The 144179-nt window shown below is 47.9% G+C and overlaps 2 protein-coding genes across 2 annotated transcripts in view; both read right to left on the minus strand.

Annotated features, from left to right (window-relative positions):
• Positions 1 to 16861, minus strand: part of plcxd3 (phosphatidylinositol-specific phospholipase C, X domain containing 3) — a 30714-nt gene extending 13853 nt beyond the window's left edge. The window contains exon 1 of the mRNA XM_059644965.1: positions 16071 to 16861. Coding sequence (XP_059500948.1) covers positions 16071 to 16176 — 106 coding nt within the window. The 5' untranslated portion in view covers positions 16177 to 16861. The remainder of the gene's footprint in view (positions 1 to 16070) is intronic.
• A 41855-nt stretch (positions 16862 to 58716) lies between these two features.
• Positions 58717 to 109247, minus strand: oxct1a (3-oxoacid CoA transferase 1a). The gene is made up of 17 exons (XM_059644967.1): positions 108912 to 109247; positions 95080 to 95188; positions 94412 to 94502; positions 89296 to 89431; positions 88518 to 88667; positions 86782 to 86888; positions 85509 to 85569; positions 83452 to 83559; positions 78915 to 79029; positions 77859 to 77953; positions 77230 to 77278; positions 76714 to 76786; positions 71897 to 71972; positions 65621 to 65710; positions 63229 to 63309; positions 59598 to 59699; positions 58717 to 58915 (listed from the first exon to the last, which is right to left on the minus strand). Exons 1-17 carry the CDS (start codon positions 108978 to 108980, stop codon positions 58880 to 58882), a joined length of 1548 nt encoding a protein of 515 aa, XP_059500950.1. The 5' UTR covers positions 108981 to 109247; the 3' UTR covers positions 58717 to 58879.
• Between the last annotated feature and the right edge of the window lie 34932 nt (positions 109248 to 144179).

The raw sequence follows: 144179 nt of genomic DNA on the forward strand, positions 1-144179 counted from the left end.
TTTACTGGGCAGGGAATTCCACTGATTCACAAAGCTTTGGGTTAAGAAGTTCCTCCTGACCTCAGTCCTACATCTGCTTCCCTTTATTTTGAGGGATGCCCTGTAGTCCTCACTTCACCTGCTAATGGAAACAACCTCCCTGCCTCCACTTTATCTATTCCCTTCATAATCTTATATGTTTCTTTAAGATCTCCCCTCATTCTGCAGAATTCCAATGAGTATAATCCCAGTCTACTCAGTCTCTCCTTGTAATCCAACCCTCTCGACTCTGGAATCAACCGAGTGAATCTCCTCTGCACCCCCCCAGTGCTGGTCCATCCCTTCTCAAGCGAGGAGCCCAAAGCTGCACACAGTACTCCAGGTGTGGCCTCACCAGGACCCTATACAGCTGCAGCATAGCCTCCCTGTTTTTAAACTCCATCCCTCGAGCAATGGCAGACAGAATTCCATTTGCCTTTTAAATTACCTGCTGCACCTGCAATCCCACCTTCAGTGATTCATGCACAAGGACACCCAGGTCCCTCTGCACAGCAGCGTATCACAATCTTTTACCATTTGAAACAGAGTCCATTTTGCTGTTACTCCTGACAAAATGGACGGCCTCACACTTACCAACCTTGTACTCCATCTCCAGACCTTTGCCCACTCACGTGGACTGTCTGTATCCCTCTGCAGACTTTCAGTGTCTTCTGCACACTTTGCTCTACCACTCACCTTAGTGCCATCTGCAACTTGTGACACAACACACTCAGTCCCCAGCTCCAAGTCCTCGATGTAAATTGTAAACAGTTGTGGTCCCAACACTGATCCCTGGGGCATACCACCAGCCACTAACCATCAACCAGAAAAACACCTCTTTACTTTCTACTGGTCAACCAATCCTCTATCCATGCCAATACATTACCTGTAATACCGTGCAACTTTACCTTATGTAGCAGCCTTTGGTGTGGCACCTTGTCAAATACCTTCTGGAAATCCAGGTACACCACATCCACAGGTTCCCCATTGTCCACCATGAAAGTAATGTCCTCAAAGAATTCCACCAAATTAGGTAAACATGGCCTACCCTTCATGAACCCATGCTGGGTTTTCCCAATGGGACAATTTATATCCAGATGTCTTGCTATATCTTCATTAGTGATAGATCCAAGCATTTTCCCCACTGCCAATGTTAGGCTCACTGGCCAATAGTTACCTGCTTTTAGTCTACTTCCTTTTTAAACAGTGGCGGCACATCGGCTGCTAAACGTGGGCAAGGAAACCTCCTGCTGATTACCACACACCGTCCCTCCCTTGGCTGATGAATCAGTTCTCCTCAATGTTGAGCAGCACTTGGAGGAAGCACTGAGGGTGTCGAGGGCACAGAGTGTACTCTGGGCGGGGGATTTCAGTGTCCACCACCAACAGTGGCTCGGCACCAGTACTACTCATCGAGCTGGTCGGGTCCTAAAGGACAGAGCTACCAGACTGTGTCTGCGGCAGGTGGTGAGGGAACCAACAAGAGGGGAAAACATACCTGAGCTCATCCTTACCAATCTGCCAGCTGCAGGTGCACCTGTCCATGACAGTATCGGTAAGAGTGACCATCGCACAGTCCTTATGGAGACAAAGTCCCGCCTTCACATTGAGAACAGCCTCCATCGTGTTGTGTGGCACTGTCACTGTGCTAAATGGGACAGACTTCGAACAGATCTAGCAACTCGATGCTGGGCATCCATGAGGCACCGTGGGCCAGCAACAGCAGCAGCAGTATACTCCAGCACAATCTGTAACCTCATGGCCCAGCATATCCCCCACTCAACCATTGCAATCAGGCCATGGGATCAACCCTATTTCAACGGAGAGGGCAGGAGGGCATGCCAGGAGCAGCACCAAGCATACCTGAAGGTAACATGTCAACCTGGTGAAGCCACTAAATGGGATTACTCGCACGCCAAACAGCGAGAGGAGCAAGTGATACACAGAACTAAGCGATCTCACAACCAACTCATCAGTCCTGCCACAACCAGTTGTGAATGGTGGTGGACAATTAAACAACTCACTGGAGGAGGAGACTCCACAAATATCCCCATCCTCAAAGATGGAAGGGCCCAGCACATCAGTGCAAAAGATAAGGCTGAAGAATTTGCAACAACCTTCAGCCTGAAGTGCCAAGTGGATGATCCATCTCGGCCTCCTCTAGTGGTCCCCAGCATCACAGATACCAGTCTTCAGCCAATTCAATTCACTCCACATGGCATCAAGAAGCGGGTGGAGTCACTGGACACTGCAAAGGCTATAGGTTCTGACAGTGTTTGGCAATAGTACTGAAGACTTGTGCTCCAGAACTTGTTTGTGATATATATAAATGATCTGGAGGAAGGTATAGATGGTCTGATCAGCAAGTTTGCAGATGACAACTAAGATTAGTGGAGTAGCAGATAATGAAGGGACTGTCAGAGATTACAGCAGAATATTCATAGACTGGAGAGTTGGGCAGATAACTGGCAGATGGAGTTCAATCCAGGCAAATGCGAGGTGATGCATTTTGGAAGATCCAATTCAAGGGAGAACTATACAGTTAATGGAAAATTCCTGGGGAAAATTGATGAGCATAGAGATCTGGGTGTTCAGGTCCATTGTTCCCTGAAGGTGACAACGCAGGTCAATAGAGTGGTCAAGAGGGCATATGGCATGCTTTCCTTCATTGGATGGGATATTGAGTACAAGAGTTGGCAGGTCATGTTACAGTTGTATAGGACTTTGGTTTGGTCACATTTGGAGTACTGTGTACAGTTCTGGTTGCCACATTACCAAAAGGATGTGGATGCTTTGGAGAGGGTGCAGAGGAGGTTCACCAGGATGTTGCCTGGTATGGAGGGTGCTAGCTATGAAGAGAGTTTAAGTAGATTAGGATTATTTTCATTAGAAAGACGGAGATTGAGGGGGGACCTGATTGAGGTCTACAAAATCATGAGGGGTAAAGACAGGGTGGATAGCAAGAAGCTTTTTTCCCCAGAGTGGAGGACTCAATTACTAAGGGTCATGAATTCAAAGTGAGAGGAGGAAAGTTTAAGGGAGATACGTGTGGAAAGTTCTTTACGCAGAGGGTGGTGGGCGCCTGGAACGTGTTGCCAGCGGAGGTGGTAGACGCAGACACGTTAGAGTCTTTTAAGATGTATCTAGACAGAACGATGAATGGGCAGGGAGCAGGGGGATACAGATCCTTGGAAAATAGGTGACAGGTTTAGAGGATCTTGATCGGCGCGGGCTTGGAGGGCTGTAGGGCCTGTTCCTGTGCTGTAGGTTTCTTTGTTCTTTTTTCTTTTGTTGCTGCTCCCCGAGCCAAGCCGTTCCAGTGCAGTTACAACACTGGGACCTACCCAACAATATGGAAAATTGCCCAGGTATATCCTGTACATAAAAAGCAGGACAAACCCAACCCGGCCGATACCACCCCATCAGTCTCCTCTCGATCATCAGTAAAGTGTGATGAACCGTGTATATACAGACGCAGTGGGCAACTAGCTCCACACAGAGACATGTGTTTATACAAACATCAACGCCATATACAAAAAAATGTGGATTCTTAAATACCCTGTGGGCGCCTCAGGATGTCCAGTAAATCCTGGCATCACCAATGACACCCACATTCTGTGAGCAAATCAAAAAGGACATGACGGCAAAATGACCTCGTTCTCTGCCAGAGATCTGCCATGTTCCACCTTCCTGTGTGTCAGGTGTGACTCCAACCACCAGGGAGTTTGTCCCCTGATATCCATTGATTCCAGTTTTGCTCGGGCTCCTTGATGCCACACTCGGTCGAATGCAGCCTTGATATCAAGGGCTGTCACTCTCACCTCACCCTCTGGAATTCAGCTCTTCTGTCCGTGTGTGAACCAAGGCTGGAATGGGGTCAGGAGCTGAGTGGCCCTGGTGGAACCCAAACTGGGCGTCACTGAGCAGGTTATTGCTGAGCAGGTGCTGCTTGACAGCTCTGTTACTGACACCTTCCATCACTTTACTGATGGTCGAGAGGAGACTGATGGGGCAGGAATTGGCCGGGTTGGATTTGCCGGCGTTTAACAAAAATGGGTCAAACTGTAAGGAACGCAGCAACTATGACAAAAATGAATTAAGTTGATTAATTAAATTGTGTTGACGCAGCTCCGGGTTCAGTAATATCTTCATGACCCATGAGGGGCTGACTCGCAAACACTCTCCAGCCTGACACCCTGGAAATCTGCCCCTCTCTTTCCCTGGCTGTGTGGCTGGCGTTGAAAAGGCTGCGGAAAAATAGACGAACAGCTCACCCCTCCCCTGGCAAGAGCACTCAGTATGATGAAGCTCCAGTAGCTATTTACAATTCACCTCGCTGCTTCAGAGTGATATGTACGGGACCAGAGTCCAATCAATTCCATCTCATGTCCAATTCATTGATACGGTACTGCCATGTGGGACGGAATGGATCAGCTCGGGCAGCTCTCGCAGCAACAGAAACATGAGGCTGTTCTGTTTACAGCTAATCGCTCGGCAGATACAAACACTCCCAGGGACAGGGGTAGCACGGGGTTAGATACAGAGTAAAGCTCCCTCTACACCGTCCCCCATCAAACACTCCCAGGACAGGGACAGCACGGGGTTAGGTACAGAGTAAAGCTCCCTCTACACCGTCCCCCATCAAACACTCCTAGGACAGGGACAGCACAGGGTTAGAGATAGAGTAAAGCTACCTCTACACCGTCCCCCATCAAACACTCCCAGGACAGGGACAGCACGGGGTTAGGTACAGAGTAAAGCTCCCTCTACACCGTCCCCCATCAAACACTCCCAGGACAGGGACAGCACGGGGTTAGGTACAGAGTAAAGCTCCCTCTACACCGTCCCCCATCAAACACTCCCAGGACAGGGACAGCACGGGGTTAGGTACAGAGTAAAGCTCCCTCTACACCGTCCCCCATCAAACACTCCCAGGACAGGGACAGCACGGGGTTAGAGACAGAGTAAAGCTCCCTCTACACCGTCCCCCATCAAACACTCCCAGGACAGGGACAGCATGGGGTTAGGTACAGAGTAAAGCTTCCTCTACACCGTCCCCCATCAAACACTCCCAGGACAGGGACAGCACGGGGTTAGAGACAGAGTAAAGCTCCCTCTACACCGTCCCCCATCAAACACTCCCAGGACAGGGACAGCACGGGGTTAGAGACAGAGTAAAGCTCCCTCTACACCGTCCCCCATCAAACACTCCCAGGACAGGGACAGCACGGGGTTAGGTACAGAGTAGAGCTCCCTCTACACCGTCCCCCATCAAACACTCCCAGGACAGGGACAGCACGGGGTTAGATACAGAGTAAAGCTCCGTCTACACTGTCCCTATCAAACACTCCCAGGACAGGGACAGCACGGGGTTAGGTACAGAGTAAAGCTCCCTCTACACTGTCCCTATCAAACACTCCCAGGACAGGGACATCACGGGGTTAGAGAGAAAGGTCATTGAGAATGTGAGGAATAGTTCAGGAGTAATAACAATGCCGTTGGTGGAAGTAGGAGCCACAGGCCACAGGAACAAAGCCATTCCCCGCACTCCCTCTCTCAGGGGCTAATATCCTCGTTGGTCATTCTCTTCTCAATGCTATTCCCTTGGAGAGTGTTGCTGCCTGCTTTTCTATTACATCCTTGTTTCCCACCGTGTTCTGCTTCCTTCCGTTTGTATTAGTCACTCTCTGTTATTAGAACCTATATGTTATTGTATTACCTGATTCATTAACCCTGTCTCATCGCACATTACCAAGTCTGCAATAGCCTGAAACTAAACCTGAAATTGCTGAAAAAGCTCAGCAGGTCTGGCAGCATCTGTCATGAGAAACCAGATTTAACATTTCAGTTTCTCTGACCCTTCCTCAGAACAGATGCTTCCCAGACCTGCTGAGGTTTTCCAGCAGTTTCTGTTTTTCTTCCCGATTTGCAGCATCTGCTGTTTGTTCGGTTTGTAGCTGCGATACACTGACTCCTCGTAAGTTCTAGAATGCTCTGCTCTAAGACTTTGTCTTGGAGTCGCCTCAGAACTCACTGTCCAGCCGACCTTCCCCAATCTGTTTTTCCCTATCAACATGTCAGTCCACTTCACCCTTATTTAATGTGTGACATTTCTTATACATCCCTTTGGTTACACACTGTCTCCCCCCCCCACGACAGTGTAACTCCTGCGGGAGAGACAATTAACTACTCTCACCAGTGACCTCTTTCCTGTTTCTCATCTTTACCCCAACTGATTCAACATCTCAATCTTTCATCACAACATAGATCAGAAATGGAACCCAGGTCAAGTGAGTTCAACCATGTTGGGCCTCAATGGGGGTAAGGTAGGCCGGAAAGCCTGTAGTTCTAGGAGTATTATTGGTAAGAGAGATGAGTTCAGGACCTGGGCCATGACACGGAATTGTGAAATCCCTGCCCTCGCAGAGACGTGGTTGAGGGAGGACCAGGGCTGGCAATGGAACATTCCAGGGTGTAGGATATTGAGGCAGGAGAAGGCAGAGTGTCAAATAGGAGGTGATGTTGCATTTTGAATTCGGGAGGGGGTTACTGCAGTTATGAGGGATGATATCGTGGAAGGGTTTGTAGGCTGAGCTTGGGAATTAACAGGGGGATAGTCACATTGCTGAGAGTGTATTATAGACGCCCGAACAGTCAGTGGGAGTTGCAGATGTAGATAATTCACTGAGGCGCTTAATGATAATAATAGGATATTTACATTAGGGGGTTTCGGCTTCCCCACTGATATTGGGATAATCATGGTTTAAACGTTTTAAAAGGGGCAGTTACATTCCTGAAATGTGTTTGGGAGAGCTTTTAATGTCACTGTATAGAGGTGCAGTGCTGAACTGAACTCTGGGAAATGAAAGCTGGAGAGATGCTTAAGGGGACAGTGGGAGGAAAGTTTTCAGTGATAGCGGTGTTTTAAATTTAATATGGAGAAGGAGAAGGATTGGGAGGAAGCGAATCTCATTAAAATAAGGCAGGATCTTGCAAAAATAAACCAGGAACAGCTATCTGAGGGTAAATTTACAGCAGAACAGTTGGAGGGTTTAAAAAGGAACTGGGAGGAGTCCAGACCCAACATGTTCCCATTAGGGGAACCCAGAGAACCCTGGAACTCTCGGAATATTCAGGGCCAGATAAACAGGTGCAGAGGGACCAAATCAGACGGAGCTCTCGTAGAATATAGGAACTATTGGGCTGCCCAAGAAAGCAAGGAAGATGGCAAAGAGGGGCCACGAGAAAATGGTAGCAGGCAATACTGGAGAAAATCCCAAGACATTCTATAAGTACATGAAGGGGAAGAGAATAATCAGGAAATGAGCAGGACCCATTAGAGACCAAGGGGAATATTCTTGCATGAAGCCAGAGGATATTGGTAGAGCATTAAGTCAGTACTTCACATCTGTATTTCCTCAGGAAGAGGATAACGAGGATCCAGAATTCGGGAAGGGGGCAGAGAAGCTCTTGAGTAGGTTGATATGAGAAGTGGGGAGGTATGGGAGGTTTTGACAGGTTTAAACATGGACAAATCCCCATGTCTGGGTGAGCTGCATCCCAGGCTGCTGTGGGAGATGAGGGAGGAATTTACAGGGGCTCAGACCCAAATGTTAATTTCTCTCTGGCCACAGGAGAAATATCAGAGGACTGGAGGAGAGAGAATGTGGTCCCACTTTATAAGAAGGGTGTAAGAGATAGACGTGGGAACTGTAGACTCATATCAGTGATAGGGAAGCCATCAGAAAAAAGCCTGAAGGAGAGAATTATTCTTCTTTTGGAGAGGCAAGGTTTGATCAGGGACAGTCAGCATGAGCTTATCAGAGGGAGGTCATACCTAACAAATCTGGTAGAAATTTTCAAGCGGCTGACTAAGTGGGTCGATGAGGATCATGCAGCTGATGGAATTTATATGGATTTCAGTAAGGCCTTTGACAAGGTCGCACGTGGGAAACTGATACAGAAGGTGAAAGCTCATGGGATCCCAGGTAACTTGGGAAGCTGTATCCAAAGCTGGCTTAGTTACAGGGGAGAGAGGGTGGTGGTAGGAGCCTGTTAGTGTTATTGGAGCCCCGTGTGGAGAGGTGTACCACAGGGAACAGTGCTGGGTCCCTTTCTGTTTGTGATATTCATTAGCGATAGAGATGGGAATGTGGGAGGGATGGTAAGTAAGTTTGTGGATGGCACAAAGATTGGTCAAGTAGCTAACAGAGAGGAGGAAAGTGTTCGATTGCAGGAGGATAGAAACAGATTGGTCAGATGGGCAGATCAGTGGCAGATGGAATTAAACGATGATAAACGTGATGTGATGCATTTTGGAAGAAGGAACAAGACCTTTAGACCATAAGACAAAGGGGCAAAATTAGGCCATCTGGCCCATTGAGCCTGTTTCACAATTGAATCATGGCTGATATCTTTGTCAACCTCATTTTCCTGCCTTCTCCCCATGGCCCTTGATCCCCCTCACTAATCAAGACCCTATCTGTCTCTGTATTAATTACTCTCAATGACTTCTGCAGCAATGAGTCCCACAGATTCGCCCCACTCTGGCTGAAGAAATTCCTCTTTGTCTCAGTTCTAAAGGGCCATCCCTTCACTCTGAGGCCATGCCCTCAGGTCCTAATCTCTTGCACTAGTGCAAACGTTATCTCCACATCCGCTCCACCCACGCCTCTCAGATTTCTAAAAGTTTTGGTCAGATCCCACGTCATCCTTCTAACCTCCTTCAAGTACTGAGCCAGAATCCCCAACCAGCCCTCATAAGACAAGATCTTCATCCCCAGAGTCATTCTTGTGACCCTCCTCTGAACCCCGTTCAATGCCAGCACATCCTTCCTTAGATACAGGGCCCAAAATTAGAAATACAGTCTGACCAGAGCATGATACAGCCTCAGCAGTACATCCCTGTGCTTGTATTCTAACCCTCTCAAACGAATGCTGACATTACATTTGCCCTCCTAGCCACCCACTGAACCTGCATGTTCACCTCTAGAGAATTCCGAAACAAGGCTCCAAAGCCCCCGAGTTCCTCAGATTTCTGAAACCTTTCCACTTTTAGAAAATAGTTTAAGCCTCAATTCTTCACCAAAGTACATGACTTCACACTTTCCCCATTGTGTTCCATCTGCCATTCCTTTGCCTGCTCTCCTGGCCTGTCCAAGTCTTTCTGCAGCTTCCCTCCATCCTCAACACTACCCGTCCCTGCACCTATCCTTGTGTCATCTGCAAATTTAACAACAATGCCCTCAGTTCCTTCATCCAGCGTTATTAATATATGACGTGAATGGTTGCGGTCCCAACACTGACCCCGTGGAACTCCACTAGTCATCAGCCAAGGCCCGTTTACCCCACTCACTGCCTTCAAAAAGGACCTGCATGAGAGCTAGAAATGTCATAACTTATGAGACTGTGGGCCAAGTGTGGGAGAGTGGGGCTAACATAGGCAATACTAGTGTAGTTTCCGTATGAGTGTAGTGTCGGTACGAGAGTAGTGTCGGTACGAGTGTAGTTTCAATACTAGTGTAGTGTCGGTACGAGTGTAGTGTCGGTACAAGTGTAGTGTCGGTCCAAGTGTAGTGTCGGTCCAAGTGTAGTGTCGGTCCAAGTGTAGTGTCGGTCCAAGTGTAGTGTCGGTACAAGTGTAGTATCAATACTAGTATAGTGTTGGTACGAGTGTAGTTTCAATACTAGTATAGTGTCGGTACGTGTGTAGTGTCGGTACGCGTGTAGTGTCGGTACTAGTATAGTGTCAGTACGAGTGTAGTGTCGGTACGAGTGTAGTGTCGGTACGAGTGTAGTGTCGGTACGAGTGTCGTTTTAATACTAGTGTAGTGTCGGTACTAGTGTAGTCTCAATGCTAGTGTAGTTTCAGTACGAGTGTAGTGTCGGTACGAGTGTAGTGTCAATACTAGTGTAGTGTCAATACTAGTGTAGTGTCAATACTAGTGTAGTGTCGGTACGAATGTAGTGTCGGTACGAGTGTAGTTTCAAAACTAGTGTAGTGTCGATATGAGTGTAGTGTCGGTACGAGTGTAGTTTCAAAACTAGTGTAGTGTCGGTACGAGTGTAGACTCAATACTAGTGTAGTGTCGGTACGAGTGTCGTGTCGATACGGGTGTCGTGTCGGTACGGGTGTCGTTTTAATACTAGTGTAGTGTCGATACTAGTGTAGTGTCGGTACGAGTGTAGACTCAATACTAGTGTAGTGTCGGTACGAGTGTAGACTCAATACTAGTGTCGTGTCGATACGGGTGTCGTGTCGATACGGGTGTCGTGTCGGTACGGGTGTCGTGTCGATACGGGTGTCGTGTCGATACGGGTGTCGTGTCGATACGGGTGTCGTGTCGGTACGGGTGTAGAGTCGGTACGGGTGTAGAGTCGGTACGGGTGTAGAGTCGGTACGGGTGTAGAGTCGGTACGAGTGTAGTGTCGGTACGAGTGTAGTGTCGGTACGAGTGTTGTTTCAATACTAGTGTGGTGTCGGTACGAGTGTGGTTTCGGTACGAGTGTGGTTTCGGTACGAGTGTAGTGTCGGTACGAGTGTAGTGTCGGTACGAGTGTAGTGTCGGTACGAGTGTAGTTTTAATACTAGTGTAGTGTCGGTACGAGTGCAGTGTCGGTACGAGTGCAGTGTCGGTACGAGTGCAGTGTCGGTACGAGTGTGGTGTCGGTACGAGTGTTGTTTCAATACTAGTGTAGTGTCGGTACGAGTGTAGTGTCGGTACTAGTGTTGTTTCAATACTAGTGTAGTGTCGGTACGAGTGTGGTGTCGGTACGAGTGTGGTGTCGGTACGAGTGTGGTGTCGGTACGAGTGTAGTTTTAATACTAGTGTAGTGTCAGTACGAGTGTAGTGTCGGTACGAGTGTAGAGTCGGTACGAGTGTAGAGTCGGTACGAGTGTAGTGTCGGTACGAGTGTGGTGTCGGTACGAGTGTGGTGTCGGTACGAGTGTAGAGTCGGTACGAGTGTAGAGTCGGTACGAGTGTAGTTTTAATACTGGTGTAGTGTCGGTACGAGTGTAGTGTCGGTACTAGTGTTGTTTCAATACTAGTGTAGTGTCGGTACGAGTGTAGTGTCGGTACGAGTGTAGAGTCGGTACGAGTGTAGTGTCGGTACGAGTGTAGTGTCGGTACGAGTGTAGTGTCGGTACGAGTGTTGTTTCAATACTAGTGTAGTGTCGGTACAGGTGTAGTGTCGGTACGAGTGTAGTGTCAGTACGAGTATTGTTTCAATACTAGTGTAGTGTCGGTACGAGTGTAGTGTCGGTACGAGTGTAGTGAAGGTACGAGTGTAGTGAAGGTACGAGTGTAGTGAAGGTACGAGTGTAGTGAAGGTACGAGTGTTGTTTCAATACTAGTGTAGTGTCGGTACAGGTGTAGTGTCGGTACGAGTGTAGTGTCAGTACGAGTATTGTTTCAATACTAGTGTAGTGTCGGTACGAGTGTAGTGTCGGTATGAGTGTTGTGTCGGTACGAGTGTAGTGTCGGTACGAGTGTAGTGTCAATGCTAGTGTAGTGTCAATGCTAGTGTAGTGTCGGTACGAGTGTAGAGTCGGTACGAGTGTAGTGTCGGTACGAGTGTACTGTCGGTACGAGTGTAGTGTCAGTACGAGTATTGTTTCAATACTAGTGTAGTGTCGGTACGAGTGTAGTGTCGGTACGAGTGTAGTGTCAATGCTAGTGTAGTGTCGGTACGAGTGTAGTGTTGGTACGAGTGTAGAGTCGGCACGGGTGTAGAGTCGGCACGGGTGTAGTGTCGGCACGGGTGTAGTGTCGGCACGGGTGTAGTCTCAATGCTAGTGTAGAGTCGGTACGAGTGTAGTGTCGGTACGAGTATTGTTTCAATACTAGTGTAGTGTCGGTACGGGTGTAGTCTCAATGCTAGTGTAGAGTCGGTACGAGTGTAGTGTCGGTACGAGTATTGTTTCAATACTAGTGTAGTGTCGGTACGGGTGTAGTCTCAATGCTAGTGTAGAGTCGGTACGAGTGTAGTGTCGGTACGAGTATTGTTTCAATACTAGTGTAGTGTCGGTACGAGTGTAGTGTCGGTACGAGTGTAGTTTTGCCTGTACAGACTGAATGGGCCAAAGACCCTCTTCTGTACTGAGTGATTCCTTGACTCGATGACTCAATCTAAGGTCATCTCTCGCAAGGGTCCCAAAGCCGTCCCTAACTAACAGAATTCCCTCACCTCCTTTCCTCGCATCCTATCGTTTCAATACCTTCAACAACTTTCAATATGCAGATCTCAGCCTTGGTCACCTCGCGACTACTTTGTTACCAAGTCCCATAGGTACATGCTTTGGGCTTCATGCTTTCTTCCTGCTCCACTCTGGTTATCATCGCTAACACTGCTGCCCCGCTCTATCAAGACCATACCAGTGGCCCTTAGTGGCAGACGCAGTAGTGCTCAGCAAATTAAGTCAGAGACGGTATTGGGTGAGGATGCATGTCTTATGCACAGACCAAATGGAGTAAGTGGAGAATTTATTGAAAGAATTCGGGGCAGTTTCTGTGAACAATACTTTGTGGATCCAACCAGCGATCAGACACACTTCCCCAGCCTGACATATACCTCCTGCATACCCAGATACACATGCCAGGAACCCCACACACCACCCCACACCCACACCCACACACACACTACTCCCCCACACCCAGGCACGCAACCCTCCACACACAGACATGCAGCTCACACACCCAAATGCACAGCTGCACCCATACATCCCCCTGTAGCTAGAAATATCCCCCACAACACCCAGACACAGTCCCAATCCACACTCACAATCCCCCTATGCCCAGATACACCACCACATCCACACAGACCCCACATCCAGGCATCCCACCCCTGCACATCCAGATACCCCACCCCCACAAAACCAGGCATCCCAGCCCCCACACATCCACACACACCCCCACAAAACCAGGCATCCCAGCCCCCGCACATCCACACACACCCCCACAGGCAGACACACCCCACATCCAGGCATCCCACCCCCTGCACATCCAGATACCCCACCCCCACAAAACCAGGCATCCCACCCCCTGCACATCCAGATACCCCACCCCCACAAAACCAGGCATCCCAGCCCCCGCACATCCACACACACCCCCACAAAACAGGGCAACCCAGCCCCCGCACATCCACACACACCCCCACAAAACCAGGCATCCCAGCCCTCGCACATCCACACACACCCCCACAAAACCAGGCATCCCAGCCCCCGCACATCCACACACACCCCCACAAAACCAGGCATCCCAGCCCCCGCACATCCACACACACCCCCACAAAACCAGGCATCCCAGCCCCCGCACATCCACACACACCCCCACAAAACCAGGCATCCCAGCCCTCGCACATCCACACACACCCCCACAAAACCAGGCATCCCAGCCCCCGCACATCCACACACACCCCCACAAAACCAGGCATCCCAGCCCCCGCACATCCACACACACCCCCACAAAACCAGGCATCCCAGCCCCCGCACATCCACACACACCCCCACAAAACCAGGCATCCCAGCCCCCGCACATCCACACACACCCCCACAAAACCAGGCATCCCAGCCCCCGCACATCCACACACACCCCCACAAAACCAGGCATCCCAGCCCCCGCACATCCACACACATCCCCGCAGCCAGACACACCCCACAACGAGGCATCCCACCCCCCGCACATCCAGATACCCCCCCAACAAAACCAGGCATCCCAGCCCCCGCACACCCAGATACCCCCCCAACAAAACCAGGCATCCCAGCCCCCGCACACCCAGATACCCCCCCCAACAAAACCAGGCATCCCAGCCCCCGCACATCCAGATACCCCCCCCCAACAAAACCAGGCATCCCAGCCCCCGCACATCCAGATACCCCCCCAACAAAACCAGGCATCCCAGCCCCCGCACATCCAGATACCCCCCCAACAAAACCAGGCATCCCAGCCCCCGCACATCCAGATACCCCCCCAACAAAACCAGGCATCCCAGCCCCCGCACATCCAGATACCCCCCCAACAAAACCAGGCATCCCAGCCCCCGCACATCCAGATACCCCCCCAACAAAACCAGGCATCCCAGCCCCCGCACATCCAGATACCCCCCCAACAAAACCAGGCATCCCAGCCCCCGCACATCCAGATACCCCCCCAACAAAACCAGGCATCCCAGCCCCCGCACATCCAGATACCCCCCCAACAAAACCAGGCATCCCAGCCCCCGCACATCCAGATACCCCCCCAACAAAACCAGGCATCCCAGCCCCCGCACATCCAGATACCACCCCCAACAAAACCAGGCATCCCAGCCCCCGCACATCCAGATACCACCCCCAACAAAACCAGGCATCCCAGCCCCCGCACATCCAGATACCACCCCCAACAAAACCAGGCATCCCAGCCCCCGCACATCCAGATACCCCCCCAACAAAACCAGGCATCCCAGCCCCCGCACATCCAGATACCCCCCCAACAAAACCAGGCATCCCAGCCCCCGCACATCCAGATACCCCCCCAACAAAACCAGGCATCCCAGCCCCCGCACACCCAGATACCCCCCCAACAAAACCAGGCATCCCAGCCCCCGCACACCCAGATACCCCCCCAACAAAACCAGGCATCCCAGCCCCCGCACACCCAGATACCACCCCCAACAAAACCAGGCATCCCAGCCCCCGCACATCCAGATACCACCCCCAACAAAACCAGGCATCCCAGCCCCCGCACATCCAGATACCCCCCCAACAAAACCAGGCATCCCAGCCCCCGCACATCCAGATACCCCCCCAACAAAACCAGGCATCCCAGCCCCCGCACATCCAGATACCCCCCCAACAAAACCAGGCATCCCAGCCCCCGCACATCCAGATACCCCCCCAACAAAACCAGGCATCCCAGCCCCCGCACATCCAGATACCCCCCCAACAAAACCAGTCATCCCAGCCCCCGCACATCCAGATACCCCCCCAACAAAACCAGTCATCCCAGCCCCCGCACATCCAGATACCACCCCAACAAAACCAGGCATCCCAGCCCCCGCACATCCAGATACCCCCCCAACAAAACCAGGCATCCCAGCCCCCGCACATCCAGATACCCCCCCAACAAAACCAGGCATCCCAGCCCCCGCACATCCAGATACCCCCCCAACAAAACCAGGCATCCCAGCCCCCGCACATCCACACACACCCCCACAGCCAGACACCCCTCCCACACCTAGAAACCCTGCCCGACATCCAGACCCACCCACCACACCCAGCCATCATCCCCCCACGCCTGCAGCCACGCCCCACACCCCCCCCCCCCCACCACTCCCCAGGCACCCGTTGTACAGGGTTGCAGAAAGTCCAACCCAGCCCCACAATGTCAGGCATTTCCCCAACAGTAAGGCCCAAGTCAGGATGGATTTGATTGGAATGTCAATTTTGGAAACAGCAGTTAGCCGCGAGAGAGAGAGAGAGCGCTAGGGAGAGAGGAGAGAGACAGACGGCCAGAGGGAGAGAGAGAGAGAAATAGGGTGAGAGAGACAGACTGAGAGGGAGAGAGGAGATAGAGAGACGGACTGAGAGAAAAATTGACAGAGAGACAGACTGAGAGCGAGAGACAGAGAGAGAGAGAGACAGACAGAGGCAGAGACAGACAGAGAGAGAGACAGAGTCAGACACACAGAGAGAGACAGAGACAGAGATAGACAGAGAGAGAGAGTGAGAGACAGACAGAGACAGAGAGAGAGGGACAGACAGAGAGACAGAGACAGAGAGAGAGGGACAGACAGAGACAGAGAGAGAGAGACAGACAGAGAGAGGGAGGGACAGACAGAGAGAGGGAGGGACAGACAGAGAGAGAGAGAGACAGAGACAGAGACAGAGAGAGAGAGAGAGAGACAGAGACAGAGAGAGAGGGAGGGACAGACAGACAGAGAGAGAGACAGAGAGAGAGAGAGACAGACAGACAGAGAGAGAACAGCAGGAGATGCAGACACCAGCTTTTGAGAACACACTGTGGGATTGAATATTTGCGCAGGGTCCCAGGCAGGACTGCGGTTCTACTCACCAGGAATGGCCAACGTGCTGAGGGGGGCTGTCTGCATTCTCTCTGGTAGCTTGGTCATCCAGTCTGCCCAAGACATACTGCCCTGTACCAGTCCGGCCCCCGCCATCTCCCTCTCTCTGCTCCTGCCCCGGGTTAGTCCTGGTCCAGGTGACTCCCTGTTCGGGCTGAGCCTGTGTCCTGTTCACTGACCGCCCCCCAGGGCGCTGAGTAACATGCCCCGTGTCTCGGCAGGAGGTGAGCTGTGTGCCCGCTGCTTGGGGAGCTGGGAGCTGTGCCTCTAGCCCTCAGCTGTCCCTCTCTGCCCTCCTCCCCAGTCTCTCTCGGAAGGTGATTTGCTCGCTCTGTGAATGATACGGACTGATCGATGAGTCTGTCTCCCCGTGTCACTGACAGCCTGTGCCCCGCTTTCAATCTCGCTGTCTGCCTCCCCCCTTATTGCTCACTCTCCCTGCCTGTCTCCCTCTCATGTTGCTCGCTGTTTCTATCTCCAGCCTTGTGCTGCTGTCTCTCTATCGCCGTTTCTATCTTTCTCTCTCTCTCTGACTCTGTCCCCGTTTCATTTCTCCCCGTCCAGCCTATTTATCTCAGCCTCTGTACACAAGTGCAAGCCCACCTCAGCCTGTTTAATCTCTCACTATTTCACTGTACCCGTGTCTCTGCTTTGCTTCACTTGTTTGTATCTGTGTATTCTTTCCTTTCTCCAATAACTGACAAAACTAAATACCTTTAATGCAGGGACGTGTTAAAATTCAGTTCTGAGGAAGGGTAATCGGACCAGAACCATCTCCTTTGCAGATGCTGCCAGACCTGCTGAGCTTTTCCAGCAACTCAAGTGAACCTGCCCCCCCCACTCTCTCTGGTAGCTTGTACATTCCAGACCCTAACCCCTCGAGTGAACCTGCCTCCCCCCTACTCTCTCAGACAGTACATTCCAGACCCTAACCCCTCGAGCGAACCTGCCTCTCCCCCACACTCTCAGACAGTACATCCCAGACCCTAACCCCTCGAGTGAACCTGCCTCCCCCCAACACTCTCAGACAGTACATTCCAGACCTTAACCCCTCGAGTGAACCTGCCTCCCCCCTACACTCTCAGACAGTACATTCCAGACCCTAACCCCTCAAGTGAAACTGACTCTCCCCCACACTCTCAGACAGTACATCCCAGACCCTAACCCCTCGAGTGAACCTGCCTCTCCCCCACACTCTCAGACAGTACATCCCAGACCCTAACCCCTCGAGTGAACCTGCCTCTCCCCCCCACACTCTCAGACAGTACATCCCAGACCCTAACCCCTCGAGTGAAACTGCTGTCCCCGACACTCTCAGACAGTACATCTCAGACCCTAACCCCTCGAATGAACCTGCCTCCCCCCTACACTCTCAGACAGTACATTCCAGACCTTAACCCCTCGAGTGAACCTGCCTCCCCCCTACACTCTCAGACAGTACATTCCAGACCCTAACCCCTCAAGTGAAACTGCCTCTCCCCCACACTCTCAGACAGTACATCCCAGACCCTAACCCCTCGAGTGAACCTGCCTCTCCCCCACACTCTCAGACAGTACATCCCAGACCCTAACCCCTCGAGTGAACCTGCCTCTCCCCCACACTTTCTGACAGTATATCCTAGACCCTAACCCCTCACTGCATGAAAAAGCTTTTCCTCGAGACAATTTTGTTTCTTTTGACAAGCTGCTTAAATCAGTAGATAACAAAGTGTGAAGCTGGATGAACACAGCAGGCCAAGCAGCATCTCAGGAGCACAAAGCATCTAGGCCCGAAACGTCAGCTTTTGTGCTCCTGAAATGCTGCTTGGCCTGCCGTGTTCATCCAGCTCCACACTTTATTATCTTGGATTCTCCAGCATCTGCAGTCCCCATTATCACTGCTTAAATCTGTAATATGCCATTCTTGACCCCACTACCAAAAGAATAATTTCTCCCTCTCTACTGCATCGCGGCCTTGTAGGATTTTGAAAATGTTAATCATATATCTCCTCTTAACCTTCTCCTCTCCAATCTCTCCAAACTTCCTTTGAAACTGAAATTTCGCATTCCTGGGACTATTCATGTAAATCACCGCTGCTCTCTCTCCAAAGCATTCATACTGTTCCTACAATGATGCACCCATAACTGTGCACAATGCTCCAGCTGAGGTTTAACATGATCTTTGACTAGTTCATCATTGCCGCCTTGCTCTTGTAGTCTACGTCCCTGGCGAGAAATCCCAGGATGTACATGCTTCACTAAATGGTCTGCCAAGCCATCTCCAGTCACTGATGCAGGGGCACCGGGGAAGAAGAATAAGTGTTCGATCAGCCAGCAACGCACACATTCCACAAATGAATAACATAAAACACACAAATGTCTTTGCTCCTGCGCCCATTTAGAGTTGGGCCTTGTTTCGATGGATTGCAAATGTGGCACCATTGTTCAAAAAAGGAACAACGGGTAACCCAGGACACTGTACACCTTTCTGGTTGACATCAATTGTGTAAACACTGATAATATGGGATAAGGTAAATATCCACTTAGACTGTCAACATGCTGGGGGTAGGCTGGGTCTGACTAATTTGATTGAGTTCTTTGATGAGGTGACACAGGCAGTGGACAAGGGCAGTGCTGTAGATGTTGTATATTTGGACTTTCAGGAAGCACTTGATACAGTACCACAATGCAGGTTGGTTAGCAAATCAGAAATGTTTGGGATTGATGGGTCTTTAGCAGCATGGATTAGAAGTTGGTAAAAGATAGGGAGCAGGTGTAGGGAGGCATTTCTCAGACTGGAGACGAGCTGAGGGTGGTGTTCTCCAGGGATCGGTGCTAACACCCTTGCTTCTTACGATTAATTCAAACGATTTGGAGATAAGTGTTGAAAGCAAGATCTCTAAATTTGCAGATGATACCAGCTAGTGAGAATAGTGAATTGTGAAGGTGATACTGAGTGACGTCAGAGGGACATTGACAAGTTGGCCAAATGGGCAGACACCTGGCAGATGAACTTCAATGCAAAGAAATGAGGGATAATGCTTTAGGTAGAAGAAACATGAAGAAGCTGTACAGGTACAGGAGCAGAGGGACCTCAGTATTCACATGTACAAGTCTCTGAAGGTGACCAGGCAAGTTGAAAAGGATATTAAGAAAGTTTATAGGATCTATAGGTTTATAAATAGAGGCACTGAGTGTAAAAGCAAGAAAGTAATGCTACACTTCTAAAAATCATTGGTCACACCACATTTGGAGTATTATGTTCAGCTCTGGGCACTTTATTTAAGGAAAGGTGTTAAGAATGTTTTCCTGGAGAGAATGCAAAGGAGATTTACTTGGATGATAATAAGGAATGCAGGATTTTAGACACAAGGAAATATGAGAGAGATTTGCCTTGTCACCTTGGAGCAGGAAGGATAAGAGCAGATTTTATAGAAGTGTTCAAAATGATGAACAATTTTGACAGGGTAAAGAAGGATATTCTGTTGCCATGAGTTGGTCTGTCAGTAACTAGGGGGGACAATGTCAGGATGGTCAGTGAGAGAGCGAGGAGTGAGATGAGGAGAAAGTTCTTTCCTCGGAGAGTTTGTTAGGATTCGGAATGTGCTGCCTGGGAGAGGGGTGGAGATGGGTTCCACAGGAGGTTTCGGAAGAGAGCTGGATATATATTTGAAAGGGATGAATTTAGAAAGGTGTTGGGATAGGACTGGAGAGTGGGGCTAGCTGAGAGAGAGAAGATCAGCCAGACAGACAAAGGAGTTGGTAACGACCAGGCTGGGAGGGTGAATAGTTGTTAATGGAGGCTGTTAGTGGCTAACAACAGGGGGTGTGTAGTGTGAGGCTGTGTGGTAACAAGGCCTGGTGTGTGGGGTGGGGGGCTGGGACATGGAGGAGTTTAGGCCCTAAAATTAGTGAACTCGATATTGAGTCCGGAGGGCTGTAGTGTCCCCAAGCGGAAAAAGAGGTATTGTTGCTTCAGCTTGTGTTGGGCTTCACTGGAACACTGCAGCAAGCCAGAGACAGATGTTGGCCAGGGAACTGGAAGCTCAGGGTCTTTTTTTCAGGCAGAACATAAATGTTCTGCGAAGTGATCACCAAGTCTATGCTTTGTTTCCCAATATAGAGGAGACCACATTGTGAGCAGCGAAAGCAGTAGACTAGAGTTTGGGAAGTGCAGGCAAAGTGTTGCTTCACCTGGAAGGTATGTGTGGGCCTTTGGGTACTGGGGAGGGGGGAGGTAAATGGGCAGGCTTTTCACCTTCGCTGGTTACAGGGGAAGGTGCCATAGGGCTGGGGGGAGGTGTTGGGGGTGAAGGAAATGTGGACCAAGGTGTCCCGGAGGGGAAAGTCCCTTTGATTTAGTGCAATTTTTAACTTATCTTGTTAACTAATGTTGACTGGCTTTTCTTATGGTAATTTTGTGTCTTAGAGGAATATAGCTCTAATGAACACCTTGTTGTATTTTTAAAAATACTAGCCACTGCCTGTCACCATCAAATATGAAAGGATATTCTCCCAATCCTCCCAAAACAATTGCCCCTTCATAAATGGCAAGAACTGCAGATGCTGGAGAATCTGAGATAACAGGGTGTAGAGCTGGATGAACACAGCAGGCTAAGCAGCATCAGAGGAACAGGAAACCTGACATTTTGGGGTCAGGACCCTTCTTCAGAAATGTGGGAGGGCAAGGGGGCTCTTAAATAAATAGAGAGAGAGGGAAGCGATGATAGAAGGTGGATCGAGGAGCAGATAGGTGGAGAGAAGATGGACAGGTCAAGGAGGCAGGGATGAAGCCAGTAAAGGTGAGTGCAGGTTGGGAGTTGGGATGGGGTTGGTCAGTGGGGAGGGAGGGTCAGGTAGGTGGGAGAGAAAACAGACAGGTCAAGGAGGCGGGACAAGAAGCAGGGCTGGTCTTGGGATGAGATCGGGGCGGGGGGGGGTGGGGATATTTTGAAGCTTGTGAAGTCCACATTGAGACCATTGGGCTGCAGGGTTGCACCTTCATACCCTCACAGTTTCCTTTGGCGCATTCAATCATAACATCAAGTCTATATGTTATGATCACTATTTCCCAAGGGCTCCTTTACAGTAAAGTTATGAATTAGCCTTTTCTCTTTATATAACATCAATTCCAAAAAGTCCAATTTCTAATTGGTTCTTGAACATATTGCCCCAGAAATGCCTTTCTAATGCACTCTAGGAATTCATCCCACACAGTATTAGTATTGATTGACTGAGTTTGAATTTGATTTATTGTTGTCACACAAACTGAGATGTGGTGAACAGTATTGTTTTGCGTGCTATACAGGCAGAACAAACTATACAAAATGCATCAGGGTGGCAGAACAGAGCGCAGAATACGGCTGCAGTAAAGGTGCAGAGAGAGATCAACATTAACATTTAAGAGGTCTGTTCAAAAGTCTGATAGCTGCGGGGATAAAACTGTTCTCGAATCTGTTTGTATCCAGTCTATATGTAAATTGAAGTCACCCATTATCAGCGTATTACCTATAGTACATGTATCTCTAGCCTCCTGATTTATACCACTCCTGTTTGACATATTAGCAACTCCCACCAATGTCTGCTTCCCCTCGCTGTTTCCTAATTTCACCCAAACTGACTTGACCTCTTGATCTTTTGATCTAAGAGCCTCTCACACTGATTTAATGTTCTCATCCCTTATTCGGATCATTGCCTACTTTCCTCCCATTTTTTGCCAATTCTTGCTAAATAATGGATATCCTTGAATTTTCACTTCTGAATCTGGCTCGCCTTATAATCATGTTTAATGATTGTAATTATATTCGACTTTTGTATTTGCATTTGATTTAAAATTGTCACATTTACAGAGATACAGTGAAAAGTATTGTTTTGTGTGCTATCTAGGCTAATCATACCTTCCGTAAGTACATCAGGGTAATAGAACAGAATGCAGAATATAGTGTTACAGCTGCAGAGAAGGTGCAGAGAAAGATCGACTTTAATTTGTGGGAGTTGTTTTTATTCATTCATGGGATGAAGGCACCACTGGCCACGCCCAGCATTTATCACCCATCCCTAATTGCCCAGAGGGCAGTTTAAGAGTCAATGACATTGCTGTGGGTCTGGAGTCACATGTAGGCCAGACCAGGTAAGGATGGCAGTTTCCTTCCCGAAAGGACATTAGTGAACCGGATGGGTTTTTCCGACAATCTACTCATGGTCATCATTAGACTCTTAATTTAGGGAAGGCCATGGCCTAGTGGTATTATCGCTGGACTGTTAATCCAGAGACCCAGATAATGTTCTGGGAACCTGGGTTCTAATCCTGCCACAGCAGATGGTGGAATTTGAATTCAATAAATATCTGGAATTAAGAATCTAATGATGACCATGAGTAGATTGTCAGAAAAACCCACCTGGTTCACTAATGTCCTTTAGGGAAGGAAACTGCCATCCTTACCTGGTCTGGCCTACATGTGACTCCAGACCCACAGCAGTGTGGTTGACCCTTAACTGCCTCTGGGCATTTAGGTTTGGGCAATGAATGCTGCCTAGCCAGCAATGTCCTCATCCCATGAATGAATAAAGAAAAAAAATAGATTTGATTTTGTTGAATTCAAATTCTACTGTTGCGGTGGCAGGATTCAAACCTGGGTTTCCAGAACATTATCTTGGTCACACAATTAATAATCCAGTTATAATATCATGAGGTCATCACCTCCGCTCCATTCCTAAGTCTGACCACAGCGGGGAAGAAACTGTTCTTGAATCTTTTGGTAATCAATGTGGCTTTCACCAGCTTCAAGATCTCCCCTCCCCCCACCACATCCCACACCCAGCCCAGCTCATCACTGCCTCCCTAACCTGTTCTTCCTCTCACCCATCCCCTCCTCCCACCTCAAGCTGCACCTCCATTTCCCACCTACTAACCTCATCCTGCCTCCTTGACCTGTCCGTACCCCCCCAAGACTGACCTATCCCCTCCCTACCTCCCCACCTACACTCTCCTTTCCACCTATCTTCTCCTTTATCCATCTTCGGTCCGCCACCTCCTCTCTCCTTATTTATTACAGAATCCTCTCCCTATCCCCCTTTTCTGATGAAGGGTTTAGGCCTGAAACGTCAGCTTTCCTGCCCCTAAGATGCTGCTTAGCCTGCTGTGTTCATCCAATCCTACACTTTGTTATCTCGGATTCTCCAGCCTCTGCAGTTCCCATTATCTCTTCAATCTGTTGGTACGTGTTTTAATACAGTTGTATCTCCTGCTTGCAGGAAGACGGTAGAAGAGTATCGTCATGGTGGGAGGGGTCTTTGATGGTGTTTCCTGAGGCAGTGGGAAGTGCAGACAGAGTCAATGGAAAGAAGGCTGGTTTAAGTGATGGACTGGGCTGTGTTTACAACTGTCTGTAATTTCACGCGGTCTTGAGCAGAGCAGTTGTCACACCAAGCTGTGATGCATCTGGATGGAATGCTTTCTGTGGTGCAGATATAAAAATTGGTAAGAGTTATTGTGGACATGCTGAACTTCTTTGGCCTTCTGAGGAAGTAGAGGTGTTGATGTGCTTTCTTGAGTGTAGCAATGGCGTGGATGGACCAGAACAGATTGTTGGTGATGTTTACTCCTGGGAACTTGAAGCTCTCGAACACCTCCACCTCAGCACCACTGACACAGACAGGGGTGTGTCCTCCACTTGGCTTCCTGAAGTCAGTGACCAGCTCCTTCGTTTTGCTGACATTGAGAGAGAGATTGTTGCCTTTACACCAAGATACTTAGTTCTCTAAATGTTTCCTGCAGTCTGTCTCGTTGTTGTTTGAAATCCAACCTACCACGGTGGTGTCATCAGCAAATTTGTAAATGGAATTAGAGCTGAATTTGGCCACACAGTCATGAACATGGAACATAGAACATAGAACAGTACAGCACAGTACAGGCCCTTCGGCCCACCATGTTGTGCCGAGCCTTTACCCAAAACCTAAGGTCTGTCTAACTTCCACCCCTACCTTAAAATATCATCCATATGCCTATCTAATAGCAGCTTAAATGCCCCTAATGAGGCTGACTCCACTACCCTCTCCGGCAATGCATTCCACGCCCCGACCACTCTCTGAGTAAAGAACCTACCTCTGACGTCTCCCCAATATCTACCTCCACTCACTTTAAAACTATGCCCCCTCGTAGTAGCTACCTCCACCCTAGGAAAAAGTCTCTGGCTGTCCACTGTCTCTATACCTCTGATCATTTTGTACACCTCTATCAAGTGTGTACGAAATATAGTAAAGGGCTGATTACGCAGCATTGTGGGGTGTCCCCTGCACAAGAATATCCAGATATCCAGATCAGGAAAAGCAGGGGTCCCAATACTGACCCCTGGGGAACTCCACTACAAACCCTCCTCCAGCCTGAACAAGATCCATTGGCCATTAATCCCTGTTTCCTTTCTCTCGGCCAATTTTGTATCTGCGTTGCTGCAGTCCCTTTTATCCCATAACCTGGAACATTCCTCATGAGGCTGTTGTGTGGCACTGTATCAAACACCTTCAGGAAATCCATGTAAACTACATCAACAGTACTACTCTCATTAAGCCTATTTTGAATTCTTCAAAAAGCTCAGGCAAGTTACTTTGAAATGAATTACCCTGATGAAATATTGATCTTCCTTAACTAATCTACATCTTCACTATTAATTTTGTCACATATTATTCCTGTACATTTCTACACAGTTAAAGTTAAACTGACTGATCTGTATTTTCTGGGTTTAATTCTGCACCCTTATTTGAACAAGGCAATGTGTCAGTTAGATGATGACTGGCAGTTAACTGCTAAGCTTTTTTTCAAATTTAAACCATGCAGATTGAATCTGATTGGTTCAGGTATTGCTTGAGGACTGGCCCAAAGGTATTCTGAGAGGTTGGATGATGTCCAGTCTGTGTACAATTAGTTTCTGTGTACAAACAGGACAGAGATCTGTATGTAGCTTCTGTAACACACAGATGCACCAGACTGCAGGCCAAACTGACACTCTTAAATTGGTCATTCATATAACTCTTGGCACAACTAGGATTATTCAGCAAATTCTGTCCAAGCACAGAATCACATTCAATGTGAAACTTGGGATGATTGCACATTGAAGCTCGCGTGGGATCAGGTCTATCCATTGAAGGAGAGGAGCTGAAATTCTTCATGAAGAAGATAGAGTTTTGAAGAATGTTGTGACTCTGTTTTGAAGATTAATATGCTGAGACAATTAATAAGACCCTTCTTAATGGTATCTGCCACTCAATGTGCAGTTTATGTTTCATAATTGACCCTAATTCAACTTAATTCAGGTCTAACTTTCTGTATTTTGTGTTTTAAACTACAGGTGGGTGACTAAGATGGGATACAGCACTAGACAGTCGTATATGAAAGACAGGAGTGACAGAGTCATAGAGAGTCAGAGAGTCATACAACATAGAAACGGGCCCTTCAGCCCACTGTGTCTATACTGGCCAAAAAACACCAAAACACACTATTCCAATTTACCTGCACTTGTAGCCTCCATTTTGAATTTTGTTTCCCTCAACCAGATTCCCCCTCAGCCTCCTGTGCTCCAGGGAAAACAAACCCATCCTAACCGGTGATAATGGGAACTGCAGGTGCTGGAGAATCCAAGATAACAAAGTGTGGAGCTGGAGCTTCATCAAGGGTCTAGGCCTGGAACGTCAGCTTTTGTGCTCCTGAGATGCTGCTTGGCCTGCTGTGTTCATCCAGCTCCACACTTTGCTATCCTAACGGGTCTGTGCACATAACTGAGTCATCACAGGCAACATCCTGGTGAAAGTCCTCTGCACCCTCTACAGTGCAGTCCCATTCATCGAATAGTGACCAGAACTGTACACAGTATTCCATCTGTGGCCGAACCAATGTTTTATAAAGTTGTAACAAAACCCTCTTGCTTCTATAGTCTACACCCCAGCTAATGAAAACAAGCAACCCATATGCCTTCTTTCCTAACCAGTGCTCGCATCTTCATGGACTTGTGTATCAAGGACCCATTTGTTCCTCAGTACTCCCTAGGGACCCACCATTCATTGTGTACACCCTTGCGTTATCGGACTTCCCAAAATGCATCATACATTGCACTTATCAGGATTAAATTCCACCTGCCATTTCTCTGCCCAGTTTACCAGCTGATCAATATCAGTCTGTATCCTGAGACCGTCGCCCTCGCTTTCAGCAAAACCAGCAATTTTCATGTCCTCTGCAAATGTATTAATTAAACCTTCTGCATTCACAGCCAAGTCAGTAATGTAAATAACAGACAGCAAGTGTCCCAGCACTGATCCCTATGATACACCACTGGTGACAGATTTTCTTTTACAGAAACATCCCTTCACCATTATGCCTTGCCTCCTGTTTATAAGCTAACTTTGGAGCCAGTTTGTCAACTTGCCTTGGATCCCCTGGGGTCTGACCTTTTCTGCACTAGCCTTCCTTGTGGGACCTTGTCAAAGGCTTTACTGAAGCCCAAGTGAACCACATTAACTGCACCAGCCTCATCAATATATTTAATCAACTTTTCAAAAAAACTCAATTATGTTTGTCTTACAGCATGCTCCTCCATCAAATCTCTGCTGACTATACCTCAGAGATAGTAGGAACTGCCGATGCTGGGCTTCGAGATAAAACAGTGTGGATCTGGATGGACACAGCAGGCCAAGCAGCATCAGAGGAGCAGGAAAGCTGACGTTTCGAGTCAGGGCCCTTCTTCAGAAATGGGGGAGGGGGAAGGGAGCTCAGAAATAGATAGAGACAGAGGTGGGTCTGGGGAAGGTAGGTAGGAAGGTGATTGGTAAGTGCTGGTAGGGGCCGGTGGGGATTGCTCAGTGAGATGGGAGGAGCAAATAGGTGCAAGAGAAGATGGACAGGTTGTGTCAGGTCAAGGGGGTGTGGATGAGAGGGAGGGTTGGACATGGGATGAGGCCAGGGGTGGGGAGAATTTGAAACTGGTTAAGTCCACATTGAGACCATTGGGCTGTAGGCTCCTGAGGTGGAATATGAGGTGCTGCTCCTCCAGTTCCCGGGTGGCATTGTTGTGACACTGAAGGAGGCCCAGGATGGACATGTCGTGCAGGGAGTGGGAGGGGGAGCTGAAAAGGTTTGTGACTGGAAGCTGTTGTTGATTACAGTGTACAGAGCACAGATAATCCGCAAAACAGTCTCCGATTCTCTGCTCAGCCTCCCCAGTATAGAGGAGGCCACATCAGGAACAGCGGATTCAATAGGCCAGGAGTCTGAATAAGGAAGGGGCCATCAAAAAGTCAAGGGAAAATACATTAGCCATCAAGAGCAAGTTTATAGTCCAGGATTGTGGGGGCACCGTAATGGGAGGGAAAGGGCTTCTGGGTTAAAGTGCATTGATTTCAACTCACGAGGCCTGGCTGGTAAAGCAGGTGAGCTCAGAGCATGGATTGGCTCTGGGAACTGGGATATTATGGCTATAACAGAAACATGGCTGAGAGAAGGGCAGGACTGACAGCTCAGTATTCCAGGATACAGAAGCTACAGGCGTGACAGAAATACAGATACGTGAGGAGGGGGAGTTGCCCTTTTGATAAAGGAGGGCATAACAACAGAGCTTAGAGAGGATATTCTTAAGGGGTCATCAAGTAAGGCCATATGTTTAGAAACAAGAAGGGGATGGTCATTCTGCAACTGTATATAGGCCCTCAAATAGCCAGTGGGTACTAGAGGAGCAGATTTATAGAGAGACTGCAAATAGCTGTAGGAATAATAGAGTAGCATTTTTTTGGAGATTTTTGATTTCCCCTGAATTGACTGGGCCACCCAGGGTCTGAAACGTCCAGACGGGGTGGAATTTGTCAAATGTGTTCAAGAAAGTTCCCCAAATCAGTTATGTACAGGGTTCTACTTGGGAGGCTGCAACACTGGACCTCCTCTTAGGAAACGAGGCCAGTGACTGAAGTGTCACTTGGAGAGCACTTTCTGTCCAGTGACGATAACTCTCCTAGTTTTAACATAGTTTTAGAAAAAGATAGGACAGATCCACAGGTTAAGGTGCTGAACTGGAGCAGGGCCAATTGGCAGAATCTAGCAGAAGTTGATTGTGTGAGTTTGTTTGAAGGAAAATGAATGACCGGCAAATGGGACGCTTTTAAAAGTGATTTCAAGATTCCAGGGACAGTATGTTCCTGTTAAGGTGAAGGGAAAATCTGGTAGGTTTAGTGATCTCTGGCTAAAGAGGGATATTTAGGCTCCGGTCTGGAAAAAGAAGAAGGCCTACGTTGTGTTTAAGCTGTTGGGCTCAAGTGAATCCCTAGATGACTATGAAAAGTGTAGGAGCACACTTGAGGCAAATCAGAAGAGCGAAAAGAGGGTATGAGCTGGATTTAGCAGTAAGGTAAAAGATAATCCCAAGAGATTCTATAGCTATTTTATGAGTAAGAGGGTGGCTAGGGAGAGAATAGGTCCCTTCAAAGATTGGCATGGCTATCAATGTATGGAGCCACGGGACATGGGGACGATTTTGTAATGAATATTTCTCCTCTGTGTTTACTGAAGGGATAATTATGGATGCTAAGGAGATAAGTGAAACCGGTGGCAATGTTTTGGAACACACATACGCATTAGTGGAGACGTTGTATTTGGAGCCTTAAAGCGCATTAAGGTGGATAAGTCCTTTGGGCCTGATCAAGTCCATCCTCGGATGTTGTGGGAGGCTAGGGAAGAAATTGCAGAGGCCTTTGTAGAGACTTCTCCTTCATCTTTAGCCACTGGTGAAGTTCCAGAAGACCGGAGGGTGGCTAACGTTGTTCCATTGTTTAAGAAAGGGAGCAAAGACAAGCCAGGGAACTACAGGCCGGTGAGCCTGACATCAGCAGTGGGCAAGTTATTGGAGAGGATACTGAGGGACAGGATCAACCTATTATTGGATAGTCAAGGCCTGGTTAGGGATAGTCAGAATGGATCTGTGTGGGGGGGAGGGGGGTGGAAAATCATGTCTGACAAATCTTTTAGTGTTTTTCAAAGAGGTAACCAAGAGAATAGATGAGGGTCGGGCAGTGGATGTTGTCTACATGGACTTTAGTTTAAAGGCCTTTGAAAGGTCCTGCACAGCAGGTTAGTCATGAAAGTTAGGTCACATGGGATCCAGGGAGAGATAGCTAATTGGATTCATAATTGGCTCAATGATAGGAAGCAGAGGGTGATGGTTGAAGATTGTTTCTGAGACTGGAGGCCTGTGATTAGCGCTGTGCCATAGGGGTCGATGCTGGGACCTTTGTTATTTGTTATTTACATAAATGATCTGGATGTGAATGTACAAGGCAGGATTAGTAAGTTTGGGGATAGTACAGAATGAGGAGATATTGTTGATAGCAAAGAAGGTTGTCAAAAATTACAGAGGGATCTTGATCAGATGAGAAAGTTGAATGAGGATTGGTAAATGCAATTCAATACAGAGATAACAGAGCTAGAGGATAGCAGGCCAGTCAGCATCAGAGGATCAGGAAAGCCAGAGTTCCTTCAGAAACTGGGGAGGAGGAAGGGAGCTTGGAAGTAAAAAGAGTGAAGGGGTGGGGCTGCAGAAGGTATGGGAATGGTGATCAGTGAGTGTGGGTAGGCAATGGTGGGGATTGGTCAGTGAGATGGGAGGGTCAGATAGGTGGGAGAGAAGGTGGACAGGTTGTGTCAGATCAAGGAGGTGGGGATGAGAGGGAGGGTTGGTCATGGGATGAGGCCAGGGGTGGGGAGATTTTGAAACTGGTAAAATCCACATTGAGACCATTGGGTTGGAGGCTCCCAAGGCGGAATATGAGGTGCTGCTCCTCCAGTTTCGGGCGGTGTCGATGTGACACTGGAGGAGACCCAGGATGGACTTGTCGTGGGAGTTGGTGGGGGAGTTGAAACAGTTCATGGCTGGAAGGTGTTGTCATCTGTCGCAAACCAAGCGTAGGTGCCCTACAAAGTGGTCTCTGAGCCTTCGCTCGGTCTCACCAAAGTAGAGGAGGCCACATCAGGAGCAATGGATACAAATAGACCACATTGACAGATGTACAGGTGAACATCTGCCTGATGTGGAATGTGGAAGGCTTTTTGGGTCCTTGGATGGAGTTGAGGGGGGAGGTGTAGGGTCAGGTGTAGCACTTGCTGCGGTTGCAGGGAAAGGTGCCGGGGGTGGTGGGGCTCGTGGAGAGTGTGGAGCAGAGGAGGGAGTCGTGGAGAGAGCGGTCCCTAGGGAAGGTAGATAGGGGTGGGGAGGGAAATATATCCTTGGTTGTGAGGTCAGATTGCAGATGCTGGAAGTGGTGGAGAATGATACGTTGAACCTGGAGGTTAATGGGGTGATATGTGAGGACAAGGGGGATTCTATCTTTGTTTTTATTGCAGGGCAGGGATGTGAGGGCAGATGTGCGGGAAACGCAAGAGATGCGGTCGAGACCGTTTTCGACCACTGAAGGGGGGAAGTTGCAGTCCTTGAATTAAGAGGACATCTGGGTTGTTCAGGAGTGGAACACCCCATCTTGGGCGCAGATGCAGTGGAGGTGGAGGAATTGGGAATAGGGGATTGCATTCTTGTAAGGAAGGTGGAGTAGGAAGCCAGTGACAAAGAAGAGGGGATCATGTTCCAAGAAAATCCACATAAGCAAGCTCCACAATCTCCATGACTAATTCCAGTCCAAGCGAGAGGAGAGACTGAAATCCAAGGACTCATCGGTCACAGATGGAAACACAGGAAAGACATGGGATCACCTGAAGTCTGCAATGCAAGATACAACTGTTCAGGTGGGAGGATACACTTCTAGGAGGGACAGAGACTGGTTTGATGAAAATGACACTGAGATACAGACTCTCCTCCAGAAGAAACGCCCTGCCCATCAGACCTTGCTCTCCAGATCTGACGACAAAACAGCCAAAGCAGAATACAGAGCTGCATGCAGTACCCTGCAAGCCAACCTTAGAATGATGCAAAACGACTGGTGGTCAAAACTGGCAGAACAAACACAGCGGTATGCAGACACTGGCAACACCAGAGCTTTTTATGAGTCTCTGCGCACGATGTATGGACCGACCCGCCAACTTCAGGCCCCTTTGCACTCTGCTGACGGTGCCAGTTTGCTTACTGACAAAGAAGCCATCATGGAACACTACACGAACCTCTTCGCGGACAATCGCCAAGTACCAACAGCGTTCATCGAGAGAATCCCACAGCAGGACATCAGATCCGAACTCAACGGTCCACCAACGCTGGACGAGGTTCAATCCGCCATCTCTAAGCCGAAACTCCACAAAGCTCCCGGTATCGACGGAATCCCTGCAGAAGTATACAAATTAGGAGGAGCTTCGCTCCTGAACGAACTCACCAACCTATTTGCACTCTGTTGGGAACAAGGTGAGGTGCCAGCTGATCTACGTGATTCTGTGATAGTCTCCCTGTATAAGAACTAGGGTGAGAAATCGGACTGTTCAAACTACAGACATGTCACTCTGCTGCCTACGGCTGGGAAGATTCTCTCCAGAATCCTCTTGGACAGACTGATCCCCACCATTGCGGAGGACAACCTGACAGAAAGTCAATGTGGTTTTAGAGCGAACAGAGGCACATCCGACATGATCTTCGCACTACGCCAACTTCAGGAGAAATGCCGTGAGCAGAACGTTGGACTGTACGCGGCATTCATTGACCTCACCAAAGCCTTCGATACAGTCAGCCGCGACGGTCTATGGAAAATCCTGGGGAAGCTCGGATGCCCTCCTAAGTTCTTAACCATCCTACAGCAACTTCATGAAGGTCAGAGAGGCAAGGTGAAATACAACGGTGACCTATCACATCCGTTCCCCATCAGCAACGGCGTGATGCAGGGCTGCGTCTTGGCACTGACGCTCTTCGCCATCTTCTTCAACATGATGCTGCAGGAAGTGAAGGAGGGCATTAAAAACAGCATCTACATTCACTTCCGCCCGGACGGCAATATCTTCAATCTGCGCCGCTTCCTCGCTCGCGCGAAGACAACACGGGAGCCCATCATGGGGCTGCTGTATGTGGACGACTGCGCCCTACTCTCACACATGGAAGATGCGCTACAGACTGCAGTGACGCACTTCTCTGAAGCTGCAAAGGCTTTCGGGCTAACGGTCAGTCTGAAGAAGACGGAGATCCTGTACCAGGCGCCACCATGCAGCACATACAACGCACCTCGCATCTCGATCGACGGCCACCTCCTCAAAACGGTCGAACGTTTCACGTACCTGGGAAGCATAATCTCCAACGATGCTACAGTCACAGGAGACGTTGACAATCGCCTTGCAAAAGCAAGTAGCGCCTTTGGGCGACTGCGGAAGCATGTATGGGGAATCCACTCGATAAGCATGTCGGCGAAAATCCAGGTTTTCAAGGCCGCGGTCATCACCACACTGCTCTACGGCTCTGAGGCCTAGGTTCTGTATCGGAAACAGATGCGGCTGCTGGAACGATTCCACCAACGTTGCCTGCGCTCTATATTGGGCATCACCTGGCAGGACCGCGTCTCTAACAACGAAGTGCTGGAAAAGGCCCGGCTCCCCAGCATCGAAGCGACCCTTCTCCTGAAGCTACTTCGATGGTCGGATCATGTATTGCGGATGGACAACACCAGAATACCCAAGACAGTGTTCCTCGGGGAACTCTGCGACGGCAAGCGCTACAAGGACCAGCTGAAGCAACAGCTCTCTCAGACCGGCATCGCCTCAACGGACTGTCAAAAGCTGGCCTCCGACAGGGACGCATGGCGGAAGAAAACTACGACGGCGAAGGAGGAGTTCAAATGTTTGAGGAGAGCAGCTGCAGAGGACAGACGGAAACGCAGGAAGGAGCCCTCATCTCAAGCCCTGCTGTCCGGAGCATTCCCCTGCCTGCACTGTCCCAGGAGCTGCAGGTCCAGGATAGGACTCTACAGCTACCAACAGCTGTGCCAACAAAATCGCTGACGAATCTCTTCCCAACTGATCTTCGCAAGCAAAGAATCTGCCATCATCATGAAGGTGGATGAGAGGAGGTGTAGTCTAGGTAGCTGTGGGAGTCAATGGGCTTAAAATAGTTATCAGTTTTGAGGTGGTCACCAGAGATGGAAAGAGAGGGGTCCAGGGAGGAAAAGCACCTCATATTCCACCTTGGGAGCCCAACGGTCTCAATATGGACTTCACCAGTTGCAAAATCTCCCCACCCCTGGTTTCATCCCATGACCAACCCTCCCTCTCATCCCCACCTCCTTGACCTGACACAACCAGTCCACCTTCTCTCCCACCTATCAGCCCCTCCCATTTCACTGACCAATCCCTACCACTGCCTACATGCACTCACCTATCATCATCCCACCTACCTTCCCCAGCCACACTCCTCTCTCTTTCTTTTTCAGAGCTCCCTTCCCATCTCCCATTTCTGAAGAAGGGTCCCGAACCGAAATGTATCAACTTGATCAGTGCGCGAAATGAGTTTGCCCACAGCACACGGACTGCAGCGGTTCAAGAAGGCAGCTCACCACCACCTACTCAAGGGGCAACTAGGAACAGGCAAGAAATGCTGGGCCCATCCAGCGATGCCCATGCCCCACTCATGAATTAAAATGACAACAACGGGGATGGGAGGGTGGGGGTGTGATGGCCTAGTGCTACCATCACCGGGCTGTTAATCCAGATACCCAGGTAATGCTCTGCGGGCTGGGTTCAAATCCTGAATTCAATAAAAATCTGGAATTACAACTCTACTGAAGACAACAAAACCATTGCTGATTGTCATGGAGTATTATAGCATGGAAACAGGCCTTTAGCCCAAACTGGTCCATGCTGATCATGGTGCCCACACAGTAGTTCTAATTTTCCATATTTAGTCCATATCCCTCTAAACCCTTCTCATCCATGTACCTGTCAAAATGTTTTTTAAATGTTGCTGTTATACCTGCTTCAGTCACTTTCTCTGGCAGCCCATTCCGTATACACACCACTCTCTGCGTGGAGACGTTGGCCCCCAGGACCTTCTTAAATCTATCCCTTCTCACCTTAAACCTATGCCCTCTAGTTTTCAATCTCCATCCCTATGAAAAAACTATATGGATGCATCCTGTCTGTGCTCCTCATAACTTAATACACCTCAATAATGTCACTCCTCATTCACCTGCGTTCCAAGGAATAAAGTCCTATCCTGGCCAACCTCTCCCTATAACTCAGGCCTATTAGTTCTGACAACATCCTGTAAATCTTCTTTGCACACTTTCCGATTTAACAGTCTTTCCTATAATAGGGTGACCCAGTGTGGCTTTCACCAACAGCTTCTCCAACTGTAACATAACATCCTAACACCTATACTCAATGCCTCGGCCGATGACGGCCAGCATGCTAAATGCCTTCCTCACCACCTTGTCTACCTGTGACGCTGCTTTTAACAAACTGTGTACTTGTACTCCTGGGTCCCTCTGTTCCACAGCACTCCTAAGGACCTTACCATTTACTGAGATGCTGCTTGGCCTGCTGTGTTCGTCCAGCTCTACACCTTGTTATCTCGGGTTCTCCAGCATCTGCAGCTCCTGCTACCTCTGATACTTGTGTTGTTATTTACCCCAGTATTGCTGGCTGCCAGAGCAAAAGGAAGTGTCCCTGCTCATAACACCCTACTCTGTAAAGTACAAACTAGATTGTCATTAGGGAGAGAAATCCAGCATTTTGACCAGAAACACTGAAGGAGCCCATCTGTTTGTAGGACAACACCTCACCCTCCACCAGAAAAAGTAATATCTCAGTTAGACAGCACAATTGAAAAGGGAGTCACAGGGCCAGTGACAGGGGCAGCACAGGGGGTCAGTGATTAGCACTGTTGCCTCACAATGTCAGGGACCTGGGTTCAATTCTGTGTGGAGTTTGCACATTCTCCTTGTATCTGTGTGGGTTTCCTCCAGTTTCCTCCCAAAGTCTAAAGATGTGCAAGTTAGGTGGATTAGCCATGGGAAATGCAGTGTCACAGGGATAGGGTAGAGGGTTAGGTCTGGTTGGGATGCTTTTCAGAGTATAGGCTTGATGGGCTGAATGGCCTGTTTCCATGCTATAGGGATTCTATACTAGCCTCTCATGTTGCCTCGCAGTGTCAAAGAGAGACAGAGACTGAAGTGTTGAGGAAAGTCAGTGAATTTATCTGTGCCAGTGGGGAAAAGAGATTCGGGGTTGAACAGTTTCACCCAGGAGAAGATTAGCCAGAAAGGTATGTGAAGGCTATGGGTTGGCCCTTAAGGTGCTTCAAGGTCAGTCAGAAGAAAACTGGAGAAATGAATTGCAGGCAATTATTCACTGAGGATTCAGCAAGATTGTTGTTGGGATAGAACAGCTGAATCTAATGAAATCATTTCAAAATAGTTTTAGCCCAGAGTAATGAAAGTCCTGTTTATCTTTCCCTTTGTGTAATAAACTTTTTTGTTTCTCTTTGGTTAAAAGTACATTGGTAGCCTCTCGTGAAATGTTCAGTAACTGACTTTTGGGAGAAACAGAAAGTGAAAATGGAATTTATGCTCTGTCAAGCCAATCTCATTCTGGGAGCTGAACTCACTGAAGTGTTTCAAAGTGTAGAAGGTAGCCATTCTGCTCATAATACCTTCACAGGCTCTCTCAATAAGCATTATTACCCAGTGCAATCTCCAGAGTTTGCACATTTTTTTATTGAAATGATGCTCTCTTGACTACTTATTCCAAATTGCTGTGAACTGGAACAAATACACAGCTGTGGGTGATTTATCACGGTAGGCCCCAAAGTGTGAGAGCCACTCCCTGGTGGGAGGGGATGTAGGGGTCACTGTGTGAACACTGAGACCCAACAATCAGGCTGTGGGGGTCAGGCAATTGGAAAGACACCAGGAACTAAATTACTTCACAGATAGTAGGAACTGCCGATGCTGGCAAATCTGAGATAACAAGGTGTAGAGCTGGATGAACACAGCAGGCCAAGCAGCATCAGAGGAGCAGGAAGCTGACGTTTTGGGCGTAGGCCCTTCAGAAAATGAAGGGTCTCGGCCGGAAACATCAGCTTTCCTGCTCCTCTGATGCTGCTTGGCCTGCTGTGTTCATCCAGCTCCACACCTTGTTATCTCAGGAACTAAATTACATAGAACATAGAACATTACAGCACAGTACAGGCCCTTCGGCCCTCGATGTTGTGCCGACCTGTCATACCGATCTGAAACCCATCTTTACACTGTGTCAAAGGTGAGTGACACACAACCAATGAATTCATCAAGATTATGATGAGGTCAAACAGCCAGAAAAAAAGGTGCAGCTAAAAGCAGCAGGAGGGAGATACAACATGCAGCATAGCACAGAAACCCTGTGAATGGTACAGCCAGGCCAGGAAGTGTGATCAAGGGACATTAAGGTCAGGCATCACAGTGACCATGAACAAGCTCATCATCACCCTGTTCAGAATGACAGAAGGGACATTCAGAGAAGGCATCGATTGGAATCAAGCTCAGAGCTGTGATTGAGTTTGACAGTCACAGGGTGTGGAGCTTCTACAATGACATGGCATCAGTCAGAATACAATACCAACCCCCGAGAGCTGAGCAAGATCAGAATTTCCAGCTGAATCCCCAAACATCTCAACATGAAAGTCTCTGACATTGTGGGAGGCGAGATGGTGATGGTAATGACAGTAATGGCCCTCCCGGGCAGTGCATTTCCACCCACCCTCTGGGTAATAAACCCTTTCTTCTAATCCCCACTGAGCCTCCAGCCTTCCACCTCAAAGCTGTGCTCCCTCGCGATCGACCCCTCAACCAGCGGGAGCAGCTGCTGTCTACCCACACTGTCTATGTTGCTCACAATCCTACACCTACACATCAGGTCCCATCTCAGCCCTCTCTGCTCCCAAAGAAAACCTGGGCTTGCCCAAATAAAAACCAAAAGAACTGCAGATGCTGTAAATCAGAAACAAAAACACAGAAATTGCTGGAAAACCTCAGCAGGTCTGGCAGCATCTGTGAAGGTAAAGATCAGAGTTAATGTTTTGGGTCCGGTGACCCTTCTCTGAACTGAGGTGCTGAGCTGCTGAGCTTATCTGAGCCTTATTAAAGCCTCTTTTTTTATAATTAAACTGCCCCATCTCAGGCAATATAGACTCAGAGAGGTCTACAGCAAGGAAACAGGCCCTTCAGCCCCACTCACCCATACTGCCCAGTTTTGACAAGTAAATTAGTCCCATTTGCCTGTGTTTGGTCCATATCCCTCCAGATCAATCCCATCCATGTACCTGCCTAAATGTTTCTTAAATGACAAAACTGTACTCATTTCCACCAGTACCTCTGGAAGCCTGTTCCAGGCCCTCACCACCCTCTGGGTGAAATAATTGCCCCTCCGGGCCCTATTGCATCTCTCCCCTCTCACCTTAAGCATATACCCCTCCAGTTTTAGACTCCCTAACCCTGTGGATAAAGCTCTCAGCCATCTACCTTGTCTAGGCCTCATGATTGTATAAACGTCTATAAGGTCACCCCTCAGCTTCCTACACTCCAGGGAAAATAATGTCTCAGTCTGTCCCGATTCTCCTTATAACTCAAACCTGGTGAATCTGCATCCCCTCCAGTGTATTCACATCCTTCCTATAGTGCGGTGACCAGAACGGTACACAGTGCTCCAGCTGGGGCCTGGCCAAGGTCCTGTACAGCCCCAGCATTACCTCTCTGCTCTTATAGTCTGTGCAATGACTGAGTGTCCCATATGTCTTGTTTGATCCTATTGACCTGTCCACTGCCTTTGGGGGTCTGTAGACAAAGACCCAAGATCCCTCTGTTCCTCCAAGTAAATTGAAACAATTAGAATAATGCAGATCAAGCTGGAGATCATGGGGAGAGATGGATTCAATAAAATTCCTGCACAGTTGTTGGTTACTGACTCTGAACCAGTAACAGAGCAGGCACCAGACTGGAGTAAACAGAGATAGAGGTGTTTGACAATGTACCAAGGAGTTACAACTGAGCACCTGCAATATCCAAGTGATTGTGTGTTACTGTATACACAGAGCACGTAGCCTCAGGGTGTGCATGTGCAGAGCCCCACGGCACGTGGATACTCCAGGCTGGGATCACGACGAGCAGGGATCAGGATTGGCTTAAAGCAGCCGGAGAGACACGGGGATTAGAGATGGAGGGAGAGACCTGGGAAGGTGAAGACACTGAAGATTGACACTTCTGGAGCAGTGACACATTCTCTCCAAAAGTGAAAGCTGTGGGTGAGCACCAAACAGTTAGCAGAATTAAAACGTGCTGTTCTCCTGAGCTTCATGACGGCTTTGCCTGGGTATCAGCCAAATGTGTTTGCTCAGAGTCCTCCACTATCGCACTCACTCCTTGTTGCTAGGATACGGCGTTTGAAGCTTATTTTCTCGGCCGTATTGATTTCAGTTACATTTTTATTATACCCTGTCAAACGTATTCATTCACATGGTATCAGCTGCTGGTTATAGCTACAATGATCATGAGTGAAGACAGCAGCATTACACCAAAAAGCATCAGTCTGCATCTCCCCTCCCCACCCCATCCCACTCCTCCCCCCACTCACTCCAGCCTTGTCAAAGTGGGTCCTGTACCCCTCCAGGAGCTGGGTAAAGCTGGCTGTGGGCCCTGAAAGAAAACTCAGAAACAATAATGGTGGCAGCAGTGTGAACCTGAGATCAGAGCAGGAAGATAATAAAATGTGAGGCTGGATGAACACAGCAGGCCAAGCAGCATCTCAGGAGCACAAAAGCTGACGTTTCGGGCCTAGATGATCTCTGATGAAGGGTCTAGGCCTGAAACGTCAGCTTTTCTGCTCCTAAGATGCTGCTGGGCCTGCTGTGTTCGTCCAGCCTCACATTTTATTATCTTGGATTCTCCAGCATCTGCAGTTCCCATTATCTCTGATATCAGAGCAGGAAGACCTAGTGCAGAGAAAGACACAACAGCGAGAGAAGAGGACATGTAGAGACCTGAGTGTCTGAGTGCTTCACTGATAAATGTTTTTCTCAAGAGCAATTGCTTTTTTCTCTTGCGTAGGAGCTGATTTACACACAACAATTCATACAAATGGAATCGATATTAATGAGCAGAAGAACTGAACTTGTTGGTGAGAGAGGAACATGGGCTTCGCTGTGCAGAGAATGACTCAAACTTCCAGAAATATCCTCATATTAACATCCCAGCACCAACTTCGATAGAGAGCTTCACAGCAGTGAGCACACAGGAGCACTGTAGGAATGACACTGGATTGGCAGGTCTCTGAATTGATAATGTCTCTGGATTGGGAATGTCATTGAGCTGGGAGTATCACTGGGCTGGGAATGTCATCAGACAGGGCACATCACTGGATTGAGAATGTCTCTGAATTGGGGATCCAGTGGATGGGAGTAATACTATGTGGACATTGATTTAGTTTACACAATGGGCTGATGGCGAGATTACCAACAATCACAGAATTACTATGGCACTGAAAGCAGTCAGGATGCCCACTCTGCCTGTCCCCCTGGAATTAGAATTCAGATAATGAATCTGACTGATTGCTAATAACTCTGCGATTGAAATTCACTCTCAGTGATGGTGGCCATGAAGCTGTGCATCATCCAGCCTGGATTCTATCCGAGATAACACGGTGTGGGGCTGGAGGAAGACAGCAGGCCAAGCAGCATCTCAGGAGCACAAAAGCTGACGTTTCAGGCCTAGACCCCTTCATCGGAGAGGGGGATGGGGAGAGGGTTCTGGAATAAACAGGGAGAGAGGGGGAGGCGGACCGAAGATGGAGAGAAAAGAAGATAGGTGGAGAGGAGAGTATAGGTGGGGAGGCAGGGAGGGGATAGGTCAGTCCAGGGAAGACGGACAGGTCAAGGAGGTGGGATGAGGTTAGTAGGTAGGAGATGGAGGTGCGGCTTGGGGTGGGAGGAAGGGATGGGTGAGAGGAAGAACAGGTTAGGGAGGCAGAGACAGGTTGGACTGGTTTTGGGATGCAGTGGGTGGAGGGGATGAGCTGGGCTGGTTGTGTGATGCAGTGGGGGGAGGGGACGAGCTGGGCTGGTTTTGGGATGCAGTAGGGGAAGGGGAGATTTTGAAGCTTGTGAAGTCCACATTGATACCATTGGGCTGCAGGGTTCCCAAGCGGAATATGAGTTGCTGTTCCTGCAACCTTCGGGTGGCATCATTGTGGCACTGCAGGAGGCCCATGATGGACATGTCGTCTAAGGAATGGGAGGGAGAGTGGAAATGGTTCGCGACTGGGAGGTGCAGTTGCATTCACTGAATTCTCATTTTGGAGAACAGAAAAAGAGCAGCGGGCAGACGCTTAGTCAGCACAGATGGTGTGTGGAAATGAGCAGATACTCACAATTTCTCTGCTAGTGAGAACACATCAATTTAATCAGTGCTATATCAGCCACCTTCTCCCTGCTGTTACTGCCTCTCAGTGTAACTCCAAGCTGTCACTGATCTAAATTTACACAGGGACACAAGAATAGGAGCTGGCCATTCAGCCCATTGAGCCTGTTCCATCATTCAGTGAGATCATGGTTACTCTGTGGCTTAACTCCATATACCTGCCTTGTGCCCATATCCCTTAGTACTTGTGCTGAAGAAAAACTTATCCATGTCAGATTTAAAATTGACAATGTCTTTTAAATGTTTAATTTGATCTATTGTAGTCACGTTTACCTAAGTACAGTGAAAAATTTTATTTTGGAAGGAGAATGGGCAGATCACAGCAATAATGATGTACAGATGATAGGGCACTTAGACAGAGCGAGGCGCACAGGTTACACTGCACCGGAGGTGCACGAGCACAAGATCAGCATCATCTGTAGTTCGAGAGACCATCCGTCAGTCTGATAACAGCCGGGAAGAGACTGTTCCTGAACCTGCTGGTGTGTGTGTTCAGGATTCTGTGCCTTCAGCCTGATGGAAGAGGCTGTGGGAGATCATTACGGGGGTGCGATGGGTCTTTGATAACGTTAGCCGCCTTTCTGTGGCAGTGAGCCGTGTAAATGGAGTCCATGGATGGAAGGTTGGCTCCTATGATGGTCCAGGCTGTGTACACCACCTTCTGTAGTTTCTCACGCTCCTGGGCAGAGCGGTTGTCGTACCAGGCCGTTATACACCCAGACGGTATGTTTTCAACGGGGCATCTGTAGAAGGTGGTGAGTTGACTGTAAAATGTTGTAACTGCACCTGCATGCAACCCATTCTCTGGCCCTTAATTCCATACGTCAACCATTCTCTAAACAAAATAACGTTGTCCGCTCACCTTGAAAAATATACATGCCGTAGAATTGAACTCATCCATCCCAAGGATGACCAGACATTCATCTTATCTTTGCACCTCATGCTTTTCATAAATCTAAATAAGATCACCCCTCAACCTCCAACACTCCACTCCAAACTCACAGTCTATCCAGACAAGATTTATAATTCAAACTCCCCAAATCTGGCACTATCCAGTTAGATCTTTGCTGAATCCGCTCCAGTTTAAATATATTCTTCATGTAACAGGGCGACCACGACACACAGAACTCCAGAAGAGCCCTCATGTTGTCCGAAACAAGTTCAACGTGATCTTCAATGCCAAGTCTCAGAGGTTTGAACAATGAAGGGAAGTGTGTTCAAGGCCTTCTGAATCAGGCTGTCCACTTTTAATGCAAACATCAAACAATTACACAACTAGGCCCAAGCCCTTCTCTACAAAAACAAAGCCTAGGAACCGACAATTAACTGGATAAAGCGGGCAGCCTGGCCTTTTACCAAATGCAAAACCTTGTCCTTACACAAATACATCCATTTCTCAGCCCCCCCCATTGATGGGGGGGTTTATGATAAAAAAGTTAGAGTGAAGTGAGGGCGGAGGGGTTTATTATAAAACAGTGTGAGCGGGGGCGGGGGGTGTTTATTATAAAACAGTGTGAGCGGGGGCGGGGGGGTGTTTATTATAAAACAGTGTGAGCGGGGGCGGGGGGGTGTTTATTATAAAACACTGAGCGGGGGCGGGGGTTTATTATAAAACACTGAGCGGGGGCGGGGGGTGTTTATTATAAAACAGTGTGAGCGGGGGCGGGGGTGTTTATTATAAAACACTGAGCGGGGGCGGGGGGTTTATTATAAAACACTGAGCGGGGGCGGGGGGTGTTTATTATAAAACAGTGTGAGCGGGGACAGGGGGTGTTTATTATAAAACAGTGTGAGCGGGGGCGGGGGGTGTTTATTATAAAACAGAGTGAGCGGGGGCGGGGGGGTGTTTATTATAAAACAGTGTGAGCGGGGGCGGGGAGGCTTTATTATAAAACAGTGAGAGCGGGGGCGGGGGGGTTATTATTAAACAGTGTAAACATTCAGATATCTTGACATAGACTAACAAATGGAAAATGCTGTTTGCAAATTATTGGTTTTTCAGAATTGATTTGCAGCTTTAACGGGTGCCACGTGTCCATCAATACAAACTGTGAGCACAAAGGATACCCACCTGGGCTCAACGGAGAGGGCAGAAGGCCATGCCAGGAGCAGCACCAGGCATACCTGAAGGTGAGCTATCAAACTGGTGAAACCAGCAAACAGGATCGCTTGCACAACACCCGGCCACAGCAGCAAGAATTGAGCGATTACATAAACAATGAATCAGATCTGAGGTGACCACATCCAGTTGTGAATGGTGGTGGGCAATTAAACCACTCACTGCAGGAGGGGGCTCCACAAATATCCCCATCCTCAAATGATGGAAGGGCCCCGCACGTCAGTGCTAAAGATAAGGCTGAAGCATTCACAGCAATCTCCAGCCAGAAGTGCCGAGTGGATGACCCATCTCGGCCTCCTTCAGTGGCCCCCAGCATCACAGATACCACAAGACCATAAGACATAGGAGTGGAAGTAAGGCCATTCGGCCCATCAAGTCCACTCCGCCATTTAAATCATGGCTGATGGGCATTTCAACTCCACTTCCCTGCACTCTCCCCGTAGCCCTTGATTCCTTCTGAGATCAAGAATTTGTCGATCTCTGCCTTGAAGGCATCCAACATCCCGGCCTCCACTGCCCTCCGTGGCAATGAATTCCACAAGCCCACCACTCTCTGGCTGAAGAAATGTCGTCTCATTTCAGTTTTAAATTTACCCCCTCTAATCTTAAGACTGTGCCCACGGGTCCTAGTCTCCCTGCCTAATGGAAACAACTTCCTAGTGTCCACCCCTTCTAAACCATACAGTATCTTGTAAGATTCTTGGCAGAAGGAATCCGGGAAAACACAAAGGCATTTTACACTTACGTGAGGAATAAGAGAATGGTCAAAGAAAGAGTAGGGCCGATCAGGGATAGCATAGGGAACTTGTGTGTGGAGCCTGAGGAGGTAGGGGAAGCCCTAAATGAGTTTTTTGCTTCTGTCTTTACGAAAGAAACGACCTGTGTAGTGAATGAAACCTTTGAAGAGCAGGTGTGCATGCTGGAATGGATAGAGATAGAGGAAGCTGATGTACTGAAAATTTTGTCAAACATTAAGATTGACAAGTCGCCAGGCCCGGATCAGATTTGTCCTCGGCTGCTTTGGGAAGCGAGAAATGCAATTGCTTCGCCACTTGCGAAGATCTTTGCATCCTCGCTCTCCACTGGAGTCGTACCTGAGGACTGGAGAGAGGCAAATGTAATTCCTCTCTTCAAGAAAGGAAATAGGGAAATCCCCGGCAATTATAGACCGGTAAGTCTCACGTCTGTCGTCTGCAAGGTGTTAGAAAGGATTCTGAGGGATAAGATTTATGACCATCTGGAAGAGCATGGCTTGATCAAATACAGTCAACACGGCTTTGTGAGGGGTAGGTCATGCCTTACAAACCTTATCGAGTTTTTTGAGGATGTGACTAGTAAGGTTGATGAGGGTCAAGCTGTGGATGTGGTGTATATGGACTTCAGTAAGGCATTTGATAAGGTTCCCCATGGAAGGCTCATTCAGAAGGTCAGGAGGAATGGGATACAGGGGAACTTAGCTGCTTGGATACAGAATTGGCTGGCCAACAGAAGACAGCGAGTGGTAGTAGAAGGAAAATATTCTGCCTGGAAGTCAGTGGTGAGTGGGGTTCCACAGGGCTCTGTCCTTGGGCCTCTACTGTTTGTAATTTTTATTAATGACTTGGACGAGGGAATTGAAGGATGGGTCAGCAAGTTTGCAGACGACACAAAGGTCGGAGGTGTCGTTGACAGTGTAGAGGGCTGTTGTAGGCTGCAGCGGGACATTGACAGGATGCAGAGATGGGCTGAGAGGTGGCAGATGGAGTTCAACCTGGATAAATGCGAGGTGATGCATTTTGGAAGGTCGAATTTGAAAGCTGAGTACAGGATTAAGGATAGGATTCTTGGCAGCGTGGAGGAACAGAGGGATCTTGGTGTGCAGATACATAGATCCCTTAAAATGGCCACCCAAGTGGACAGGGTTGTTAAGAAAGCATATGGTGTTTTGGCTTTCATTAACAGGGGGATTGAGTTTAAGAGTCGTGAGATCTTGTTGCAGCTCTATAAAACTTTGGTTAGACCGCACTTGGAATACTGCGTCCAGTTCTGGGCGCCCTATTATAGGAAAGATGTGGATGCTTTGGAGAGGGTTCAGAGGAGGTTTACCAGGATGCTGCCTGGACTGGAGGGCTTATCTTATGAAGAGAGGTTGACTGAGCTCGGTCTCTTTTCATTGGAGAAAAGGAGGAGGAGAGGGGACCTAATTGAGGTATACAAGATAATGAGAGGCATAGATAGAGTCGATAGCCAGAGACTATTTCCCAGGGCAGAAATGGCTAGCACGAGGGGTCATAGTTTTAAGCTGGTTGGTGGAAAGTATAGAGGGGATGTCAGAGGCAGGTTCTTTACGCAGAGAGTTGTGAGAGCATGGAATGCGTTGCCAGCAGCAGTTGTGGAAGCAAGGTCATTGGGGTCATTTAAGAGACTGCTGGACATGCATATGGTCACAGAAATTTGAGGGTGCATCCATGAGGATCAATGGTCGGCACAACATTGTGGGCTGAAGGGCCTGTTCTGTGCTGTACTGTTCTATGTTCTATGTTCTATGTTCTATTCTATTAGATCTCCCCTCAACCTTCTAAACTCTAAAGAGTACAATCCCAGGATCTTTAACCGTTCATCATACGTTAAACCTACCATTCCAGGGATCATCCGTGTGAATCTCCGCTGGACACGCTCCAGGGCTAGTGTGTCCTTCCTGACGTGTGGGGCCCAAAATTGTCCACAGTATTCTAAATGGGGCCTAACTAGAGCTTTAGAAAGCCTCAGAAGCACATCGCTGCTTTTATATTCCAACCCTCTTGAGATAAATGACAACATTACATACCAGCCTTCAGCCAATTCAATTCACGCCACGTGATATCAAGAAAGGCTTAGAGACACTGGACACTGCAAAGGCTACGGGCCCTGATAACATTCCGGCAATAGGACTGAAGGCTTGTGCTCCAGAACTTGCCGCTCCCCGAGCCAAGCTGTTCCAGTGCAGTTACAACACTGGGATCTACCCAACAATGTGGAAAATTGCCCAGGTATATCCTGTACATAAAAAGCAGGACAAATCCAGCCCGGCCGATACCACCCCATCAGTCTCCTCTCAGCCATCAGTAAAGTGTGATGGAAGGTGTCAGTAACAGAGCTGTCAAGCAGCAGCTGCTCAGCAATAACCTGCTCAGTGACGCCCAGTTTGGGTTCCGCCAGGGCCACTCAGCTCCTGACCCCATTCCAGCCTTGGTTCACACATGGACAAAAGAGCTGAATTCCAGAGGGTGAGGTGAGAGTGACAGCCCTTGACATCGAGGCTGCATTCGACTGAGTGTGGCATCAAGGACCCTAACAAAACTGGTATCAATGGATATCAGGGACAAACTCTCCAGTGGTTGGAGTCATACTGGGCACATAGGAAGATGGTTGTGGCTGTTGGAGGTCAATCATCTCAGCTCCAGGGCATCTCTGCAGGAGCTCCTCAGGGTAGTGTCCTCAGCCCAACCAGCTTCAGCTGCTTCATCAATGACCTTCCCTCCATCATAAGGTCAGAAGTGGGGATGTCCGCCGATGATTGTACAATGTTCAGCACCGTTCGCGACTCCTCAGATACTGAAACAGTCCGTGTTCAAATGCAACAAGATCTGGGCAATGTCTAGGCTTGGGCTGACAAGTCACAAGTAACATTCGTGCCACACAAATGCCAAGCTATGACCTTCTTCAAAAAGAGAAAATCTAATCACTGCCCCTTGACATTCAATGGTGTTCCCATCAGTGAATTTCCTACTCTCTGTGGGTTAGGGGTCAGAAACTGAACTGTACTTGCCGCATGAGCGCAGTGGCTGCAACAGCAAATCAGAAGATGGATTAAAAGTGCCCAAAAATAAATAGGATTGTTCTTAACTCTTCAAATGATACCTGAACAGAGATTTGTAACATCCAGACAAGATTAAAGGGGCCAGCGATCTTTTCCATGCCGCGCCACGTTTGACAGGGAACTGATTGAGATTTTAAAGACAATGAACCAGTGAGAGGAGAATGGAGAAAGTATTTGTATTCTCAACGGATAGCCAATACCGGGAGGGTCACACGTAACAGAAAGTCACAACTGAACCAATCAAAATGCCCCATTTTTTAAAAAAATTACTTCAAATAGTTGAGACAACTCGTACAGAGGGGAAGCTAAAGAAGATAGAAAAACACAGCTGGTCAGATAGCTTCCTGAAGAAGGGTTTATGGATTGAAACATGGTCTTTCCTGCTCCTCAGATGCTGTCTGACCTGCTGAGCTTTTCCAGCTCCACAATTATTGACTCTTGTTTCAAGCATTTGTGGTCCTCAATGTCTCCAAGCTAAGTAAGAAAGTGGGATTGGATTAGCGAGGATTTATGATGAATTTTAATGAAATTATTGGAAATGTTGCTTCCAAAGAGGACAGAAGCATGGATAGTTTTAAGATTAATTTCTTTTTTTACAATATGTATGTTTAGAAGGATGTTCGAATATTGTTTTAGGTTCTGAGTAGTGCTGACTCATAGAGCCATTCAGGGCAGAAGAGGCCCTTCAGCCCATTGAGTCTGCACTGATCTATCGACATTAGTCCCATTTTCCTGCCCTTGGCCCATAGCTTTGAATGTTATGACACTTCATCCAAGTACTTTTTAAAGGTTGTGAGGTTTCCTGCATCAACTAACTGCCCTCCCCCCACCCCACGACCCTCTGCCAAAAGCTATGCCCACCCCCCCCCCTTGTTACTGACTGTGTGACTAATTGGAACAGCTGCTCTCTATCCCCCCACTGTCTATACCCCTCACAATTTTACCCATCCCAATCGTGTCCCCCCTCAGCCTTCTCCGCTCCAAAGAAAACAAACCGAGCTTCTCCAGCTTCTCTTCATAATTAATCTACTCCACCCCAGGCAGGATCCTGGTGAATCTCCCTCTACACCCCCTCCAGTGCAATCACATCCTTCCTATAGTGTGGTGACCAGAACTGTACACAGTGTTCCAGCTGGGGCCTAACCAAACTCCCATACATCACCACATAACCTCCCTGCTCTTATAATCTGTGCCATGGCTGATTAAAGGTCGGTGTCCCCCACGCCATCTTAACTGCCCTATGAACCCATCCTGGCACCTTCAGCAATCTGTAGACAAAGACCCCAAGATCTGTCTGTTTCTTTGAGTTTCCTGCCATTCATTGATTACTTCCTTGTAGGAAGGATGGTCTGATGGTGGAGGAATCCAGAACCAGGGGTCACAACCTTGGTAAATGGGGTCGGCCATTCAGGACAGAGATGAGAAATGTATATTAAAGAACATTTAAAAGGCATTTGGACCAATAGATGGTTAGGAAATGTTTAGAAGAATATGGGCCAAGTGCAGGAAAATGGCCTTAGCGTGGATGGACACTTTGGTCAGCGAGGAGTGAAGGGCCTGTCTCTGTGCTGAAGGACTCTATGACCCTCTGAAATAACTTCACCCAGAGAGTGGAGAGCCTGTGGAATTCTCTGCCACAGAAAACAGCCAGGGCCAAGACATTGTCTGATTTCAGGAGGGATTGGAATGTAGCACTTGGGGCGAAACGGATCAAAGGATATAGGAGAAGGGAGGAGCAGGCTTGTGAGTTGAATGATCAGCCATGATCATGACAAATAAGGCAGCTGACTTGGTGGGCCAAAACGGCCTACTCTTGCTTCTATTTTTTTTGTTTCAGCTTGTCTTATTACTTTTTCCCCCAAGTTATCAGCGATTTGTTTAAATGCACTGAGATGATGGTGTTAAAATGTCCTTGAGATGAGTAGTTCAGTGTTTTTGAAAACAAAAGGAGGAAGAATAAAATTGGGCTGTCGCTATGGGAGACAGATGCTGAAACAGTAACCCTGTAGAACAAGAGAACCATCTAGAAGTTCACTGACTGTGCAGGCTGTTCCCAAACCTCTGACCTGTCCGGGGAAAGAAGTGGTAGGCAAACTCTTTGCGCCGGGAGGGGTAAAAAGTGTGCCAGGGGCAATAGTCACAGGGGACTCAATTGTAAGGGGAATAGACAGGTGTCACTGTGGGTGCAAATCCAACTCCAGGACGGTGTGTTACCTCCCTGGTGCTAGGGTCAAGGATGTCTCGGAGTGGGTACAGGACATTCTGGAGGCGGAGTGTGCACAGCTAGTGGTTGTGGCACAAGTCAGTACAAGCAACATAGGTAAAAAGGGGGATGGGGTTTTAAAGGCAGAATACAAGGAGCTAGGAAGAAAGTCAAGAAATCAGACCTCAAAAGCTAGTGATCTCAGGATGTCCACTGGTGTAATGTGCTAGTCAAAGGAGCAATGTCAGGATATACAGGATGTATATGTGGCTGAAAAGATTGTATCAGGGGAGGGTTTCAGATTCCAGAGGCATTGCGGTGGATTTGGGGGAGGTGCGACCCTAAAAAAAAATCAGACACAATACACCTGGGCAGGACTGGGACTGATGTCCTGGGGGGACTGTTTGCTAGAGCGGTTTGGCGGGGGGGGTTAAACTAATATGGCAGGGGGATGGGAACCCATGGCAGCAGGCAGAGGAGGAGGGAGCGAGGACACAAACAAACATTAGAAAAGGGAATAAGAAAAGTGATAGGTAGAGAAACCAAGCACAAAATTCAAACAGGGCTACAGAGAAAAATAACCGAGACAAACGATCTTTAAAAGACAATTGTAAAGGCCTTGTGCCTTAACGCACTGAGCATTTATGATAAAGTGGATGAGCTAATCCCACAGATGGATGTAAATGGGTACGATATTGTTGGGATGACACAGACATGGCTACAGGGTGACCGAGGCTGGGAACTGACTGTCCCAGGGTATTCAGTGTTTAGGAAGGACAGGCAAAAAGGAAAAGGCGGTGGAGCGGCATCGCTGGTTAAAGAGGAAATTAACACAATAGTGAGAAAGGATATTCGCTCTGACAATATGGAGCTTGTATGGGTAGAGCTGGGAAATATCAAGGGGCAAAAAAACATTAGTGGGTGTCACGTACAAACTCCCAAACTGCAGTGGTGATGTTGGGAATGGCATCAAACAGGAAATGAGAGTTGCATGTGGTAAGGGAATATTGGTGATCACCAGCAATTTTAACCAGCACATCCGCAAATCAAATTAGCCACAATCCTGGAGAGGAAGAATTCCTGGAGTACGTACAGGATGGTTTTCTTGATCAATATGAGGAGGAGCCAACGAGACAGCAGGCTATCTTAGGCTTGGTACTGTGTAATGAGAAGGGAATCATTACCAATCCAGCTGCACGAGACACCTTGGGGATAAGCGACCATAACAATTATAGAATTTTTTATTAAGATGGAGAATGAGGTTGGCAATTCAGAGACTAGGATGCTGAATCTTAATAAAGGAAACTATGAAGATATGAGGCAGGAGTCGGCCTTGATAGATTGGGGAGAGTTACATAAAGGGACAGCAGTGGGTAGGAAATGGCAAACATTAAAGGAACGCATGGGGGAACTGCAACAACAGTTTATTCCTGTCTTTGGCAAAAACAAAATGGGTCCGAGGGCCCATCCATGGCTTACAAAGGAGATTAGAGACAGTATCCGATCCAAGGAAGAAACATACAGAACGGCCAAGAAAAATAATAAATCTGAGGATTAGGAGCAGTTTAGAATTCAGCAAAGAAGGACCAAGGGATTGGTTAAGAAGGGGAAAGTACAGTATGAAAGTGAGCTTGCAGGGAATATAAAGACTGACACTAAGAGTTTCCGTAGGTATGTGATGAAGTGATTGGTGAAGGCAAGTGTAGGTGTCCTGCAGACAGAAGCAGAGAAATGTATAACAGGGGATAAAGAAATAGCTGACCAACTGAATACATACTTTGGTTCTGTCTCCACAAAAGAGGGCAGAAGTCAGATACCAGAAATATTGGAGAAAGCAAGATTTAGTGAAAGGGAGGAACTGAGGGAGATCAATATTAGTACAGAAATGGTGCTGGGAAAATTGCTGGGATTGAAAGCTGATAAATCCCCGGGGCCTGATAATCTACTTCCCATAGTATTTACAGAAGTCACTCCAGAAATAGTGGATGCATTGGTGGTCATCTTCAAGGATTCTAGAGTCTCTGGAACAGTCCCTGCAGATTGAAAGGTAGCTAATGTCACTCCAGCATGCAAAAAGGGAGGCAGAGAGAAAACAGGCAATTATAGATTGGTGAACCCAATGTCAATAGTGGGGAAAATTCTCCAATCCACTGTCAAGGACTTTATAGTGGAACATTTAGAAAGTAGTGGCAGAATCAGGCTATCAGCATGGATTTATGAAGGGGATATCATGCTTGACAAATCAGTTGGAATTCTATGAAGATGTAACTAGTAGAGTTGACAAGGGAAAGCCAGTTGATGTGGGATATTTGGACTTTCAGAAAGCATTTGACAAAGTCCTGCGTAATAGATTATTGCACAAGATTAAAGCACATGGGATTGGAAACGTACGGAGGTGGATAAGAAACTGGTCGGCAGAGAGGATACAAAGAGTAGGAGTTAATGAGCTCTTCTCAAATTAGCAGGTAGTAAGTAATGGGGCGCCACAGGGATCGGTGCTGGGACCGCAGCTATTCACAATATATATCAATGACTTGGAACGAAATGTAACATCTCCAAGTTTGCAGACGATACCATGTTGGGTGAGAGGGTGAACTATGACAAGGATGCAGAGATCCTTCAGCATGATCTGGACATATTGGGTGAGCAGGCAAATCAAAGGCAGGTGCAGTATAATTTGGATAAATGACAGGTTATTCACTTTGGGAGCTAAAACAAGAAGATAGATTGCTACCTGAATGGCTGTAAATTGGGGGGGGGGGGGGGGGGGAGTGTGCAGTGGGACCTGGGTGTCCTTGTGCACCAGTTGCTGAAGGTAAGCATGCAGGTGCAGCAGGTGGTGAGGAAGGTAAATGGGATGTTGGCCTTCACTGCGAGAGGTTGCCAGTTCAGGAGCAGGGATGTGTTGTTGCAGTTATAGAGGGCCTTGGTGAGATCACACCTGGAATATTGTGTGCAGTTTTGTTCTCCTTTTCTGAAGGATGCTCTTGCTCTCGAAGGAGTGCAGCAAGGTTTTCCAGGCTGGTTCCGGAGAATGGAGGGTCTGACGCATGAGGAGAGATTAATTGGGTTAGGATTGTTTTCTCCGGAGTTCAGATGAATGTGGCAAGGGGTGGGGGAAGAGGAGATCTCATACACAGTTATAAAATTCTAACAGCACTGGACAGGGTAGGTGCGGGGAGGATGTTCCAGAGGGTGGGTGTGCCCAGAACTTGGGGTCACAGTCTGAGGATTCAGGGTAGATCATTTAGGATAAAGTTGAGGTGACATTTACCTAGAGAGTAGTAAGCCTGTGGAATTATTACCATAGGAAGCAGTTGATGTTAAAACATTGAATGTATTCAAGATGCGACTAGATATAGCACTTGGGGTGAATGGGATCAAAAGGTTATGGGGAGAAAGCAGGATTAGGCTATTGGGTTGGATGATCAGCCATGATTGGTGGAGCAGGCTTGAAGGGCCAAATGGCCTCCTATAAACAGAAATATACCAGCAGCAATGCAGTTTGACAGTCTCCACAACAGTCGTGGCAGGGGTGAAGCTGCTGTACAAACAGAAAGCTGTCAGAGTTTGAGGTCCTGACACTAAGAGATAAGTGAGCTTTATTTGTGAGTGAGTGTTAAATTTGTTTAAAGCTTTCATAAAGAGGCATTAACTAAACAAACTAGCATTGAGTGATTGCAAGGCTTTGCTGGAAAGAAATGAAATCCTGTCATGCCAACTGAAGAAGCTTTGAAGCTAAAATAAGGTGCCCCTTTGCTGAGGCTTGAGTATCTATAAGGTGGCTGTTGAGAGAAAAGAGCATTCTGGGCCAGGCAGTGGTCTATCTTAATATCGCAGGGCTCATAATGCAGAGAGCCAGGCACCTGGGACTCAAAACCTGTACTGCAGACATTTGTATGTAATCACCTGTTAGATTCTTCTGGTAAAGGTACATTGACAGCCTCAGTGACTGACCATGGGAAGCCATAAAACTTGTGATCCAACAAGCCAGGTTTAACTCAGAGATCTGATATCACCATCAGCTGAGTTTTTTTCTTTATTCTTTCATGGGATGTTGGTATCACTGATCAGGTCAGCCCATCCCTAACTGCCTTTGAAGTAAGCCTCATTCAGCTATTTCAGAGGGTAATTATGGGTTAACCCCATCACTGTGGGTCTGGAGCCACCTCTAGGCCAGACCAGGTAAGTACAGCAGACTCCTTTGAGAAGATGATCCAGAGATAGTAGGAACTGCAGATGCTGGAGAATCTGAGATAACAAGGTGTAGAGCTGGATGAACACAGCAGGCCGAGCAGCATCAGAGGAGCAGGAAAGCTCACATTTCGGGCCTAGACTCTTCTTCAGAAAATGAAAAAGGGTCTAGGCCCAAAACGGCAGCCTTCCTGCTCCTGTGATGCTGCTTGGCCTGCTGTGTTCATCCAGCTCTACACCTTGTTATCTCCTTTGAAAGGATGTTGATGTAGCCAATGGGTTTTTACAACCATCAATGGTTTTCATGTCACCATCTCAGAGGCTAGTTTGTCTTTAAATTCTAGTTTGGTATTAATGAATTTAAATTTCACCAGCTGCCTGGTGGGATTTTCACCCAGGTCCTCAACATGTTAGTGTAGGTTTCTACTCCAGTGACATGATCACCACAACACCATCTTCCCTATACAATGCAGCAGCAGCAAGATTCTAACCATACCTCAATAATAAAGGCTTGTATGGGGGCTCTCCAGTATATATACATACACACACCTCCCCAGCATTAAACCGACTGTAAGAACGGTCTTTCAGTCTCACCACGCTCCCTTACTCTTAACAGCATAATGTGATGATTGTGGTTTTCTTATACACCCTTCCTTCAGGCAGGGCTCTAATTTCATCATTTACTCAGAGACTGCAGCCGTTAATGAGAGTGTTTTCGAAAGCAGGGAGCAGTAACCTTAATTGCATACCATCCCCTCAGAGGTGGGAGGGTGGGGGTAATTCTTTTGGTACATTGTGTTTATTCTTTCAAAACACTGCAACAGTGCACTTCTCTGGCTGCAAGTCGAGAAAAGACTCTGCTTCTTGTGCATTTTAACTTCATTTAGGGAGGGATACTGTGTTCTGCACTTTCCAGGTTATAGACAGGACCATCGGAGGAGATTGATCTATCAGAATGTCACTGGGCTAGTATCAAGGGACCCAGATTATTGAGGATATGGGAATTCAAAACAGTGAAGGTGCCAGGGAGCTACTGACCCCAGTAAGGGTTAAATCAGGAAAGAGAGGGCATGGGTTTAGTAACTACAAGAACAAAACATAAGGCTCAGGAGCAGGAGTAGGCCATTCAGCCTGAAAAGGAGCAATCTACTCATGCTAATATCTTGGAAGCTTCACTCAAGTCCCCACTTAACTTCTAAACTCCAAGGAAAATGACTCCACTCTCTGTAATCTGAAGTTACTAAACTAATACTAGGTCAGGGAAAGACAGTGGAGATATCACAGGATGAGTAATCCAGAGGGATTAAATTCAGCAGGTTTGGGAGCAACTATGGAATCAAACCAGTTTCTCTTCAAGTCACCAGACCCAAAACTCCAATTCTGTGCAGACACTGCCAGCCCTGCCGAATTCACCCAGCACTGCAGCCACATCATTTTGTTTTAACAGTAAACGGAGGGCGCCAGGTTAAAGATCTGAGAGGTATTCAAATCAGCATTAGCAGCTGTGGAAAGCAGCGTTTGCGTTACAAGGTGAAGCTGGATAGTGGGACATGTTTCACTGGAGTGTATAAGACGGAGAGGGGTGATCTTATCGAGGTTTATAAAATCATAAGGGGCACAGAAAAGGTAAATAGCAGATTATTTTTCCCTCCTAAAGGTGGGGGATTTCAAAAGTAGGAGGCATATTTTTAAGATGAGAGGAGCAGGGCTTGAGAGAGATAAGGAGTTGATTTTCTTAAAAAAAAAACATAGAATTGTTTTGTGTATGGAATGAACAGCCAGAGGAAGTGATGGATTTGGAAACAGGTTGAGGATATGGACCAAGCACTGTCAGGGGGCACTAGTTTGGGAACATGGTCAGTGTGGACTGGTTGGACCGAAGGGTCTGTTTCCATGCTGTATGACTCTGTGGCTAAATCTACCTGAAATTGAAGGTTAGTTTCAGTTTCACGGTCACTATCATCTATTGTTGTAAAAACCTCATGTCCTTCAGGGAAGGAAATCTGTTGCCCGCTCCCAGTCTGGTCACCATATGACTCCAGTCCGACAGACGCGTGGCTGACTCTACACTGCTGGTGAAAGAGCTGAGGGAAACACTGATTTCAGGGGGCAATTAGGGATGGACAGTAAATGCTCGTCTTGCTACTGACACCCACATCCCTTCAAAGAACAAAAATGTAAAAAGCTCTGAATTCTCTTTAGATCACCCTTGTGCGGGAGTTTTTTTTAATGATTAAACTTTGAACCCATTCTTCACTAGTTGTGACAAGGTGGGAACACCTTCCCGTTAAAAAATTGGACTTCCAAAAGATTAATCTTCGGTAGGCAATTTAAACCCAAAGTAGAATTTTATCCAGTGTTGGGAGGCGAACAGTAAACAATGGGAGTCGAACAGAGTCTGCAATAATGTTTACACAAGAAACTTTATATATTAACAATTAAATTGTTTTGTTTTATAAATGAGAGAGTATACAGAACATAGACAGCAACTGTCTTGACACCTACCTCCTTGTAGCCTAAAGGTGATGAGCAGAGTGAGCATTAACTGACCTCTGGGTTTTAAACCATCCTGCTACACCATCCAAAAGCAGTGGTCATTCTCCCCGTCTGACTGGGGGGGCTGCAGTGGAGATGCTGATGCAGTTTACTTTGCCGTTAGTCAGTGCAGACTCTTCTCTGTCTCTCCCCCTCCCTTGAGATCATGTCAGCAAATCACAAATGAGACAATGCACTTGAATACACTTTAATTTAGTGGAGACTGAAAAAAGACCCTAAAGATGAACAGAGTCTTGCTGTCAATTTAGCCCTCGCAGTTAGTGGTCATAGAGTCAGAGTCATAGATTCCTACAGCACCGAAAAGGCTCTGCAGCCCATCGGGTCTGCACCAACATTATCACCACTAAAACTGCCCTAATCCCAGTTTCTTGCACTTGTCCCATATCCTTGAACATTATTTTCATTCAATGCTTATCCAATTTATTTTAAGAAAAGGTTTCCAGCCTCCACTACCTTCCAAGCCAGTGCATTCCAGGTTCCCACCAGCTGCTGAATGAAAGTTTATTTTCTCTAATCCCCTCTGTACCTCCTGCCTGTAACCCTAAAACTACGCCCGCTCATGGCTGACACCTGAACTGAAGGGGAACAACTCCTCTTTAATCACCCTGTCTATACCCCACAACCATGAACACCCCCCCCCCCACCCCCGCCGACTTCTCCTCTCTAAAGAGGGAAATCCAAGCCTATTTGTTTCTCCTTAGAGCTCAATTGTTCCATTGCAGGTAATATGATAAACACAGCCCTTTCACTGTGACCAGGGTCCATGATCTGATTTCCAAAGGGCCAGTGCCAGGCAGGGCCAATACAGTGTTTGCTGCAGACCCCTCAGACCAGGCGGAAATGCTGGTGCTGTGTGAAGTTTACCTGGAGTACCTGGCTTCCTTGTACCTTGTTCCCGATTCATACGGACGCAGGGATAACCCCAGTAGAAAGCAATGCGCATGTTACGTACATGTATGTGGGTCTATGTAAACATACATGTTCCCACAAACGTAAATCATATACACACACCCATGAAATAGTTTAAAGTGCCAAGCATCAATAGTAGGCTTCAGCAGCAGTCGTGAACACTAACTGCGGCTGAAATTTAGTTGTGATGTATGCAGTGGCTCAGGATTTGATAAACTCTCCATACTGCGGTTCACAGAACACAGCCAGGCTTGGTGAGAAATGAGAATTGCCAAGTCCAATAAAGTGACAGCAGCTGGTTCCACAGAGTCAGAGGTTGCTCACCCAGCCCAATGTCTCAGAGCTCAGTGTCAGTGCTGCTGTAAAGTCCTTGCAACACTATTAGCACAAAAAGGTGCTACAGAAATTACAAAGGTCACTCTCCAAATTAACAGATGGCGTCATGCGATTTTCTCTGCTATTGAGGGTGCAGGACAGGACTGTCTGTCCGTGAACTCTCCTGAAGGGAGCAGGGCGAAAAGTGGGTGGGGGTGGGGGGGGGGGGGGGAGCTTAAAATCCTGGGCACTGAGCACCAACTTTAGCCGACTGCTGAAGTTCTGCTCCAAGATTTACCCCATGATCAGGTAACAGCAGGCAAAATAACATGTCTGTGCACACCACCACCTCCCAGATTCCAGGGGGATATCTGGATTCAGGTATGGGGGGGGCGGGGGGGGGGGGGTAGATTTGCTGACTGACCTGAGGAAGTCAAAGTGCAGTTAACAGTTAACATGTCACCAGGCAGAGTATTTTTTTTTTACATCAGATTCCCTACTGTGGGGAAACAGGCCCTTTGGCCCAACAAGTCCACACCGCCCCTTGAAGCTCCCACCCAGACCCATCCCCCTATAACCCACACACCCCTGAACACTACGGGCAATTTAGCAGGGCCAATCCACCATAACATGCACATCTTTGGACTGTGGGAGAAAACCGGAGCACCCGGAGGAAACCCATGCAGACATGGGGAGAATGTACAAACTCCACGCAGTCACCTGAGGCTGGAATTGAACCCGGGTCCCTGGCACTGTGAGGCTGCAGTGCTAACCACTGAGTCACCGTGCCACCCCACAAACCACCTGCTTTCTCCTCCTTGCAGGGACAAAGCTGCTGAACATGACTGTGCCCCCTGTCAGCATTCAGACTGGGTGGGGATTGGGCGAAGGGAATCTGCAGTGGGGTGCGGCTGGCTGTTAACACACAGATTTCCAAACAGCCCTGCCTAACAAAGGGGCCAACTCCCCAATCTGCCAGTCAGACACGTACCCCCCTTACAGCCAGCTTGACCAGCTGACTGTCAGCCATCAGAGCCACTGTGTGGATCAAGGCTGGGGGCCGTGTAAGGGACGGGTCAAAGTGGCTGCCTTAGAGGGGGCAATGTCACCACCAGCACGTGACCCATGCAGAGGTCGGAAGGGCAAGTGTAGCCTCACGGCAGCGAGGGTAAAAAGAAGGAACATGGATCCAGGATTAGTAACAACCCCAATGGGGAACACAAACTACCTGGAACAAACCACCTGTTTCTAAGTTGCAACTTGGGCAGGAAAAGAAATGCAACCAGTAACATTTAGGAGATAGCAAGGGATGCTGATGCTGGAGTCAGAGTCAATACAGTGTGGAGCTGGAGAAACACAGCAGGTCAAGCAGAATCAGAGGGACAGGAAAGTCTACATTTCAGGCCTAGAGAGGGGGAAGGGAGCTGGGAAATAAGGGGGGGGGGGGTGAGGCTGGGGAAAGGAGGTGGAATGGTGATAGGTGGACGCAGGTAGGGGGTGGTGGGGATTGGTCAGTGGGAAGGGAGGGGCAGATGATAGGTGAGAAAAAAAAAGGATGGACAGGTTGTGTCAGGTCAGGGAGGTGGGGATGAGAGAGACGGCAAGACATGGGATGAGGCCGGGGGGTGGACAGATTTTAGTTTTACAAATTCAAGATTCTAAAATCTTTTCATCCTCGGCCTCATTCCATGTCCAACCATCCCTCTCATCCCTGCCTCCCTGACCTGACAACCTGTCCCATCTTTTTTCTCACCTATCATCTGCCCGTCCCTTCCCACCAACCAATCCCCACTAACCCCTATTTGCAACCACTACCGCCACCCCCACTCCATCTGTCTTCGCCTCGCCCCACCCCCACCCCCCATTTATTTCAGAGCTCCCTTCCCCCTCCCCAGTCCTGAAACATCGACTTCCCTGCTCCTCTGATGCTGCCTGGCCTGTTGTGTTCCTCCAGCTCCACACTGTAACAGCTACATTTAAAAACAGCTGATCAAAACACAGCGAGAGATAATAGAGGGAGAGGCGTGGGATCGTGTATTGAACCCTAATTACTTTCCTTCAGGATAAATTGCCTGTCTCTGCACTTCCAAAAGCCCCATGCTGCGTATGTTCATTCAGAAAGCATAGAGTCAGTGAAATTATCCCATCATGTTACAGAAGTACACATTCATTAGAATATTGATTTGTTAACATGTGGATAGACATGAAGACTCTGTGTATATTTGAGGCACTGCAATATTTCCTGCTGTGATTCTGTCCATGTTATGGGGAGGCCTAGGCTCAGTGGCCTGCTTTCTCACACCTGTGCCATTGGTCGGACGTCTGGAGACACCTGTAGGAGAGACAGGCAGGGCTGTTAGCTTGCTGGGAATCACCTGGAGGGGATTTCACAAACAGAGAAAGCTTCAGAGACCCGCTGACCACCCTCCCCTCCCAGCCTCCTTCGACTCCCAAACCCACAAGACACAAGCCCCTGCCCCCAGAAGGGACAGCTTAGTGGGTATTATCATTGGAATGTCAGTCCTGAGATCCAGCTAATGTTCAAATCCCGCCACGGCAGACAGTGGAATTTGAATTCAATAAGTATCTGGAATTAAGACTCAAATGGTGACCAGGAATCCATTGTCAATTGTCAGAAAATCCCATCTGGTTCATTAATGTCGTTTCGGGATGGAAGATGCCATCCCTACCCGGTCTGGCCTACATGTGACTCCAGGCCCAGCGTAGCTGACTCTTAAACAGCCCTCTGGGTAATTAGGGATGGGCGATAAATGAAGCCTTGCTAACAGTCTGATCCCATGAATGAAGTTTTTAAAAAATCCTGTCCATCAACTGGCAATCCCAAACATGCAACCCTGCCCCCCCCCCACCCCTCACCCCCAACAGACTCCTCCTCAGGAGGTCCTGTGCCATACACAAATGACAATTACTAAAACAAAATCTTGCCAACAAACTGAGAGTGGAAACTGAAAGAGCGAGTGAGGCTGAATGAGTCACAGTAATCAGATACTCACATCGAAGTCACAGCCAGTACATTTTCGGATGTCATCAACAGTCAGTCCTTCAAATATTTCAATCAAGGTCAGGCCTTTGTTCTTATCAACATCAAAGACAGCCTGAAAAATGTTTAAACAGATGTTACATCACGAACCCAGCCAGGAGTCCGACACATCAGAGCCCAGGATCTCTCCAAGGGACATCCCAGTGACAGACTGGCCCTGGATACTGCAACTGCTCCCCATCACCTCAAAGCTGATCCTTCACAGCTTGACATGCTAAGTACAACAAGGGCAGTACCGGGCTGTGGGAATACGCTCAGTCAACAAAACCCCATCCGACTCGGGATACAGCCCTGGAACCAGCTCATCTTCCTACACCGCGCCTCAAAGGCTGTAATTCAACATATAAACCACAATCCTGTCTCCATCTAGCACAAAGTCAGACACAGAGTAAATCTCCTTTTAGACAGAAGTAGAGTTCACTCTACACTGTCCCCCCATCAAACACTACCAGGACAGGGACAGCACGGGGTATACAGAGTATTAGTGAGTCTCTTGGGAGTACAGCTCTGTGTGCCTGTACTGGGATTGTTGGATGGTTGGAAACACTGAGTACTGTTAACAGTTTTATGTGTCAGGCACACCCCAGGGGAAAGTGTTGTACACACTCCATTCCCAGCTCATTGTCACTGTCATTGATACAGTCAGGCAGCAAAACCAGGGGACGATTCTACAATGCCAGAAGATAGCAACTGCTAGAAAAGGAAGGAAGGCAATATTTGGGCATACATTAAAGGATGGGAAAGATGGAAATGGTTAGCAAAAGGAAGATAAGGGAGGCTCAAGTAGAGACAGAGAGAGCGTGAGCATGGCAGTGGAAGAGCATCAAATCAGAGGGTGGCAGAGATGTCACAGAGAGGAATTCTGGGAGGCAGTCACTGTGACCGGGGAGCAGATCATGACAAGACACCCTTGGTGATGTTGGAGATAATGGGAACTGCAGATGCTGGAGAATTCCAAGATAATAAAATGTGAGGCTGGATGAACACAGCAGGCCAAGCAGCATCTCAGGAGCACAAAAGCTGACGTTTCGGGCCTAGACCTTCAAGGGTCTAGGCCCGAAACATCAGCTTTTGTGCTCCTGAGATGCTGCTTGGCCTGCTGTGTTCATCCAGCCTCACATTTTATTACCCTTGGTGATGTTGCCTGGTTTGGAATGTATTAGCTAGGAGAGGAGGTTGGACAAACTTGAATTATTTTCACTAGAGCATCAGAGACTGAAGGGCAACCTGATAGAAGTGTATAAAATTATGACAGGTATGGTTAAGGTGGATAGTGAGTGTCTTTTTCTTCCCAGGATGGGAATGTCAAATACGAGGGGGCATGGGTTTCAGGTTTAGGGTGGGTAGTTAAAAAAGGAGATGTGTGAGGCAAGTTTTTTTGTTTTTCCGCAGAGTGGCTGGTGCCTGGAACACACTGCCGGGGAAAGTGGTAAAAGCAGAGAACAGCGATGCTGAAGAGGCATTTAGACAGGAAATAAAGAGACACGGGCCTTGGGCAGGCAGATGGGATTAGTTTAGAATGGTATCATGGTCAGCACAGGCATGGTGGGCCGAAGGGCCTGTAGGAGGCCATGCAGCCTTTTGAGACTGTCCCACTATTCAACAGGATCATGGGTGATTACTGGAGCCTGTCCCATGTGCCTGCTTGCACTCCATGTCCATTGAACTCTTCGCTAATGTTTGAGCATCACTAACTTTCCAACTCATACATGCCATAATACCTCAAACTCTGCCAATCTACATTTTAAATATATGCCACATACAGCCTCATAAGCGTCTGGGTGACAGAATTCTAAACAGTCCCTACCCTCTGAGTGAAGACAATTTTCCTCAACTCAGTCTGGAACGTCTGACCGCTGACCCCGAGATTGTGACCCTGTGTTATCCATTCCCCAGCCCCTCAGTCTCAACGCTTTCGATCCTCATAAGGATTTTCTAATTGACTGAGCCGGTCTCCCATTCTTCTAAACTCCAGTCAACATCGGCCCAATTCACTCAACCGCTCACCCCAGGGACCATCTGAACTAATCAGTCAACCTCCTCCAATATTATAGCAGTTAAAACTGCACACAGCACGGGGTTAGATACAGAGTAAAGCTCCCTCTACACTGTCTCCCCATCAAACACCCCCAGGACAGGGCCAGCACGGGGTTAGATATAGAGTAAAGCTTTGTGCGTTTGCACTAAAGCCTGATCCGGGTGGAAAAAGACTCTTCATCCCTGTACTCTAATCCCCTTTCCGTAAGGATCAACATTAGAAAAATAAGGGGGAACCAGACAAAATTCTAAAATTCGCACAGGGCTAGGCAGGGTAAACAGTGGAAGGATCTTCCCAATGACCACAAATGGGGTAAGCCATTTAGGGCCAAGATGTTGTCACCTGGAGGGTGAAGAGCCTGTGGAACTCAATGCCACAGAAAAAGTGTGTGAGGGCCAAAACGTTGATGTAATGGGGACAGCATTCCGGACAGCTAGATGGGGGAAGGGAAGAGCGATGGGGAGAGCGGAAATCTCCAAGTCACTGAGTGATACGCACGGACGCTGCTGCTGACGTCAGGCCGTTGAGTTTGAGCAGGTTCTTTGGAGAGACTGGGCATCGCTGCTGAGGTCATTGATGACTGTTTGTGCTGTTAGGCTGGTCGATATCACATGGAGGCCAGACCAAAGTAAGGACAGCAGATTTCCCTTCTGAAGGAGCTGGGATTTCACTGATGCTTTCTCCAGTTTCTGCATGTGCGGTGGGGTGGTGGGGTGGGGGGGGGGGGGGGGGGGTGGCGCTCCCTGCAGCAACTGACAGGGGGTCATGGGGGAGCGGTGAAGGGGCGGGTGGATGCAGCAACTGATGGTATGGGAGGGGTTCAGTGGGGAACAGTGGTGAGGTGGGGTGGGGGGGTGGGGAGTGTGAGGGGAGCCCTGAAACAATTGGCAATGTGGGAGGGGTTCAGTGGGGAGCTGTTTTGGCAGGGGAGGCGGGGGCATCACTGTAGAAGTTGACTGTGGTTGAGGAGGGTAGGGGCGAATGGACGTCTCGGGGCGGGGGAGGGGGGGGTTGGTCAAAGACAGCTGCTATCGTAAAAATTTAATCTACTAATAAAATCACAAACAACGTTAGTGATTAGTGTTAATCACTGATAAAAATCAGAACTCTGGTGGTGCACAGGGCCTGAATATTCCCAATATCTTACAGTAACAGGTCATTGAAATAATTCAACTGTGGACACAATTAGCCAGCTCCTTTCCTGAGACTCCATCAACACTCCCACCCAACCCAGTCTGATTTATTCACATCCAGTTGTTTCCCTTCTCCCCAGCTAATATTGACATCCGTCTCTCAGCTTTCCTGTCAGTGTAGGGTGATCCTGAGTCAGCACCTTCCAAACCCACGACCACTTCCATCCAGAAGGACAAGGGCAGCAGATACATGGGAACACTGCCCCCTGCAAGTTCCCCTCCGAGTCACTCACCGTCCCGAATGGGAAGTATATCGCCGTTCCTCCCTAATAAACACTAGAGCAGTCAGAGACACCTAGGAATGAGTTGCTTTTTCAACCTTCTCAGTGCAAATGTGTGAAAACGGGACTCACCTTCTCAGTGATGAGACGGTTTACACAGTTTTTCCCAGTTAGTGGTAACGTACATTTTTCCAGGATCTTGTGTGCTCCTCCCTGCAACAGACGAACAGAGTGTGCTTTAGGTCAGCGCCTGTATAGGTCACACGTGCTTCATGAACATTAACGTCCCTCTGTCTTAATACTGACCTACAAGGTAGCCCCAGGTTAAAACTCAGGTGAGGGGTGGTGGGGACGTTGGTGTGTGAGGGGTGGAGGTGGGGGGCTGTGTGGAGAGGGATAAAGAGGGTTGGGGAGGTTATGTTTTGGCTTATAGGCTCACGAAGATACACGTTCAGCATCAGCATTTGGATGCAAGATAGCAAAGTGTGAGGCTGGATGAACACAGCAGGCCAAGCAGCATCTCAGGAGCACGAAAGCTGACGTTTTGGGCCTAGACCTTTCACCAGAAAAGGGGGATGGGGAGAGTGTTCTGAAATAAATAGGGAAAGAAGTGGAGGCAGACCAAAGATGGATAGAGGAGAAGATAGGTGGAGAGGAGACAGGCAAGTTAAAGAGGTGGGGATGGAGTCAGTAGAGGTGACTGTAGGTGGGGAGGGGATAGGTCAGTCCAAGGAAGACGGACAGGTCAAGGAGGAGGGGTGAGGTTAGTAGGTCGGAAATGGAGGTGCGGCTTGAGGTGGGAGGAGGGGATAGGTGAGAGGAAGAACAGGTTAGGGAGGCAGAGACAAGCTGGGCTGGTTTTGGGATGCGGTGGGGGGAGGGGAGATTTTGAAGCTGGTGAAGTCCACATTGATACCATTAGGCTGCAGGGTTCCCAAGCGGAATAGGAGATGCTGTTCCTGCAACCTTCGGGTGGCATCATCGTGGCACTGCAGGAGGCCCATGATGGACATGTCGTCTAAGGAATGGGAGGGGGAGTGAAAATGGTTCACGACGGGGAGGTGCAAACCGAGCGGAGGTGTTCTGCAAAGCGGTCCTCAAGCCTTTGCTTGGTTTCCCCAAAGTAGAGGAAACCACACCGGGTACTCCCCCTCCCCCATTCCTCAGATGACACGTCCATCCTGGGCCTCCTGCAGTGCCATAATGATGCCACCCGTAGGTCGCAGGAACAGCAACTCATATTCCGCTTGGGAACCCTGCAGCCCAATGGTATCAATGTGGGTTTCACCAGCCTCAAAATCTCCCCTTCCCCCACCGCATCCCAAAACCAGTCCAGCTCGTCCCCGCCTCCCTAACCTGTTCTTCCTCCCACCTATCCCCTCCTCCCACCCCTAGACCCACCCCCATCTCCTACCTACTAACCTCATCCCACCCCTTTGACCAGTCCATCCTCCCTGGACTGACCTATCAACTCCCCACCTCCCCACTTACACTCACCTCTACTGGCTCCATCCCCACCTCTTTAACTTGTCTGTCTCCTCTCCAACTATGATCCGCTTCCCCCTCTCTCCCTATTTATTCCAGAACCCTCTCCACATCCCCCTTTTCTGATGAACGGTCTAGGCCTGAAACGTCAGCTTTTGTGCTCCTGAGATGCTGCTTGGCCTGCTGTGTTCATCCAGCTCCACACTTTGTTATCTCGGATTCTCCAGCATCTGCAGTTCCCATTATCTCTGATCAGCGCTTGGATACAGCCCAGACAAAAAACCCTGCAGCCTTTCATGGGGACATTTCCCCAAAAGTCACAAACCTCAGTCTCTACTGCACAGCTGTCATGCTGTCCTTGACCCCTTCCCCCCAAACCCCAGCCGATAATCTCCATCCCCTACCACAAAACCTTCCCCTCCCACCATCAGCTTCTCCAGTGACCCACCCCTTCACACTCCCCCATGACCTTCGCCAGTTGCTGCAGGGAGCCCCCCAACTCCACCTCCACATGCAGAAACTGGAGAAAGCATCAGTGAAATCCCAGCTCCTTCAGAAGGGAAATCTGCTGTCCTTACTTTGGTCTGGCCTCCATGTGATATCGACCAGCCTAACAGCACAAACAGTCATCACTGACCTCAGCAGCGATGCCTCGGGCGACTGTCTGTGTGGAGTTTGCACATTCTCCCCATGTCTGCGTGGGTTTCCTCTGGGTGCTCCAGTTTCCTCCCACAGCCCAAAGATGTGCAGGCTAGGTGGATTGGCCATGCTAAGTTCTCCGTAGTGTTCAGGGGTGTGTGGGTTACAGGGGGATGGGTCTGGGTGGGATCCTTCAAAGGGCAGTGCGGACTTGTTGGGCCGAAGGGCCTGTTTCCACACTGTAGGGAAACTAATCTAAACTAATCTAAACCCGCTCAAACTCAACGGCCTGACGTCAGCAACAGCCTCAGTGCATATCACTCAGTAACTTGGAGATTTCCGCTCTCCCCATTGCCCTTCCCTCTCCCCATTCATCTGTTCGGAATGCTGTCCCCATTACCTTTGCGGAGTGTTCCATCGTAACCACCACCTTGGTGTCAGCATTGGCCACCAGGTCCATTGCTCCTCCCATTCCTTTCACCATCTTCCCCTGAAACAGAAAGCACAACACCTCAGACACACCACTGGGAACAGACAGAAATTCACCAAAGACCCTCAGGCGGCACCTTCCAAACCCACGGCCACTTCCATCCAGAAGGACGAGGGCAGCAGATACATGGGAACACCACCCCCTGCAAGTTCCCCTCCGAGCCACTCACCGTCCTGACTTGGACATACATTGTCGTTCCTTCACTGTTGCTGGGTCAAAATCCTGGAATTCCTTCCGTAGGGGCATTGTGGGTCAACCCAAAGCACATGGGCTGCAGCGGTTCAAGCAGGCAGCTCACCCCCACCTTCTCAAGGGGCAATAAGTGCTGCACCCAGCCATTGACATCCACATCTCAGGATGGATTAAAAATCCCTCCACTACTTTACATTGTTACCATAGTGACCAGCAGTCACAACAGGCCATTTGGCCCCTCAAGCCTGCTCCACTTTTTGATAATATCATGGCTGAACAGTCAGTGATCTCAACTCCACTTTCCTGTGAGGCACCCTTGCCTCCCTCTCGCTGAGACTTGAATAGAATCAAGGGCACTGCTTTGTAGGGAACGAATGAGGGTTAGTATTAGTCAAATTAATGGATCAAACTGCACACATTCACCCTCAAAGAGGAGGCTGTGAAGCTGGTATGAGGTGGAGGAAACTTTGCAGCATTTGTTCACAACAGGATGGGACCCAGTACAACCAGGAGTACATCGGTGTTCTCTGACGAGGGGGTGGGGGGGCAGTGTTGTGGTAAGGGAAGGCGGTCCCATAGTACTCAGCACAATAGACTAAACCAAGCAGAAGAATACAATGATATTGACTCCTGTAATTAAAAAGGTGATACAAGGCTTTTACTGAAAAAGCAACAATGACCTTCAGGCTATGGCCAATAAGTCGCGTGCCCAGAGAGGTAGCAAACTTCTGTGTTTCACTGAAACAGTCTCTGCCAGCAATCTGCTCGATACAACCAGTCACAGCTGGCAAATCAAACCGACAACAATGTCCCACTGATTGCAGCTCCAATCCAAACAGCTATCTGAACACCAACTAGCAGCTATGTGGCCCCTTACAGAGGTAACAACAATTTTTATTAATGTAGCACAGTTCACCCCAATAAGCCACCCCAGTGATTTTCCCTGGAGCTTGTCCAAACCTGGACACAGGACTGTGTGTCAGGGAATCTGCGACACACAGGCTCAGAAGCTCAGTGCACAGCTATCAGTGCTGAGGCAATTCAAATCTCAACACTTCCCTCAAACAAAGAACTTTCAGAGGCAGGCAGGAACACTGGAGTGGAGAAGCTAGGAGCAGGAGTAAGCCAGTTCTGCCATTCAACAGGAATCACAGAATTATAAAGTACAGAAATGGTCCATCCAGTCTGTACTGTAATAACTGATCATCCAAGCCCCCTTTTCCCCCACTTTCTCCCCAAACACTTTGATCCCTTTATCCCCAAGAGCCATTTCTCACTCTTCCTTGAAAACAGAGAATTCCACACACTCTGGGCGAAGACCCTCCACATCTCAAGGCCAAATCCGTAGTTCTGGACTCCCTGGTCATCAGGAACATCTTTCCATGTTTAGTCTGTCAGAGTTTGTTAGATTTCTGTGATTCCCCCTATTTGTTTTTTGTTCTTTGAGTTTAGACAAAGAAAATTACAGCACAGGAACAGGCCCGTCGGCCCTCCAAGCCTGCGTCAATCGAGATCCTCTGTCTAACCTGTCATCTATTTTCTAACGTCTGTTTCCATTTGCTCCCTGCCCATCCATGTACCTGTCCAAATATATCTTAAAAGACACTAACGTGTCTGCGTCTCCCACCTCCGCTGGCAACGCGTTCCAGGCGCCCACCACCCTCTGCGTAAAGAACTTTCCACGCATATCTCCCTTAAACTTTCCTCCTCTCACTTTGAACTCATGGCCCCGAGTAATTGAGTGCCCCACTCTGGGAAAAAGCTTCTTGCTATCCACCCTGTCTATACCCCTCATGATTTTGTAGACCTCAATCAGGTCCCCCCTCAATCTCCGTCTTTCTAATGAAAATAATCCTAATCTACTCAACCGCTCTTCATAGCTAGCACCCTCCATACCAGGCAACATCCTGGTGAACCTCCTCTGCACCCTCTCCAAAGCATCCACATCCTTTTGGTAATGTGGCGACCAGAACTGTACACAGTACTCCAAATGTGGCCGAACCAAAGTCCTATACAACTGCAACATGGCCTGCCAACTCTTGTACTCAATACCCCGCCCAATGAAGGAAAGCATGCCATATGCCTACTTGACCACCCTATTGACCTGCGTTGTCACCTTCAGGGAACAATGGACCTGAACACCCAGATCTCTTGTTCATCAATTTTCCCGAGGAATTTTCCATGTACTGTATGGTTCACTCTTGAATTGGATCTTCCAAAATGCATCACCTCGCATTTGCCCAGATTGAACTCCATCTGCCATTTATCTGCCCAACTCTCCAGCCTATCTAAATTCTGCTGTAATCTCTGGCAGCCCCCTTCACTGTCTGCTACTCCACCAATCTTAGTGTCATCAGCAAACTTGCTGATCAGACCACCTACACCTTCCGCCAGATCATTTACATATATCACAAACGACAGTGGTCCCAGCACGGATCCCTGTGGAACACCACTGGTTACAAGTCTCCAATTTGAGGAACCCCCTTCCACTACTACCCTCTGTCTCCTGTTGCCCAGCCAGTTCTCTATCCATCTAGCTAGTACACCCTGGACCCCATGCGAACTCCAGCGAAAGTGGGGTGTCAGACTGAGGCAGGGCATCAGAAGGCATAGAACCAGGCCCTTCAGCCCATTATGTCTATACAGAACAACAAGCACCAAACTACACTAATCCCATTTACCTGCACTAAGTAGGCCATAGACTGTGCCCTGACATTGTCAGTATATATCTAGATGCTGCTTAAATGTTCTGAGTGTACGTGCCTCCACCACCGTCTCAGGCAGCATGTTTCAAATTTCCACCACCTACTGGGTGAAAATACATTTCTCCCCCCTCAATCTCCTCCAGCCTACTTCCTCCTCACCCTTAACACAAGGTCTTAAACATATCTGCCATGAGGAAAGAAATTCTCATGATCTACAGAGTCTATGCCTGTCATAATTTTGTTTACATCAATCAGATTCCTCCGTCCTCTGCTCCAGGGAAAACAAACCCAGCCTATCCAGTCTCTCGTAACTTTCCATCACAGGCAACATCCTGGTGAATCTCCCTCTGTACCGCCTCCAGTGCAAGCACATCCTTCCTGTAGTGTGGTGACCAGGACTGCACACAATGCTCCAGCTGGGGCCTAACCAATGCTCTACAAAGTTGTAACAAGATTGTACTGTTTCCCTCCCTCCCTCCCTCTTCCTCTAACCAAAAAAAAAGGGGCAAGAGAGACGGGCTGATTAGTTGGTAATACAGTAAGTAGTAAGGCACGAGTCTCTTCGGTGAGCAGCGACTCAGCAAAAAGTGCAGGTAAATGCAAATAAAAGTTCTTTTAAACTTTCCTATTTAATCTTAGAGCATTTGAGATGGTAGTTAAGTCAGTGACATGCTCCTCCTGCAGAATGTGGGAGATCAGGGAGACTTCCATCGTCAGTGATGACTACCCCTGTGGGAAGAGGGCCCAGCTACACCTCCTGGGAGACCATGTAAGGGAGCGGGAGCGGGAGCAGGAGCGGGATGTGCTCAGCATCATCTGAGATGCTGACCCCATCACAGATAACAGTTTTAGTGAGGTGGTCACACCTCAGGTACAGGCAAAGAGGAGCTGGATGACCATAAGGAAAGGCTAAGACAGGAGGCAGAGTGGCAGGAATTCCATGCGCCATTCCCTCAAAGACAAGTAGACGGTTTTGGATGTCGTTGGGGGTGGTTGGGGGGGTGCGATGGCAGATTGAGGAAAGCACCAGTAGCCGGGGTAGTGGCACTAGGACTGGCTCTGGGGTACGGAGGGAAAGGGTAAAGGTAAACAGGACCTTAGTGATCAGAGACTGGATAAATAGGGGGACAGACAGGAGATTTGGTGCCTGCAGATGGGAATCCAGGATACCGTGTTGCTTCCTGGGTGCCAGGGTCAAGGACGTCTCGGAGCCGCTGCCTAACATTCTCAAGGAGGGGGGTGATCGGCTGCAAGTCATCGTGCACATTGGCACAAATGACATAAGAAGAAAAAGGGATAAGGTCCTGAGGAGTGATTCTATAGAGCTGGGGGGAAAAAAAGAAGTTAAAAACCAGGACCTTGCAGGTGGTAATCACCAGATTACTTGCAGTGTCATGTGCTGGTGAGGGTAAGGAGGACATAGCAGATGAAACCTCGACTAAAGAATGGATACAGGAGGTAGGGATTCAGATTCCTGGATCATTAGGGTCTTTTCTGGGACAGAGGTGACTGTTCCAGAGGAACAGGTAGCACCTGAACCGGAGGGGACCAAAATCCTGGCGGGCAGATTTGCTAGAGCTACAACGGAGGGTTTAAACTAGATTGTGGTGGTGGTGGGGTTTGGGATTCTCACCAGTGGGGAGGCAAGTGCGAGGCTGGAAGGACTTACAGGAATCAGAAGTAGCAAGTTGAAAGGGCAGGTCAGGCTGGAACAGGAGGGAGCGAGGAATGCGGTTGGATTAAATTGCTTATATTTCAGTGCAAGAGGGCTGACGGGTAAGGCCGATGAACTCAGGGCGTGGATAGGTACATAGGGCTGGGATATTATAGCCATTACAGAGACATGGCTAAGGGAGGGACAGGACTGGCAGCCCTGGGTACGGGTACTTTAAGCAGGAGAGGGATGGAGGAAAGAGGGAAGGGGGAGGCACATTTTTGATTAAGGGGCGTATCACAGCCTGAGTCAGAGATGAAATAACTGAGGGATCACCCAGTGAGGCTTTGTGGGTGGGACTAAGAAATAAGAAGGGGACGGTGATGTTATTGGGGTTCTACTGCAGGCCCCCAAATAGTCAATGGGAATTAGAGGAACAAATATGCAGGGAGATTGGGAAGACTTGCAGGAGAAACAGGATTGTCATAGTGGGGGGTATTTTAATTTTCCTAACATAGACTGGTTCTGCCGTTGTGTTAAGGGCTTAGATGGGGTGGAATTTATTAAGTGTGTTCAGGGAACTTGCCTCAAGCAGTACATAGAGGGTCAGGAGCAAAACCTGACTTACTGTTGGGAAATAGGGCAGGACAGGTGCCGGAGGTAACAGAGAGGGAGTACACAGGGACCTGTGACCATAGTTCTATTAATTTTAAAGCAGTTATGGAAAAAGACAAAAAAACTGGTCCACAGGTTCAAGTTCTAAACTGGGGCAAGGTGAATTTTGATGGAATTAGACAGAAGCTTGCAGGAGGTGATTGGAGTATCATCATCATCCAAACTGTTAACATCCATGACAAAGAGCAAGGGTCCCAGCAACAATCCCTGTGGTACACCTCTGATCACAGGCTTCCAATCACATCAGCCTGTGGCTTGCAAATCGATCCAGTTTGCCAAGTTGCCATGGATCCCTTGGGGTCTGGCCATTAAGACCAGCCTTCCACGTGGGTCTTACTGAAGTCTATGCAAACCACCTCAGGACAGTGGGATGAGGGGAAACACAGGTGATGTTACCCCAGGCAGAGATTTTGGGTAGGAATGGAGGGGATAGGGGATGCTTGACAGGGTGTTTCCCTCTCCAGGGTACTCTCCCACGTTACCAGCTATTCCAGGATCAGACTAAGCCGTAGACACCCGGCTCTGGGGCCACGCTGTTACTTAACCTACACTTTAAGAGTCTCAGACATTTGGATGATGTTGATTAGCTGAGTAGGCATCAGTCAGGGACCACTTCTCCCCTCCACAGCACCTCCCATACCCTCCCCTCCCGCTGAATCCCGTGACTAAAATTATCTCATGACCCCAGAATGATATTTCAAAGGTTCCTGGGTGTGGTGATGCCAGGATATGGTGCTGATGTGGGCAGATCCCAGGACACCATGTGAAGCTAACAGCCAGCAGAATTTCCAGCCCAGCCTGTCACACTACATAATTACTCCACTCTCAGATCAATGGTACCCAATCACTAATCCATCAGGATCATTACAAACCAATTAGCATCCAGTAACACCAGAAACCATTGCCCTGGGCAGTAATATATCCAGGGATTTAGAACCAGCTCGTAGAAAACTCACTCACCGGAATCATCCAGTTGGCCAAATCCCCAAATTTCGATACCTGCATCCCACCAAGCATCGTCATATTCACATGGCCCCTGCAGTGAGACAGGCACAAACAATTCCATTCAGCAATAATGAACAGATGTGGGATAACAAAGTGTGGAGCTGGATGAACACAGCAGGCCAAGCAGCATCTCAGGAGCACAAAAGCTGACGTTTCGGGCCTAGACCCTTCATCAGAGAGGGGGATGGGGTGAGGGTTCTGGAATAAATAAGGAGAGAGGGGGATGCGGACCAAAGATGGAGAGAAGAGAAGATAGGTGGAGAGAGGTTCCCTGAGGTTAGTCTAGAGGGAGAGTTACCCTGTTATCTTGGATTCTCCAGTATCTGCAGTTCCCATTATCTTATGAACAGATGTGATTTGTTTTATGGCCAGGGGTCTTAGAGGTCATCATAAAAAGACAGATTTGCTGCATTCAGACATGGACAGCCCTGAGATACAGAGTAAAGCTCCTCTACACTGTCCCCAAACACTCTCAGGACAGAGATAACAAAGTGTGGAGCTGGATGAACACAGCAGGCCAAGCAGCATCTCAGGAGCACAAAAGCTGGCGTTTCGGGCCTAGACCCTTCATCAGAGATGTTGCTTGGCCTGCTGTGTTCATCCAGCCTCACACTTTATTATCTTGGATTCTCCAGCATCTGCAGTTCCCATTATCACTCACAGGACAGAGACAGGGCGGGGTTAGATATGAAGATTTCTTTTATCTGCTGCTGAGACGTGGTCATTGCTGGTAGGGCCAGCAATGACCATTCAGAGGCAGTTCAGAGCCAACTACACTGCTGTTGGTCTGGAGTGACATGTAGGCCAGGTCAGGTAAGAATAGCACTTTCCTTTTGTAAAGGACATTTGTGAACCTGATGGGTTTTTCCAACAATTAATAATGGGCAATAGATTCAGGCTCATCATTAGAGACTTAATTCTAGAGTTTTCTTACTCGAATTCAAATTTCACTATCTGCCATGACAGGATTTGAACCCAGGTTCCTGGAACATTTTCTGGATTAACAGACCAGCAATAATACCACTAGGCGATTGCTTCCCCTTAAGGGATATCTCTCCCTTTAGGACATGAGTGATCCTGATGGGTTTTACAACAATCGACAATGGTTACATGGTCATTAGACCCACTTTTCATTCTAGCTCCTCCTGGATTCAAATGTTGTTATTTGCCGCAATGGGATTCAAACCCCTGTCCCCACAGCATTGGCATGGAATTCTGGATGCCTAGTCCAGTGACACTGCCACTACACCACTGCCTCTCCTGGTCAGTTATCAGTACAGGTCCAAACTGAACTGTGCATATAAACAGTGGCTACAAGAGCAGGTAAGAGGCTAGGAATATGGTGGCGAGGAACTCACCTCCTGACTCCCCAAAGCCTGTCCCACCATCTACAAGGCACAAGCCAGGAGTGCGATGGGATACTCCCCACTTGCCTGGATGGGGGCAGCCCCAACAACACTCAAGAAGCTCAACACCATCCAGGACAAAGCAGCCGCTTGATTGGCACCTCATCCACAAGGATCCACTCCCCCCACCACCGACACTCAGTAGCAGCAGTGTGTACTATCTACAAGATGCACTGCAGAAATTCACCAAAGATCCTCAGACAGCACCTTCCAAACACACGACCACTTCCATCTAGAAGGACAAGGGCAGCAGATACATGGGAACACCGCCCCCTGCAAGTTCCCCTCCGAGCCACTCACCGTCCCGACTTGGGAAAATATCGCTGGGTCAAAATCCAGGAATTCCCTCCCCAAGGGGATTGTGGGTCAACCTACAGGACACACCTTCTGTTACGAATAAGTGATCAACCACCCTGAGAGCGAAAACCGAAACATCCAGATAATCTCACCTTACTTCGTAATCTATCAGAGTGCTAATAAAGTGAGTATCGGATATTTATTTCATTTAAATGAACAAGTAACATTTCATTTATCCAATTGCAACAATTAATAAATTAACAGAGCTACTAATGAATCAGCAATACCCCCTTTATTAAATAAAACTAAAATCCAATAGTATATTGTTCCAGTAGATACAATTCCCACTAATATAAACCAAATTAAATAATAAAAAATAAATTAAAGCTTACTATCTCAAAAATGTTCTTTGCCTTGTATGCTGTCCTTCAGTCAGGCATGCCTTCCTCTGCTGGATTCTTGTGTCAGGAATATTAGCTAAGAGTGCCCTTTGTTTTTAGAAAAGATGGTGCTTAAACAAATCTTTAGATTCCTGAGAGAGCCAGTAATTTTCTCTTTTAGCGCAGATGGCTGTACAGAGCAGTTCTCTCAACAGATCGCAGTTTGCTCTCACCCCGATTTTCAAATGCCCTCTTCTTTTAAACCCTTGATGGCCTATTAATTTCTTGGTCCAAGATTGTCAAAACCATCAGATCTAAATTTAATTGGGTTTTGGTGTCCAGGGCCTGGTTTAAATTAATTGGCTGAATTTAAGAGCCTGTTGTCTTGGTAAAAATGCTGCTTTGGCTCCGAACGATATAACCATTCAGATACAGTGTTTCAATTTCAAGAGCTCTCGGTATAGCTGCTGCCGCCATCTGCAGACCATTTTTGAATCTCCAAGCCTAAAAAAACATTGTTTAAAAAGGGACCACGTACTCTTGCACTGCCCCCCATCATTTTACAAACAAATTCTAACATTCTGCCTTTCAATCCACAAGAATTATACCCAACTTCGCAACACCTTCCCCCTTAAGGAAAGAAAACAATCCTTCAGTACAAAAAGATGGCTTCATTTTATTTTCTCCAAACCTTAATGTGATTTTACCGGGGCTCTAGGTCATGAATCTAGAGTTACACATTTCATACTATTCCACATACATTTACCTAAAACACAGACACCGTAGTGTTAAATTTCATCTACACATTTTCCTTATAAACTCGCAATAACGCATCTGCAATAAAATTTTCACAACCCACGCTATGTACAATTTGTAAATTAAATGCTTGTAACACAAGACTCCAATGAAATAGTCTGGTGTTCTCGTCTTTCCAAAAATGTCAAGGGGTTGTGATCAATGTACAGAACCGACATCGATGCATTGTTTACAACATAGATGTTAAAATGTTGTAAGGCCAGCACCAAACTCAATAACGACTGTTCAGTGGTTGAAATTCTTCTCCGGTGGATATTTGTTCCTTTTTTTGAAATATAACTGATTGGCCTTTTAATTCCACAATCATTCTGCTGTAACAGCGCAGCTCCAACCCCTACATCCCCCTGTAACAACACAGCTCCAACACCTACATCCCCCTGTAACAACACAGCTCCAACCCCTACATCCCCCTGTAACAACACAGCTCCAACCCCTACACCCCCCTGTAACAACACAGCTCCAACCCCTACATCCCCCTGTAACAACACAGCTCCAACCCCTACATCCCCCTGTAACAACGCAGCTCCAACCCCTACATCCCACTGTAACAACACAGCTCCAACCCCTACATCCCCCTGTAACAACACAGCTCAAACCCCTACATCCCCCTGTAACATCGCAGCTCCAACCCCAACATCATTTGTATTGATGGCGGCTTTAAAGGGCTTAAGAAATGTGGCGTGGTACAGTGGTTAATACTGCCTTTAAATTCTCAAATGCGTCCTGGCACTGTTCTGGCCACCGACATTTCGTGTTGTTCGTTAGGAAATCCATCAGCAGTGCCACCATAATAATGAAATGTGAGGCTGGATGAACACAGCAGGCCCAGCAGCATCTCAGGAGCACAAAAGCTGACGTTTCGGGCCTAGACCCTTCATCAGAGAGGGGGATGGGGAGAGAGTTCTGGAATAAATAGGGAGAGAGGGGGAGGCGGACCGAAGATGGAGAGAAAAGAAGATAGGTGGAGAGGAGAGTATAGGTGGGGAGGTAGGGAGGGGATAGGTCAATCCAGGGAAGATGGACAGGTCAAGGAGGTGGGATGAAGTTAGTAGGTAGGAGATGGAGGTGCGGCTTGGGATGGGAGGAAGGGATGGGTGAGAGGAAGAACAGGGTAGGGAGGCAGAGACAGGTTGGACTGGTTTTGGGATGCAGTGGGTGGAGGGGAAGAGCTGGGCTGGTTGTGTGGTGCAGTGGGGGGAGGGGACGAAATGGGCTGGTTTTGGGATGCGGTGGGGGAAGGGGAGATTTTGAAGCTGGTGAAGTCCACATTGATACTATTGGGCTGCAGGGTTCCCAAGCGGAATATGAGTTGCTGTTCCTGCAACCTTCGGGTGGCATCATTGTGGCACTGCAGGAGGCCCATGATGGACATGTCATCTAAAGAATGGGAGGGGGAGTTGAAATGGTTTGCGACTGGGAGGTGCAGTTGTTTATTGCAAACCAAGCAGAGGTGTTCTGCAAAGCGGTCCCCAAGCCTCCGCTTGGTTTCCCCAATGTAGAGAAAGCCACACCAGGTACAGTGGACGCAGTGCCACCATGCTACTTAAGTTTGGTATAAACTTCGAGCAGAATCCGCTCAGTCCCGAAAATCTTATCACTTCCATCTTTGTAGATGGTCATGGAAATTCCTCGATGACCTTAGTCTTCATGTTCCTTCCACATCTCTGAGGGACCACACACTCTTTCCCTCCGCATGGAACTTTTTACAAACAAATTCTAACATTCTGCCTTCTAATCCACAAGTACTCTACCCAACTTTGTAACACTTCTTAAGGGCAACTGGGGATGGGCAATAAATGTTGGCCCAGCCAAAGATGCCCACATCGCCTGAGAACGCATTTTAAAGCAGCAACAAACAATAATTAACACCTACCCCCGGATCATGGCGAATGACTCATCACTGGAGAAAAACGAGGCTCCAGGAAGGACAGTCACTGTCTCTTTACCTAAAAGAAGCAGAACAAACAGATTCAATCTCAGTTCCTTGCTCAGCACAGCACAAGACCCTCAGTGTGAATTTATGTGTTTGTCTGTCCCTCAGCAGTGAGTGGACAGCACTTGGGTTATACGCTGACCGCTGCTCGCTGACCGAGCTGGCACTGCTGAGGGACCTCTGTTTAAGAGGAAAAACAGTGCCCAGCATAAGGGTCACCTCTCCACAGACACCATTACCCACACCCAACAATACCCATGGGAGGGGCAGGATGAACCAGGAACCGCTGGGGCTTTTCTGCTAACAGTCCGCCTAATCGGACACCCCTAAGCAAACTGACTGCCCAATAGGTCTCACCCCCTCCCCCAACAGTCCCCAACATGGCAGTCCCCTCCCCGCGCTTCCTTTCCCCGTCCTCCGCTCCCCCCCACCCCGTCCAAACAAACCGGTGCTCACCTGCGTTAATGAGGTCTGCATCTTCCTCCCCCTCCAGAGGGTACGGACCCTATCAGACAGTGAGATGGTAACCATGAGTGTGACAATGAGAGCGACTCCCACCCACTTATCAGCAAATACCGTTGCTAGTTCAGTCAGCTCCATCCCGAGATCAGCCCAGCCCCTGTCTCACTGAATCCAAACACTCAACAGCTCCCTTTCTCATTCTGAACACTTCACAAATCTCAGTTAGTTACAAAAGAAATACACAAAAACCGGGTCTGGTTCTGGGAACCTTCACCTATCTTTGAGAGTTTGTAAATCTACCCCACTTGTTTCCGCTCTCAGGATCGAAGGCATTCATCCCCTCGAGCCTGTTCTACCATTCAATGAGATCATGGCTGATCTGTGGGCTGACCCCATTTATCTGCCTTAGCCCATAAGCCTTCATAGCTGTGCTTAACAAAACTTCAATTAATAGGAGCCTTACATAGGTGTCGAGGGATGAGGGTAAGGCCGGGGGATGGCACCCACTGTGGCCCTGTTACGTCAGCAGGCAGACTGTTAACAGATTAAAGGCAATCTGGGAGGCTCGGGTTGATGTGCCATGGCTAGCTCCTGTGTCCCTGGTAGCTCCAGTGTGTCCTTACCAATCCCAGAACACCATTCTCACTCTGTAGATGGACAGTGATGTCAGGTCTGATGAAGTTGCTGGCTAACATTGGCATTCCAATCCCCAGGTTTGCTGGTCAGCTCCAGTTAAGTCTAACATGGATCTCCAGAAATCGCTCAGCAGCAGCACAGTGACATCAATCAACGCTGCTTCCAATCTGGGAGGGTTTGCGTCACATAATCATGTCTCACTAACAGGCCCTGGGTAAGGCCACCCAAACGCCACAAACTGATTCCAGAACTCAATCACACTATTCCCCCAGACCACTCAACCCGTCTCTCTTCAAATCCACCTCACTTCATTTGCTTTCAGCAATCTCTAGCAAGTTAGATCAACCCTGTTTGGGTGAAGGAATTCCTCCCATTCCCTCCCACCCAGGGCCACATTGGCTGGCTCCTGAATCCCGACCACAGGGGACGTTTTCCTCAAATGCTCCATCTAAAGAAACTCAACTTAACCTCCTTGATGTTGTTACAGAGCTGGGAGTCCCAAAGAACGGAAACATTTCCACAGGATCTTCTCCATCTTCTCCCCAGGCCTCTTACATACAGAACAGTAGCAGGAGGAGGCCATTCAGCCCTTCAAGTTTGCTCTGCTGTTCAGTAAGATCATCCAGCTCAGTTCCCGTTCCTGCTTTCTCCCCATACCGTTTAGTCCTAAAAACTATAGGTGAATCCATCTTGAAGATATTCAATGCTCTGGCCTGTGGTACAGAACTCCATAGGCGACGACATTTCTCAGCTCAGACTGAAGTGGTTTAGCCTGTATCCTTAGGCTGGGATCCCTGCAGTTTATGCAGTCATTCTAACTGGCTACTGGTGCAGCCACACTTCCTCCCAGCATGGTACCCATCCATGACACAGTAATCATGGCTGGGTGAAGGCAGAACTGGTGACTTCACTGAGCAGACAATGCTAATTGTTTGGTTTCTCCAGCTTATGCTGTCCCATTTGAAACACGTTTCTCCCTCCAATCTCTAGACCTTTAAAAGCCAGGCACACTGCCAGTGGCTGTACCCACTGCTAAAGGATACCATACATGCCATCTTCAAACTCGAGTGCAGCTCTCCGAATGATGCGCTCCCTTGTGATCTCAGCTTCCGTCTTCGGCTTAGGCTTAAGCTCTCCCAGCTTCCGAAGAGTTCGTCTCTGAACAGAAAGAACATTATATCGTTACAGCAACACAGAAGCATCCGGAAAGGTCCGGAGTGGGGATGCTGCTTTTAAGCAAGGTCACAGCTACAGGGAAGTGCTGGGATCAGGCCTGGTGTTTTGGGAAGCGATGCAGTGATTGTCGGACTGCAGAAAGGATCAGCAGAGAATTCCTGGGAAAATTGAGACAGAGCATACCTTTCACATTCCAGAATAGCAAACCCATCAGGTCACCAAGAGAGGCTTTACAGAGATACACTAGGTGGGAAAACCTCTCAAATTCAGTTCGTTCATCTCACATACAGATTGCTGACTGCTCTAATAATGATTATGGAATTACAGACTTGTATTAAAAATCCATCTAATGAATCACGAACATTGAACTCCAAGATGATCTCTTAAATCTAAACTGGCTAAAGGGATGATGTAGGAGGGAGAACTTTGGATTTCTGGGGCAGGTGAGGCCTGTACAGGCTGGATAGCTGAACTGGAATGCGTCCAAAGTCTTGGTCAGCTTAGATATCATGGGCTGAAGGGCCTGATTTCTCTTTGTGGGGTGGGGAGGGGGGTTTGAATTCATAGTAAACTCCTCAGTTTGGAGAAGTATCCCCATCATTTCTGGTTGCCAATGGCGATAGAAAGTCAAATGGAAACTCACCTGAAGATTAAGGGGTAGTTTTTCTTCATCTCTGAGGATTAGTATAGCTTAGGTAAGACAACCTGCTGCTGGGCTGAAACAGGGAGAATGGCCTTGTGAAGCGGACACAGCAAGATACATTGGAGGGTCCTGTTTCAGTTTGGCAGGGAACAGAATGGATGGGATTCTTCAGCAGTGAAGTATTGGTGTACCGAGGGTAATAACAGTCTCCAGGAAAGCCCAGGCAGAGGGCAATAGGACTGAAAGAATCCTGGATGTTTTGGCCTGCTTTTGGGGGTGCCTGGGGGGAGCAATGATGACCATTCTTCGACAGCTCAGAGTGGCCTATGCTGCTCTATACCACTTCATATCTACAGGGGTGTCAAGTCAAGGTGCATTACAATGTTGTCCCACAATATTAAATTGACACTCCTTTTCAATTTAACCTCAAATCAACAGCCTGTTATTTAACCTTTGATCTATGTTTATTTTAGTTTGTTACAGTTTAATTATCAAAAAGTGCAATCCTGTTCTTTGGTTATTTCTGTTGGGAAATTCATCTCTTTTCAAGTTACTGGTCTCTAAGTGGATTGTAATTAATATCCTCCAGTGGAAGGGATCTGCCATCCTCACCGGGTCTGGCCTACGCAGGACTGTAGAACATCCATGATGAGGTTCACTCAACCGCCCTCTGGGATGATCTGAACAGGCCACTCCCACTGAGTTAAATCCAAAGCACTATCCTTCAAACACACAAACTGAACAGTTCAGGAAGGCAGCTCACCAGCACTTCCTGCAGGTCAGTCAATACTGTCATTGTCACTGTGACTGGTATTCCAAACCGAATGAAATACAGCACCCCTGACATCTTTCCAAGAGGTAGAGGAGGGTGACACAGCAAGGAATTACTTTCAAATATAGTCACAGAATGGCTACAGCACAGGAGGCAATGCTTTCTCATTCATCGGAAATGAGTGTCACTGGCTGAGCCAAGGTTTATAGAATCATAGAATCCCCACAGCGTGGAAAAAGGCCCTTCGTTCCTACAAGTCCACTCCGAACCTCAAGAGCATCCCACCCAGACCCGTCCCCCTATAACCCACACACCCTTGAACACTACGGGCAACTTAGCATGGCCAATCCACCTAGCCTGCACATCTTTGGACTGTGGGAGGAAACCGGAGCACCCGGAGGAATTCCATGCAGACACAGGGAGAATGAGCAAACTCCGCACAGACAGTCGCCCGAGGCTGGAATTGAACCCAGGTCCCTGGCGCGGTGAGGATGCAGTGCTAACCACTGAGCCACTGTGTCACCCCTTTGATGCTTGCTCTTGAGAAGGTGACGATGAGCTGCAGTCTACAATGCCCTTTGGGAGGGAACTTGAGGATTCTCAAGGCCATCATGCTCACGCTGGGTGCACAAAGCAACAATTCAGCTTCACCATTCCCACACTGTAGGAAGGATGTGGAGGCGTTGGAGAGTGAACAGAAGAGGTTTACCAGCATGCTGCCTGGTTTGGAATGTACAAGCTCTCAGAAGAGGTTGGACAAACTTCGACTGTTTTCACTAGAGTGTCAGAGGCTGAGGGGGAGGCCTGATGGATGTGTATAAAATTCTGAGAGGCACGGATTGAATGGGAAGTCAGAGTCTTTTTCCCAGGGTGGAAATGTCAGATACTAGGGGGCACAGGTTTAAGGTGAGAGGGGAAAGTTTAAAGGATTTCTGCAAGGTAAGGTGTTTTATTTAAAAAAAAGAGGGTGGTAAGTGCCTCAAATGCACAGTGGCGTGGGACAGGGTGAGGGGTGAAGGAAACAGTAGAAGCAGATAGGATAGCAATGTTTAAAGAGGCATTTAGACGGACAATGAACAGGCAGGAAACAGAAGGATATGGGCCATGGACAGGCTGATGGGATTAGTTTAGAGTAGCATCAGAGCAGCACAGATATGGTGGGGCTGAAGGGCTGTTCTATGTTTTATAGTGTAGCACATTCTTCAGGTTACAGAAACACAGGGACTTGGGGCAGGACTAAGGCATTCAGCCTTTTGAGTGCAAGAACAACCTTTTAGCCCCAGAGAGAGTGGTGCGAATCTGGAGCTCACTGCCTGTAAGGGTAAGACAGGCAGAGACCCTCAGAATGTTTAAGTATTTAGATGTGCAGTTGTGATGCCAAGGCATACAAGGCTATGGGGCAGGTGCTGTGAAATGGGATTATAGAAATTAGATGGTTTTGGTTAGGACACTATGGGCCAGAGGGCCTCCTTCTGTGCTATCGGTGTCAACGACCCTATGAGCATGCTCCACCATTCAGTAAGATAGTGGACGATGTGGCCTGCCACCCTTCCCATAACCCTCAACTTTACTGTCAACCAACCAATAATCTCTCTAACTCGACCTTGAATATATTCAATAACAGATTACTCTGCTCTCTGGGCAGGAGAATTCCACAAACTCAACTCCAAAAGGAGGGAGAAAAGATATCCTCATCTGGGTCTTAAGAGGGAGAGCCTCTTGTTCTTAAACTATTGCTCCTTGGAGTCTCCACCACAGGAGGAAATATTCCCCCCTCATCAATCAAGACCCATCACAATCCGAAACCAATACAGAGTGCTGGAGAAACTCAGCTGGTCTGGCAGCAGCTGTGGAGGGGGAGAAGAGTTAATATTTTGAGAACAAGGATCCTTCTTCAGACCAATGCCCTCTCTCAGTCCTCTCATTCTCAATCCTTTTACAAGTTTTTAAGGGCGGCACGGTGTCTCAGTGATTAGCACTGCAGCCTCACAGCGCCAGGGACCCGGGTTCGATTCCAGCCGCAGGTAACTGTCTGTGTGGAGTTTGCACATTCTCCCTGTGTCTGCGTGGGTTACCTCCGGGTGCTCCGGTTTCCTCCCACAATCCAAAGATGTGCAGGCTGGGTGGATCAGCCATGCTAAATTGCCCATAGTGTTCAGGGGTGTGTGGGTTATAGGGGGAGGGGTGGGATGCCACAAGGGGCGGTATGGACTTGTTGGGCTGAAGAAGGGCCTGTTTCTACACTGTAGGGAATCAAATCTAATTTATGTGGGAACAGCTTCCCTGTCCGTACCCAGTCCGGCCCAGCCATGATGTTGAAAATCTCCATCAAATCCTTTCATGGTCTCCTCTCTGCCAGGAGAACAGTCCCAACTTCTCAGAGGTTTCTCATTCCTGGGATCACTGTTGTACATAACCCCCACACTCTCTCCAAAGCAGTCACATCTTCCCCATAATATGACACTCACATTGTGTACAATCTAACAGCTTACATGAAAATGCCAGTTTAATCTGGAGTTTGATGCTGTGATCATTCCTGGGGGAAGGAAACTGGACATTCCCTCTTGCTGTGCCCCGTGGGTAGGCAGTCACAGCTGTCTGGCTGATTCCGAGCAGTGTTTGGAAATGACTGAACGTGGAGCAGACACAAATGGGCCAAAGTGCCTCATTCCGTACAGGCTCTCTCAATGACCACTGCACCTCATGCCATGCGCCCACCTCCTCCCTCAGTCCCTCTTTAAATAACCCTCTAATTCCCAATTACATCCAGCACACAGAGTCAGGAACACTGCTCCCACTGAGGAAACTCTGCTGGAGGAGCACACGCCCAAAGCCAGGACAGCCCTTCCCAGTGTGTGGATTGTGAGCACAAGGGAGAGAGCGAGAGCGCATGTGTGCATTGCTTGTGGGGTGGTCTGTCAGAGCACTGGATGAACTTGGCGTTTGCGGTGTTTCTATCATGGTGAGACAGCCGTGCGTTGTTCCTCACCTCAATCCGCTTTTCATATTTCTCTCCCTTGATGACTCTCTGCACGTATATACTGGGGATGTGGACATCTTCTGGGGGAAAAGTCCCAGTGTCAACTATTTCCTCAACCTGGAAACACCACAAACAAACACAGTGAGATACTTCAGTTAGCAACAACCCTTCCTCCAATCGCCTGCCATTCCGATTCCTCGGGACATGGTCGAGCAGTTTCAAGGCCGAAGAGACCACAAGAGAGTTGCAGAGGGAGAGAGATCCCCTGAGGTTGGTCCGGAGGGAGGAGGGTAACTTCTTCAGGTTAGGCATCCCGGAAGAGGCTTCACAGTGAGGTTAAAATTGTGATCAGAGATAATGGCAACTGCAGATGCTGGAGAATCTGAGATAACAAAGTGTGAAGCTGGACGAACACAGCAGGCCAAGCAGCATCTCAGGAGCTCTGATGAAGGGTCTAGGCCCGAAACGTCAGCTTTTGTGCTCCTGAGATGCTGTTTGGCCTGCTGTGTTCATCCAGCTTCACACTTTGTTACTTCAGATTCTCCAGCATCTGCAGTTCCCATTATCTCTGATTCAGATTCCTCATCCTGGTTGGATTCTCCACCTGCTAGCTCTGACACAGACACTCCCTGAATGAGATCACTGCTCCCAGCTGGATCCCTGACCCCAAAACAGACAGGTCACAGATGATCCCAGCTTGAAAACCATGAGGCTGTCTCATGTTTGAATGGCCTGCCTCAAGTCCTTTCCAGAAGCTGGGGACAGCACAGGCCAGAACAGAGACCAATCTTCTGGAGCGACTCAGAAAGGCCCAAGATCCACCAGGCCAGAGTGAATCATTTACACAGCAGAGGCTCTCCCAAAACTGCCTTAGGCTGGACTCTGGGCTCCATGTAAAGGCAGCCTTACTCTGTATCTAACCCTGTGCCGTCCCTGTCCTGGGAGACATGTACTGAAAGCTTTACTCTGACCCTATCACTCCCAACATTGGGTTTGATACAGAGCAGAAGGAGATTTATTCAGCATCTAACCCTATGCTGTCCCTATCCTTTAATTCCCAGATCTATTCCCTCTAGGAACAATAGCATTTTCATCACTGAACCTGGGTTGGTGCTGTCTGTCCCCCGTTTTGGCCGCAGCCAGACTGAATGAATCTATTTCAATTTATTCCAATCTATTCCAAATTAGTGTCTGGCACAGAGCACAGGATTGAATATGAAATGGAATTAAACAAATACATGAGATGATTGTTCTTCAAAGAGAATTTAATCTCATTGCTGATCAAAACAAACCGAACCAAACTTCAAAACAAACTCCCATCTCTTCCTGTTCCGCCTCCCCACAGCCACTTACTGCATTTCAAATCTCCCAGATCTGTTCAGACTGGTTTGCTGGTTGCTAGGTTACTTCGCTCACTCAAGCTGCCTGCTGCTCACAAACGTGACACACAGTGTGTGAGGGAAGGAGCAGGCACAAACAGGCCGCGGCACTCAGAGTTTCAGCATCTCTTTGTCCCTCTAGCTCCTGTGCACAGTGTCTCCCTCTGTCACCTCCCAGCATCCAGTTTACATGAACACTGCACACCCCTCAGGCAGCAGCTCACCACCATGTTCTCAGGGACGATTACAGAGAGGGGCAATAGCTGTCGACCCAGCCCGGGGCACCCACACTCTCAAATTAAAGCACTGGGCTTGAACACTAAGCTACATGGGAAATGAGGACATTTGACTCTCACTGTGTTGCAGATTATAAAAAGACAACCAGAGTTAAATTTTTTACTTCATTGTAATGGCCCCACGAACACCAAGTACTTTCCTTTCCAATAATCTATCAATTTTAGACTTGAAACCAGATCAAGACCCACAGTCCACTCGGGCAGAGAATGCCAAAGATTCGGAACCCTCTGCTGTAGGCCTTTCTCCTGAAACAGTGGACCCTCTGCATCTCAGGTGTTGAGCCTGTGATCTCGATTCTGCCCAATCTGAGGGAGAAACTCTCAGCCCCACCAAACTTGTGCAGAACATTGAAAACCAACAAGTGCCTCCAGCCCAGGATGTCACGCCTACCTCCACAACTGTCACTCTTGCAGCTTTGCACATGGTCTGGTTGAAATTCCGCGCCGTTTTCCTGAAAGGGAACGTAGTGGGGTGAGACAAAAGTCCTTCAACACACAGCCAATGCCAATGCTAATGCTAGCTCTGTTGGTACAGGGCAGACTGTGCCCTCCTAACAAACACTTCCTTCTCAGCAGGTACACACAGGCACCCACTGAGGTCAGCAGGATCAATATACAACACTCCCCACTGCAGTGGGTGGGTTTCTGTATGTGAGACCTTCGGGACTCTGTACCCAGGGGAGAAACTACACTGTGGCCCAGTTTGACCCTCACCCAACAGGGCCTACCAATCACAACAAGTTCTTAACTATCACCTGATAGAACTGGACAGACGACAGTTTACTAATGTGACTGGATTAATAACAGAAATCCCACAGCAAAATGCAGTGGGGAGATGGGTTCAAATCCCACTGGGCCAGGTGGTCAGGATTTCTACTCAACCAGTCTGGGATTGAAAGCTAGTCCCAGTGACAATGACCATGTCAACTACCACCATTTATCATACAAACCCCATCTGGGTCACTCATGTTCTTCAGAGAGAGTGTGATTTTTTTTTCTTTTTAATTCAGTCACAGGGCCTGGATATCACTAGACAGCACTTACTGCCTGTCCCTAATTGCCCAGAGGGCAGTTAACAGTCAACTCTACTGTGGATCTGGAGTCACATGTAGGTCAGGCCAGGTAAGGATGGCAAGTTTCCTTCCCTAAACGAAGAGTATTCGGGGCATGAGTAAATCAGATTGGCTTTTCCTGACAATCAGCAACAGTCTCATGGTCATCATTAGGCTCTTAATTCTACATTCTTTATTAAATTTAAATTCCACTATCTGCCAGAGCAGGATTTGAACACTGTCCCTAGAACACTACCAAGTTTCTGGATTAACAAGATATTGATAACAGAATTCAGCCATTAATACTCACCTTCCCCTTTCCTCTGTCCTTACCGGGCCTGGCCTCCATATTACTCCAGGCCCACAGCAGTATGACTCTGCGGTGCTATCTGAAATTTCCAAGTCAGAGACTCAGTTCTAGGGGTAATTAGGGATGGATAATAAACACTGGCACAGCCCACAGTTTGCCAGCGCAACAACAGGGTCACCTTACAGGAACCACCTGCACTTTCTCTCCCACGAACAGCCTGGCAGCGATCCTGACCTCGATAGCCCCCAGTCTTGCTCCAGTCCTGACGGTGCGGTTGGTTCAGTGTCCGGAACACAACTTACCGGAACACAACGTTGCCCGCACGGTCAGCTTTCCATGCCTTAATGAGGGCAAAGTCCCCAATGATGCCGCGCTCCAGGATGTAGTGTCGGCCATTGAACTCCCGCACCTGAAACAAGACGGTGACAACCCAAATATCACCCACAGTGCCCAGGGGTGGAGGGGGAAGAAGAGGGAGAGACCAGCAATCCGGTAGGGTGGGGGAAGTGGGGTGAGGTACAAGGGGCTGTGTAACTGTTTTGAATGGAGTTTAAAAGAATGAGGGGGAATCTCAGAAACCTATAAAATTCGAAATAGGATTAGAAAGGGTGAAAGCAGCAAAGGATGATGTTCTCGAGGACTAGAGAATCCAGAACCAGGGATCACAGTCAAAAGATATGGGGTAGGCTGTTTCAGGCCTTTTATTCTTTAAATCATTTGTAGGACGAGGGCGTCACTGGCTAGGCAGCATTTACTGCCCATCCATAACTGCCCTCTGGGTAATTAGGAGTCAGCCAACTTGCAGTGGGTCACACGTAGGCCAGACCAGGTAAGGATGGCAGTTTCCTTCCCTAAAGGGCATTAATGAACCAGATGGGCTTTTTCAACATACAACAATGGATTCTTAATCTTCATTAGATTCTTAATTCCAGATTTTTTATTGATTTGAAAATTTCACCACCTGCCGAAGGTGGGATTTGAACTCAGGTCCCCAAAACATTACCTGGATCTCTGGATTAAAAGGTCCAGCGACAATGCCACGAGGCCACTGCCTTCCCAGATAACAACCAAGATGAGGAGACATGTCTTCACCCAGGGTGGGCCGTCTGTGAAATTCTCTATCACAGAAAATGGCCGAGGCCAAAACAAAGGATGTTTTCAGGCGTTCAATATAGTTCTTGGGGCTAAAAGGGAATCCAAGAATATGAGGAGGAAGCAGGACAAGGAGACTGAGCTGGATCACCAGTCATGACCATTCATTCAAAAAAAAAAGGGCGGAAATGGTCTCCTCTTGCTCCAAGCATCCAACCCAGACTGCAGCACAGACTCGAGGCTGACACTCCTACATGGGCGAATGAGGAAATGCAACACCAGAGGCAATGAGTCCCTTTGGCTGCTCACGCAGCGCTAACGAAGGACACACGCACACACATGCACGCTTACTCATCAAGATAGTTTGAAAATCCCAATGAAATCACAGAATCCCTACAGTGTGGAAGCAGGCCATTCAGTCCATCGAGCCCACTCTGATCCACTGCTCAGCATCCCACCCAGTCCCAGCCCCCTATCTTATTTCTGTAACTCTGCATTCCTGTGGCTAACCCACCTAATCTACACAGCCCTGAGCACTACGGACAACTTGGCACAGCCAAGCCACCCTACCCTGCACATCTTTGGACTTTGGGAGGAAACTGGAGCACCTGGAGGAAACCCACGCAGACACGGGGAGAACGTGCGAACTTCAAAAAGACAGTCACCCAAAGGTGGAATCGAACCCAGGTCCCTGGCATAGCGATGCAGCAGTGCCAACAGGAAGCTAAATTCCTGTTTTTACATGCAACTCCTGTCTCACAATCCCGATTCAGTCAGAAATCATCCCAACAAATCAAAAGGAACACCAGCTGGGGACTGGGACGGAGAAAAGGAGGGATGGACGGACAAATATATTGTCACTATCAGCAGCCAGAGACTGATGGCCACAGTAGCAGGGGTCGGGGTAAGCGAGGTGACAGGGGGCAAATGAGATGCAAAGCATTACCTCTCTGGGATCACTGGAGATCTGGATATTGCCATCCTTGTTGTATTTTATTGGGGCCCCTCCTTCCTCAATCAGCGTGCCATAGGCAGTGGGGGTGAAAAATGCAGGAATACCTGCACCCCCAGCTCGAATTCTTTCAGCCAAAGTTCCCTATAGAGAGAAGCCAGGTGAATAATCAGTACCATCATGTCAGAATTCACATCAGCACCAGTCCCAAACCACAGGACTCTGTCCAAATTGTACAGGGTCTGCCACACCACCTGTGGTTCAGTTACACAGAAAATAAATCACACTCAAAATTACTGACAAACACTCCCAGAACACAGACTGATTCCTTACAGAGTACAGCTCCCTCAATTACTTTAAACTTGAAATAAATCTGCCCTCTACACTGACCTCCATCAAACACTCCCAGGGCAGGGACAGCACGGGGTTAGATATAGAGTAAAGCTCTCTCTACACTGTACCCCATCAAACACTCCCAGGGACAGGGCCACCACCGGATTAGATACAGAGTAAAGCTTCCCATTGCTGTATTGAAACTGGGTTCACTTCCTTGAAGTCATGCCACCAAGGGTGGGGCGGGGGCTGCTGGATCCTGCCAAAGACAGGGGGGGTAAATAGATATAATGCTACCTTCTGCTGGGTCTGTCCCTGATGGTGGCAATGGCAGAGTGGGTAGGGTTGCAGGGGAAGAGAGCAATATCATTTATTATTGCCCAACTACCCAGCCCCTCACATGGAGCAATGGAAATGTAGCCGCCACTCAGTTTCTCACCTGTGGGGTCAGCTCGACCTCTAGCTCCCCCGCGAGATACTGTCGCTCAAACTCCGCATTCTCACCCACATATGATGCCACCATGCGTTTGATCTGCTTGGTCTGGAGCAGGAGCCCTAAGCCAAAATTATCCACCCTGCAGAGAAAAAAAAACAGCATCACCCATTGTCCATGGTGTCCCCACAAACTGGAGGATTTAAAAAGACTGCAAAATGTGCCATTTGACCCATCGAGTCTGCTCTTCGATCATGGCTGATATGCAACCCCATTCTCCGCCCTTCTCCCCATATTCCTTGATCCTCTCACTAATCAAGAACCTATCATATTAGAGCAAGTGGATTTTCAGAGGAAGTACAGGGCCAATTAAAGATCAAAAGGACAATCTCTGTGTGGAGCCACAGGACACGGGTGAGGTCTCAAACAGGTATTTCTTGTCTGTAGTCACAGAGGAGAAAGCCATTCTAACTGGAGATAAACTGTTGGGTTGGTCAGGTTCTAGATCACGTTAATGACAAGTAAGGAAGAGGTATTTGAGATTACAGGAAGTGCAGATACTGGAGAATCCGAGATAACAAGGTGTAGAGCTGGAGGAACACAGCAGGCGAAGCAGCATCAGAGGAGCAGGAAGGCTGATGTTTCAGGCTTAGACCCTTCATCAGTTAAGGCGATATCCTAGCACATTTGAGTTTTTTTGAAAAGTTGATTAGATATATTGATGAGGCTGGTGCAGTTAATGTGGTTCACTTGGGCTTCAGTAAAGCCTTTGACAAGGTCCCACAAGGAAGGCTAGTGCAGAAAAGGTCAGACCCCAGGAGATCCAAGGCAAGTTGACAAACTGGCTCCAAAGTTAGCTTATAAACAGGAGGCAAGGCATAATGGTGAAGGGATGTTTCTGTAAAAGAAAATCTGTCACCAGTGGTGTATCATAGGGATCAGTGCTGGGACACTTGCTGTCTGTTATTTACATTACTGACTTGGCTGTGAATGCAGAAGGTTTAATTAATACATTTGCAGAGGACATGAAAATTGCTGGTTTTGCTGAAAGCGAGGGCGACGGTCTCAGGATACAGACTGATATTGATCAGCTGGTAAACTGGGCAGAGAAATGGCAGGTGGAATTTAATCCTGATAAGTGCAATGTATGATGCATTTTGGGAAGTCCGATAACGCAAGGGTGTACACAATGAATGGTGGGTCCCTAGGGAGTACTGAGGAACAAAAGGGTCCTTGATACACAAGTCCATGAAGATGTGAGCACTGGTTAGGAAAGAAGGCATATGGGTTGCTTGTTTTCATTAGCTGGGGTGTAGACTATAGAAGCAAGAGGGTTTTGTTACAACTTTATAAAACATTGGTTAGGCCACAGATGGAATACTGTGTACAGTTCTGGTCACTATTCGATGAATGGGACTGCACTGTAGAGGGTGCAGAGGACTTTCACCAGGATGTTGCCTGTGATGGCAAGACTAAGTTATGTGCACAGACCCGTTAGGATGGGTTTGTTTTCCCTGGAGCACAGGAGGATCTCACTGAAGTATACAAAATCATGAGAATGTTAGCCAGATTAGATTTTGACAATGTCTTGCCCATGGCAGGTAATGTCTACGGCCAGAGGCCATAGTTTAAGGTGAGGAGTTAGTGGGTTAGAGGAGATCTGAGAAAAAGAATTCCACTCCCCTACCCCCACCAAGAAGGTGGTAGAAATGTGGAATGCACTGCCTGAGAGGATCGTGGAGGCAGGTAGTAGAACATAGAACAGAACAGTACAGTGCAGGTCCTTCGGCCCACGATGTGCCAAACCTCTATCTAACCTCCACCCCTACCTTATACTATCATCCACATGCCTATCTGATAGCTGCTTAAACGCCCCTAATGAGGCTGGCTCCACTACCCTCTCCGGCAATGCATTCCACACCCCGACCACCCTCTGAGTAAAGAACCTACCTCTGACGTCTCCCCTGTATCTAAACTCCACTCACTTTAAAACTATGCCCCCTTGTAATAGCTACTTCCATCCTCAAAAAAGTCTCTGGCTGTCCACTCTATCTATACTTCTGATCATTTTGTACACCTCTATCAAGTCACCTCTCATCCTTCGACGTTCTAAAGAGAAAAGCCTTAGCTTTCTCAACCTTTCTTCGTAAGACCTTCCCTCCATTCCAGGCAACGTCCTGGTAAATCTTCGCTGCACCTTTTCCAACACTTCCTTATTTTTCCTGTAATGAGGTGACCAGAACCGGACACAATACTCCAGATGTGGCCGAACCAGGCTTTTGTACAGCTGGAGCATAACTTCATGGCTCTTGAACTCAATCCCTCCATTAATGAAAGCTAACACACGATACGCCTTCTTAACAACTGTATCCACCTGGGTAGCAGCTTTCAGGGAACTGTGAACATGAACCCCAAGATTCCTCTGTGCCTCCACACCGCCAAGAATCTTTCCATTAACCTTGTATTCTGCTTTCAAATTTGTCCTTCCAAAATGAATCACCTCACACTTTTCAGGATTAAACTCCATCTGCCACTTCTCAGCCCAGCTCTGCATCCTATCAATGTCCGTTTGTAATCTAGAACAGCCCTCCGCACTGTCCACAATGTGCCCACCTTCGTACTGTCCACGAACTTACTAATCCACCCGTCCACTCCTTCTTCCAAATCATTTACAAAAATCACAAATAGAAGAGGACCCAGAACAGATCCTTGTGGTACACCTCTCATAACTGAGCACCGTGTTGAATATTTTCCGCCCACTACCACCCTTTGTCTAAGGGTCAGCCAACTCTGAATCCAATCTGCCACATTTCCCCCCATCCCATGCCTCCTTACCTTCTGCATGAGCCTACCACAGGGAACCTTATCAAACACCTTACTTAAATCCATGTATTCCACTGCTCTACCTTCATCCATGTGTTTAGTCACTTCTTCAAAGTATTCAGTCAGGTTTGTGTGGCATGATCTACCCCTCACAAATCCATGCTGACTATCACAAATCAAACTGTGCCTTTCCAAGTGATCATAAATCCTATCTTTCAGAGCCCTTCCCAATAATTTGCCCACCACTGACGTAATACTAGCTGGACTGTAATTTCCAGGGTTATTCCTATTCCTTTTTTTGAACTAGAATATGACGTTTGACTCTCTCCAAATCTTCCAGCACTATACCCATGGACAGTGAGGACGAAAAGATCATCGCCAACTTTAAGCAGTATCTGGACAAGTACTTAAAACATCACAGCATGAGGAGGCTACAGATCGAGTGTAGGTAAATAGGGTTAGTGCGTTTTGGTGTTTGTGGCTCAGTATGGACATGGTGGTCCGAAGGGCCTGTTTCTACGCTGTATGACTCAATGAGACGTGAGCAAAAATCAGGAGAAGGAAATTAAGTTCCTGGAATAAGCCGACTTACCCCAACAGAAAGACACAATCCTTCCAAAAGACAGTTCAACCACCTACACAGATTGAACATGGTGCACCATGACCATATACACAGGAAATGGCATTGAAAGCCATGGGATCAAACAAACAAAGGGCAGGAGTAGGCCATTCAGTCCACTGACCCCGTTCCACCATTCAGTATGATCTGGGCTGATCTGATTAACCTACTGTCTCATCCACTCTCAATATGTTGCCCCTCCTTTGCTAATCAAGAACAGGCCACTGATACAATAGGCAAGAACTCACTGTGCTCCTCAGTATTTGCCAAATCTGCAGCCTCCACCAGCCTGAAGGGCAAAAGCACCAGCCTGACACCACCAGGCAGGTACAACCCCCCCCCTTCGAATCCTACACCATCCCGTCTGTGGGTCAGCCTACAGCACATGGACCGTAGCAGTTCAAGAAGGCAGCTCACCCCCAACTTCTCAAGGGAGAAGTCTGGGAACAGGAAATAAATGCTGGGCCCAGCCAGTGATACCCACAGCCAACAACAAGGAAACAAACTCAATAGGCTTGAAAGGAATTGGTTAGCAGAGGCCTGTTTACTGGGGGGGTTCTTCTACCACACACCATGGGGGAAAAAAAAGTCAATAACCAGTTCCTGAATGAGTCCAAAATAAACAGTAACTCTGTCGCGGTACAGGGATTTCGCTGGTCACTGTCTGAATACACTGAAATATATTTCAAACTGATGGCTGCCTTGTAACACAGGCTAAAAACCCCACAACCCACCCACCATCTCCAGGAAGCCCCTCCAAACTCAACACTCTCTCCCCGCTGAAGTGTGGCTTGCTGTTCTCCAGGTTAAGATAAGCCTCTTTCTGTGTAAGCACGCACAAAGCACTTGTGTCAAATTTACTGACGAATAATTCAATGCTAGGGTCAGAAAGTTTATCAACATTTTGGCTCCCTGTTAACGCATAAAAAGTTCATAAGAGCTAATATCCACACATCAGATTAGAAAAAGGCTATTCACCTTACAGTTCCACTAATCTATTACACATCATGGCTAATGATTTACAACTGACTGAACTGCTGTTTTACAGTAATCCCAGCACAATCACAGCCCAATGACAGGCAATTAGTGAAGGTCAGGATTCAACCAGAACAGAAGGATTAAAACCAGGAGACTAATTCAACAAGAGTATGAGCACATCAGGAACAGAGTAAAGCTTCCTTCAGTCTTTTAACACAGTCCCGAACACACACTCCCAGGACAGGAACAGCACGAGCTTCGGTGCAGAGCTGAGCGCTCTCTAATCTTTTAAACTGAAAGCAAACTAAAAAAGGTGAAGCTCTTTTGACAATGTCACTGTTAAACACTCCCAGGACCGATACAGCAGAGGGTTGGAAACAGACTAGAAGTTCCCTCTAATTTTTTAGACTGAAAGTAAAGCTCCCTCTACACTGTCCACCACAAACACTCCCAGGACAGGGGCAGCACGGGGTTAGATGCACAAAGCCAAGCCTCCCTCTACTTTCTTTCTCCCCCCCAAACTGAAGATAACGTGCCCTTGACCTTTGAAACTGAATGTAAAACAGCCTCTATTTGTTTAAACCAAAATTAAAGCTTCCTCTACACTGTTCCCACAAATTGCGGTCAGGGGCAACACAGGATTAGATAAAGTTCACGCTACACCGTCCCCATCAAACCCTCCTAACTCAGGGTTAGACTTACCCTGCATTGTTACTGACAACTGTGATTCCCTTGACTCCAATCTTCAATAAAGCATTGATCAGGTTCTCAGGGATGCCACATAATCCAAAACCTAACAAGAGCGAAGCAGGGAAGGAAGACAAGGCAAGTGAGTACTCAATATAATGGTACACCAAGGCTTGAGGGGTGCACTGTGACAGAGTGTTACACCCCCCAACAGGTTACAACATACACAGAAAAATTACTCCTCCCTTTTCTGAAACAACCCTCTTGTTGGGTTCAGGGTGAAAATCGATTGGTTGTTTTAAGAGAATAAACAAAAAAGGAATTTCCCAAATGTTTTGTTTCTTGAACTAGCTGCGTGCAGGAATTCCGAACCACGTACGATTAGGGGCTTGAGCAGGGTATCAGAGCAACAAATTCCAGAAGGTCCTACACTTCATCTTTTTGTCTACAATGGCCCTTTCACTAAAGCACTTTCCCCATCAAGTCACAGTCAGCAAATAAAAAAACCACTAAAAAATATCTGCACAACATACAGGGAACAGAGGAAAAGGGAAAACAGATCAGATGTCTCCGCAGCAGATAGCTTCCATGTCACAAGGTCCGCACTCATACAGACAGAGAACATGACAGATGCTAGCTACGTACACGCTCGCCCGACTTCAGAAAGAATTACATCACCTCACCTCCAACCAGCAAGGTGGAGTTGTCCGGAATATCCTTCACTGCTGACACGGGGTCATCATAGAACTTGGTTTGCCTCTGCACGCTGGTGGAGAACAAACAACTGCAGAACTGAACATCAGAAACAAATTACATCATATTTCGGTCTTCATCAGTAAGAAATCCTCAGGAACCCATGAGCTTGTTCCCAGCACAATCCAGCACACAGACAACACACATTCAAACCCGTTCACTAATCTCCAAACCCTCTCAAAACCTCTCACTAATATGGAGGTGAAGCTTATCTACAGCACTGTAACAATACTCATACACCTTACTGTCACATTCATAGACAGGGTTAGAGAGAGAGGAAAGATCCCTCTGCAGCGTCCCCATGAAGTAAAACAGACAGTGATCACAACTGGTATAATCTCTGTCCACACATGCCAGTGTCTTTAACAGTGTCACAGGACAATACTGGAGAAGTGGGTAAATTCTTGCCTTGATGTTGAATGATGCTGATTTATACACAAGCCCTGTTCCGACCCACAGTAACAGGGCAGGCTCTGCTAACCAGGACCAAGGCGGAGTTACACACTGAAGTCCCAGCACAGTATCCGACCTGCAACAGGACACGCGCCTAAGCCCCAAGCCCCTCTCCATGAGCCATGAACCTCTGTCCCTCACTCACCCTATGCCCCTCTACCTTCTTCACTCCATTCCTAGCTGCACCCCCTCACCCCATTCCCCTCATCCTGAGCCCCCTTCTCCTAGAGCCCCTTTCCCTCAGTCCTTGCTCCAGGAAAATGAATGACTGCCCGAGTCCGGACTTTTCGGAGAGTTGCAGTCAGATACTGTGAGGTTATCAGACTCTTTTCGGCCTGCGGTGTGGCCCTGTGTACTACCACAGGCATGTAATGAAGAGATCTCGGAGTATAAACAAAAGCACACATTTAGAGGGTGACATCAGGAGATAACACTGAAACACAATGACATACAGAAAACACTGACTGGAAACAGAGAAAACACATTACATCTTACTCACAAGTTATGGCCTGGGGGTTACCATGGACTAGAAGCGGACCTTGACTTACCACATAAACAGCTGGTCAGAGACTAGAATCTGTGAAAAATTCCTGCCACCTCCTGACTCCCCAAAGCCTATCTGCCAGGAGGATGCAGGCGTGCTGGGTGAGCCAGTGGGTTTTAGTTGCAGGCGTTTTGTCACTGTGCTGGGTAACATTGTCAGTGCGCCCCTGGTGAAGCGTCCGTGTTCTGTCCCACTTGTATGCTGGGTGGTTGGTATTAATTCCAGTTTTGTCTCTCAATGGTTTGTATTTTGGGTCCAGTACAATGTGTTTGTTGGAGTTCTCGACGGAATGCCAAGCCTCCAGGAATTTGCTGGCGTGTCTCAGTTTGGCTCGTGCTATCATAGATGTGTTGTCCTAGTTGAAAAACAACATCCTCACCAGAATAAAATTCACAAAAAAAAGAGAACAGTAACTGACTACCCTTCCTAGACATCATGGCAGAACACAAGAACAACGGGGAACTCCAGACTAGCATACGCAGAAAGACAACACATATGGACCAGATATTTAATTACACTGCAACCACCCCAACAACCATAAACATAGCTGCATCAGGACATAATACAAACGAGCCACAACACGCTACAGCAACCCAGAATTGCGCAAGGCAGAACAGGAGCATTTATGCGGAGGTTTTAAAAGGAATGGATAACCAAAAAGCACAATCTGCCGTTACCTCTGTGATATACCACAGTAAGAAAACACAACATGGCCAGACACTAGACACCCTACCATACATCAGGGACATATTGTAGATGACCACAAGACTCCTTAGGCCCTAGGTATCAGGGTAACACACAAACTAAAAACCATCCTGTGACAGCTACTGAAGAATATAAAGGACCCTATACCCTCAACCTGTAAAACTAATGTAACATACAACATACCGTGCAAGGACTTTGAGAAACATTACATAGGCCAAACTGGAAGAAAACTGACAATTAGGATCCACAAACACCGAATAGCCACTAAGAGACGCAACCAATTCTCACTGATCTCAATACACATGGACAAAGAAGGACACAAATGCGACTGGGACAACACATCCATAATAACACAAGCCAAACAAAGACATACCCAGAAATTCCTGGAGGCTTGGCATTCCAACTGGAACTCTGTCAACAAACACACTGAACTGGACCCGATGTACAAACCACTGAAGACCAAAACCAGAAGAAATACCAACCACCCTAACAAACCGAGGATATAGAAATAACAAGCAGGATGGAACACCAACGCTTCACCGGAGGCGCAGACAAAACACCTGCGAGTGAACACACCGGCTCAGCCAGCAAGTCTACAACCTCGTCCACAGCCCGAGCTACAAATCTGCTCAAAAATATTTATCCACCATCTACAAAGCACAAGCAGTGTGATGGGATACTCCCCACTTGCCCGGAGGGGTGCAGTTCCAACAACGCTCTAAAAGCTTGACACCATCCAACACAAAGCTCACGTACTGGAAATCAGATCCTGCCATTTCTGGAATCCTCACAGGCGTTAAAGATCTTATCAAAGTATACAAAATTCCTCAGGGAGACAGAAAGCACAGGCCAGGTTTCTGTACTTATCAAGAATGAGGATCAATGGTCGGCACAACATCGTGGGCTGAAGGGCCTGTTCTGTGCTGTACTGTTCTATGTTCTAATGACTATTTAATACAAGTCAACTCTAGCTATAACCATTAGTTGACATGCTCATTCCCCTTATAAACCCACACACAGGAAAAAAAACACTGGTTACCGGCAAAGGAAAAGACTGGGAACTTAGTTCAATGGACCCTGTCCACATTGTTCACGGAGATTTTTTTTAAAATTGGGTCTGGTTGGTCCTTGGTCTCTCTTCTCTGGATATGTTCACTTGAATGCAGGAGGTACAGAGTGACTGGCTCACAAATTATGAAGTCTCTCATGAATTGGTTAAAAGCATCAGCTTACAACAGCTGGGGCAGGGTAATAAACTGGTTTGCTTCAGGCATTTTTTTTATTACTGCAGAGTTTTAAAGCTTTCTAACTATATTGTTCACATCCACAGGCTGCTAACTACCTGGGAACCAATCACAGATGTTGTCAGGCAGAATTCCTTTATCATGACCAATTGGTCACCAACCCACAGGCCAATCAGCTATGGTTGCCAAGGGAATTTCCCTTCTTCCCCAACTTGTACGTCCAGCTCATCTGCAGTAACTTCATCCCTACTACATGACCAGCAGCTGTGTAAACTGCACTTACACTGAGGATCAGGGAACTAGTTTTTAAGCAGTGCTGCTTCCATCTAGAAGGACAAGGGCATCAGATACCTGGGAACACCACCCCCTGCAAGTTCCCCTCCGAACCACTCACCGTCCTGACTCGGAAATATATCCCCGTTCCTTCACTATCGCTGGGTGAAAATCCTGGAATTCCCTCCCTAAGAGCATTGGGGTCTACCTACAGCACATGGACTGTAGCAGTTCAAGAAGTCAGCTAACTCTCAACTTTTCGAAGGGGCAACTAGAGATGAGCAATAAATGCTGTCATTATAAAGCACTTGAACAGAGCACTGGATTTAATTTGACTTATTTATTGTCACATCTACCCAAGTACAGTGAAAATCTTTTATGAGCAGTTCAGGCAGATCATTGTAAGCAAGGACATACAGATCATTGGGTGAAAAAAAAAGAGTCATGCAGGATGTTCATGAGGAGAGATCAATGTTAGCAAGATCAGCATCATCTGTAGTTCGAGAGAACATCCATCAGTCTGATAACAGCCGGGAAGAGACTGTTCCTGAACCTGCTGGTGTGTGTGTTCAGGATTCTGTGCCTTCAGCCTGATGGAAGAGGCTGTGGGAGATCATTACCGGGGTGCGATGGGTCTTTGATGATGTTGGCCGCCTTTCTGTGGCAGTGAGCCGTGTAAATGGAGTCCATAGATGGAAGGTTGGCTCCTGTGATGGTCCGGGATGTGTACACCACCTTCTGTAGTTTCTCACGCTCCTGGGCAGAGCGGTTGCCGTACCAGGCCGTTATACACCCAGACAGTATGTTTTCAACGGGGCATCTGTAGAAGGTGGTGAGGGTCCTTATGGACTTGGCAAATTTCCTGAGCTGCCTGAGGAAGGAGAGGTGTTGTTGTACCTTCCTGACTGTCACATCTACGTGGGAAATCGGGGACAGATTGTCAGTTATTGTCACTCCGAGGAACTCAACACTCTCCACCCTCAACCTCAGCTCCATTGATGTAGTTGGGGGAGTGTTCTGCTTCCTTTCTGAAGTTGATAATCAGATCTTTAGTTTGGCTGATGTTGAGAGACAGATTGTTCTCACTGCACCACATCACCGAACCCTCTGTCTTCTTTGTGTTCTGATTTCATCATCGATAGATATCGGTCCTAGCACAGCGGTGTTGTCAGTGAACTTGTAGTTGGTGCTCATTCAGAGTTTGGCAATGGTGGTGGGTGTACAGGGAGGACAGTAGGAGGCTGAAGATGCATCCTCGGGAGGCTCCAGTGTTGAGTGTTATAGTGGAGGAAGTGCAGTTACCTAGGCCGCAATCAGTGAGGACCCAAGGTCACACAGTTTGGAGACCAGTCTGGATTAGGGGGTCAGGGAATTATGGTGATGAAGGGGGAAGATGTGGTCAACGAGCGAGAGCCTGATGCAAGTGTCTTTGTCGTCCAGATGTTCCGAGGATGAGTGCAGGGCCAGGGACATGGCATCCTCTGCGGACCTGCTATGTCGGTAGGCAATCGGGGCGAGCTGGGAAACTAGACACGGGCTACGCCCTGCCTCGTGAAGCGCTTCATGATTATGGAGGTCAGTGCCACTGGATGATCGTCATAACGGCACATAGCATGTGCTTTCCTTAGTAACAGGATGATAGTGGTTTTCTTGAAGCAGGGAGTAACTTTGGCTTGTACAGGGGAAAGAGATTGAAGCTGTCAGCAAATATCCCCACCAGCTGGTCCACACAGGGTCCAGGGACTCCGTCCAGGCCTGTCCCTTTACTTGGGTTGACAAAAACGGAACAGGAGACCATTCGGCCCTTCCAGCCTGATCTGCCATTCAATAAGATTGTGGCAACCCCAACTCAACTCGACATCCCTGCATATCCCGAATAATCCCTGCATATCCCTAATAATCTTCTATCCCCTTGGTCATAAAGCATCCACAGTCTTTTGAGAGAGGGAATTCCGAAGAATCTCAACCCTCCAAGAGAAAAAATAAAAGAGTTTCTTCGTCTGTCTTAAGTGGGCACCATCCCCACTCCCCATCATTTTCAGAAAGTGACCCCTCTTCCCCTCCCAAGCCCCTACCCCACCACTCCAGGCGCGCGCGCACACACACACTCACACACACCTTGATTCTAGATTCTCACAAGAGGAAACATCATTCCCACATCCACCCAGTCAACTCCCTGCAAGATCTTATAAATTTCAATCCAAACATTGAAATCACAGCAGGAGTGTGGAGGGGGGAGGGTGGGGGACAGGTCTCTGCCTCACACCAGGGGTAAGGGAGCCTCTGTCAGTATAACTCTGTTACCATGTGGCACTTGCTGGGAGCTGCACAAAGTAAACATAGAGAAGTGGGAATGATGTGTGCACACAGTTATCAGTCTGATCTGCAGCCAATAAAAAAATTTCCTGATCAGTCAGGAGTCTCACAGGGCTGCTGCCAACAGGTCAAGGTGACAGGCTTTGTCCATCGTTTGCAGCCCCGTTTGATGCAGAACAAGGTTTTTATTGACCCACCAGCTGCAGTAATCAACCCGAACAAGACACACTGAGCTTGACAGGCACATAGTCCAACAGCATCCTCAGTGACCCCCGATATGGCCGAATACAGCCTGCCCATTACACAGCTCATCAGCGAGTCTCACTGTCACAAGACAGGGCACCATTTCAACTACTCAGTCAGGAGCTGCCAAACAGCCCGAAACAAATGAGTAGAACAGGCAAAATTGCGCACTGATAACAATCTGGGCAGAAAGGACAAACAGAACAGTGAAAGTCAATCCTTTCCAACTAGCTGTGTTCACGTGAGATTGACATTACAGCACAAAACTTAAATTAGCGGTGATTGATAGGACAGCATAGAACAAAGATTAAAGAAAATTACAGCAAAGGAACAGGCCCTTCGGCCCTCCAAGCCTGCGCTGATTGAGATCCTCTGCTTAAACCTGTCATCTATTTTCTAACAGTCTGTATCCCTTTGCTCCCTGCTCATCCATGTACCTGTCCAAATACATAGAACATAGAACAGTACAGCACAGAACAGGCCCTTCAGCCCACAATGTTGTGCCGACCATTGATCCTCATGTATGCACCCTTAAAAGACGCTAACGTGTCTGCGTCTACCACCTCCGCTGGCAACGCGTTCCAGGCACCCACCACCCTCTGCGTAAAGAACTTTCCACGCATATCTCCCTTAAACTTTCCTCCTCTCACTTTGAACTCATGGCCCCTAGTAATTGAATCCCCCACTCTGGGAAAAACCTTCTTGCTATCCACCCTGTCTATACCCCTCATGATTTTGTAGACCTCAATCAGGTCCCCCCTCAATCTCCAATATAATGAAGTGTGGAGCTGGATGAACACAGCAGGCCAAGCAGCATCTCAGGAGCACAAAAGCTGATGTTTCGGGCCTAGACCATTCATCAGAGAGGGGGATGGGGAGAGGGAACTGGAATAAATAGGGAGAGAGGGGGAGGCGGACTGAAGATGGAGAGAAAAGAAGATAGGTGGAGAGGAGAGTGTAGGTGGGGAGGTAGGGAGGGGATAAGTCAGTCCAGGGAAGACGGACAGGTCAAGGAGGTGGGATGAGGTTAGTAGGAAATGGAGGTGCGGCTTGAGGTGGGAGGAGGGGATGGGTGAGAGGAAGAACAGGTTAGGGAGGCAGAGACAGGCTGGGCTGGTTTTGGGATGCAGTGGGGGGAGGGGACGAACTGGGCTGGTTTTGGGATGCGTTGGGGGGAGGAGAGATTTTGAAGCTGGTGAAGTCCACATTGATACCATTGGGCTGCAGGGTTCCCAAGCGGAATATGAGTTGCTGTTCCGGCAACCTTCAGGTGACATCATTGTGGCACTGCAGGAGGCCCATGATGGACATGTCGTCTAAAGAATGGGAGGGGGAGTTAAAATGGTTCGCGACTGGGAGGTGCAGTTATTTATTGCGAACCAAGTGGAGGTGTTCTGCAAAGCGGTCCCCAAGCCTCCGCTTGGTTTCCCCAATGTAGAGGTAGCCACACCGGGCACAATGGATGCAGTATACCACATTGGCAGAGGTGCAGGTGAACCTCTGCTTAATATGGAAAGTCATTTGGGGCCTGGGATGGGGGTGAGGGAGGAGGTGTGGGGGCAAGTGTAGCACTTCCTGCGGTTGCAGGGGAAGGTGCCGGGCGTGGTGGGGTTGGAGGGGAGTGTGGAGTGGACAAGGGAATCACGGAGGGAGTGGTCTCTCCAGAAGGCAGACAAGGGTGGGGATGGAAAAATGTCTTGGGTGGTGGGGTCGGATTGCAGATGGCGGAAGTGTTGGAGGATGATGCGTTGTATCCGGAGGTTGGTGGGGTGGTATGTAAGAATGAGGGACGTCCTCTGGGGGCTGTTGTGGCGGGGGCGGGGTGTGAGGGATGTGTTGTGGGAAATGTAAGAGGCGCGGTCTAGGGCGTTCTCGATCACTGTGGGGGGAAGTTGCGATCCTTGAAGAACTTGGATATCTGGGATGTGCGGGAGTGGAATGCCTCATCCTGGGAGCAGATGCGGCAGAGGCGGAGGAATTGGGAACAGGGGATGTGACAACCAGAACTGTACGCAGTACTCTAAATGTGGCCGAACCACAGTCTCATAAAACTGCAACATGACCTGCCAACTCTCGTACTCAATACCCCGCCCAATGAAGGAAAGCATGCCATATGCCTTCTTGACCACCCTATTGACCTGCGTTGTCACCGTCAGGGCCTGAACACCCAGATCTCTCTGTTCATCAATTTTCCCTAGGACTTTTCCATTTACTGTATAGTTCGCCCTTGAATTTGATCGTCCAAAATGCATCACCTTGCATTTGCCCAGATTGAACTCCATCTGCCATTTATCTGCCCAACTCTCCAATCTATCTATATTCTGCTGTAATCTCCGACAGTCCCCTTCACTGTCTGCTACTCCACCAATCTTAGTGTCATCTGCAAACTTGCTGATCAGACCACCTACACCTTCCTCCAGATAATTTACATATATCACAAACAACAGTGGTCCCACCACAGATCCCTGTGGAACACCACTGGTCACAGGTCTCCAATTTTAGAAACTCCCTTCTACTACTACTTTCTGTCTCCTGTTGCCCAGCCAGTTTTTTTATCCATTTATCGAGCACACCCTGGACCCCATGTGACTTCACTTTCTCCATCAGCCTGCCATGGGGAACCTTATCAAACGTCTTACTGAAGTCCATGTATATGACATCTACAGCCTTTCCCTTATCAATCAACTTTGTCACGTCCTCAAAGAATTCTATTAAGTTAGTAAGACATGACCTTCCCTGCACAAAACCATGTTGCCTATCACTAATGAGCCCATTATCTTCCAAATGGGAATAGATCCTATCCCTCAGTATCTTCTCCAGTAGCTTCCCTACCACTGATGTCAGGCTCACCGGCCGATAATTATCTGGATTATCCGTGCGACCCTTCTTAAACAAGGGGACAACATTAGCAAGTCTCCAGTCCTCTGGGACCTCACCCGTGTCTAAGGATGCTGCAAAGATATCTGTTAAGGCCCCGACTATTTCCTCTCTCGCTTCCCTCGGTAACCTGGGATAGATCCCATCCAGAACTGGGGACTTGTCCACCCTCATGCCTTGTAGGATACCCAACACTTCCTCCTTCCTTATGCCAACTTGACCTAGAGTAATGCAGTGAGCTTTATTCTGTATCTCACCCTGTGCTGTCCCTGTCCTCGGAGTGTTCAATGGGGAGAGTGTGGAGGGAGATTTACACACTATCTAACCTGTATCACAGCATCAAGTGTCTCCCAAGACACGGTGGGAAGCTGGCGAGGAAATTGCCGGGTCCCTAGCAGAGAAATTTGTTTCACTGGCAGCCACAAGTGGGGTGCTGGAAGACTGGCAGATGGCGCATGCGGTGCCATTTTTTAAGGAAGGCTGCCAGGAAAAATCAGGGAACTGTAGGCCTGAGAGCCTGAGACCAATGGTGAGTAATTTATTGGAGGGACAGGATATACATGCATTTGGACAGGCAGCAATTGATTAGGGATAGTCAACGTGGCATTGTATGTGGGAAATTAAGACTCAATCAAGTTAGTGAGACATTTAAGAAGTTGCCAAGAAAACAGATGAGGACAGAGCAATAGACGTTGTCTACATGGACTCCAGCAAGGCCTTTGACAAGGTTTTATGCACCATAGAAAGCATGCTACCCATACTCACAGCTTGGTATGGCAATTACTCTGCCCAAAACCACAAGAAATTAGAGTTGCGAACACAGCCCAGTCCATCACTTAAACCAGCCTTCGGTCCATTCCATCCTGTTCCGAAGCAGGGGCACCAGACCCGAAACATTCACTCTTTTTTGTCTCCTTCACAGCTGCTGGCAGCCTGCTCAGCTTTTCCAGCAGCTTTGTTTTTGTTCCATCCATTGACTGTCGGCCTCAGGAAAGCAGCCAACACAATCAAAGATCCCCTCCCACCCTGGTGATACTCTCTTCCATTGAGCAAAACTTACAATAGTTTGAAAACATGTGCCAACAGATTCAAGAACAGCTTCTTCCCCACTGTGATCAGACTTATGAGCAGAGCTCTTATACAAGAGTTGATCTTTCTCTGCTTCTTCTCTGTAGCTGTAACACTACATTTTATTTCTGCCCTATTACCTCAATGTGCTTATGTAAGGTGTAATTTTCCTGAATAACAGACAAAACAATACTTTACACTGTATCTCAGTACATTCTTCAATCATAAATCAAAAAGTATGCAAAAAAAATTTAAAAGGATATTACCAAGACTGGAGTATTTGAGCTATACGGTGAGCCTGAATTGGCTGGAGCTTTCTCCCCCTGCAGCATCAGATGCCAAACACAGGCAAACAGAACTGGATCAGTTTAGGAAACCTGGTCGGTATGGATGAGTTGGGCCAAACAGTTTGCTCCTATGCAGTACAACTCCATGACTCTAACCCTGTCTGCACTTGTCCTCGGAGTTTGATGGGGACAGTACAGAGACAGCATCACTTTACATTTAAAAGAGAAGAGAGTCTTCATTCTATCTAAGCCCATGATGTCCCTGTTCTGGCAGTTTTGGTTGAAACAGGTGGAGGAAGCTTTATTCTTTATCAAACCCTATGATGTCCCTGTTATTGGGGCAATAAAGGACAGAAACGACACATTAAAAAAACACGTAGAGGGAGCTTCACACTGTATCTAACCGCATGCAGTCCCTTTCCTGGCAGTTTTTGATGTGGACAGTGTTGAGGAGGCTTTACTTTCAGTTTAAAGGAGGTTAGAGAGAATTATCCAGGGAGTCCGAACAAAGTACAGTCTTGGACTGACAGACGTCTTAACCTCAGTTCCATCCTGTCCCCTCCTTCATCTGAGCTGCTGGAACGTGCAGGAGGTGGGACACGTGCCCATGGAAATGGGAGTGTGTGGAACAGGGCACGTGGCACAGTGAGGCTGGGAGTGTCACATTAATCAGCCTGATTAAAGGCAGCCTGCTTAAAAAGTTCATAAGTCAATAACACGCCCTCCTCCCAAATTCAGGGGAAACATAAGAATTCCAAGCTTCAAATCAGATCCTTTCAAATCTGGAATGTTTGGCTTTGTCCTGGTGAGACACACTTCTCTGGGTTCCTAGTCTGTAATGGAGGCTGCGGAATCCTGTTTAATCCGATCGATCAAAAGGTAAGGCTTCAGTTTCACCGGAGGTGAGTGCAAACTCCAGACAGCAAATGAAGTGCTCTCTTGGTTTGGCATCACCAGAACACAGAGAACGTCTCTGTTTACACTGTACAGAGTCTCTATTTAAACACAGTAAGGAGGAAGGGCCAAGGCTGCAATCTGAGGGATGCCCAAGTAGGGAGCTCCTGCCGTTTGATTAGTTATTCACTTATTCAGGGTGAGGAATGTCAGAAATGCAATCAGCAGAGCACATCTCAACGTTTAAGGCAGCAGGTGAGCATGTGACTGCACTGCTGAGAAAAAAACTGGCTTAGTGATAGTCAGCATCACTGAAAACTTAAGTATTAACCTTGAATAAGTGGCAAAGGTCAGACAAACCAGAAGGCAAATTAGGGAGACAGAGGGGAGGACAGAAACCCTACTATCAGTGTGTCGTAATCTGAAATGCAAAAAATACAACAGGCATGAAGCAGGGGTTGAACTGGTGACTCTGTTGTTCCAGAGAAACAAGAACGGCAGAACACTGAGGTAAGCCAGATCAGAGCAAAAGATAAAAGGACAAAAATGAAGCAAAGAAATTAATTTTTAATAACAGAAAACATGTAAAAAGAGTGAAACTGAAACTAAACTGAACTGAACTCAAATTCCATTTTATCCAAAGCCATGGAAACTAATCTATTGAGGCAGACATCAAGAAGTTCACATCTCCTGTACTAAATTAGACGTGCACAAGAAATTATATATCTGGGTCATGAAAGGGTTTGTCTGCAAATACCCAACAGGAAGGCTCAGAGTCAAACTCTGGAATCAATTACAAACCATATTCCAGTTGCTGTTTGGCAGAGCAGAGAAAAAGAAATGGATGGGTGTAAACACGAACTGGACATTACATGCAATCTCACCTGACATTCCCTCCTCATCAGAAATCACACAACACCAGGTTATAGTCCAACAGGTTCATTTGAAATCTCAAGTTCTCAGAGCGCTGCCCCTTCGTCAGTTGGTGACCTGACAAATGGAGTTGATCTTATGAAAGCTTACGATTTTGAAAAAACCTGTTGGGACTGTAACCTCGTACAATTTCTGACTTTGTCCACCCCATCCAACACCAGCACCTCCACTACATGTCCCTCATCACCACCATCATCTCAAAAGCCAACATCAATACTAAAACAAACAGGAAAAGACACCTTCAGAGACATCCAGAAGTACAAAAGTGTCACTGCCACAGAGGATGCCAGACCACAACCAGACAGCTGTTGTCTCAGGTTCAACTGTAACAACACGGACTCTAATCCAAAATGGTTTTCTTATGAAGGGTCTATACCCAAAATGTCAGCTTTTGTGCTCCTCTGATGCTGCTTGTCCTGCTGTGTTCATCCAGCGCTACACCTTGTTATCTTGGATTCTCCAGCATCGGCAGTTCCTATTATCTCTGGTTTTAAACAATATTGTCTTTATCGTCCCAGCATACTAGCCACTCTCTTTTCCAAAACCTGTATTTGATGATATCTTTTAAAATTTTTGGTCAAAGTAATAAAATTCCACTTTCATTTACTCAACTAAATCTTGCCCAATGGCTCCTTAACTTGTGTTGAGTCCTTCGTTCTCACAGTTGTGTGCCAAAAATGTTAACGTATTTTTTAGGACCAACCAAAGGGGGAGCAGGGCAGGTTGAAAATAAAAACAAGGAGGGCATGTTGATTTACGCCCTCCCCATCACAACAGCATCCTATCCAATTGCGGGATCCTCACAATAACAGTCCTTAATGAACACAGCACAAGCACAACTTTTGTAAGCGATAGCCACACTCTATTCTTCCAGCAGCCACTTAACAAGTTTATAAGATTGCAACTCTGGCTCAGTTTGAAAGAAAGAGTAATAAACAAAGGGAGTTAATATTTACAAATTAAACCACATTTAATGTTAGGCTGTTTCAATTCAATCCAAAACAAACCTCAACAGGCTGCAAACTGGAATACACAATCCTCCATAGATATCTCAAATTCTCCAGCATCTGCAGTTCCTACTTATTTCTACACAATCCTCCCCTGCCCAGGCCATCCCACCCAATCTTTTACAACCCAAAGTCCTGAACGAAACTCTGTATTTCCCAAATAAAAACAGAGAGAACTGTGCGTGCTGTAAATAGGAAACAAGATTAGAAATTGCTGAAAAAGTCCAGCAGGTGCTGGCAGCATCTGTGAAGAGGAATCAGTTGACACTTAGGGTTGAGTGATCCTTCCTCTGTATTCTCCACACGCGCCCCCCCCCCCCCCCCCACCTCTCAGACAAGACTGAGTCAGGGCACAGTGAAAACTAATTGGGTGGCTCTGACAGACGAGTACACAGAAGAAACACACAAATGTTTCAGGTTGATAAAAGGTCACAGACCTCAAAATGATTCCCTCCCAAAACTTCAGTTACTGTTTATTACTTCCAGAAACCCTGAAAACTCTGTCTCTCTCTCTCTATCTTTCGCTTCTCCACCGCCCCCAAAACTGTGCAAGAAACCCGATCTGGGTAAACCATACACACATTCTAAAGCTGTAGGCCCCATAGAAATGATCCTTTCCAACTGTCTTGGGTTTGAGTCTTAGCAATTTTGTAATTTTAAAAAAAGGCAGGGGTCCACCTCCTCAGTCACCCCGTAATTCTTAGTCTTTTTTGCAGCTTTGTTCACAAATGTTTTCAAAAAGACTAAAAGCAGGCACTTAAAGCATTCGAAGTACAGAGGGGGTGCTGTGAGCTTGCCCCCAAGCAGCCCCCTCAGAACAGGCTCAGTTCCAGGTATGCGCCAGTCTTTACGCTGCCCTTACACAGAGGGACTAGCAGACAGAGATCCCCCAACCATTCCTGCACCATGTGCTCTCACCTGGTTCCAGGTCCCTGCAGGTAACCCTCTCCTAGATACTCGCAGCATCGTGCTGCAGTAAGCCGCCATACTTCCAGCTCAGCAACTGAGGTCGGAAAGCCTGAGCAGTTTCCCACAGAGAGAGAGAGAGAGAGAGAGAGAAGCTGTGACTATAAAAAGCAACTCGCTAAGGCTGCAAAACAAGCACACAGCCCTCTTAAACCTCAGGAAGCAGAACCTGCCACCATGCACAGCAACTTCCTGCAAACCTGCTCTGCATTGCATCTGCTCTGTTTATATAAATCACCCCCCCCCCCCCACGAACGGGCTGAAACCATGCCAGAGCAACATTGGTGCTGCTGCGTTTCACAGTGCGCACCCTTAAACTGTCAATCAAAGCCCAGAGCAGCCAGGGCTTACTGTGTACAGGCTGGAGTTCAATTAACACTGTGTCTGTATGTGTGTGTGTCTGTGTGAGAGACAGAGACAGTTTGCGCAGGGGTGGGGGAGCTGGAGGTGTGGGGTGAGGGGGGAGGACTGGGGTTTGGAAGGGAGGTTGGGTGGGGGAGCAGGTGGGGGTTGTGGGGTGGGAGGGTGTGTTTGAGGGGGGAGTTTGGGGACGAGGTGTGAGTGTGTGTGTGTGTGTTTATGTGGAGGGGTGTCTGAGGTTCGGGTGGCTGGTGGGGAGCCAGTATGTTTTTTAATTTAGCTACAGAGAGCACTGTGGAAACGTGGCAGGTTCAGGATGGGAATAAAAACAGAAGTTGCTGGCAGCATCTGTGAAGGCAAAAAAACAGAGATAACGTTTCGGGTCTGGTGACCCTTCCTCAGGACTGATGGCAGGTTCAGGATGGGGTTGTTCTGAAGAGTCACACTAGGCTTGAAACATTAACTCTTTTTCTGTCTGTTCAGATATCACCAAACCAGCTGAGTTTCTCCAGCACATGCTGTTTTATTTCAGATTCCGAATTTACCCAGTCTGGGCCTACATGTGACTCCAGTCCCACAATAACATGGGCGAATGTTTACTGCCCTCAGAAATGGCCGAGTAAGGCAGTTAGGATTTGGAATCTCACCAGTGTTTCACACATCCCATGAAATAGTTAAATTTTTCCATAAAACCTGATTTCTCTCTGAACTGAGAGTACCTCCACTCACTCAGTCACGTGCTCGCTTGGCAGAAGGCTGAGTGCAGCTTTAGGAGTTACAGGTATGTTACGTTGCTGTGATGAGTGGGGAGGCAGTGATAAATGAGTGTAGAAATCAAAATATACACAGTGAGCCATGATTGTGTAAAAACAAAATCGCTGTGAAAGGAACAGATGAAAGTGGCAGAATGTTGAGTGACGATGAAGCAGGGAGATGAGGCACACTGGCCTGGGCCTGAGTTCGGAGTGAGCTGAGGACACTGTGAACATGTTGGGTCATGTATAACCTACACATGGAGAACAAACTAAAGGGACTGGAGAATACAGAGCAAACTGGGCAGATGGGATTTATTGAGATGAACAAAACGGCCTGGTTTTACAAAAACAAAAAGGTGCAGGGAGGAGCCGGTCCATTCCCACAGCATCGAGGGGGAGCAACACAGAAAACCTGAACCCTTCTGTTATAGAGCGGGCCGCAGCATCAGGCTGTCAGGGGGATGGAGTCTCTGGAAACAATCGCCCCCACTCCCGCCCACCCCAGCAAAGTGCCTGGGCCTGGGGTGAGGCAGAGCCTGCTGCTGGCGTGAGATGCCAACAAACTTGTGAGAGCAGGCAACCAGCCCCCACTGCCCCCATCTCCCACCCAGTCTAATCCCACTGTCCCCCTCACTCCCCGCTCCCTGTAACATCCCACCCAGTCTAATCCCACTCTCCCCTTACTCCCCACTCCTTGTAATATCCCCACCCAGTCTAATCCCACTCTGCTCCTCAGTCCCCGCTCCCTGTAACATCCCACCCAGTCTAATCCCACTCTCTCCCTCAGTCCCCGCTCCTTGTAATATCTCCACCAAGTCTAATTCCACTCTCTCTCTCACTCCCCGCTCCTTGTAATATCCCCACCCAGTCTAATCCCACTTTCCTCCTCAGTCCCTGCTCCCTGTAACATCCCACCCAGTCTAATCCCACTCTGCTCCTCAGTCCCCGCTCCCTTTAATATCCCCTCCCAGTCTAATCCCACTCTCCTCCTCAGTCCCCACTCCCTTTAATGTCCCACTCTCTCCCTCACTCCTCGCTCCCTTTAATATCCCACCCAGTCTAATCCCACTCTCTCCCTCACTCCCTGCTCCCTTTAATATCCCACCCAGTCTAATCCCACTCTCCCCCTCACTCCCCGCTCCCTTTAATATTCCACCCAGTCCAATCCCACTCCCCCCTTACTCCCCACTCCCTTTACTATCCCTCCCAGTATAGTCCCACTTTCCCCCCTCACTCCCTGCTCCTTGTAATATCCCCACCCAGTCTAATCCCACTCTGCTCCTCAGTCCCCGCTCCCTGTAACAATCCCACCCAGTCTAATCCCACTGTCTCCCTCACTCCCCGCTCCTTGTAATATCCCCACCCAGTCTAATCCCACTCTGCTCCTCAGTCCCCGCTCCCTGTAACATCCCACCCAGTCTAATCCCACTCTCTCCCTCAGTCCCCGCTCCTTGTAATATCCCCACCCAGTCTAATCCCACTCTGGTCCTCAGTCCCCACTCCCTGTAACATCCCACCCAGTCTAATCCCACTGTCTCCCTCACTCCCCGCTCCTTGTAATATCCCCACCCAGTCTAATCCCACTCTGCTCCTCAGTCCCCGCTCCCTGTAACATCCCACCCAGTCTAATCCCACTGTCTCCCTCACTCCCCGCTCCTTGTAATATCCCCACCCAGTCTAATCCCACTCTGCTCCTCAGTCCCCACTCCCTGTAACATCCCACCCAGTCTAATCCCACTGTCTCCCTCACTCCCCGCTCCTTGTAATATCCCCACCCAGTCTAATCCCACTCTGCTCCTCAGTCCCCGCTCCCTGTAACATCCCACCCAGTCTAATCCCACTGTCTCCCTCACTCCCCGCTCCTTGTAATATCCCCACCCAGTCTAATCCCACTCTGCTCCTCAGTCCCCACTCCCTGTAACATCCCACCCAGTCTAATCCCACTCTCCCCCTCACTCCCCGCTCCCTTTAATATTCCACCCAGTCCAATCCCACTCTCCCCTTACTCCCCACTCCCTTTACTATCCCTCCCAGTATAGTCCCACTCTCCCCCCTCACTCCCTGCTCCTTGTAATATTCCCACCCAGTCTAATCCCACTCTCCTCCTCAGTCCCCAATCCCTTTAATATCCCACTCTCTCCCTCACTCCCCGGTCCTTGTAATATCCCCACCCAGTCTAATCCCACTCTGGTCCTCAGTCCCCACTCCCTGTAACATCCCACCCAGTCTAATCCCACTGTCTCCCTCACTCCCCGCTCCTTGTAATATCCCCACCCAGTCTAATCCCACTCTGCTCCTCAGTCCCCGCTCCCTGTAACATCCCACCCAGTCTAATCCCACTGTCTCCCTCACTCCCCGCTCCTTGTAATATCCCCACCCAGTCTAATCCCACTCTGGTCCTCAGTCCCCACTCCCTGTAACATCCCACCCAGTCTAATCCCACTCTCTCCCTCAGTCCCTGCTCCTTGTAATATCCCCACCAAGTCTAATCCCACTCTGCTCCTCAGTCCCCGCTCCCTGTAACATCCCACCCAGTCTAATCCCACTCTCTCCCTCAGTCCCCGCTCCTTGTAATATCCCCACCAAGTCTAATTCCACTCTCTCTCTCACTCCCCGCTCCTTGTAATATCCCCACCCAGTCTAATCCCACTTTCCTCCTCAGTCCCTGCTCCCTGTAACATCCCACCCAGTCTAATCCCACTCTGCTCCTCAGTCCCCGCTCCCTTTAATATCCCCTCCCAGTCTAATCCCACTCTCCTCCTCAGTCCCCACTCCCTTTAATGTCCCACTCTCTCTCTCACTCCTCGCTCCCTTTAATATCCCACCCAGTCTAATCCCACTCTCTCCCTCACTCCCTGCTCCCTTTAATATCCCACCCAGTCTAATCCCACTCTCCCCCTCACTCCCCGCTCCCTTTAATATTCCACCCAGTCCAATCCCACTCTCCCCTTACTCCCCACTCCCTTTACTATCCCTCCCAGTATAGTCCCACTCTCCCCCCTCACTCCCTGCTCCTTGTAATATTCCCACCCAGTCTAATCCCACTCTCCTCCTCAGTCCCCAATCCCTTTAATATCCCACTCTCTCCCTCACTCCCCGCTCCCTGTAATATCCCCACCCAGTCTAATCCCTCCCTTCCCGCTCCCTTTACTATCCCTCCCCGTCTAATCCCACTCTCCCCCTCACTCCCCGCTCCCTGTAACATCCCTCCCAGTCTAATCCCACTCTCCCCTCACTCCCTACTCCCCACTCCCCCCTCTGTCTCCACTCCCTTTAATGTCCTACCCAGCCTAATCTCTCTCTCCCCCCTCACTCCCCACTCCCTTTAATACCCCACCCAGTCTAATCTTACTCTGTTCCTCTCACAGAGTGAAGAAAAATGAGGCAGGTCTTGCCGTAACTCCAAGAAGCTGAGTAACTGTCTCTGTCATTCCTGCATTTTCAGAGTCACACAGCACTGAAAAGGCCCTTCAGCCCATTTAATCTGTGCCGTCTTGTCTACGCTAATCTCACTTTCCCACACAGTCCATAGTCTCAAATGTTATGACACTTCAGGTGCTCACCCACAAATGTTTTAAAGGTTGTGAGGTTTTCTTCTTCAGCTACTCTCCCAAACAGCACATTCCAGACTCCACCACCCTCTATCTAAAAAAAAGTCCTCAAATTCCCTCTAAGATTCCTGCCTTTCATTTTAAAATCAGGCCGTCTTGTTCATGACCCTTAAAGGGGAACAGCTGCTTTCTATCTACCCTGTCCATGTTTGATGCTGCTGTGGATTAATGAGGCATGAGTTTGTCCTGACTTCTTTTTGAGAGAGATTGGGGGACAGGTGACAAGTGCCATATTAGAAGATAAACAACGTGAACCTTGGGTTTGTAAAAATTGTAACAATAGAAGCAGCCTGAACGAGTGTGGTCGATCTTACATAAAACCAGGATCTTTAGCTTTCAGCAGAAGCTGCTTCGGTTATGGAAAGCTGCCACTTCTGTGTTTGTTACAGCTAAAAGCTAGAGTTTGGTCTCTCAGAATTGTCCTTTCATGTTCTTTCCTCTTGGATTGGAGAACTGCATGTAAGACAATCTGTTTCTGAATTTGCCTTATGTCAAGGGTGTATTTGTGGGATGTCACTATATTGGATCAATTAATTAGTAGTAGTTGCTGTATCTATTATTCTGTTAAGTTTTCCAGTACAGTTATTTCAGTTCTTCTTATTTTATCGTGTTTTAACTATAGTATTTGAATAAATTCTGTTTTGCTCAACATCAAGTAGTTTGACCAATTAAATTGCATCTGGAACACGGCATCTTACATTTATCTTTGAAATTAAAAAGAGTTAGGGTCTAGGCTACCTGGTCGATAATGCACGTCCTTCACAATTTTATACCCCTTTATCAGATCGACTTTAGCCTTGTCTGCTCCAAAGAAAACATCCCAGCTCTATGCAGCTTCTCTTTATTGCTTGGTCTATCGGCGTTCAACCAGAAAGAAGCAAAACCCCAAACTGACAGGTGAAGAGATGGCAACTGTTGATTCTGACAATACTCACAATACAGAGGGTTGGCATCATTGGATCTGACGGTGAAAACTGGCCCTGAGGAGTGTTAAACGATGAGTGCAGGAGGACAGCACTAAGGGGAGATGTCAGGTTGACTCTGTTGCTAATGAGCTTTACAGAGCAATGAAAAGCACATAAATGGAGGTGTTAAAAAGAAGAATAAGATGATTAACTCCTTGCCTCAAGACAAAGGAGAAGTGCAGAGACCGATCCAGAGAAAAGGATGATCTGCAATTCTAGACAGTGCACATTAAACAAGATTGACCCACCCCCAGCTGAGGCCAGTTAACAGTGTGGGCTGTAACCCCACACATGCCCCAAATTCTTTTCTTTATTCATTCATGGGATGAGGGCATCACTGGCCAGGCAGCATTTATTGCCCAACCCTAACTGGCAGTTGAGTCAACCACATTGCTGTGGGTCTGAAGTCACATGTAGACCAGACCAGGGAAGGATGGCAGTTTTCTTCTGTAAAGGACATTAGTGAACCAGATAGGTTTTTCCAACAGTCGACAATGGGTTCATGGTCATCATTAGATTCTTAATTCCAGATATTTATTGGATTCACATTCCATCATCTGCCGTGGCAGGATTTGAACCCAGGTCCCCTGAACGTTATCTCGGTCTCTGGATTAACAGTCCAGCAATAATACCACTAGGCCATCATCTCTCCCTCTCCCCAGATGAGATTGACAGTATGTCACAGGCCAGTAAAGCGATCCCAAGAGATGACAAAGATATTTTGCTAGGCCTTGACTGTCTTTCCTGGACAGAATCACCTTGAAGTGACTGAGAGTGTGAGTCGAGTGCGGTGTCAGCAGTGGGGAGAATTCCAGTTCTTGTCAGCTCCATCCTGAAAGACAAGAATGAGGAATTGAAGACAGAATGGAGGAATGAGAAATGTGAGAGCTCTTGTCGACTGGGTGAACAGCCTGGGAGAAGTGCAACTGCCTGGAAAGCACCAAAAGCATACATTGAGCTGAAGAATCTCTGGAAAGCTGAGCAGAGCTCTCACTGTCCCACACCGAGCACTGAGGCCTTTTTGCTACAACTTGCCAAGGCACAAGTCTTGTCTTTGTCTCCTTGATATGAAGGAAGCTCAAGTCAAGCTGGATGAAAGCAGTAGTTTCTAACCACATTCTGGAACCCCTTTGGGAAGTACGGATAGGTGTGTTGGCGATTGATATTTCCACTGTTCCTGAGGAGTGTCAGCACAGCCAGTGAGAAGCAGTGATCCCCTGGAACAGCTACTGTTGGGGAGGATCTGCTCATGTCAGCATGTGGAGACACAGTAGAAGGAGCCATCCCAGACTACAATCAGAATTTGGTGTTAGTGTCTGAGCGAGGATCACATAAACCTGACTTCAACAGTATTGAAGTGTCAACTGACTGACTCCAGACCCATGGACTGAGAGAGAAAGGACTTCACCTAGATGCCAGTCAGGGCAGAGACATGGCAAGAGAGAGTGGGACCAATTGGTGTGAAAACAGTGTGACCGTTTGTGAAAGATTGAAGCAAAGTTTTCGCTTGTTTCTCACCAGAGAGCAAGTATTTACACATACATGGCAGTGGGACTGAGAGTCAGAACAAGATCCAACTTTCACCAGAATAAAAACAACCAGTACAGAGGTTATATGATGTCAACTAAAACAAATGCCGCAACGTAACATAACTGTGCAGGACAAGCTGGTGAATGGATCATGTGAAAATACCACGGGCACACCTATTGCTAATGGATCTTATTTGGGCTCCAGATATGACCCAACATGGCATCTTGTTTTTTTTAATTGATTCATGGGATAAGGGTGTCACTGGCCAGGCAGCATTCATTGCCCATCCCTAATTGCCCAGAGGGCAGTTAAGAGACAATCACATTGCTGTGAGTCTGGAGTCAGATCTAGGCCAGACCAGGTAAGGATGGCAGTTTCCTTCCCTAAAGGACATTAGTGAACCAGATGGATTTTTTCTCCAATCGACAATGGATTCACCAACATCATTAGACTCTTAATTCCAGATTTTTTAAAAATTGAATTCAAATTCCACTATTTGCCATGGCAGGATTTGACCCCAGGTCCCCCAGAACATTATCTGGGTCTCTGGATTAACAGTCCAGTGATAATAGCACTAGGCCATCGCCATCCCATAAACTTGTACAGCAGAAATAGAGTCATTATTCCAAAGGAGATGGGAAAAGAGATGCTGAAGACCATCTGTGCAGGCAATCACAGTATTAAAACATAAGAACATTAAAATCTAAGAGCAGAAGTAGGCCATTGAGCTCCATGAGCCTGTTCCACCATGCAGAATGATCATAGCTGTCCTCATCTTGGCCTCAATTCCCCATAACACTTTAACTCCATTACTAATCAAAAATATGTCTATCTCCTCTTTAAATTTATTCAGTATCCCAGCAGCCACCACACCCTGGCCTAATGAATTCCATTGATTCATGACCCTTTGGGTGATGTCATTCTCCTCATCTCCATTTTAAAATTTACTATCCCTCATCCTAATACTATGACCTCTCATTCTCAAATTGCGTCAAGTCAAAGGAGGGCAAGAAGCTTGCTGTCATTGTTAAACATAAGTCAAGAAGCCCATCAGCGCAGAGCCTGAAATGAATGCCACATTAACATATGACATCGCAGACAAACCATGGATGGTCTTACAGGAAGCATGACCTTCCCACAATTCAGAGTGCTGAAGTTAGGCTGCTGGTGGCAGTGATGCTGTTTCACAGCACCTTCCAGTCATTACATGGCATTTCCAGACATTATGCAGCATTTCAGTCATTACAATGAGCAACAATGAGTCTCAGTGTGTACGACTGAAGCTGTTTCATAGCAACATCATCTCCACACTATCCCAATCAATGGAATGGCCAAAGCAGCAGTGAACATCAGCAAAGCACTCTGTGAGGATCTAATGCAGCACAGTCTTGTATAATACAGTCTTTGAGTTGAGGCCCATACGTACTGCTGGCCTGGCAAATAGACCAAGAACTGTCACACTGCACCCACACTATTCTCCAATGCTGAAAAGCACAGGCTAGACATGAGTAACAATGTCGGGGTGAAAATGAGAGAATGTCAAATTTCACTTTGATCAGACTGTCAGCTCCTTGTCAGGGCCAGTCAGAGAGCATTTATTCAACGCTCGCAATAAAATCCTGTTTATGTGTCCAGGTGGAGCAATCACCTCCTTAACTATATGTGGGGAATATGACTGACTGAAACATTAGATTAGATTCCCTACAGTGTGGAAACAGGCCCTTCGGCCCAATAAGTCCACACTGCCCCTTGAAGCATCCCACCCAAACCCATCCCCATATAACCCACACACCCCTGAACACTACGGGCAACTTAGCATGTTCAATCCACCCAGCCTGCACATCTTTGGACTGTGGGAAGAAACCGGAGCACTCGGAGGAAACCCACACAGACACGGGGAGAATGTGCAAACTCCACACAGACAGTTACCCGAGGGTGGGATTGAACTCGGGTCCCTGGCGCTGTGAGGCTGCAGTGCTAACCACTGAGCCACTGTGCTACCTGTCTCTGACAGCTGCGGAACAAAAATCTAATTCTTTACTGACAGAGTAGTAAGGGAATGGAACGCTTTGCCTGCAACGGTAGCAGATTCGCCAACTTTAGGTACATTTAAGTCATCATTGGATAAGCATATGGACGTACATGGAATAATGTAGGTTAGATGGGCTTCAGATCGGTATGACAGGTCGGCACAACATCGAGGGCCGAAGGGCCTGTACTGTGCTGTACTGTTCCATGTTCTATAATGTTCTATGTTCTAAATGAGCCTGGTGTAGTTTCTCCTTTACCTGCACAGAGTTCAAACTGACCATCACTGTCCCCCAGCAATACAAATGGTTCAACAACAACAGTTGCTACAGCAACTGCACTTGTCATAATGACAAGCCTCCCTGGAGGAGGAAGACCAGCCGCTACCCCAGGAACAATCGATGACACCACGCACGTGTACAACTAGGAGAGCACACTGTATAGATACGTGTGACATATGTGCATAGATGAAAATGGAACTGACTAAAGTTAACACTTCATTACTAATGAGTGAATTTTTGTTGTGACTAAGTATATTAAGAACTGGCACAAATTACAACTGCATTTTTAAAAAAGGACTTTATGACAAGTGAAATATTTGGAGAAATCTAATTGTACTCTTAGTATACAAACTGTTGTGCCACAGTCATGTGGCCCTGGCTCTACAGTGACCACCTTTCTGTGTAGTTGCTGACTGTCATTAAACACAAATTGTTTGAAAGAGTGACTGACAATGTGTAACGTGATGCAGAACTCAACACGCATTCAGAGAAAGCAGCTACCACGATCGGTTGACATATTAAACATTCAGAGAGTAACACCAAGCTAATGGTTAGGAGCCTGATGTTGGTTTATGAGCCTGGTGTTCTATGTACCTTGCAGTATAGCTGTGAAACATGGGTCATCGAGAAAAGAAGATCAGCAATCTTCAGTTTCACCTATGACCCATTATCTGCATCAGATGATGGGAACTAAAGTACAAACACCACAATCCTCTCAGTGGCAAATCACCAAAGTATACCAGCGTTATCAAGCACTGGCGCCATCACTGACAGAGGCACATTCACTGAGGAAGATACAAGAAATGTCTCAGAGTTAGCATGATGAGGGAGAATGAGTAGTTGAAGGAAATTAGCATCAGTTAGAAAGTGGTACTGGGGAAACTAATGGAGCTGAGAGTTGATAAATGCCCAGGATCTGATGGTTTTATATCGCAGAGTGTTGAGGAAGGTGGCTATAGAGATTGGTGACATATTAGTGATTATCTTCCTGAACTTAATAGATTCTAGAACAATTCTTGGAGATTGGAAGGCAGCAGATGCCATTCCACTAGTTAAAAGGGAGCAAGAGAGAACACAGGTAGTTATCCATCCATCAGTCTTACATCTGTCATGGGGGAATTACTAAAATCTGTCATCAAAGATGTGACAAACAGACACTTTGATAAAATAATCTGCTGATTGAACATAGTCAGCATTGATGTGTGAGTGGAAAACCATGTTTGACAAACTTAGTTTTTTGAGGATGTTATGAACAAGATGGATATAGGGAATCAATGGATCTGGTATATTTGGATTTTTAGAAGCTTTTGATAAGGTCTCCCGTAGGAGGTTCAAAAATTGCAGCCTATGAGAAAGGAGGGAATGTACTGGCATGGACGAATGACTAACTAACAGAAAATAGAGCGTAGCGATAAATTGGAATCCTCAGGTTGACATCCTGTGTCTAGTGGAGTACCACAAAGTACTGCTCACAATATATCAGTGATTTGGAGGTGTGAGGTTATCCACTTTAAGATCATAAGATCGTAAGACCATAAGACATAGGAGTGGAAGTAAGGCCATTCGGCCCATCAAGTCCACTCCGCCATTTAAATCATGGCTGATGGGCATTTCAACACCACTTCCCTGCACTGTCCCCATAGCCCTTGATTCCTTTTGAGATCAAGAGTTTGTCGATCTCTGCCTTGAAGGCATCCAACGTCCCGGCCTCCACTGCACTCCGTGGCAATGAATTCCACAAGCCCACCACTCTCTGGCTGAAGAAATGTCATCTCATTTCAGCTTTAAATTTACCCCCTCTAATTGTAAGGCTGTGCCCACAGGTCCTAGTCTCCCCGCCTAATGGAAACAACTTCCCAGCATCCACCCCTTCTAAACCATACATTATCTTGTAAGATTCTATTAGATCTCCCCTCAACCTTCTAAACTCTAATGAGTACAATCCCAGGATCCTTAGCCGTTCATCAAACGTTAAACCTACCATACCATTAGTACGAAGAGTGCAGAGTATTAGGATGGCAAATCGAAAGTTTGCCTTTATTATGAGAGATTTTCAGTACAGATATAGTGAAGTCTTTCTTCACTTGTATAGGAGTGTGGTTAGACTGCACCTGGCATGCTGTGTACGGTTCTCAGGATGTGGGCCAGCTTTTGTTGCCCGTCCCTAATTGCCCAGAGGACAGTTAAGGGGTCAGCCACATTGCTGTGGGTCTGGGGTCACATGTAGGCCAGACCAGGTAAGGATGGCAGTTTCCTTCCCTAAAGGAATTAGTGAACCAGGTGGGTTTTTACTGCAATCGACAATGATGTCCTGGTCATCATTAGGCTCTTAATTGAATTGAATTGAATTAGCTTTATTGTCACATGCTCAAATGAGTATAGTGAATAATTTACAAGTTGCCATTTACTGTACCATCTTAGGCACAAAGGTACCTAGGTACAGCTTCTTCAGTTACAAGATCTTAGAAAATATAGGAATGAAAGGTCCAGCATTACAGAAAGAAAACGAAATTCGGAACAACAGTCTCCTAATCCTGACTAGCACATGGTGGTTTTACAGGGTAAATGAAGGTGAGATGTCTGTCCCGGCTGAGGAGGCTAGAACCAGGGATGTAATTTAAAAATGAGAGGCATGTCATTTAGGTCTGTGACAGGAAGATTTTCTTTATTCAGGATGTTGTAAACTGTTGGAATTCTCTACTACACTTGGCTACAGAAGCACAGTCTTTGAGCACACGAGATCCTGATTTAAGAATACTCTTTCTTATGAAGACAATCCCATACAGGAGTGTAATTTTAAACATCCAACAAACTTCTCTGTACTTGCAAAGGGCTGCTTTGTATTGTGTTTCAACCTGGGTATAAGTTAATTTGCACAGACTCCAGAACCCAGGGAATGTCTATATGTTGAAGGTAGCATGTGTACATGTGGATTTAAGCTCAAGGCAGACTAGGAATACAGCAAAAAGGAAGGAAAACTTAAGACATCTTGGGATTTCCAATCTCTCTAATAATGATAAGAAAGCTAGCATTAAGACACACTTTATCTAAATGCTCGTAGTATTCGCAACAAAGTAGATGAATTAACGGCACAAATCCTCTTGAATGATTATGATGTGGTAGGCATCACAGAGACATGGTTTCAGGGAGATCAGGACTGGTAGTTAAACATCCAAGGATTCACAACTTATCGAAAAAACAGGGAGGTGTAGCTGAGGGGATGGGGTTGCCTTGTCAGTTAAGAATGGAATTAAATCTACGGCACTAAATGACATAGGGTCAGAAGATGTGGAGTCTGCGTGGGTGGAATTGAGGAACCACAAAGGCAAAAATACTATAATGGGAGTTATGTACAGACCTCCTAACAGTGATCAGGACCAGGGGCGCAAGATGCACCGAGAAATAGACAGGGCATGTCAGAAAGAGGTCACGGTGATCATGGGGACTTCATTATGCAGGTGGATTGGGTGAATGTTGCCGGTGGATCCAAAGAAAGGGAATTCATGGAATGTTTGCAGGATGGCTTTTTGGAACAGCTTGTGATGGAGCCCACAAGGGAGCAGGCTATTCTGGACTGAGTGCTATGTAATGAGCCAGACTTTATAAAAGACCTTAAAGTAAGGGAACACGTAGGAGGCAGCGATCATAATATGGTAGAGTTCAGTCTGCAGTTTGAAACAGAGAAGGCAAAATCGGATGTAATGGTGTTACAGTTAAATAAAGGTAATTACATGGGCATGAGAGAGGGATTGACGAAAATCGACTGGAAGCAGAGCCTAGCGGGAAAGACAGTAGAGCAACAATGGCAGGAGTTTCTGGGTGTAATTGAGGACACAGTACAGAGGTTCATCCCAAAGAAAAGAAAGATTATCCGGGGTGGGATTAGACAGCCATGGCTGACAAAGGAAGTCAGGAAATATATCAAAGAAAAAGAGACAGCCTATAAAGTGGCCAAGAGCACTGGGAAATCAGAAGTTTGGGAAGGCTGCGAAAACAGACAGAGGATAACAAAGAGAGAAATAAGGAAGGAGAGGATCAAATATGAAGGTAGGCTAGCCAGTAATATTAGAAATGATAGTAAAAGCTTCTTTCAATACATAAGAAACAAACGAGAGGCAAAAGTAGATATTGGGCCACTCCAAATTGATGCTGGAAGGCTAGTGATGGGAGATAAGGAAATAGCTGAAGAACTTAATAAGTACTTTGCGTCAGTCTTCACAGTGGAAGACATGAGTAGTATGCCAACAATTAGGGAGAGCCAGGGGGCAGAGTTGAGTACGGTAGGCATTACAAAAGAGAAAGTGCTAGAAAAGCTAAAAGGTCTAAAAATTGATAAATCTCCTGGCCCCGATGGGCTACATCCTAGAGTTCTGAGGGAGGTGGCTGAGGAAATAGCAGAGGCTTTGGTCGTGATCTTTCAAAAGTCACTGGAGTCAGGGAAAGTCCCAGATGATTGGAAAATTGCTGTTGTAACTCCCATGTTTAAGAAAGGATCAAGGCAAAAGATGGAAAATTATAGGCCGATTAGCCTAACCAGGGTAGTTGGTAAAATTCTAGAATCCATTGTCAAGGATGAGATTTCTAAATTCTTGGAAGTGCAGGGTCAGATTAGAACAAGTCAGCATGGATTTAGTAAGGGGAGGTCGTGCCTGACAAACCTGTTAGAATTCTTTGAAGAGGTAACAAGTATGTTAGACCAGGGAAACCCAGTAGATGTTATCTATCTAGACTTCCAAAAGGCCTTTGATACGGTGCCTCACGGGAAGCTGCTGAGCAAGGTGAGGGCCCATGGTGTTCAAGATGAGCTACTGGCTTGGATTGAGGATTGGCTGTCTGACAGAAGGCAGAGAGTTGGGATAAAAGGCTCTTTTTCGGAATGGCAACCGGTGACGAGCGGTGTCCCACAGGGTTCAGTGTTGGGGCCGCAGCTGTTCACCTTTAACATTAATGATCTGGATGAAGGGACTGGGCGCGTTCTGGCAAAGTTTTCCGATGATACAAAGATAGGTGGACAGGCAGGTAGTACTGAGGAGGTGGGGAAGCTGCAGAAAGATTTAGACAGTTTAGGAGAGTGGTCCAGGAAATGGCTGATGAAATTCAATGTGAGTAAATGTGAGGTTTTGCACTTTGGAAAAAAGAATACAGGCATGGGCTATTTTCTAAACGGTGAGAAAATTCGCAAATCAGAAGTACAAAGGGATTTGGGAGTGTTGCTCCAGGATTCTCTAAAGGTTAACTTGCAGGGAGAGTCCGTAATTAAGAAAGCGAATGTAATGTTGTCATTTATCTCAAGAGGGTTGGAATATAAAAGCAGCGCTGTGCTTCTGAGGCTTTATAAAGCTCTAGTTAGGTCCCATTTAGAATATTGTGTCCAATTTTGGGCCCCACACCTCAGGAAGGACATACTGGCCCTGGAGCGTGTCCAGCGGAGACTCACTCAGATGATCCCTGGAATGGTAGGTTTAACGTATGATGAACGGCTAAGGATCCTGGGATTGTACTCATTAGAGTTTAGAAGGTTGAGGGGAGATCTACTAGAAATTTACAGGATAATGTATGGTTTAGAAGGGGTGGACGCTAGGAAGTTGTTTCCGTTAGGCAGGGAGACTAGGACCCGTGGGCATAGTCTTAAAATTAGAGGGGGTAAATTTAAAACTGAAATGAGATGACATTTCTTCAGCCAGAGAGTGGTGGGCTTGTGGAATTCATTGCCACGGAGTGCAGTGGAGGCCGGGACATTGGATGCCTTCAAGGCAGAGATCGACAAATTCTTGATCTCACAAGGAATCAAGGGCTATGGGGAAAGTGCGGGGAAGTGGAGTTGAAATGCCCATCAGCCATGATTTAAATGGCGGAGTGGACTTGATGGGCCGAATGGCCTTACTTCCACTCCTATGTCTTATGGTCTTATGGTAATGATTGATAGATTTCTGATGATCAATGGTGTACAAGGTTATGGGATGTGGTTGATCAAAGGCATTGAAGTGTTTGATCAGCTATGATTGCGTTGAAACGTGGAGAAGGTTTGATGGGCCGAATGGCCTACTTCTATCCCTAGGTTAAGTTGGACACATAGCTAGATTACTCGGCATATGACAAGGGGGAAGAGCCCTAAGATTGGTCAAAAACCATGATGCTTCCAAACGTGTCACTAAGTGTAGCCAATAAGAGAAGGAGTTGGCAACATCCCCTGGTGCTCGTCACCACGACGATCAGGGATTACAGCATCTCAGCAACATGCACCAACCCTGATGACAACATTCCACAGCAACAGGCACAAACACTAACAACAACATCTCACAGCAACAGGTAGCAACCCTGACAGCAACATCCCATAGCAACAGGTAACAACCCTGACAACAACATCCCATAGCAACAGGTAACAACCCTGACAACAACATCCCATAGCAACAGGCACCAACACTAACAACAACATCTCACAGCAACAGGTAGCAACCCTGACAACAACATCCCATAGCAACAGGTAACAACCCTGACAACAACATCCCATAGCAACAGGTAACAACCCTGACAACAACATCTCACAGCAACAGGTAGCAACCCTGACAGCAACATCCCATAGCAACAGGTAACAACCCCGACAACAACATCTCACAGCAACAGGTAACAACCCTGACAACAACATCCCATAGCAACAGGTAACAACCCTGACAACAACATCCCATAGCAACAGGTAACAACCCCGACAACAACATCCCATAGCAACAGGTAACAACCCTGACAACAACATCCCACAGCAACAGGTAACAACCCTGACAACAACATCCCACAGCAACAGGTAACAACCCTGACAACAACATCCCACAGCAACAGGTAACAACCCTGACAACAACATCCCATAGCAACAGGTAACAACCCCGACAACAACATCCCATAGCAACAGGTAACAACCCTGACAACAACATCCCATAGCAACAGGTAACAACCCTGACAACAACATCCCACAGCAACAGGTAACAACCCCGACAACAACATCCCATAGCAACAGGTAACAACCCTGACAACAACATCCCATAGCAACAGGTAACAACCCCGACAACAACATCCCATAGCAACAGGTAACAACCCCGACAACAACATCCCACAGCAACAGGTAACAACCCTGACAACAACATCCCATAGCAACAGGTAACAACCCTGACAACAACATCCCATACAAACAGGTAACAACCCCGACAACAACATCCCATAGCAACAGGTAACAACCCCGACAACAACATCCCATAGCAACAGGTAACAACCCCGACAACAACATCCCATAGCAACAGGTAACAACCCCGACAACAACATCCCATAGCAACAGGTAACAACCCTGACAACAACATCCCATAGCAACAGGCACCAACACTAACAACAACATCCCACAGCAACAGGTAACAACCCTGACAACAACATCCCATAGCAACAGGTAACATCCCCGACAACAACATCCCATCGCAATGTCTTAAAGCTACTTCCCATTGGGTGATGAGCAGAAGGTGTTTCTCACCAACTGTTCTCTTCAGGGAACAAACTACCCCAAGTGCTGCAAAGCCGGGTCGAGTATTTAGGGTTTAAAGCTTTAGCAGAGATTTGTAGCTCAGGTTGCGGCTGAAGTTGTTGACTTGCTTGTCGAGCTGTGTTGTTTTTGTTCATTTGGGGTATTTGGGGAATTGGGAGGCAGTATGTTAGAATTTAGAATTTGTAAAATATTGGTGATTGTAAAACGGTAGGGGAGGGAGAAAGCGTTATGTGGTCCCTTTAAAAGATGATGAGCTTTTTCTGTGCTCAGATTTAAAAAGGAAATGTGTGAGCAGCTCGAAAGTTTGCATGAGCACAGACAGCACCCGAGGTAAAACATTTGTTTCAAACACCGTCTCGTTAGTTCGCTAAGCAACATTTTTATTTAGTTATTAAGACAAGTTCTGAATCTAGCAAATCAATTTGAACCAGGCACTTAGATACCAAATACCAAACAAATTTAAATCTGATGGTTTGGACAACATAGGACCAAACCTAAGTTAATAAAATGTGAGGCTGGATGAACACAGCAGGCCGAGCAGCAGCTCAGGAGCACAATGCTCGGCCTGCTGTGTTCATCCAGCCTCACATTTTATTATCCTGGATTCTCCAGCATCTGCAGTTCCCATTATCTCTGATACTATAGGACCAAACCTATTGTAAGAAATTGATATGTTATCAAGAATATAAAAGAAAGAGGAGAGTTGGGCAAAGACAGGGAAGTAAACCACCATGTGCCAGGGTTAACAGCCCTCAGGTCTCACGAGAGAATCAGTGGGTCTCACAGACTCCTCTAAGTCTAAGAGAAAGCACCATCCAATCAAAAGTATCAAAGGTACCACTAGTTAATATTCCTGACAGAAAAATCAACGGAGAATGAAGAACATTCAGACGACGCATCACCTGGATGGAATTTTAAGAGACTAAATTATTATTTTTATTTTTGTTTTGAATAAGGGAGACTTGTATTTTTTGTAACAGCATACCATTACAATCTTATTCTATTTGGGAAGGAGTTTATTCAGTTTGTTACTAGCTTAGTTAATTTGTTCACTGTTAGTTAGACAAATAAGTTGTTACTGATTGATTGTAAAATGAGTGTCAGGGATTTATTTTATTAAACCACTAGACGTTGCTGAAAGGCACATTACACTATATTTCACATTGCTTTTACAGGTTATCGGGTGGGATCTTCCTCTTTGTGTGGATGGGCTTTCGTTTTCAGGGGAAGGGTTCAAGTTTTGCTTAAACCATAACTGACTTTCAGCAAACACCAAGCAAACTACGGACGATCCAACCGGCTCTGTCCTCTATCAGCCCAGTCTAACCCAAATGCCCCTGTCCTCGATCAGCCCAGTCTAACCCAAATGCCCCTGACCTCTATCAGCCCAGTCTAACCCAAATGCCCCTGTACTCTATCAGCCCAGTCTAACCCAAATGCCCCTGTCCTTTATTACCCCAGTCTACCCCCATTGCCCCTGGCCTTTATTACCCCAGTCTAACCCCATTGCCCCCTATCCTTTATTACCCCAGTCGAACCCCACTGTCCCTGTACTTTATTACCCCAGTCTAACCCCATTGCCCCCTGTCCTTTATTACCCCAGTCTAACCCCATTGACCCTGTCCTTTATTACCCGAGTCTAACCCCATTGCCCCTGCCCTTTATTACCCCAGTCTAACCCCATTGCCCCCTGTCCTTTATTACCCCAGTATAACCCCACTGCCCCTGTCCTTTATTACCCCAGTCTAACCCCACTGTCCCTGTCCTTTATTAACCCAATCTAACCCCATTGCCCCTGTCTTTTATTGACCGAGTCTAACCGCACTGTCCCGGCCCTTTATTACCCCAGTCTAACCCCATTGCCCCTGTCCTTTATTACCCCAGTCTAACCCCATTGACCCTGTCCTTTATTACCCCAGTCTAACCCCATTGCCCCCTGTCCTTTATTACCCCAGTATAACCCCACTGCCCCTGTCCGTTATTACCCCAGTCTAACCCCACTGTCCCTGTCCTTTATTAACCCAATCTAACCCCATTGCCCCTGTTTTTTATTGTCCGAGTCTAACCGCACTGTCCCTGCCCTTTATTACCCCAGTCTAACGCCATTGCCTCTGTCCTTTATTACCCCAGTCTAACCCCATTGCCCCTGTCCTTTATTACCCCAGTCTAACCCCATTGCCCCTGCCCTTTATTACCCCAGTCTAACCCCATTGCCCCTGTCCTTTATTACCCCAGTCTAACCCCACTGTCCCTGCCCTTTATTACCCCAGTCTAACCCCATTGCCCCTGTCCTTTATTACCCCAGTCTAACCCCACTGTCCCTGTCCTTTATTACCCCAGTCTAACCCCATTGCCCCTGTCCTTTATTACCCCAGTCTAACCCCACTGTCCCTGTCCTTTATTACCCCAGTCTAACCCCATTGCCCCTGTCCTTTATTACCCCAGTCTAACCCCATTGCCCCTGTCCTTTATTACCCCAGTCTAACCCCAAATGTCCCTGTCCTTTATTACCCCAGTCTTACCCCGTTGCCCCTGTCCTTTATTACCCCAGTCTAACCCCACTGTCCGTGTCCTTTATTACCCCAGTCTAACCCCATTGCCCCTGTCCTTTATTACCCCAGTCTAACCCCACTGTCCCTGTAGTTTATTACCCCAGTCTAACCCCCACTGCCCCTGCCCTTTATTACCCCAGTCTAACCCCATTGCCCCCTGCCCTTTATTACCCCAATCTAACCCCCACTGCCCCTGTCCTTTATTACCCAAGTCTAACCCTACTGTCCCTGTCCTTTATTACCCCAGTCTAACCCCATTGCCCCTGTCCTTTATTACCCCAGTCTAACCCCACTGTCCCTGTCCTTTATTACCCCAGTCTAACCCCCACTGCCCCTGTCCTTTATTACCCCAGTCTAACCCCCACTGCCCCTGCCCTTTATTACCCCAGTCTAACCCCATTGCCCCTGTCAATTATTACCCCAGTCTAACCCCACTGCCCCTGTCCTTTATTACCCAGTCTAACCCCACTGTTCCTGTCCTTTATTACCCCAGTCTAACCCCACTGCCCCTGCCCTTTATTACCCCAGTCTAACCCCATTGCCCCTGTCCTTTATTACCCAAGTCTAACCCCATTGCCACTGTTCTTTATTACCCCAGTATAACCCCACTGTCCCTATCCTTTATTACCCCAGTCTAACCCCACTGTCCCTGTCCTTTATTACCCCAGTCTAACCCCATTGCCCCTGTCCTTTATTACCCCAGTTTAACCCCACTGTCCCTGTCCTTTATTACCCCAGTCTAACCCCATTGCCCCTGTCCTTTATTACCCCAGTCTAACCCCACTGTCCCTGTCCTTTATTACCCCAGTCAAACACCCACTGCCCCTGCCCTTTATTTCCCCAGTCTAACCCCATTGCCCCTGTCCTTTATTACCCCAGTCTAACCCCATTGCCCCTGTCCTTTATTACCCCAGTCTAACCCCACTGTCCCTGTCCTTTATTACCCCAGTTTAACCCCACTGTCCCTGCCCTTTATTACCCCAGTCTAACCCCATTGCCCCTGTCCTTTATTACCCCAGTCTAACCCCACTGTCCCTGTCCTTTATTACCCCAGTCTAACACCCACTGCCCCTGCCCTTTATTTCCCCAGTCTAACCCCATTGCCCCTGTCCTTTATTACCCCAGTCTAACCCCATTGCCCCTGTCCTTTATTACCCCAGTCTAACCTCACTGTCCCTGTCCTTTATTACCCCAGTCTAACCCCCACTGCCCCTGCCCTTTATTACCCCAGTCTAACCCCATTGCCCCCTGTCCTTTATTACCCCAATCTAACCCCCACTGCCCCTGTCCTTTATTACCCCAGTCTAACCCCATTGCCCCTGCCCTTTTTACCCCAGTCTAACCCCACTGCCCCTGTCCTTTATTACCCCAGTCTAACCCCATTGCCCCTGTCCTTTATTACCCCAGTCTAACCCCATTGCCCCTGCCTTTTATTACCCCAGTCTAACCCCATTGCCCCTGTCCTGTATTACCCCAGCCTAACCCCCATTACCCCTGCCCTTTATTACCCCAGTCTAACCCCATTGCCCCTGTCCTTTATTACCCCAGTTTAACCCCACTGTCCCTGTCCTTTATTACCCCAGTCTAACCCCATTGCCCCTGTCCTTTATTACCCCAGTCTAACCCCCACTGCCCCTGCCCTTTATTACCCCAGTCTAACCCCATTGCCCCCTGTCCTTTATTACCCCAATCTAACCCCCACTGCCCCTGCCCTTTATTACCCCAGTCTAACCCCATTGCCCCTGCCCTTTTTACCCCAGTCTAACCCCACTGCCCCTGTCCTTTATTACCCCAGTCTAACCCCATTGCCCCTGTCCTTCATTACCCCAGTCTAACCCCATTGCCCCTGCCTTTTATTACCCCAGTCTAACCCCATTGCCCCTGTCCTGTATTACCTCAGCCTAACCCCCATTACCCCTGCCCTTTATTACCCCAGTCTAACCCCATTGCCCCTGTCCTTTATTACCCTAGTCTAACCCCACTGCCCCTGCCCTTTATTACCCCAGTCTAACCCCATTGCCCCTGTCCTTTATTACCCCAGTCTAACCCCACTACATGCCCCTGCACTATTTCATGTTTCTGCCCAATGTGAGAACCCTTGCCAGCTCCCGAATTCTCACCGAGTCCCCGAAATCATTTGGTTTGAATGGGAGGAAAAGGCTGGGATTACAGGGATACCGACCGTGAGTCGGCAAATGGGTTCTGCTTTCGAATGGTGCCATGTGTCAGCTCGGTCTTGGCGGGCCGAAGAGCCTATTCCTGTGCTTTACTGTTGCTTCAGGAATGATGGAGCCTCATTGTTGCAGACCTGTTCAAAGTAAGAGGTCATTACTTGGCATCGTTCAAACATAACATGAAGCATTTCAATGAGTGACAGACTCACACTGGTCTGATAACTGGCCTGATCTGTGTGGAAATATAATCACAACGTGTTAGTGTAGCGGGGGTGATTGCCCTTGTGCTGTTTTTAGTGGCACCTTGCTGCTTGGGGACTAAGCTGAGAAAGTGTACCCCCTGGGCTGGGGGTGGTGAGGCCGGTTGTGGTCAGTGAGGTCGTCAGCTGAGCTGGTAGCAGCGTTTATTGTTGGCATTGGGATTAAAATTCTTTGGATGGAATATTCTCACGAGCTGTTATTGCTGAGTTAATTCTGCATAAAAATCAGATGATGCAAGACACTGCCTACAAAGGTGAACTTAGCCTGAGTTTCCAAGAGGAAGCTCTTAATAAAATCGGGCTGCGGCTGCTGAGCTCATTATAATCCCAGCAAATATTGAGGTTGGCTGAAGGTTTCACAACAATTCGATCAATGATTTCTGTATCAATAGGCAGTGACTATCTGCATTCAGTGGCAGGAGGGAGAATGGATTGTGGGGTGCTTATTTACAGGGATATCATTAAACATTGACATAATGCTCGGCAAAAATTCAGGCTCCATTTAGCTTCAGCTCCTGCAGTTTGTCCTTCAAGGGCCTTGCAAACACTAAGTTTCACAGAAACTGCGTTCTGCAAATCTCATCAACAAGAGGCTGCAGGCATCATGGAAAATTCATCAGATCACTTGCTGTCGGCCAGTCCTCTAAACTATTTTTAAATATTTTTACTCATGGACAGTGTATCCAGATTAAATAGCCACACTAAAGCTTCATTAATCATTCAGGGACAGGGAAAGCACAGGGTTAGATAGAAAGTAAAGCTTTCTCGACACTGTCCCCCCATCAAACACTCCCAGGGCAGGGACAGCACGGGGTTAGATACAGGGTAAAGCTCTCTCCACACTGTGCCCCATCAAACACTCCCAGGACAGGGACAGCACCGTGTTAGGTAGAGAGTAAAGCTCTCTCTACGCTGTCCCCCGTCAAACACTCCCAGGACAGGGACAGCACGGGGGTTAGATACAGAGTAAAGCTCTCTCTACGCTGTCCCCAATCAAACACTCCCAGGACAGGGACAGCACAGGGTTAGATACAGAGTAAAGCTTCAAAGAACAAAAGAACAAAGAACAAAGAAACCTACAGCACAGGAACAGGCCCTTCGGCCCTCCAAGCCTGCGCCGATCGAGATCCTCTGTCTAACCTGTCATCTATTTTCTAACGGTCTGTGTCCATTTGCTCCCTGCCCATCCATGTACCTGTCCAAATATATCTTAAGAGATGCTAACGTGTCTACACCTACCACCTCCGCTGGCAACGCGTTCCAGGCACCCACCACCCTCTGTGTAAAGAACTTTCCACGCATATCTCCCTTAAACTTTCCTCCTCTCACTTTGAACTCATGGCCCCTAGTAATTGAGTCGCCCACTCTGAGAAAAAGCTTCTGGCTATCCACCCTGTCTATATCCCTCATGATTTTGTAGACCTCAATCAGGACCCCCCTCATTCTCTGTCTTTCTAATGAAAATAATCCTAATCTACTCAACCTCTCTTCATAGCTAGCGCCCTCCATATCAGGCAACATCCTGGTGAACCTCCTCTGCACCCTCTCCAAAGCATCCACATCCTTTTGCTAATGTGGCAACCAGAACTGTACACAGTATTCCAAATGTGGTCGACTACACTGTCCCCAGATTGAACACTCCCAGGACAGGGACAGCACAGGGTTAGATACAGAATAAAGCTCCCACTACACTGTCCCCATCAAACATTCCCAGGACAGTGACTGCACAGGGTTAGATACAGAGTAAAGCTCCCTCTACACTGTCCTCATCAAACACTGCCAGGACAGGGACAGCACGGGGTTAGATACAGAGTAAAGCTCCCTTTACACTGTCCCCCCATCAAACACTCCCAGGACAGGGACAGCATGGGGTTAGATACAGAGTAAAGCTCCCTTTACACTGTCCCCCCATCAAACACTCCCAGGACAGTGTCACCACAGGGTTAGATACAGAGTAAAGCTCTCTCTACACTGTACCCCCATCAAACACCCCCAGGACAGGGACAGCACGGGGTTAGATACAGAGTAAAGCTGCCTCTACACCGTTTCCCCATCAAACACTCACAGGACAGGGACATCACGGGGTTAGATACAGAGTAAAGCTCCCTCTACACTGTCCCCCATCAAACACTCCCAGGACAGGGACATCACGGGGTTAGATACAGAGTAAAGCTTCCTCTACACTGTACCCCCATCGAACACTCCCAGGACAGGGACAGCCAGGATTAGATTCAGAATAAAGCTCCCTCTACACTGTGCCCCATCAAACACTCCCAGGACAGGCACAGCACGGGGTTACATCCAGAGTAAAGCTCCCTCTACACTGTCCCCCATCAAACACTCCCAGGACAGGCACAGCACGGGGTTAGATACAGAGTAAAGCTCCCTCTACACTGTCCCCCCATCAAACACTCCAAGGACCAGGACATCACGGGGTTAGATACAGAGTAAAGCTCCCTTTACACTCTCCCCCCATCAAACACTCCCAGGACAGGGACAGCATGGGGTTAGATACAGAGTAAAGCTCTCTCTACACTGTCCCCCATCAAACACCCCCAGGACTGGCACAGCACGGGGTTAGATACAGAGTAAAGCTCTCTCTACACTGTCCCCCATCAAACACTCCCAGGACAGTGTCAGCACAGGGTCAAATACAGAGTAAAGCTTCCTTTACACCGTCCCCCATCAAACACTCCCAGGACAGGCACAGCACGGGGCTAGATACAGAGTAAAGCTCCCTCTACACTGTCCCCCATCAAATACCCCCAGGACAGGGACAGCATGGGGTTAGATACAGAGTAAAGCTCTCTCTACACTGTCCCCCATCAAACACCCCCAGGACAGGCACAGCACGGGGTCAGATACAGAGTAAAGCTCTCTCTACACTGTCCCCCATCAAACACCCCCAGGACAGGGACAGCATGGGGTTAGATACAGAGTAAAGCTCTCTCTACACTGTCCCCCATCAAACACTCCCAGGACAGTGTCAGCACAGGGTCAAATACAGAGTAAAGCTTCCTCTACACCATCCCCCATCAAACACTCCCAGGACAGGGACATCACGGGGTTAGATACAGGGTAAAGCTCCCTCTACACCGTCCCCCATCAAACACTCCCAGGACAGTGACAGCACGGGGTTAGATACAGGGTAAAGCTCCCTCTACACTGTCTCCCATCAAACACTCCCAGGGACAGCACGGGGTTAGATACAGAGTAAAGCTGCCTCTACACTGTCCCCCATCAAACACCCCCAGGACAGGGACAGCATGGGGTTAGATACAGAGTAAAGCTCCCTCTACACTGTCCCCCATCAAACACCCCCAGGACAGGCACAGCACGGGGTTAGATACAGAGTAAAGCTCCCTCTACACTGTCCCCATCAAACACCCCCAGGACAGGCACAGCACGGGGTTAGATACAGAGTAAAGCTGCCTCTACACCGTCCACACTTGGAAAGGTTTTTAGCCACAGTAACACATTAAGTGGCAGTGTGAATGCTTTCTCTTTCCCAATGTAGTTGTGTTGTGGTTCCTGCTCATAACGTGATGTGATATATTTAAATTCTGTGAGCCAGTCACCGACTGTCTGGTATAGCAACATTTATTTTTAGTGCCAAGGTTTTGTGAGAATATTTCCTTTCCCGTCCTGCAGCAGATTGAACACAACATCTCAAACTCTGTTTTATAGAGTCACAGAGCCCCACAGAATGGAAACAGACCATTTGGTCCAACCAGTCCATGCCAAACATAATTCCAAACTGAACTAGTCCCACTACCTGCTCCTCGTCCATATCTCTCCAAACCTTATTCATGTACTTATCCAAATGTCTTTTAAGCATCACATCCTCAGGAAATTTATGCCAGCTTGTGTAAAAATTTTGCCTCTTATGTCTTTTTTAAATGTTTCTCTTCTCATCTAAACATGTTTTCTCCTCAACAAGTCAAGGCAGCAGCAAATATTCAAAAAACTAATGAGTGATAATAGGAACTGCAGATGCTGGAGAATCCAAGATAACAAAGTGTGAAGCTGGATGAACACAGCAGGCCAAGCAGCATCTCAGGAGCACAAAAGCTGACGTTTCGGGCCTAGACCCTTCATCAGAGAGGGGGATGGGGAGAGAGTTCTGGAATAAATAGGGAGAGAGCGGGAGGCGGACCGAAGATGGAGAGAAAAGAAGATAGGTGGAGAGGAGAGTATAGGTGGGGAGGTAGGGAGCAGATAGGTCAGTCCAGGGAAGACGGACAGGTCAAAGAGGTGGGATGAGGTTAGTAGGTAGGAGATGGAGGTGCGGTTTGGGGTGGGAGGAAGGGATGGGTGAGAGGAAGAACAGGTTAGGGAAGCAGAGACAGGCTGGGCTGGTTTTGCCTGCAGTGGGTGGAGGGGACGAACTGGGCTGGTTTTGGGATGCAGTGGGGGGAGGCGAGATTTTGAAGCTGGTGCAGGGTTCCCAGGCGGAATATGAGTTGCTGTTCCTGCAACCTTCAGGTGGCATCATTGTGGCACTGCAGGAGGCCCATGATGGACATGTCATCTAAAGAATGGGAGGGGGAATGGAAATGGTTTGCGACTGGGAGGTGTAGTTGTTTATTGCGAACCAAGCAGAGGTGTTCTGCAAAGCGGTCCCCAAGCCTCCGCTTGGTTTCCAAAATGTAGAGGAAGACACACTGGGTACAGTGGATGCAGAATACCACATTGGCAGATGTGCAGGTGAACCTCTGCTTAATGTGGAAAGTCATCTTGGGGCCTGGGATAGGAGTGAGGGAGGAGGTGTGGGGGCAAGTGTAGCATTTCCTGCGGTTGCAGGGGAAGGTGCCGGGTGTGGTGGGGTTGGAGGGCAGTGCGGAGCGAGCAAGGGAGTCACGGAGAGAGTGGTCTTTCCGGAAGGCAGACAGGGGTGGGGATGGAAAAATGTCTTGGGTGGTGGGGTCGGATTGTAGATGGTGGAAGTGTGGGAGGATGATGCGTTGTATCCGGAGGTTGGTGGGGTGGTGTGTGAGAACGAGGGGGATCCTCTTTGGGCGGTTTTGGCGGGGGCAGGGTGTGAGGGATGTGTTGCGGGAAATGGGGGAGACGCGGTCAAGGGTGTTCTCGACCACTGTGGGGGGAAAGCTGCGGTCCTTGAAGAATTTGGACATCTGGGATGTGCGGAATGGAATGCCTCATCGTGGGAGTAGATGCGGCGGAATGCCTCATCGTGGGAGCAGATGCCACATCTGCTCCCACGATGAGGCATTCCGCTGCATCTGCTCCCACGATGAGGCATTCCACTCCCGCACATCCCAGATGTCCAAATTCTTCAAGGACCGCAGCTTTCCCCCCACAGTGGTCGAGAACACCCTTGACCGCGTCTCCCCCATTTCCCGCAACACATCCCTCACACCCTGCCCCCGCCAAAACCGCCCAAAGAGGATCCCCCTCGTTCTCACACACCACCCCACCAACCTCCGGATACAACGCATCATCCTCCCACACTTCCACCATCTACAATCCGACCCCACCACCCAAGACATTTTTCCATCCCCACCCCGTCTGCTTTCCGGAGAGACCACTCTCTCCATGACTCCCTCGCTCGATCCGCACTGCCCTCCAACCCCACCACACCCGGCACCTTCCCCTGCAACCGCAGGAAATGCTACACTTGTCCCCACACCTCCTCCCTCACCCCTATCCCAGGCCCCAAGATGACTTTCCACATTAAGCAGAGGTTCACCAGCACATCTGCCAATGTGGTATACTGCATCCACTGTACCCAGTGTGGCTTCCTCTACATTGGGGAAACTAAGCGGAGGCTTGGGGACCGCTTTGCAGAACACCTCTGCTGGGTTCGCAATAAACAACTGCACCTCCCAGCCGCAAACCATTTCCATTCCCCCTCCCATTCTTTAGATGACATGTCCATCATGGGCCTCCTGCAGTGCCACAATGATGCCACCTGAAGGTTGCAGGAACAGCAACTCATATTCCACTTGGGAACCCTGCAGCCCAATGGTATCAATGTGGACTTCACCAGCTTCAAAATCTCCCCTTCCCCCACTGCATCCCAAAACCAGCCCATTTCGTCCCCTCCCTCCACTGCACCACACAACCAGTGAAGCTCTTCCCCTCCACCCACTGCATCCCAAAACCAGCCCAGCCTGTCTCTGCTTCCCTAACCTGTTCTCCCTCTCACCCATCCCTTCCTCCCACCCCAAGCCGCACCTCCATCTCCTACCTACTAACCTCATCCCACCTCTTTGACCTGTCCGTCTTTCCTGGACCGACCTATCCCCTCCCCTCCTCTCCACCTACGCTCTCCCCTCCACCTATCTTCTTTTCTCTCCATCTTCGGTCCGCCTCCCCCTCTCTCCCTGTTTATTCCAGAACCCTCACCCCATCCCCCTTTTCTGATGAAGGGTCCAGGCCCGAAACGTCAGCTTTTCTGCTCCTGAGATGCTGCTTGGCCTGCTGTGTTCATCCCCCTCCACACTTTATTATCTTATATTCAAAAAACTAACTTCTGCTGCATTCATATCTCAAAGTCATCACATCCACAAGCATTTCAGACCTGATCCCACATTACCTCCTCCCACAAACCACACCGCCTGACCCCTAGCCCCCAGCACCCAGCCCCCAGCCCCTATGTGCCTGTCCCCTCAGCCCCTAGCCTCCCCTAAGTTCTGAACTACTGCTCCGCTCCCTCGTGGCTGACTGTCCAGTGTTACTGAACCCCTCGCCTGTAGTCCATATCCCTCTGCACTCCAGGAAACCCACTCTCAGCCTCTTACTGCTTTCAATATGTTAAGCAATGGTCCAGGCTCAACCATTTGGGGGAGAGATTCCAACAAGTCACCAGTTTCCCAGGTAAGTCATGTCTCCTTATCTCACTGTGAGGTGCTCAGCCCCTCACTCCGAGACTGTCTTCCCAGGTCCTACATACTCAGCTCAAATTGGGAACTATTTCCTCCAGAGGTGAAGCCCTGAGCAGCTTGAACAGGGCTTCCCTCAATGACCCCCCACCGACAGTGAATGCGAACATATCACCATTCCTTCGTTACTCAATAATTTTCTGTTCCCTCATACAAAAACATCAAAGTCTCCCTGAGAATCAATGTTAAAAATAATCCCATCTTTTAAAAAATATAACTACCTTGGGAGTGTTTGATGAGGGACAGTGTAGAGGAAGCTTTACTCTGTATTTAACCTGGTGCTGCCCCTGTGCTGGGAGTGTTTCAGGCGGGACAGTGTAGAGGGAGCTTTACCCTGTATCTAACCCTGCACTGTCCCTGTCCTGAGAGTGTTTGATGGGGGACACTGTAGAGGGAGCTTTACCTTGTATCTAACCCTGTGCTGTCCCTGCCCTGGGAGTGTTTGATGGGGTACAATGTAGAGGGAGCTATATTCTTTATCTAACCTTGTACTGTTCCTGTCCTGGGAGTGTTTGATGGGGGACAATGTAGAGGGAACTTTACTCTGTATCTAACTCTATCCTGTCCCTGCCCTGGGAATGTTTGATGGGGGGACAGTGTAGAGGAAGCTTTACTCTGTATCTATCCCTGTACTGTCCCTGTCCTAGGAGCATTTGATGGGGTACAGTGTAGAGGGAGCTTTACTCTGTATCTAACCCTGTGCTGTTCCTGCCCTGCGAGTGTTTGATGGAGGACAGTGTAGAGTGAGCTTGTTGCCTGCAGGGAATTCTGAATATACTGAAGTGGAGTGTGATTAATTTAATAATTGTTTGTGGCGTAATGAATAAATGGAGTGTTGATTGAGGGGCTGTGGTTATAGTCAGGCTGAAGATGGGGGAGCTAAGCTTGGAAATGAGAAGTGCTGCAACAGTAAGAGCAAGTCTGAAGTTGGACTTCACCAGCTTCAAAATCTCCCCTTCCCCCTCTGCATCCAAAAACCAGCCCAGCTCGTCCCTTCCCCACTGCATCCCAAAACCAGCCCAGCTCATCCCTTCCCCACACTGCGTCCCACAACCAGTCCAGCTCATCCCCTCCCTCCACTGCATCCCAAAACCAGCCCAGTTCGTCCCCTTCCCCCACTGCATCCCAAAACCAGCCCAACCTGTCTCTGCCTCCCTAACCGGTTCTTCCTCTCACCCATCCCTTCCTCCCACCTCAAGCCGCACCTCCATTTCCTACCTACTAACCTCATCCCACCTCCTTGACCTGTCCGTCTTCCCTGGACTGTCCTATCCCCTCCCTACCTCCCCACCTGTACTCTCCTCTCCACATATCTTCTTTTCTCTCCATCTTCAGTCCGCCTCCCCCTCTCTCCGTATGTATTCCAGTTCCCTCTCCCCATCCCCCTCTCTGATGAAGGGTCTAGGCCTGAAACGTCAGCTTTGTGCTCCTGAGATGCTGCTGGGCCTGTGTCTTCATCCAGCTCCACACTTTGTTATCTTGGATTCTCCAGCATCTGCAGTTCCTATTATCTCTGAAGTTGGATAAGCTTGGTTTCCTCACAGAATTAAAAAGAACCCCTACACTATGGAAAGAGGCTATTCAGCCCATCAAGCTACACAAAACCAGTCCAACATTCACATTTCCCAACCTAGGCAGCATGGGTAACGGAGCATAGCCAAGCCATCTAACCTGCACATCTTTTATCTGGTAGGCAGGCACAAGCAGAATGTACAACCTCCACACAGTTGCCTGAGGCTGGAATTGAACCCAGGTCCCAGGGACTATGAGGCAGCAGTGCTAACCACTGAGACACCGTGCAGCCCTTGTTTTTGTGTGGATCTTGTACTGGAACTGCAGGCTGTGCACTGAGCAGGAGATGACATGAATGAGAATATGTGATGTATTATTTGACCTTCAAATTGGAGACAGTCTGGCAGAGACAAGTATAAATAACCGACTGTGGTTCCAAGTTTTCACATGTAATTGCTTGATACTTTGCAGTTTATTCCGTTGTTGGTGAATTAAAGTATTACCTCAGGCTTGATGTGCCTCCTTCTGTAATGAACTGAGTGTAGAGATGGAGGAGAATGCAGCCCACACTGAATCCCTTCAGGAATACCATCATTCCCTGCTTACTTTCACACAGAAACTCTGGGATGATCCTGATTAATTGAGGATGCCCCAAGCTGATATAAACAATGATGGCCAATCCCTGATCGAGGTCTCAAGAGTTTGACCTTTCTCTGAGGAGTTTGAATTTGGACGACGTTCCAACATCTTTACCTCTGTTTCTGCCTGACGGCAGGTACGCTCAATTAGCTCAACCTGCACTAGACTGTCCAGAGGTGCTGTGTGATGGTGGAGCAGAGAAAATTGTCAACCACAGCACAAGCCTTGAGGGGCTGAATGTCCTAGTTTTTATGTTCACATGGAACACGTTTTTGCTGTTGCTGAAATATTGATGCTGCCCTCAGCCCCATCTGTCCACATACCCCCTGACATTCCAGCTCTATCTCTGCAGGCCTGCTCTTAACTCTTCAACTTGGGCAAAGTCCACTGTCTCTCTGCTAACATTCCCCACCTCCAGTTCACCCATCACCCCTTCCTATGAGAATCTTTGGGCTCTCTGTCTGCCAATTTCCATATTTTCATATCCCATCATATCATCTTCAATCCCTCCATTGCCTCCCTGTGCCCCTGTCTGTCTTACTGCCCTGTAAAGGTCAGAATCACTGCACTCCTCATATTTCTGGTCTCTCCCACTCACCGGTGATGTGCTGAGAACAGGCTACACAAAAGGGGGAGCTGCACACAGTTATGTTATTTAGATGAGGCTTTGATATGTTCTCGGGACAATCTAAGTGTCTGAGCCAATACTTATCCCTGAATTAACCATGCACACAAACATTATTTTTTCACAACCTCACATTTTTGTTTGTGGTATCTTGTGCACAAACTGGTTGCTGTGATCCCTACATTAGAGCTATGATGACATTGTGAAAGGTTTGAGTTGGCTGTAAAGTGTTATGGGATGTCCTCAAAGGGAACCCTTTCATTCAGGAAATTATTGGTATTCATTGTGAAAACTGCCAGGGTGTATTTGCAGCTTTGTGGTCAAACAAGGAGGGATTCTAAGTCATCTGAGAGGTCAGGGTCTGAAACATAGTGTCTGAGAGTGTGGGGGAGGCAAGTGGTTGTGGTCTAGAATGTACTGTCTGAGAGTGCATTGTTTGAAAGGGTTAGTATCCACAGCCATACGAATGGCCTGTCCTGTAAAGCTGCCGTCAGAGACCATATGTCTGAGAGACTGTATAGAAGCAGCCTGGTCTCAGCAAAGGTTCTGAGCAGCATTGTCTATAATCGCGAAGATAGAAGAAACCAGTTATTTATTCAACAGACTGAAGGCTCAGTAATATCTCTCAACCCAGACTAAACAAACAGAGATAGTGGGTATCTCTGACAGTGGGAGAAAATGAGTTTAATATACAATCCAGATAGCTGCCTGGGATTAACATTAGCAAATCACCTACCACCTCCCCGTGCTAAGTGCAGCTCAAGTTTTGTGGGTGGAATTTTCCTGGGCACCAGACAGGCTCGCGTAGTGAATAATGTGCCCAGATGCTATTGCCCTCTCCGAGTCTCTAGCTCATCTCTGCCATGGTGACTGTTAAACTATAAACAGTCAGCTTGTTCACCTCATGAGAGGCATTGTGCCATCATTACCCAGTCCCGATTCAAGAACAGCTTCTTTCCCACTGTCATCAGACTTCTGAATGGACCTCTCATACATTAGAGTTGATCTTTCTCTGCACCTCCTCTGTTGCTCCAACACTGCATTCTGCATTCTGTGCTATTACCTTGATGTGCTTATGTAACGTATCGTTTGTCTGGAAAGCATGCAAAACAATACTTTTCACTGTATCTCATAACATGTGTCATTCATAAATCAAATCAAATCAAATAAAAACCGAAAGAACTGCAGATACTATAAATCAGAAACAAAAACAGGGATTGCTGGAAAAACTCAGCAGGTCCGGCAGCATCAGAGAAAAAAAAAATCACAGTTAACGTTTCGGGTCCGGTGACCCTTATTTAGTATTCAAATCAAAGTCTGATCTGCATGTGACTCCAGACTCACAGCAATGTGGCTGACTCTTACTTATCCGCTGAACTGGCCAAGCAAGGCTCTCAGTTCAGGAGCAAATGGGAAGGGGCTAAAAATGCTGCCCCAGCTGGAGGCATCCATGTTCCATCCTATACTGTGTTTTTCAGCTTGTTTCTTTATGTAAGGATCAAGATATTAGGGTCTTATGTTTACATAGCACCTTCGTGCACCTACCATTTTCCAAGGCAGTTTACAGGAGCCTTAGGAACAAAGACCTGACCATAAGAAATATAAGGAGATTTGAGATCATGTGGTGAAGATAAAGTGATGATTGGGGAGGCAGCTTCAAATCCAAGCAGTGGATCAACAATGGAGCTACAATGGTCAACAGTGGATCAGAGATAAGCAGTGGAACAGAATTTTAGAGTATAGGATCAACAGTAGATCAGCATTCCATCAACATGGGATCGATAGTGGATCAGCAGTGAATCAGTTATGGATTGATAGTAGATCAGCAATTGTTGTAAACAAAATCCTGAAAATTGTGAGCATGGAATTGAAGGAGCATTGAGAAATCAGCAAAATCATATAACGCCTGCTCCAAAGGTCAATGGTGTTGGGAGAGAGGGGTTGGAATCCAAATGGGAGCCATGTCCAGAGAAGGTGGTAGTGTTGGGTGTTGGCAGTGATTTACAATGAAGGCCACTCTCAGTGAATTCACTGTGTTACCCCTCGCTGGTTTAGCAGGCTGGGAATCAAACCTTGCTACACTCAGCATCATCACAAAATGTAAAGATTTTAAAAAGTACACAGAATTCCCCAATCTAATTGTCTTTTATACTCAGGCTGACGGAAAATACATACCAAGAATTACTATTTATTACTAGTAAATAGATTCTGGCTTGATGTAAGCAATTATGAACAGTTGGCATTTAGCTCTACTAGTTAAAATACTAACCGCCTATAAAAAGGCCTCTTTACACACACTTACAGACAGACAGAAACAACAAAACCCCTGGGTGTTATGGACAGATGGAAGACTAGGAAGGCTGGTCAGTAGTCTCTGGTCACTGGGTTTTCTGACATAGTCACTGAACTGATCAGTATATTACTTCTCAGTCTTCCTTCTCCAGATGCCGTCACTGGTTTGCGAGAGGCACAGGGTGACTGATTCATGGTTATAAAGATCTCTGAATTATTAAATAAAAGTCAATGTTTCCAGCAGCTGAAAAAGGGAACTGGCTGTCTTTAGGCTTGAGTTGCTGTTTTACTGCAGAGTAGGAACATAGTTCCTTCCCTTCCAGAGGTCACGTGGTTTCTCCATGAACATTTACACACGAAGCTGTCAGTTATCCAGGAGCCCATCACATCATTGTTGGCAGGACTTTGGCATTGATTGGTGGTCACTGGCCCAGAGATTGATCAGCTACTTGTTGCTAGCAAAATCTCTGTTTCTATACCGCCCAGATCGTCTGCAATCGAAACCTTCTGTGCTACTCGAACCTGCAGAGTGTAAGCAGCAGTCACTGCTATTGACATGTGCAGCAATCCTTGGTTTTTAAACCAGCCCTTTTCCCCATTTTTACGCACAATCAAAGCCACAGAAGAATAAAAAGATATAGTTTTTAGTGAGGTTTGATGGACAACCTTCACACTGAAGTGTCAAGATTTTCTAAAAGCTTTAATGGGAACCATGTCAAGAACCATAGAAAATATGAATGTTCCTTGGCAACAGGTCATTGGCAAATGCTCACATCGTTAACACATCCTGTCAGACAGATATTTCACACACTTAACAGACAGATGCCAGACATCAATGACCTTCCTCACCCTTCATTGACAATGGAACAGCTACACAGGTCACTCTGACAACTGAGAATTGTGCAGTGGATAATGCCTCAACTGAGGGATATGTAACATGAAAGGAGAGTTATGAGAGAGAGAAAGACAGAGAGACAGCAACTGTAAGAAACATGAGTGTAGCAAAGAAAAGGTGAGATAGCACAGTCACCTGGATTCCTGTAGCTGTCTCGAGAGTAAAAATGGATTGAGCTTTAGAAATGTTACAGCACAGAATGAGGCCATTCAGCCCACCATGTCCATGCCAGCTGAATAAACTATCCATCCATTCTAATCCCACTGTCCAGCTCCTGGTCTGTATCCTTGCAGGTTCCAGTGCTTCAGGAGCAG

This window comes from Stegostoma tigrinum, chromosome 3, assembly GCF_030684315.1.
Source record: "Stegostoma tigrinum isolate sSteTig4 chromosome 3, sSteTig4.hap1, whole genome shotgun sequence".
Classification (NCBI taxonomy): domain Eukaryota; kingdom Metazoa; phylum Chordata; class Chondrichthyes; order Orectolobiformes; family Stegostomatidae; genus Stegostoma; species Stegostoma tigrinum.

Coding starts and splice junctions, on each gene's coding strand:
- oxct1a (XM_059644967.1), bottom strand. CDS start 108,980: ATGGCGGCTTACTGCAGCACGATGCTGCGAGTATCTAGGAGAGGGTTA. Junction 94,503..95,079: donor CTCCACCTTGCTGGTTGGAG/GTGAGGTGATGT, acceptor CGCTCTTGTTAG/GTTTTGGATTATGTGGCATC. Junction 76,787..77,229: donor TGCAGACCTCATTAACGCAG/GTGAGCACCGGT, acceptor TGCTTCTTTTAG/GTAAAGAGACAGTGACTGTC.